Here is a 121,841-nt window from a genome sequence, read left to right on the forward strand (position 1 = left end):
TGTGTGTGGTCTGACTTGGGACTAAAGTTAGTCCCAAGTCAGTACATACACACAGTGTTACTGTGCAGTAAGGTATCTACATGTGCATTACTGTGCAGTAACTAATCAGGCATAAATTTGATATCTGCATGATGCAGGTATCAAATTTACACCCAAATCAGCATAAGTCACCATAGTTACTGCACAATACAGGCATACACATGTAGATGTGTGCCCACACCGTGCAGTAATTTTAGGTTACTGCACAGTAAATGTGCACATGTAGATGTACCCACTGTCAACATCATGCAGGACCTTTGTGGTAGAAGCAGGGTTAGAATCCAGGCCTCCCGGACAGAATTCAACTGCCTTAAACTTCTTTCTGCCATCCTTTGACTTATTCACTCCATACCTTCTGAATTCTTTAACAAATGAAGCAGAAGTCCTACAGACAGCAGCTTTCCATACTGCTGACCCTAACACAGAGGTGACCAAGATATGGCCCATGGGCTGGACCTTGCCTGTGGAGCTGTCTCATCTGGCTTGCTGGATCAGAAATGTGGTGGTAAGAGTGGCAGCTACCACAGCTCTAGGAACTTCAGCAATTAATGCTGCCACTATCAAATTCCAGCCTCACAGACCAGGTGACTCTGCAGCTTGCAGATGAGTTTGATACCAATACCCTGGCTCTTTCCCAGAGCACAAAGAATGAGGTATGAATCACAGGAAAATAAGTGATTATGCAATTAAATACTATCATAAAGTCCATAGACAAGGGCTGCCAATGAAGGCTATCCCATTTTCAATGCCCCCTCGGTTTCCCATCCAATCTCAGGTTTCCCCTTCCCAACCTCAGGCCCCCCCCGCTTCTATAGCTCTTCATCTCAGTATACCCCTACAAGCTCTTCGTAACTTTATAGTCTCCCTCTGAAGTGCTGTTAAATATACCAGATCAAGGCAACTGGAACACACCCCAAACCTATAATAGGGTGGATGGGCTCTCACGTAGCATGACAAGCAAAGACCAAATGATATCTCTGTACCAAGGCCTACAGCCCCTAATTATTAGGGTTGTCTGCATTCACTTCAGGAAAATCCTGCTGGATTATCAAAGTGAATGGCCATGAAGCACTTACATTATGTGAAGAGTAGGATATAATCTTACCAGAAAAGGGAGTTTTGGGGTAAGTGGTAGAAGTTGAAGAGGCTAGAGAGATGAATGGTAAGCTTAGTGTACATTGCAAGGTTCTACTGGCATGGCAAGGTTGGTTAGAAGTATGAAAAGGTCACCCTCCCTAGCCAATGTAGTAATGCCTGCAAAACTACCTATGTGGACCTAACTCTACTGGTGCTGGCAGAGCTGCTGGTGCTTGGGACAGCTGATGCAACTTTGGCAGAAGAAAAACTTCTTTTGGTTGCAGAGCTGCATCTTTGTGACTGTAACTAGGGAAGCAACAATCTTGTATTGCAGATAAGACAAAATATCAAGACATTGACTCCAATTTTCTGGATTCTTGATCTCTCTAAATACATGAATCCTAACACATGTAAAACTTTGTTTGGATTTTGACTATAACCGATGTTTCTTTTGTGAGGTCATGTAAAGTAGGATGTACAGCTGCTGCTTCCTTTGCTGAAGTTAGTTGTAGCATTACATCCTTTTGGAGCACCCCACTTCCAAAGGGTCATAAAGCTGAATTCATGGTGCCTGATGCTGACTGAATTGCCTTCCTATTTTTAAATCTTCTGCTGGCCTGAAGCCCGAGTACTACATTTTTTTTCTTTCTCTTTTACTGACTCAATTACAGTACATGCCTGGCTTGATAATTACAATAATTTGGGCCTATGCCATTGAAATACATGAAGATTAATTTCTAATTATCTGAGCTTGTTGTCCCTTCACTAAAAAACCCAAACTGCTATTGGTTAATGGTGCTGTGTTTTTCTACATCTCTTGGTTTCAGATTTCTGAATGGATCTTCTTGCATTTCACAAACACACCCTTGTTAGGTTATACCATAAAAATAGTTTCTAAGTGAGTGCTTGCTGTTTAAGCTGTCTGTTGCATGACCTTTCCCATGCACTGAAAGGCTCCCCTCAAGGCATTTATATTATAGCCAATCAAGTTACTTAATGAGAAAAATGAGGTAAAGCATCCCCCTCACTATGCCTTCTGGCAAGGTGAAATTGTATAGAAGATTTAACCTTGTTCTATAAATTGCTTGTCAATATCTGTGCTGTTTTAGATTCTCAGTAACAAACGCATGAAGTTCTGTGCAAATGCAATGATTCTTTCTGTATCAACTCACTAGTTTCCTACCCACCAAATACAGGGATTTCAACTGCAGTTTTAAATCCCCTTAGTATTCAGGTGTGTTCTTCATATGCAAGTCAAAAGCTAGTCAGAAACCAGCTAATTTTTCTTTTTCCCCAAATTGTTTCCTTCTCATCCTTTGTAAATGCAAGAGCCTTGAAACAGTCATAAATGGTGTTGATAATTCCTATTGAAAACCCATAATAATTTCCCCCTCCAAGCCAGTAATTTTCAAACACGGAGAAACTGTATACACCAAAAGTACTTGGGGGAGATGAAAAAAACTTGTTTAGTAAGTAGAAAGAAGACTTTATACATGTAAAATCATGATCAATAGTGAACATTCAGGAAAGAAGAGTGGTAAAGAGAAAAATTAATGTTCATCTGCATTGTACAGTTAACTGTATGTGATTAAAATTCAAGCAAAATAGTGGCTAGCAATGAAGTACATGCCTGGCTTGATAATTACAATACAATAGCTTGGGTGTATGCTATTGGAATACATGAAGATTAATTTTTAGTATTCTGAACTTTTTGTCCTTTCACCAAAATACCCAAACTGCTATCTGCTAACAGCATTGTGTCAACAGCAACCACTTTGTATCAATAACGGGTCTGTAAGGATGTTGATTTCTAAAAATAGATTCCTGGATGCCTGGCATTGGCAGGATGAATTTAGGTGTAAGTTATTTATAGCTGAAATTATCCTTTCCAGCAAACTAACATGTAGAACCTTGAGTTATATGGGAAGGAGAGTATTTTATTTATTTATTTATTTATTTTATTTATTAGATTTATATGAAGGATTCTAATGCCTACTTTCACAACACAGTATGCCAAAGCTCCTGATCTTAAACAAAAAGTAAATGGTTGTAAATTTTGTGTCACACGATAAATGTGAAACTTATCTGTATAATAACACAAGAAGTACCATACTGGGTCAGACCAATGACCAATCTAGCCCAGTATCCTATCTTGGACAGTGGCAGGAGTGCATGCCTGATAATGGCATGATTTTGAGGGGCTTGTCTGCTTGGAAGTTGTGAAGCAGTATGTCTGTTGTTGGACTGAGCAGGAGCAGTATGTTATGCCTACCCTGCATTTTCCATGATAACTTTCTACAAAATGCAAAACGAACTCAAGCTGGCCCTATTGCCTTTTAAACCCTAATCAGTGACATTAAGCCAATATTTTTACAGGGAGAGAAATGTGGGAGCCCCGTCATATCTCCTTGGTATGGATGAGTGATAACTTGGGGGGAATTATTTCCCTCTAGTTTTCAAGAGGGTAAAGGGCTATAAAAACAGAACTCCAGGCCCTCCATTATACTAGCCAAGAAACTCCTTACTGAAGTTAGGTAGGCACAGGTAGGGAGAGGGGTAAGTTACCAGGACTTCTGTATAGCATAGCAATTGACCTCCTTTCCCGCTCCTATGCTACTAGAGCTGTTGTGAGGGTCTGGGAAGTAAGACTCTGCTGCATCTGTCATGCATTCCAACCAGTAATGCAATAGCTGTGTTGGATATGGCAATAGTGGGAGCATCTTGGGGCTCCCAGCAATTGAGGTAAATGGCAGCAGGGGTGGACCAGGGGCATGCACTGGTGCAGTTGTACCTCCCTTTGATTCCTGCTTCACTCAAAGTTTAAAAACAACTGACTGGTAATGGCAACAGCATTTATAGTCAGGCAGTGCTGCGGGAGTCAATTGACTATACAGCTCATTAAAATCTACCTGATTCCTTCTAAGCTCTTCAGTCTACAGGTGTTAGTGACCCTTTTTCCCTTTAATGGTCTGATGTTCCACTAATCTGGCTAGCCTTTCTTTTGCAATTCGGCTATCTGTTAGCTGCTCCTGGTTATGTGATTCCTATTCCACAGCCTCGCAGACCTGTTTTTATCTCACTCCAACTCAGTTGTATTTGTTTTTGCACCAACCTTAAACTGTATAATATAGCTCTGGGCCCCTAGCATAGTAGTGACGCTTCTAGTTTTCTTTTTATCTGGAGAAAAATGTGTTATTTTTTATGTGATGATACACCTCACCATGTGCACCCCCTGTCTTTCAAAATCCTAAAAATCACCCCTGAGTGTTAGGCAGTTTGATCCTAGCCTCAGTGACAATTAATATTCTTAATAATTGAACTTTTAAGGCCAGGCTGGCTGTGTAAGGCAGGTTGATCTCTTTCAAGATACTTTTTCTGTGCATCTCTCAGATTATCAGCTGTTTAGATCCCCCTACTGCTTTCTCTACTGCTGCAGCAGTAATGACCACCTACTTCTAACTTGCAATTAGTTTATAGCTCTTTGCATTTGCAAGACTGTATTTGGAAGGAAAGAGAGACATTATTTCTTATTAATGTATAAACCACCTGCAGTGCAGCATATTTTAATGAGCCCTCTAGCTCATCAGTGTCTTCAGCGTGGAGGACCTCACAAGGGTGAGAAGTCCTTGTTGACCCTTGTAAATGATGGATTTCTGTGCTTTGACACTCTACTTGTGTTGGCTACAAATGTCCAACTCGGGATCCCTAAAGTTCTGGTTTATTAGGCGGATTGAAACACTGTAATGAGTTAAATCATAAACCTTGGGGCTGCTCCTTCCACACGCACACACACATGCACAGTAGCAAGCTACAAGAGTCAGGTATACCTATCCCACAGGCACTGGAGTCTGTTGTTGAGGCTTCTTTCAGCATGGTGGTATCTTCCAGAAGGGGGCTGCCGGCTGGTCCTTCTGGCTGGACAGGTCTGGTTGAGTTGGAGATGAAAAGGGCGCCACTGAGGGTCACTTTTCACTGCTTTTTTATCTGTCCTTAGCAGACTTTGGTGACTCCCCAGTTTTCAGGTTTGCCCAATCCAGGGGTCGTTGACCCTCGTGGGACTTCCCCCCCCTCAGTGGCTACTGGATGGCATCTGTCAGCCCCAGGGGTTGTCCGCATGTACATGCAGGTTTGGGAGTCCATTGATGAATTTTGAATAGGGCTCTGGGAGCAGTCGATTTGGAGATATTCAGCCCAAAAGTTGGTCCCCGGCGTTGATTAACTCAGGCCAGGGCCTTTAGCCCTTGATCAGTGAAGTTTAGAGATTTCCTGGTTGTTACATTGTCTTCTATTGAGTTCTTCTGTTGGTTGATCTGCAGTTTCCTAGGTGTTAATTGCTGCCTGCTACCGTGTTACACATTCAATCACTGATTCACTTGCTCTTTCAGGGGCCAGCCTGATGCAGGGAAGGGCAGTTTGATTCCTGCCCTAGTTAACATTGTTACAATGTATAATTTATTTATGAAACTAAACATATTTAGTTGAAAGGTGAGGAGTATAAAATATAAGCTACAAATGCCATGCCACACAAATAGATAAAAATACCAAAATACAAGGGGAGATACAAAATGCGCACACACAAATTTCAAAACACAATTCCTTATCTTAAAGTGAAAGAAAGAGGAAGGAAGAAAAGGTAGAAGAGAAAAAACATATCCAAGGAGGGGAGAGCAACTGCAAGCAAGAGGAAAAGGGGCTTTCTGCTACACTTGGACATTCTAAAATTGTGGCTTGAGTTGGCTCATTTTTGTTCTGCCAAGGTGCAAATATTGCTTACCCTGGACTTATCTCCCTTTTGTCCCCAATTAAAGGCAAACTAAATGATTTCTAGGACCCCTTCTAAATCGGTTTTCTTTCTTAACTGCTATGATTCCTGTATACAAAGCCCCTCCTCTTTGGTAGCATCAGTTTCTCTCTCTAATATTGGATTTTATAATGTCTGCACATTTACTCTTGCTTATATTTTTAACTATACCAATACTGGAGTTTTTTGGAGCCAACAGTATTTTAAGCACGTTTATTGCATGTTGCAGTTGAAGATAAACTGGAGAAGATTGTTTTTGTTTTAGTTTGCAAAGGTCCCATTAAATTTTGAATAAACTACACCAGTGAGTGGTTCCCAATCTGTTGTACGCATAGCATCAGTAGTATGCAGACAACCTGTTAGTGGTATGTGTTAACAGATTTATTATAATTACTTTATATGACAAAAATTTGCTGGTGGTACTTTTAAATTGGTGGTGTGCAATTGGGAAACACTGAGCTACACTATAGAGTGAGGCCAGCCTAAAAAAGGGCACTATGATCTGTTTTTGACATAAAAGCATGTAAAAAAACCTTTCGAGTTAAAGCAGTGGCCAGAGTGAATAGTCTTGTCATGGTGGTGCCAGTGAAAAAATTAACCTTATTTCCAGTGATTTCTTTTCCAAATCAAGGCTTGCAATAATAACAAAACCTAAACCGTTTACCAACAAACTGAGTATTTCATACCTTTCAGTGTTTCATCTGATAGAGATAAATTCTCTGAAAGCTGAGATACAACAGGTAGAGTTGCTTTCATATCATTACAGATGAGTTGAAGAGCAATTGAATTCACTTACCTATTTTTAGGTAGTGATCAAATAGGAATTCCTACAGAAAAGTTAAGCAGATAGTACAGATATGTTTAGGAGTGATCTCAAAATGGTCCTGGGTCAGAATCACAAGAGCAAACATCCCTGAACTTTGGAAGAAAGAGTTTGGATCAAAAGTGCTATCTATCTCTCTGAAGCAGTATCCTTGTTGAGTGAAAGCCCTTTTGACATTTGCAAGGTGACAATTGCGAGTGTTCTCCTTGGTGCAAATGTAGTGGTATCAGAGGGCTTGGCCGTATATTATAGCTTTCTTGGTGTGTTTAGGGTGATTGCTGATTCTGTGTAGATATGTATGTTGGTCCATGGATTTCTTGTACATGGTGGTTTATATTTCTGGATATTGATTGTAGTGTCTAAAAAGGAAATGCTGGTGCTGGAGTATTCAAGTGAGTCTGATGGAGAGGTGGTGATTATTGAAATTGTGATGGAAATTAATCAAACATGCAGGTTATCAGTCCAAATGAGTGTCACAGTACACATCCATCTTGTTGTTCTCATATGATGTGAATAGAAATTAACCTTTTATTAATGGGCAACTTGGCCCCTTGGCAAAATACACTATAATAACAATCAATCCTTATACAGTAAACTCTCTGGTAAACGGCACCTTACAAGCCGGCATGCTCTGTTAACCGGCAGGCCGGCTTGTAAGGAAAAGTGAAACCGGAAGTGCCCACCGTGGTACTTCCTGTTTCTCTGAGCCCCCAGGGGCATAACAGGCTGTGCAGGGCCTCTCTGTCCCGTGGGGCCCACAGGAGGGGTGGAGGGACTCCCCAGACGCGGCTGGAGAGGCGGCAGCCTGGGCCACTCAATTAACCAGCATATTTTGTTATCCGGCATCCCCCATTCCTGGGGGATGCTGGATAACAGAGCTTTTACTGTATAATGAAATGAGTATAATACATGCATCCTGATCCCAGATTTGATCAGATGTGCCTTTTAAGACACACCCCCTGTGTGTTCTCATATCTTCAGTGGTGTTCTTCAGGCCCAAACCCATCTCTACTATAAAATCATGGAATCATAGAAAGAAGGACTGGAAGGGACCTATAAGATCATCAAGTCCGGTCTCCTGCCATGGGCAGGAGGTAATTGAGCTCAAATGAGTTCAACGAGGTATTTGTCCAAACTCGTCTTAAAGACTGCCAGAGATGGTGACTGCATCACCTCTGCTGGAAGTGTGTTCCAGATTTTAGTTACCTGTACAGAAAAGAAGTTTTTTCCTTATGTCCAGCCAAAACTTCCTCGATTAGCTTGTGTCCATTGGTTTGCTTCTTCCTGGGGGGACAGGACTTTTCTGAAAAGTTGTTCACCTAGGTTCTGGTGTTCTCCCTTGACATATTTGTAGGCGGCTATCAAGTGGCCTCTCAGCCTTCTTTTGCTCAGGCTGAACAGTCCCAGATTCTGAAGTCTCTCCTCATGGCCCTTGATCATTCAGGTGGCCCTTTTCTGCACCCTTTTGAGCTTGTTCACATACTTCTTAAAGTGTGGTACCCAGAACTGGATGCAGTACTCCAGCTGTGACCTCACCAATGCCTAATAGAGGGGGAAGAACACCTCTCTGGACCTGTCGGAGATGCATCTGCTGTTGCACACCAGACTTCTATTTGCTCTGTGGGTGGCTTCATCACCCTGGTGGCTCATATTCATCTTCTGCTTGATTGTCACCCCTAGGTCTCTTTTGGATACAGTGCCAGCCAGTGGAACACCACCCATTGTAGATATGGTGAGGGTTCTTCCTACCCAGATGAAGGACCTGGCATTTGTCCCTGTTGAACCTCATCTGGCTTTGTTCAGCCCATAGGACCAGCCTGTCAAGGTCTTCCTTAATCCTTGACCTGTTCTCTGATGTGCCCACTTGTTCCCACTGTTTAATATCATCTGCAAACTTAATTGTTGCACTTTTCACTCCCTTATCTGGGTCATTAATAAAGATATTAAAGAGCACAGGCCCAAGCACTGATCCCTGGGGTACACCATTGGAGATAACCTTCCAGGATGAGGCCACCCCATCAATTAAGACTCATTGGGATTGGCTGCTGAGCCAGTTCCCAACCCACCTTTCTGTAGCCTGGTCTAGGCCAGTACTCCCCAACTTAACTGAGAGGATTTCATGGGAAACTGTATCAAAGGCCTTGCTGAAATCTAGGTAGATGATGTCCACCTCCTGGCTCATGTTCAGGTGGTTAGTTACCTGGTCATAAAAGGACACCAGGTTTGTTAGGCATGACCTCCCTTCTATAAAGCCATGCTGGTTGCTTCTCAGTAACCCACCAGATGCGAGATTGTGGGTGATGTCCTCCTTGACAATTTTTTCAAAGATCTTCCCCAGGAGATCTATCTATTTAGCTACTGGTTGGCCACTGAGAACAGACTAAGATGTTTTAAGGGGCCAGTTTCTTGGTCCAAGGTACCTCAGCTTTTCCAGTTTCACGCAAGTCTTGCCTGCTCTTAGCAGGGGTGATCTTGCCAGCTAGAACAATCAGACCCTTATCCAGTTATGTGCTCAGAAATTATAGATCCACCCCATAACTTTTAGAGAAGAGGCCCTCCTATGTGGTCCAATGCTCTGATAATACTCTAACCAATCAACCCTCGAATATTATCAATCTCTCCATGCATGTACTTACCAAAACTGAAAAATTTATCCTCTCTAAAGGCCATCATTTGGACTAAAAACCTTAATTTCTGTCCAGAAAAATACCCTAATAATGTGGAGAACTAGAAGAAGGGGGAGGGGAATATGAGGGCGGGGGAAGCTGTGGACCACCAAACCATGTGGCACCCACAAGGACAGCCCAGCCTGAAGAAAGAGAGCATTGGGAACCTGAAAGCCATGGGGAGGCCAGCACTATGGCACAGGTAAGAAACAATAGGCCCCTTGGGACTCGGAGCGGGGGGGCAGCAAAGGCACCAGTCGCAGGGCTCAAGTGCCTATATACTAATGCTAGGAGCATGGGAAACAAGCAGGATGAACTAGCGCTCCTGCTTGCACTAAACACCTATGACTTAGTGGGGCTAACGGAAACCTGGTGGGATTCATCCCACAACTGGGCAGTACATATTGAGGGCTATAGATTGTACAGAAAGGACAGGTTGGGAAGAAAGGGGGAGGGGTTGCACTTTATGTCAGTGAGCAATATACATCAACCCTCATCAAGACGGAATCCAAGGATGAGGAAGTAGAAGGATTGTGGGTTAGGCTACATGGGGGGCAAGAAGAAAGGGATTTGGTGGTAGGGGTCTGCTACAGACCCCCACATCAAGGGGAAGAAAGAGATTTGGGGCTCCTGAGGCAACTCTCGGAGACCATAAAAGCTAAAGAGGCAGTAGTCATGGGGGACCTAAACTACCCGGACATCTGCTGGGAGTCACAGACAGCAAAGTCCCACTGCTCACGAAGGTTTCTAACCTGTGTACAGGACCTCCACCTGACACAGGAGGTACACGGTCCCACTAGGGGGAATGCCATACTGGATCTGGTATTGGCAATGGGGGATGACATGGTAGGGGACCTACAGATTGGTAGCCATCTGGGGGACAGTGATCACCTAATAATAGAATTCACCATAAGACGTCAAGTGGGTAAGGTAACTAGTAGGGTGAAAGTGCTAGACTTTAGGAAAACTGATCTCAATGAACTCAGGTGATTAGTTAAGGACGCACTGCAGAGTAGGAGTTTTGAAGGGATGGGAGCCCAAGAAGGGTGGGTGTGCCTTAAGGAAACAATCCTTCGGGCACAAAGCAAGACGATCCCCAAGCGAGGCAAAAGAGGGAAAGGGGCCAGGAGGCTTCCCTGGCTGACCACAGAAATCCAGGGCAGCCTAAGGGCCAAAAGGGGAGCACATAAAAAGTGGAAACAGGGAGAGATCACCAAAGACGAATATACCTCCTCTGCTCGTGCTTGTAGGGAGGCAGTTAGACGGGCCAAAGCTACCATGGAGCTGAGGATGGCAACCCAAGTAAAAGACAACAAGAAATTGTTTTTTAGATATGTAGGGAGTAAAAGGAAGACCCAGGGAGGAATAGGACCCCTGCTAAATGGGCAGAAACAATTGGTGACGGACAGGGGGGACAAGGCATGACCATGAGCCTGCAGTGATGAACATGAGCCTGCAAAAATGAACATAAGCCTGCAATGCGATGCGGCGGCTAGTAAAGCGACCAAAACGCTGGCTTGCATCCATAGATGCTTCTCAAGCAAATCCCGGGACGTCATTCTCCCCCTGTACTCGGCCTTAGTGAGGCTGCAGCTGGAGTACTGTGTCCAGTTTTGGGCTCCACAGTTCAAAAAGGATGTGGAGAAGCTTGAGAGAGTCCAGAGAAGAGCCATGCGCATGATCAGAGGTCAGGGAAGCAGACCCTACGATGACAGGCTGAGAGCCCTGGGGCTCTTTAGCCTGGAAAAGCGCAGGCTCAGGGGTGATCTGATGGCCACCTACAAGTTTATCAGGGGTGACCACCAGTATCTGGGGGAAGGTTTGTTCACCAGAGCGCCCCAAGGGATGACGAGGTCGAATGGTCACAAACTACTTCAAGATCGTTTCAGGCTGGACATAAGGAAGAATTTCTTTACTGTCCAAGCCCCCAAGGTCTGGAACACCCTGCCACCGGAGGTGGTTCAAGCACCTTCATTGAACACCTTCAAGATGAAACTGGACGCTTATCTTGCTGGGATCCTATGACCCCAGCTGACGTCCTGCCCTTTGGGCAGGTGGCTGGACTCGATGATCTTCCGAGGTCCCTTCCAGCCCTAATGTCTATGAAATCTATGAAAATCCTCAATGAGTTCCTTGCCTCAGTGTTCCTAAGTGAGGGACACAACAAGTATCTCACTGGGGTTGTAGAGAGGCAGCCAGACTTCCAGGAGTAGACCCTGAGATGGTGCAGAGTCACTTGGAAGAACTGGATGCCTTTAAGTTGGCAGGCCCGGATGAGCTCCATCCGAGGGTGCTGAAGGCACTGGCCGACGTCTTTGCACAGCCACTGGCGGGAATATTGAACGCTCGTGGCGCACGGGCCAAGTCCTGGAGGACTGGAAAAGGGCCAACGTGGTCCCCATTTTCAAAAAGGGGAGGAAGGAGGACCCGGGCAACTATAGGCCAGTCAGTCTCACCTCCATCCTTGGTAAAGTCTTTGAAAAAATTATCAAGGCTCACATTTGTGAGAGCCCAGCAGGACAAATTATGCTGAGGGGAAACCAGCACGGGTTCGTGGCAGGCAGATCGTGCCTGACCAATCTAGTCTCTTTTTACGACCAGGTTACGAAACGCCTGGACACAGGAGGAGGGGTGGATGTCGTATACTTGGACTTCAGGAAGGCCTTCAATACGGTATCCCACCCCATACTGGTGAACAAGTTAAGAGACTGTGACTTGGATGACTACACAGTCCAGTGGGTGGCGAATTGGCTGGAGGGTCGCACCCAGAGAGTCGTGGTAGATGGGTCGGTTTCGACCTGGAAGGGTGTGGGCAGTGGGGTCCCGCAGGGCTCGGTCCTTGGACCGATACTCTTCAATGTCTTCATCAGTGACTTGGACGAGGGAGTGAAATGTACTCTGTCCAAGTTTGCAGATGACACAAAGCTATGGGGAGATGTGGACACGCTGGAGGGCAGGGAACAGCTGCAGGCAGACCTGGACAGGTTGGACAAGTGGGCAGAAAACAACAGAATGCAATTCAGCAGGGAGAAATGCAAAGTGCTGCACCTAGGGAGGAAAAATGTCCAGCACACCTACAGCCTAGGAAATGACCTGCTGGGTAGCACAGAGGTGGAAAGGGATCTTGGAGTCCTAGTGGACTCCAAGATGAACATGAGTCGGCAGTGTGACGAAGCCATCAAAAAAGCCAATGGCACTTTATCATGCATCAGCAGATGCATGACGAATAGGTCCAAGGAGGTGATCCTTCCCCTCTATCGGGCGCTGGTCAGAGCGCAGTTGGAGTATTGCGTGCAATTCTGGGCACCGCACTTCAAGAGGGATGCGGATAACCTGGAGAGGGTCCAGAGAAGGGCCACTCGTACGGTTAAGGGCCTGCAGACCAAGCCCTACGAGGAGAGACTAGAGAAACTGGACCTTTTCAGCCTCCGCAAGAGAAGGTTGAGAGGCGACCTTGTGGCTGCCTATAAGTTCATCACGGGGGCACAGAAGGGTATTGGTGAGTATTTATTCACCAAGGCACCCCCGGGGGTTACAAGAAACAGTGGCCACAAGCTAGCAGAGAGCAGATTTAGATTGGACATTAGGAAGAACTTCTTCACAGTTCGAGTGGCCAAGGTCTGGAACGGGCTCCCAAGGGAGGTGGTGCTCTCCCCTACCCTGGGGGTCTTCAAGAGGAGGTTAGACGAGTATCTAGCTGGGGTCATCTAGACCCAGCACTCTTTCCTGCTTATGTAGGGGGTCGGACTCGATGATCTACTGAGGTCCCTTCCGACCCTAACATCTATGAATCTATGAATTTTTCCAATGCCTCCCTCTCAAGGAATATTTCCACAAACAAAATGAATCCACATCCAACAACACTTCATCTTATGACAACATCGATGAAAAGATAAAACCCACAAAAAATCAGATTGGACACCTCACAGTGGATGAAATTCAAACCTCAATCATATTGACTGCTTCAGAGAAAGAATAAACAATGAAATAATCAGCAACAAACACAACCATAATAACTTCTCCCTCTCAGAGAAAAGGGCCATAGAATTGCTAAGATCCAACCTCCAAATAGTAGTAAAACCAGCAGATAAAGGAGGAGCTATAGTTATCCTTAACCATGAAGACTAGGTAAAAAAAAAAAAAAAAAGCCAACAGACAACTCTTGACACAACCTACTATGAAAAACTAGAGGAAGATCCAACTCCCTTTTTAATCTTAAAACTCAACACCATGATCAGATAATTTTCATATGAACTACAAGAAAAACTGCAGAACTTGACCCTTCCCACCAATGTTCCCTCTAAGGAGTAGTGGTCCGTGAGCGCGCTGCTTTGGTTCTGCCTCCCCCTTTTGGTGCGGTGCGCCGGTTAAGTGTCACAAAGTAAGTGTCCAGGTGGGAGTAGGCAGGGGTCATGCAGGGCAGGCAGCGGCTCCTCCCCGAAGCAAGGCAGGGTCGGGGGCTGGGGTTGGAGTTGGAGGCTGGCACGGGCTCTGCTGGCTCCGGGGAACTGCTCCACAGGCTCTGCCGGCTCCGGGGAACCGCTCCGCTCCCTTGCATTGCTTTGGGGAGCAAGGAGGCACGTGACATCAGAGCTGGGGAGTGGAGCAGTTCCCCAGAGCCAGCAGAGCCCATGCCAGCCCCAGCCCCACCTTGCCTCACTTTGGGGAGGAGCCGCTGCCTGCCCCGCAGGCTCTGCTGGCTCTGGGGAACTGCTCCGCTCCCTAGCCCTGATGCCATGTGCCTCCTCCCTCCTCGTTCCCCGAGGTGATGCGGGGAGCCCACGGAGCAGTTCCCTGGAGCCAGCCCCAGCCTCGGGGAGGAGCTGCTGCCTGCCCTGCATGAGAAGTGAGGAGCTTACCTTCAGTAAGTTTCCCATGCTGGCCCTGGTGCCTCTGCCGCACTCTGTGCCCAGCTTCTCTCCGGGCAGGTGCACAGCCTTAAACAGTTTGTGCATGGCAAGATTTTTATTTGTGTGCAGCCGCGCACACATGCAGCTTAGAGAAAACACTGCTCCCCACTACCCAACCCAGGGACTTCTTACATGCTTTCTAAAATCCACAAACAAGGGAACCCAGGCAGGCCTATAATATCCAACCATGGAACCCTAACTGAGAAAATATCAGGTTTAATTGAATCCATCCTAAAACTTTTTGTCACCCAAACAGCGAGTTTTGTCCAAGATGCAACAAACTTTCTATGAAAACTTAAAAACAGAGACCACCCTTCCCAGCAATACTCTCCTAGACACCCTGGATGTTACCAGCTTATGTACCATCACCCCACACCAGTTTGACATCCAGGCTTGCCTTGCGTATCTACAAGAGCACGATTACAACTCTGAGTACACCCCTAAAGATATTACTGAATTTATACTCTTCATCCTTGCACACAACAACTTCACTTTCAATAACCAACACTTCTTGCAGAGCATGGGCACAGCTATGGGCACCAAAATGGCCCAACAATATGCCAAACTTTTTATGGGTGACCTGGAAGAATTCCTCAAGAACTGCATCATCAAACCCACACTATAATTAAGATATATAGATTACATCTTCATCAGTTGGACTGAAAACCTGCAATGTTTGATTGATTTGGTGCGTGATCAGTTAGAAAAGTTAGACATTTATAAGTCAGCAGAACTGGATGAACTTCATCTGAGAGTGCTGAAGAAGCTGGCCAAAGTCATCATGGGACCTCTGGCGAAACTCTTCCAAAACTCATGGCACTCAGGAGAGGTCCCTTAAGGCTGGAAGAGGGCCAATATTGTGCCCATCTTCAAGAAGAGGAGGAGAGAGGACCTGGGCAACTATAGGCTAATTAGCCTAACTTCTATCCTATGGAAAATCCTGGAAAAATTAATCAAGGAGTCTGTGCGATAAGCTTGCAGGAAATAGGATTCTGAATGACAGCCAGTATAGCTTTGTTGCAGGCAGGTCTTGTCCTACCAATCTCCTCTCCTTCTGTGACCAGGTAACTTGCCACCTGGATAAGGGAGAGGAGGTCAACGTTGTATACCTAGACGTCCAAAAAGCCTTTGATCTGGTATCCCATGATGTTCTCACAGGAGTATTGGAGGATTGTTGGCTTAACTGCTTGACAGTTAGGTGGGTAGGAGCTGGCTGTGGGGTAGGATCTAGCGTTCTCATGAACAGATCTGTGTCATCCTGGCAAGAAGTAGCCAGTGGTGTCCGTCAGGAGTCCATGCTTGGTCCAGTGCTTTTCAACATTTTTATCAATGATTTGGATGTGCAAGTGAAGAGCTCACTGGCCAAGTTCACAGACAACACCAAGCTATGGGGGAGCGTGATCACTCTTGGAAAATAGGCTGCAGATACAGGCAGACCTAGACAGGCTGGGAGGATTGGAACCAGATGAAGTTTAATATTGTGACATGTAAAGTGCTCCATCTGGGGATGAACAACCCTCAACATACTTACAGGCTTGGTGGCACCAAACTGACTAGCACCACTACTGAAAGGGACCTAGGGGTAATAATAGACCATAGTATGAACATTAGCTGCCAGTGTGGTGCTGTAGCCAGCAGGGCAAACAATACTCTGGCATGCATCAACTGATGCATCTTGAGCAAAACCAAGGAAGTGATTCTTCCACTTTACTTGGCATTGGTGAGACTGCAGCTGGAGCACTGCATCCAGTTCTGTGTGCCACACTTCAACAAGGACATGGGAAAGCTTAAGAAACTCCAGAGAAGAGCCACCGTATGATCAAAGTCTTGCAAGGCAAGCCATATGAGGAAAGGCTGAGGGACTTGGGCCTCTTCAGCCTAAAAAGGAGAAGGCTGAGGGGGGACTTGGTAGTAGCTTACTGCTATATCAGGGGAATACATCAAGGGCTCGGCAAACAACTGTTCACCAGGGCACCCTTGGGGAAAACCAGGATTAATGGCCACAAACTCCTGGAAGACTGTTTCAGGCTTAACACTAGGAAAAAACTTCTTTATAGTCAGGGTGTCCAGACTGTGGAATAAGCTCCCTTCAGAAGTGATGCAATCACCTACCCTGGAAATCTTCAAGTGGAGACTGGACGGTCACAATGCTGGGGTCACCTGACCCCAGTTGCCATCCTGCCTGGTGCAGGGCGGCTGCACCTGATGATCTTGTGAGGTCCCTTCCAGTTCCTTGCAATCTATGAATCTATAAATCTATTTCCATTACAAATTCAATAATCATCACCCCTCCATCAATATTCAGAATGGTAAAATACAAACCAACATATACAAGAAAGTCATGGACTAATGTACATCTCTGCACAGAACCAGCAATCACCCTAAATACACCAAAAAAGCCGTAATATACAGCCAAGCCTTCCAATACCACTGAATTTGCACTGGGAACACCCCCGATCATCACTTTGGAAATCTCAAAAGGGCTTTCACTCAACCAGAGAGAGAGATTGCACTTTTGAAAGTGCCACTCAGATACCAGGTGAAGATTTGTTGCAGCACAAAAAAAAAATCCCCACAAATTGCACACTGTTAGTTATGACATACTATCCTTACCTGGAACCTATAAATCCTCAGTTGCCACCCATACTAGAAGACAACCCAATTCTTAAAGAGATCTTTCCAGAACCACTCATCCTAGCCTTTAAACAGGCACTGAACCTCACCAACCTCATCACCAGAAGCAAACTTGCTATGGCACAAAGCGCACTGAATGGGTGCTAATATATCTCATCCAGTGCATTGAATGGCCAGTGGAAACTATGTAGGAGAAACAATACAACAATACCAGAATGAATGCATGTCGAAAATCTTCAAAGACAAAAACAGCCAATTACCTGTAGCTGTACACTTCTCACAAGACAACCACTTTCTCTCCAATCTTTCAATTCTAATCCTTGAAGGGAATTTACAAAACACCTTCTGTAAACAAGCCACAAACCTACTTCATAAATCTACTGGATACAAAAAAATCATCGACTAAATATAGGCAGACAAGGTTCCTTGGGTGAATCTGATATCTTTTATTAGACCAATTAGGTGGTCTAATAAAAGATATCAAATTCACCCAAGGAACCTTGTCTGCCTATGTCCTTAGACCAACACGGCTACAACCTACACCCCTGTATCGTCTAAATATAGGCATTGGATTTATGGCACATTATAGCCTACTTGCCATCTGATAACCCCAAGTAACCTCTCTACATTTTACCAGCTACACTGTCACCATGTCAACATTCCTTCCTTTTCCCCCCACTACCTACCTGTCTCCTAGCTATTGTCTTCCACCCCTCTGACCTTCACTACTATGCATTTGCATTTTCACAGACCTGCATTTTGCATATTGGCTTCTGTTCCACTCAGTAGAGGACACACACACTAGCAGACTCTCCCTGTGCCTGAAGAAGGGTGTTTATGCCCAAAAGATTGCAAAGAACAATTTTTCCAAATATCATGGTTGGTCTAATAAAAGATCACATTTACCCAAAGAATCTCATTTGAAAATACACTAATACACTGACAATAAGCAAGCTGTAAATAATAACAAAAAGATTTATTATGAAAACAAGAGCAATCATGAGAAATTGGTAACCATAGGTTGAGAGACAGATTTAAGAATAAAAAACCAAAAGAAAATATCAGAACAATGATTTCCTTATCCCTGCATCTTAGCACTAAGCTCTAAGAAGGCTGCTTCCACTTTCCAAGGTATCACATTTACTCAAAGAACCTTGTCTGCCTATGTCCTTAGCCAGGGGTGGGCAATTATTTTGGGCGGAGGGCCACTTACTGAGTTTTGGCAAGTTATCGAGGGCCGCTTGATAGGCAGCCAGAGACAGATAAATATTAGTTTTCTAAATTTTTTTAGGGGCCCCACGGGCTGGATAGAATGGCCTGGTGGGCCACATCCAGCCCCCGGGCCACATTTTGCCCACCCCTGCCTTAGACCAACATGGCTACAACTAACACCCCCATCCCCTGAAACTGGGGAAGTTCCTACTATTTTGTATGTAAATCACTACTTCTCTTTGATAGCCAGTTCTCTGAATGTCCATTCATAGCATCTGATGAATTGAGCAGTGGCTGTTTTGAAAGCCTATGCACCACTGATTCAATTACTTTAGAAGGTGCATCTCTACCTTACTTTTTGCCTGACTGCAGACTAACACAGTTAACTACCTTGCTCTGTACAAATGTTATATAAAGCAATCTCTACCTGATGGAAAAGTAGTCTGAGCACCATACTCAGTAGTTCCCAAGTACTGATTTCAGGTTTGAAGCGGATTCGCTCCCTCTGGATCATCACACTAGTAGTTATGCAAACTTTCTGCCTCCCATTGTGAAATTGGGATAAATAATTATACAACTCTCATGCATGTTGTGAGCACTAATTTGTATTACTTTTTTTAAAAAAAATTTTAAGTGCATTATTGAACTTGCTAGAAACCCTTAGTTTTCCCCATCAAAAATTCTAGAAAGCAAATAATTCTGTTTCATCAAACTCATTGTGGCGGACTTACTGGAACAGCCCAGCACACTGGGCTTGGACAATCCTCATCATGATTGGTGGAGCCCATGCACCAATCAAGGGAAAGGCAGGGAGGGGCTCACCCTGCCCCTGCCCAGGCAGTGGGGGAAAAAAGCCCCGGGCCTGGTTCGAGACCCTGCTCTGCCAGGTAAGACAGAAACCTGGGAGTGGAGCCTCTGAGGTGAATAAAAGGAGCTGCATGTTCTGCACGAGTCAGACGTACCAAGGGACAAAATGGGGTGGAGCTGGGAAGAGCTGACGAGTGGGGTGGTTGCTGTTGCCCCTGAAGAGGTCCAGAAGACTGCCCACAGCGGTAGGGGAGTAAGGTTGGCTCCAGCTCCAGTACACAGTGCACAGAGTGGTGCACAGGGATTCGGTGCAGGCAGCGCTGCATGGAGCCAGACCCTGGGAGCAAGGGGCCCGGGTCTGTAACCCGTGGTGTGGTGCAAGCACCACTGCCCAGAGCTGAATCCTGGGAGCTGTGGAAGGCAGCAAGGGTTTGTAACCCCTGGCAAGCGGCCAGCAGGCCTACGCGAAGCGGCTAGTATTCACTTCGGATTTGGATTTGGCCAGTTCAGGAGACAGTGATTTGATTTGTTGATTTGAATCACTGTCCTGAATCAATTCAGCCGAATCTGATTTGGAGATTCAGTTTCTGCCGAATCTCCGAATCGGCCAGGCCCATCCCTCACCCACTCTCCCAGCCTGGCAATGGCTGCCCTGCCTGCCCCAGGTCCTGGCACTTGGGTGGTGGGGGGGGAAGCCCCGACTCAGCAGGTGCTGCTTGATGGGGGGTGATCCCCGCTGCCCCCCACTGCCCCATGCTGCGTGGGGGCTCTGCATGAGCTCCCCAACACCTGCCCCGCTGTCCCAGGCAGGAGGCAGGGGCTGGCGGGGATCCCCCCCCATAGATTCATAGATGTTAGGGTCAGAAGGGACCTCAATAGATCATCGAGTCCGACCTCCTGCATAGGCAGGAAAGAGTGCTGGGTTTAGATGACCCCAGCTAGATGCCTATCTAACTTCCTCTTGAAGACCCCCAGGGTAGGGGAGAGCACCACCTCCCTTGGGAGCCCGTTCCAGACTTTGGCCACTCGAACTGTGAAGAAGTTCTTCCTAATGTCCAGTCTAAATCTGCTCTCTGCTAGCTTGTGGCCATTATTTCTTGTAACCCCCAGGGGTGCCTCGGTGAGTAAAGCCTCACCAATTCCCTTCTGTGCCGCCATGATGAATTTATAGGCAGCCACAAGGTCGCCTCTCAACCTTCTCTTGCGGAGGCTGAAGAGGTCCAGGTGCCCTAGTCTCTCCTCATAGGGCTTGGCCTGCAAGCCCTTAACCATACGAGTGGCCCTTCTCTGGACCCTCTCCAGGTTATCCACATCCCTCTTGAAGTGTGGTGCTCAGAATTGCACTCAGTATTCCAACTGCAGTCTGACCAGCGCCCGATAGAGGGGAAGTATTACCTCCTTGGTTCTGTTCATCATGTATCAGTTGATGCACGATAAAGTGCCATTAGCTTTTCTGATGACTTTGTCACACTGATGACTCATGTTCATCTTGGAGTCCACTAGGACTCCAAGATCCCTTTCTGCTTCTGTGCCTCCAAGCAGGTCATTTCCTAGGCAGTAGGGGTGCTGGACATTTTTCCTCCCTAGGTGCAGCACTTTGCATTTCTCCTTGTTGAATTGCATTCTGTTGTTTTCCGCCCATTTGTCCAACCTGTCCAGGTCTGCTTGTAGTTGTTCCCTGCCCTCTGGTGTGTCCACTTCTCCGCACAGTTTTGTGTCATCCTCAAACTTGGACAGAGTACACTTCACTTCCTCGGCCAAGTCGCTGATGAAGACATTGAAGAGTATCGGTCCAAGGACCGAGCCCTGCGGGACCCCACTGCCCACACCCTTCCAGGTCAATACCGACCCATCCACTATGACTCTCTGGGTACAACCCTCTAGCCAATTCGCCACCCACTGGACTGTGTAGTCATCCAAGTCACAGCCTCTTAACTTGTTCGCCAGTATGGTGTGGGATACCGTATTGAAGGCCTTCCTGAAGTCTAAGTAAACGACGTCAACCCCTACTCCTGCGTCCAGGTGTTTTGTAACCTGGTCATAAAAAGAGACTAGATTAGTCAGGCATGATCTGCCTGCTACGAACCCGTGCTGGTTTCCCCTCAGCATAATTTTTCCTGCTGGGCTCTTGCAAATGTGAGCCTTGATAATTTTTTCAAAGACTTTGCCTAGGATGGAGGTGAGACTGACCGGCGTATAGTTGCCTGGGTCCTCCTTCCTCTACTTCTTGAAAATGGGGACCACATTGGCCCTTTTCCAGTCCTCCGGGACCTCGCCCGTGCACCACGAGTGTTCAAATATTCCCGCCAGTGGCTGTGCAATGATGTCAGCCAGTGCCTTCAGTACCCTTGGATGGAGCTCATCTGGGCCTGCCGACTTAAACGCACCCAGTTCCTCCAAGTACCTCTGCACCATCTCAGGGTCTACGTTTAGTAGTCTGGCACCCTGGTGCTGCCTCTCTACAATCCCAGTGAGAGACTTGTCCTGCCCCTTGCTTAGGAACGCTGAGGCAAAGAACTCATTGAGGAGTTCAGCCTTGCCCCCCTGTCTGTCACCAATTGCTTCTGCCCATTTAGTAGAGGTCCTATTCCACCCTGGGCCTTCCTTTTACTCCCTATATATCTAAAAAACAATTTTTTGTTATCCTTAACTTGGGATGCCATCCTCAGCTCCATGGTAGCTTTGGCCTGTCTAACTGCCTCCCTACAAGCGCGAGCAGAGAAGGTATACTCCTCTTTAGTAATCTCTCCCTGTTTCCACTTTTTATACGCCCCCCCCTTTAGCCTGTAGACTGCTCTGGATTTCTCTGGTCAGCCAAGGAAGCCTCTTGGCCCCTTTCCCCCTTTTTCCCCTCATCAGGATCGTCTCCCTCTGTGCCCGAAGGATCATTTCCTTAAGGCACAGCCACCCTTTCTGGGCTCCCAACTCTTTAAGACTCTTACTCTGCAGTGCGTCCTTGACTAAACACCTGAGTTCACTGAAATCAGCTTTCCTAAAGTCTAGCACTTTCACCCTACTAGTTACCTTACCCACTCAACGTCTTATGGTGAATTCTATTATTTGGTGATCACTGTCCCCCAGGTGACCACCGATCTGTAGGTCTCCTACCATGTCATCCCCCATTGCCAATACCAGGTCCAGTAAGGCATTCCCCCTAGTGGGACCATGTACCTCCTGCGTCAGATGGAGGTCCTGTACACAGGATAGGAACCTGCGTGAATGGTGGGACTTTGCTGTCTGCGTCTCCCAGCAGATGTCTGGGTAGTTTACGTCCCCCATGACTATCGCCTCCCTAGTTTTTATGGTCTCTGAGAGCTGCCTCAGGAGCCCCAAATCTAGTTCTTCCCCTTGGTGTGGGGGTCTGTAGCAGACCCCTACCACCAAATCCCTTTCTCCTTGACCTCCATGTAACCTAATCCACAATCCTTCTACTTTCTCCTCCTCCGATTCCACTTTGATAAGGGTCGATGTATATCGCTCATTGACATAAAGCGCCACCCCTCCCCCTCTCTTCCCCACTCTATCCTTTCTGTACAGCTTATAACCCTCAATGTGTACCGCCCAGCCGTGGGAAGAATCCCACCAGGTTTCTGTTAGCCCTACTAAGTCATAGGTGTTTTCTGCAAGCAGGAGTGCTAGTTCATCCTGCTTGCTCCCCATGCTCCTAGCATTAGTGTATAGGCACTTGAGCCCTGTGACTGGCGCCTTTGTTGCCCCCCGGCTCTGATGCCCAAAGGGCCCCTTATTGCTTATGCCCTTATCCCCTTATGGCCATAGACAGCCAGTCCCCTTATTGCTTATCTTATTGCATGGTCCCGTTCCCCAGCCTCCCCTCCCCCATCCCCTACTTGCCAGCTCCGAGTCCGGCTGCAGCTCCTTGCTGTAGCCATTGGGGACTGCCCAAATCATCAAAGTTCTCCAAATCCTTTCTAAAGATTCAGAGAACTTTGAATCGATTCAGACCTCTTAATTGGTCGCCTGATTTGATTTGGATTTGGAGGTTTGGCCACCGAATCGGGCCGAATCTCCTCTGAATTGAATCGTCACCCGAAGCTTCACACAGCCCTGGTGGCTAGGGCCTTGGTGCACAGGGATGGTGCATGGCAGAACCTGGGCCCTGGGACCTAATAGCAGCAGCTTGAGTCTCTAGCCCCTGGCACGGGGCCAGGGTGTGGGACCAATCTTGCTGCAGGAAGGGTGCCAGAGTGAACCAAGCCCTGGCATTGCATGAGGCGGTCTGGGCTTCCAACCCCGGTGAAAGGGCAGTAGCTTCCAGGAGCACTTGATTGCTTGGGGCCACTAGCAGAGGCAGGTGGCTGAGATGGAGCCGAGAGGCTTGGCAGCAAAGAGCAGTTTGGGTGGAAGAGCTCTGATTCCCTATTATGGTCGTGGAGTCGTGAGTTATCAGGCAAGGGTTTCCCACAGGAGAGGAGACCCCTTGGAATGTGGGGTGGGAAACTGGGAAAAGGTCCTGGCCACACCCCAGAGGGCGGGGGATATTGGGAGCCAGCCCTTTCCCCCTTTTTTGGGAGCTGGTCCCCAGGTTCTTTTCCCCTAGAGGAGATTCTAGTAATCACAGTGATACTGATACTGTGAAGGAGGGTATGCGCCTTATGTTTTGTATCTGGTGCCTCATATTTTGTTATTAATAACCATTTGTTGTTTATTTGTTATATGTGGATGTGTATATGTATGCATCTTGTTGAACACCTCCCCCACCCCCCCAGCTGTTGACACCTCCCACCGATTGCCAGTATTTATCTGGGTGTGCCTAAGTGTGTTTGCTGATTACCTGAACTCACATGTATTTTCCTGTTCCAGATTTCTTATTTACCTGTGTGGGCTCAAGGTGCTTCAGAGCAATCCCCCAGAAGTCAATTATAGATGCATAGCAATTTATATACATCTAAATAGTGTTGAACACACACACACACACACACACACACACACACACACACACACACACACACACACACACACACACACACAACGGGCCATGTGCATGTATGTATGTATATATAGAGAGGGGCTTTTTTACCCATGCTGATTGGGGGGGAGGAGGGGCTTTATCTTTTATTTGAGTAAATATGGCATTGCCCATAGACAGCCAATGAGCCACGACTGTGGTGTAGCCATGAAAAAGGCAAAATGTGATCCACAAATATGTTTAGTGAAGCACTTCCAGCATGTTCCCATGCAAGGTCTTATTAACCCTCCTTTGGAGCACTATGTACAATTCTGGCCACCTATGTCTAAAAACGATAACCAAGGAAGTGACAAGTGTATCAAACTTTGGCTCATTTAGCCTGGCCAAATGAAGGAGTATTATGATTACCTGCCTGACGTATTTATAGAGAGCAAACATCAGAGAGAAAGGAGCTAGATTAAGTTACAGGACAACACTGGCAAAAAAGAAAGAAAGAAAGAAAGAAAGAATTTCACGAATTTGCGTGTCGAAAGAAAGAAAGAAAGAAATGGGTATCAACTGGCCAGGAGTAGATTTTTGCTGGAAATTAAATAAATCTTCTAACTATTGGAGGAGTGCAGTTTTTTTAGGAACAGCCTTTTAGTAGGAGTAAAAGGGATAAAAAAAAAAAATCCTAAATGGTATATGGATATGATGTAAAGGATGTGGCTGCCTGAGAGAACAGGCTGGATTCACAGACTCAAGAGGTTGTCCCTTTAAATCCTATGCCGTCCTTGGAAAACTGCTTCCTGCTGCTCAGTAATACAGCTGCAGATTAATCAGGGCAGTCCCTCCTTTCTTGTTAAGCATTCAAAGCATGCTTAAAGGAAGGTTATTTAACCCCCATACCTCCAAACAAAATAGAAGGAATAATATGTGCAGATTAATTAAACTTTTGAAGGAAATATCACAAAGATTAAGCTAAAATAAATAAAGGGAGTTAGAGAATGAAATTCTATTCAATAAGGGTAGATCTCCCTGCATAGGATAAGGGAAGATAACCGAGCTGCCAGATCAGCTTTATGTTTGGCCAAAGCAAACAATTGATTTAATCAAATAGCACAGAAAAACAAGCCAGCACTGTAATGCCAAATATTTAGTCACTTGACACTAATATCTGACTGGAGTGCAAATGCTACCCAGGCCATATTTCAAGGTTGAAGCCATCTTTAGGAGATGACAGGCTATGGCATTTAATGTATATAGTAAGTGTTCCCCAGTTGTTGACTGCATTGGTAGTCCCTTATGCTTCTCAGCATTTAATTCAGCAGTTGTATTCTGGATTCAGTCATTGGAGGCAGTCATTATATTCTTATAGTTGGTGGGATATGTGTGTATACATGTCTGACAGCATATTTGACATTCAGTGCAGAAAAAGACTCTGGCTCTCCAGCATGCTTTTTCTAAAAGTGTTTTTCAAATAACTATCAGTAGGTAAACGGTGAATGTTATTATATTTGGAACTTCTGCCTCCTAAGTCTGAATAAGTCTCAGGGACTATGGTGATGAGTACAGAAGGTCCCAGTCCTCCAGCATCTCAGTGTGCTTTCCTCCCAGCCCTCTGTCACAGGTCCAGGGTGATAGTGTGTATCACTTGGACTGGACTTGACTGCTGCAGCCAAGAAGGGAACCCCTTTACAATTCCCTCATTGTGCTACAGCCTGAGAGGGCTGCCCCGTGCATCTGTTGCTGTCATCTGTTGTGAGGCAGATTGGGGAGCCTGAGATGTGTGCACAGGGACGCCTTGGCTGCGCAGTGGGTCAGCATTTGAATGTCTGTTCAGGAGTCTCCAGGTACATTTTTCTACCAGGAGAGAAATCTCCCACATCATTTGAACATGTGTACACAGATTTTATAAAGATTGGTTCAAATTAAAGCTAAAAATCTAAGATTGCATATGCACGCACATGCGCATGGTTAGAAAAATGTCCCCTCCTATGGCCTTTTCATTTTACATTGCTCTTCTGTCAATGGCTGCTGTTTTCACTTACTTTAGGTAAGGACTTCTGCTAGAAGATGAGCAATGGGAGACAGTTGTTCTCATTTCTTTGCTCCTACATAATCTGCAAGTCAATTAATCTCTTGGCTTGGAATTACTGCTTCCTGCTCAACAGCAGTTCTTGTGGCAGAACAAAGCCCATCAACATTGCTCTTTCAAAGAAGTCCTATCTCTTTTTCTGGTGGATGGATGATAAATACCATGCTGGGTGTTGAGGTAATCTATGCAAACTGGGGAGACTATTAGGAATCTCATAATCAGGAGTGACTGATGTGTGGACACAGGTATGGGCCACTGCAGACATCTCTCCTTTGCCCAGTATGGCAGGACCTTACTATCAGTGAAATCAGTCTACAGAGCATGAGTGAAGAGGGAAGTGGTTTAAAATTTTTTCCCTGGGGTAGAACATGTTGCTTTTGTAGTAAGCCCTTAGTACCTAGCAAAATTCTCAGTGTTATTTCCAAATTTCATGCTGAGCATCATGTTGCTAGAAGCCATGAGGCCAGATAATGGGTAATTGTTGGTTTTGTCCCATGTTAAATATTAAGTAAGCTTCTTTTTGCCATATGTAGGAAGATTGTAGAACACAAAGTTGGGCACATTTTTGTCACCCGCTTGACTCCTTGTATGTGAATGTGCATGTCTAATGGAGACCTAATCTATAGTAACCTTTCTTACTTAGGCTAGTTTAAGTGTTGCTGTAACCATCCTAATGGTTTAAGAGGCGTTAAGTGAGATTCTGGACTACCGATGGGATTCCAGCCTAATGTTAAAGGATTGACATGACTCCCCATTCAATGAATGACACAGGCTTTGTTTAGCGCAAGTATTCACAGTTTAATGAGCCTAAAGCAAAACAAAGTCCAGTATTTAGCTGTACAGTGATAACGTCTCACCAATACAGATGGTGTGTTTATTGGCAGCTTCCCCAGGTGTGGATTGTCTCACCTAGAAGAAAGCTGGGCGTTCTTGGTTCTTGTCAGAAGGATCTTTCATTCTTGAAGTCCATGCCCTGTTAGCTGTTTTGTTCCTTTTTTATACCCTTTAGCTTAGCATCTTCAAAGCATTCTCAAAGTAGTTGTGTAAATCAAGAGTCCCAAGCAGTAATTGACAGGAAAATCCTGTTAATCAAACTGCTTATTATTGGTTATCAGAAAGTCCCAATTTGAATTAATTGCCTTCTTCAGCGACAAGAGGTTATCCATTTCTACAAAGTTTGGAACACATCAAGAAACTGATTAACAACTCAAAAACCTTGCCTTTTTCCTAGGAGTTGTCCTTGGAAGATTCAGGGAACCACTAAGGCAAAACAAGAGTAAATCATGAGGAAACATCTATCACATATGAAGAATGACTCTTCTTGCAAATAAACATGAGTTAATTGCAAAAGAAATATTTAGCATACTAATTAATCAAGCATGGGCAACTGGTGCCTCCTGAGTTGGGGGGACTTGCCCCCCCAGTGGCCAGTCAGTAATGGGGGGAGGGGGGCCCCTTTGGCCCATTGTGCTGAGGGCAGGAGGCCGCTGGCACTTCTGGGTTGGTGCAATCAGTTGTGGGGAACACCCCCTCCCCCCCATTTGGCATGATTATCCATGGGGGGACAGCGGGGTTCACTTCTCCTGGTGCCCCCACTCCCTGGCTGGTGTGCTCAGGGGGGGCATCAGCACTCTCCCCTGCCCCCCTCGCCCATCGCCTAAGCAGGGAACACTGACTGTCAGGCGATGCACCAGCGATTTCAGAGGGTGTATGTGCAGCCCTGTGCACCACCTACACATCACCACTGTAATCAAGGATAGACTTTTTACACAGCTATAGACTAGACAACTAGGAGCCTGCTTAAAATCATCATGAATATATTAAGATAAATTGGAAATAATACCTTATTGTTTCTAAGGTGGCCTAGCCATAATTTGACATCCTCTTGCACTATGCAATTGTCACCAGTATTTTGTATTTTAACTTTTGTGAGTAAGGCCAGTTTAGCTTGAGTTTCACAGCCATTAAAGGAGAGATGCTTACAAGGCACAAATGATAGTTAGATGTCTAGACTCTTGATTTTCAAGAGGGGTTAAATGCTTAACCGCTGTTTGTACCTCTGAAAGTCTCCCCTTTTCTCTGTGTAGCTCTTTCTTTGCCTCATTCCCTGATGTAAACCTGAGTTTTTGGCACGATTATCACTTTAAACCTCCTCATCAGCATCTTTGTGGTGAAGCCAGTGAGTCTGATTGAGGACTGAACAGTATTCTCATCAGAGCCTATCTAGACTGTTTGTAAATTGAGTGAAGGGTTTCTTGTTGGAAAAATGCCAGGCAGCTCTTTCCCAACATGGTTGAGCTACCAACTTTGTACTTTCTTGAGTTCCTGCCAGAATTAGAGACTAAGTAGGGACTAAATGCATCTCTGAAGAAAGTGGGGGAAATTTCCAGTGAGTTTGCATGCCTCTAATCCCCATAGAAAAAGATGGGCCTAGGAGTCAAACCATTACCAGAAGAGTCTGTCTCTAAGCCACTATGTGTTGCAATGGTTATCCGTGTGTGTTTTTGACTTTTTGTAGTAGCAGCTTTTATACAGCACTTTATATGTAGGTGGAAATCAGAAAAGGGGACACTTCTTTCAAAGTAGAGGGGAGTTTAAATTATTCTGATGGAGTAAACTGATTTCCCTTCAAGTTCTATATTGAACAGCTTTGACTGTTATTTTACTTTTTCTATATCAAAGCAGATTTTATAAAAAGCAAAGCTTAGGATCATTCATCCTCTTATGCTGTTATAAGAATGTTTACACTATCCAAAAAGATGACAAAGTGCCTTGAGCAACACATTTGGAATGTCTAGACTCTAAAATTTTATCTCTGAATCCTACTGCAGATGCTTAGTTCTAGACCTGCTGAACCATGGGCAGATTCAGGATTTGTAAAAAGAGGTGCAGGAGCAGCAACTGGTGCTGTAAGGTGGCTATACCCCTATATTACCAGGACAGGCAGACCACACAGCAGGAACAGCAAGCAACCAGGGACTTGTAAGTCCCCAATTCAGGTAAGAATCCCTCCCCCCCAGCTCTCAGCAGCCCTTCCTCTCCCCTTTTGTAGTCAGTGGTATCTCCCCTCTCCTTTGTGCCTCCCCTGCCACTATTCCCACTGTCTCTATACCCTGGGTGGTAGGATGAGCTGCTATTGACTCACTCCACTTGTGCTGTGCAGGGAACCAGGCTCAGCTGAGGACAGTAGCAAAGGTCAGGTTCCCCCTCCTTGTGTCTGCTCCTGGGCTGTCAGAGAATGACTGCGGAGATCAGGTGGGGAGGAGGAACCTGCCTGCTGTTGCTATTCCAGGTACAACCCTGCTCCCCGCACAGCCCAGCTGGAGCAGGGCAGCCAGAGGATGAGGACAGGGGCAGTTGTCTGTGGCGGAAGGGGCAATTAGAAGGGTAGGGGATGTGCCACTGAAAATGTAGGGCAGGGTTTCTTACCTGATTTGGGAACCTGGCTGCTGCTCCTGCAGCATGGTTTGAAAGGGGGTTGTGACCATGCCTCATCGCACCCTAAACAGGCAAAGATTTCTTGGTAGAAAAGATCTGTGATGTAGACCTGAACTAAACCGCTATAAACCTGGTCAAGCTGGCTGGTGTCACTGGATAGCACAAAGCTACTGGAGCATACCTGCAAATGAAGTGCTGCTTTACAAGGCCTTGCCATACCAGGCATTAAAAATGAAGGCCTTGTCAGCTTCCCACAGGCCCTACAGAGCAGAAGAAAGTAGGAGCTGGAAGCTACCTCACAAGGTCATCTAGTCCAGCCCTTTGCTCAAGGCAGGATCATTCCTGACTAAACCATTCCAGCCAAGTGTTTGTCTAAGCTACTCTGGAAAGCTGCCAGGGATGGAGATCCTTTGGGGGGGGGCTGTTCCAGTGCTTAGCCCCTCCCACAGTCAGAAAGTTCCTCCTAATCTCCAACCTCCACTTCCCCTGCTGCAGCTTGAAGCTGTTGCTCTTAGCCCTGTCTCCTACAGCCGGAGAGGAAAGCCCATGTCCACTCTCTCTGTAACTACCCTTCAGCTACTTGAGGCCTGCTCTCCAATCCCTGTTGTCAGATGCTATTTTCCATAGCCGTAGCCCGGGAGGGGACAGGAGCCCTTTCCTGCCGCACGGAAGGGCTGGACTAACAGCCTGGAGCTGGCTTCCAGCCCTGCTTCTAGGACCGGGCTTTCATCTACTTTCCCTCTGCGTGAAAAGGGGCTCGGGGGCGAAGCGCTGGGCGGGGGGGTTCCCTGGTCCCGGCTTGGATGGGGGCGGGGGGCCCGGAGGCAGCGCCCCCACCGATTTCGGGAGACCTTGGTTTTCCTGGTGGCTCCGCCCTGCCCTCGGTTCCGTGCTTGCTGCAGCAGCCGGGGTTTCTCGGGCTGCTGCTTGGCGGGAGGGAGGCCGGCGCCTGCCTGTGCGCGGGGAGCCCCGCGCCCTTTCCAGCGAGACCGGGGCGGTGCAGCGCCCACGGGCAGGACGCGGCTGCCGCAGGCGTCTCCCTCGGAGGCAGGGGCCGTGCGCGCGCCCCGGGGGGGTGGGGGTGGCGGGGAGCCCGTGTGTGTCCCCTGGTGCAGAGGCTCCGTCCCCTCAGCCGCCCCGCGGGGAGGCGCTCGACAGCGGGCCCCGCCCGTCTCCGACCCCCTGGGTGCTGCCCGGGCCGGCTGGACGTGGTGGACGTGCGGAGATGCGGAGCCGGGGATGCCGGGCCCCGCCCCGGGCGGCTCTGCAGCGACCAATGGGCGCGCGGGGGGGGGGCGGCGCTGCTCTGTCACTGCAGCGCGGGTGAGAAAAGCGCCGCGTCTCGGCGCCGCGCGTGTCCGCCTCTCCCGCCCGCCCGCCCGCCGCCAGCATGATCGCGGCCCAGCTCCTGGCCTACTACTTCACCGAGCTCAAGGATGACCAGGTCAAGAAGGTGAGGCCTGGCCCGGCCGCATCCCTCCCTCGGATCTGGGGCTCCTGCCCTTGACCTTGTCTCCGGCCCGCCCCGCGCGGATGCCGCGGCACTGCAGTGTCCTTGAGCGCGGGGCGCGGGTGTCTGCGGGGCGGGAGAGAGCGGCGGGCATCGTTGCGCCGACCCCGAGCAGGTGCGGGGCCGCCCGCGCCCTCCCGGGAGGATGCGGCCAGGCCGCGGGCTCCTGGGACCGCCGGGCCTGGCGCCGCCCTGACGGGAACCAGCTTCTGCCCGCAGTTGCGGCCTCGGGCCTGCCCCAGCCTGGCGCCGCTCGCGGTTTTAATATCAAAGGAAAATAGGGACAAATGTTGCCGTCGCGGCAGGCGGCTGAGCCGCAGCCCTGGGCGCTGCAGCGATGTCTTCTGCCTCCTCCCCGCGGAGCCCGTCTGGCAGGAAGTCATTTCCACCTCCCCCCTCGCTGCTTCCTTCCTCGCCCTTGGCCAACGCGGAGGATACGCGGGTAGTAGCTTCCCTTGCAGCAGAGGAAGCCGCTTTATCAGCGCTTCCCCAGACACGGGTGCCAGGAGCATTCAACATAAGCTCTTGCTTGCAAGCAGCCATTGGTTTTGTGGAGCGGCAGCCTGCACATTAATGTGGTCCTCATTTTGGCCTAGTGCATTGAGAGGCAGCCACTGGGAGTCGGGTTAAAAAGCAAGAGATTTTTTTTAATACGTGTTGTTGGAAAGTGGTCATGGGCCAGTTACTGTCCAACTGTTATTACTTAGTAGTAGCACCATAAAAAGTGACTGGGGTTTAATCTAATCAGAAGCAAGGTGATGCTTTTACAGTCCGAGTGGGTGCGTTTACACGTGCGGGAATGCTCCTTTTCTAATGTGCATTAATTTACGACCTCCAATGTGAGGTCCTAAATTAATGCACTTTAAGCTGCTCTGACGTGCAGTAACATGTTTGCATAGTTTTTAGTGACAATGTGCAGTAGACTGTTTTACTGCATGTTAGCGTAATGTCACAGTTTTTTATGTGATGCTTTAATATACAGTATTATGCATTAAAGCAGGGGCAGGCAATTATTTCAGGCAGAGGGCCGCTTACCCAGTTTTGGCAAGCTGTTGAGGGCTGAATGGGTAGCCTCGCCCCTTGACAGGTGCCCCACCCCCTGGTTACCATGTTGGGACCAATGTCCCAGGGCCAGCACTGGTGGGACCCACAGCAGGGCACAGGCTGGCAGGGGTCTGTGGAGCTGGGCTGGGCTGCACCAGCAGGGAGAGCGGGGAGCTGGCCTGGCTCCATAGAGCTCCTGCCAGTCTGCTCTAGGCCCTGCTGGCCCTGGGACACCTGTGTGGGTCCTGTGCTCCTGCTCACTCCCAGTGCCCCCTATCCCCATGGTACAGGTAGGGGGCAGTGCACAGCCCCGACCTCCTGCTCACCAGCAGGGAAGGAGCTGGTGCGGAGTGTGGGGAAAGGTGGCCCCTTGCCTGCCCCTTGCCTGGTGCTCCCTGCTGCAGCTGCTCGCAGCCCGTGCAGAGCTGTCCTGAGTGGACAAAGGCAGCCCCACATGGGCTGCAAGTGGCTGCAGCACGGGGCGCTAGGCAGGGGACGGGCACAGGGCTGCTTTTCCCGTGCTCAGCACCAGCGTGTAACTCAGCCCCACTGCCAGCCTGGGCCCCACGCCAGCTCTAGGCTCACCTGTCGGGGATGTGCCATGGCGGCAGCAGCTGCGGCCCCCCCCTGCCGCCCGCTTGCTGCGCCGAGCAGTGTTTGCTCCTGCTGCCCACCTGGAGCTTGTGCAGCACCCTGTGTTGCAGCTGCTTGCAGCCCGCACAGGGCTGCCTGTGCCTGCTCAGGACAGCGCCGTGTGGGCTGCGAGTGGCTGCAGCAGGGAGTGCCAGTCACGGGGCAGGTGAGGGGCTGCTTCCCCCCCCCCCCCACCCGCATGCACTGCACCAACTGCTTCCCTGGTGCCACCCCCTGGCCTTATCTGAGGTTCTGGCGTGGTGGTCCCCGGCCTCTCTGGCTGGGGCTTCCAGCTGGGGGGGCGGGGCTGGGGGGGCCCTGCTGTTGCCAGAGCCCTCTGGATTTCCCCTGGGTCCTGTTGCCCTTGGTTTCTGTCATTTTTGATGGGTACCAAGGACAGATCAATATTCATTTTCTAAAAATTTTTAGGGGCCCTGTGGGCCAAACAGAATGGCCTCATAGGCCAGATCCAGCCCACTGGCCATATTTTGCCCACCCCTGCATTAAATTCTACTATGCATTAAAGCGCACATGTAGACATCTCCACTGTGCCCTACATTATTTGGGAGGAGTGGTATAAAAAGGAAAACTGCAAGAGTTTATTTGAATACTTAGTAATGACTTTGGCAGGCAAACTAGGAAAATACTTGCCTCTCTTTCTGAAGTAGTTTAGTGACCTTTCATCGATAGATGTCATAAAATGGAAGATTCATCAGCCCTTTCTGTACCATTTTCTTTTTTATGTGGATTAGATAGAGGACAAGAATATTGTTAAATCATGTAGGATTTTTGTAAAACTGACTAAAGTCCTCTTCTCTTAATGTTTTAAATGGGTATTTCACTAATTTCCTTGTCTAGACACTGTGAGAGTACCACACCTTTGTAAGCAGATTGATGTTAACCTTCAACATGGATGAACTGCCCTTGCATAATTTACCAGGCTGCATCATGTTGGTGCAAGTCCTGTTTTCCTGGGATAGCACAGTGACACTGGGAATGTAATCCTGTGCATCTGCATCAGTGCAAAGCAACACCAAACCAGCCCTCACCCTTTCATCATCTGACTGAAAACCAGTTTAGACAGAATCTTAGCCTGTGCCTTATTTGAGTTGCTTCCTCTGAGTTTAGTCTTTGTTTTTTCCTCCTGTTTCTAGAACTTTTTTTAAAGAGACATACCACTACCACAGAAACAGCCTTGTTAGGAGAGAGGTAGTTAGCTAGGCTGGTCTGAAGTTAGGCAGGAAGCAGGGCAGGGTGACACCATACGGACTAACTGGTTCAGAGAGGAATGAGGTTTTATCCGCTACTTTGTCAGTGTTATGAGCAGACTTGCAAGAGCAGAAGTATTAAATAGAAAGGAAGAGAGTCATTTTAATAGGAAAGATATGGAGAAGATGGCACTGCTAGAGAGATGAAGGTCAGAACGGATAAACAACACAGTTAACTTCTTGACAAACATTAAGGTTATAAAAACTGGCCCACGTAATGAGATAAGAATCAAGAATAATTCTGCCGAGACCATATTTAACACAATCCAGTCTGTGAATGATTTTTTGTTTCAGTTTTGTGTTCAAGTTGTTTTTTTAAAATTTTACTGTTTAAGTATGATTTTGAGGTCAGCGATGAAATGTCCAGGGAGGTTAAAAGTGCTCTGCTACAGGGTTTCACATCTTTCTGGAACTTATGTCAGATCAGTGTTCCTTTGTTTTTACATGCAGTGATCACCCCATCTTTCCAATGTAGATAGCAGAGGGATACCATAATCAGGTGAACCTTGGATGTTATAATCCATGTTATTTGGTTCAGTGTTGATGCAGTCTGTTCGATGAGGGGCACGGCTGACATCAGGTCCATTGCAAGGTCTGGTGCTTTTGTGAAATTAGGAGTTAAGTAATCTGTTGCTGGACAAATGCTGTTTGAGGCTCGGGGGCTACCTGTAAGCCAGGACAAGCTTGCCCCTAATGACTACTTTGAGATGGTCATTATTTTCCGAGGTGGGGGGTGGAGGTCATTTTAATGTTGTGTCCTAGGCGTTCAAGCTGGGAACTATAGTGACAACAAGGATTCTGTTGCCCTTGTCATAGGGTTGGTATTGTACCAGGTCAAAGTAGGGCCCAAGTCTGGCCCTCTTGATTTGAGTGGGTATAATTCTGGGATTACATTTTAAGTGTAGAAATCTCTGCTCCCAATCCTTAAGGGTGTGGATCCTGGTCAGTAGGATCAGAGCATATATGGTTGTAACACAGCTTGGCTGTAGATGATGGGTCCAGTGGTGTTCTTAGGATGAAAGATGGTGGTATGGAGGTAACTGTACCAATTGGTTGATTTCTGATACAGTGTGGTGCTGATATGACCATTGCAAAGATTCACCATGGTGTTGAAGAAATGAGTATGTTGGAAGGAGTATTCAAGAAATCAGTGGATGGAAGTTTGTAGAGTCCTGGTACAATTTCTCTAGGAGATGTCACCAGTGTACATGAAGTATTCTAGGCAGATGAGAAGACAGCCATGGAGAAAGCAGACTCCAAGGTGTCATAAATATACTGGCATGGTGGGGGATCCTACGTGTGTGCCCATACAGTGCTGTTTGTGTATAGGTATAGGGAGCCTTCAAATCTAAAATAGTTGTGTGTGAGCACAAGTTGGAGAGTGCAGTGGAAACAGAAAGTGTCATCATCTTTGGGGAATCATGTTTTCTAGGTCTTGTAATCCATTTTCGTGGGGGATGTTGGTACATATAAATTTGACACCCATGGCAGCTAATATGGTGTTTGCTGATAGCTTGTCAATAGAGCCTAGATTTTTTTGGCTATCTCTGGTGTCACCCTTTGACAACTACTTGTTGTAGTTAATTTTTTACTCCCCAAGGATGAAGGGGAGGACAAAAGGACAAAAATCTCTACTTCACTCCCCCAGTCAGGCTGATCAATTTCATAGAAAAGTCAGGGTTGGAAGGAACTTCAGGAGGTCATTTAGTCCAGCCCCTGCTCAAAGCAGGATCATCCCCAGCTAGATCATTCCATCTAGGGCTTTGTCAAGCCGGGTGTTAAAAACCTCCAAGGATGGAGATTCCATCACCTCTCTAGGTAACCTGTTCCAGTGCTTCATCACCCTCCTAGTGAGAGTTTTTCCTAATATCCAACCTAAACTGCCCTTGGTGCAACTTGTTAGCATTGCTCCTTGTTCTGTTGTCTGTCACCACTGAGAACAGTCTAGTCTAGCTTAACCCTCTTTGGAACCACCCTTCAGGTAATTAAGGGCTGCTATCAAATCCCCCCTCAGTCTTCTGCAGACTAAATAAGCCCAGTTCTCTCTGCCTCCCCTCAGAAGCCATGTGCCCCAGCCCCCTAACCATTTTTGTTGCCCTCCGCTGGACTCTCCAGCTAGTCCATGTCCTTTCTGTGGTGGGGGGCTGAAAACTGGACACAGTACTCCAGACGTTCTGAAGAGGGGAATAATCACTCGATCTGCTGGCAACACCCCTACTAATGCAGCCCAGTATGCTGTTACCCTTCTTGGCAACAAGGGCACACTGTTGGCTTATATTCAGTTTATTGTCCACTGGTCCTTTTCTGCAGAGCTGTTGCTTAGCCAGTCAGTCCCACACCTGTAGGGACGCATGGGATTTTTCTGTCAAGTGCAGGACTTTTTACTAGCCTTTGTTGAACCTCATGACGTTTCTTTTGGTCCAATCCTCCAATTTGTCTAGGTCAGTCTGAATCCTAGTCCTACCCTCCAGCATATCTACTCCCCCCAGCTTGGTGTCATCCGCAAACTTGCTGAGGGTGTACTTCAGAACTGGCCCTAGGACTGACCCTTGGGGCACTCCACTTGATACCAGCTGCCAACTAGACATGGAACCATTGATCACTACCCATTGAGCCCAACGATCCAGCCAGCTTTCTATCCACTATACAGTCCATTTATCCAACCCATACTTCTGTAACTTACTTGCAAGAATGCTGTGAGAGACCATATTAAAAGACTTGCTAAAGTCACAGTATATCATTTCCCCACATCCACAGAGCTAGTCATCTCATAGAATGCCATCACATTGCCCCTGCTGAATCCATACTGACTGTTCGTGATCAGTTTTTTTTCGTCTCCAAATGTTTAGGAATGGATTCCTTGAGGACCTGCTCCGTGATTTTTCCAAGGACTCTGCCCCTCTTCCCATCACCATAAGTTTTCAGTGATAATGCCCAGCAACTCTGCAATTGCATCAGCCAACTCCCTCAGCATCTTTGGATACATTCAGTCTGGCTGCACAGACTTATACACACTCAGCTTTTCTAAGTAGTCCCTAACCTGTTCTTTCACCCCTTAGGACTGCTTACCTTTTCCCCTAAACTGTGCTGCCAGGTGCAGTAGTCTGGGAGCTGGCCTTGTCTGTGAAGACAGGTAAAGAAAGGGTGGGGGGGGGGAAGGCATTGAGCACTTAAGCCTTTTTTGCATCCTCTGTCACTAGGTTGCCTCCTCCATTCAGTAAGGGACCCACACTTTTCCCTGACCTTCCTCTTGTTGCTGACATACTTGTAGAAACCCTTCTTGCTACCCTTCACATCCCTTGCTGGCTGCAACTCCAATTGCTCTTTGGCCCCTCATTTCAGCCTGGCATGCCCAGGCAATATGCTTATACTCCTCCCTAGACATCTGTCCAAGTTTCCAGTTGTAAGCTTCCTTTTTGTGTTTAAGCTCACTGAAGAGTTGTCTGCTAAGCCAAACTGGGTGCCTGGCGTATTTTCTATTCTTCCTGAACATCATGATGGCTTGTTCCTGCACCTTCAGTAAGGTTTCTTGCGCTGCTTGACTGCAAATCCTCTCCTTACCTGCCTTGTCACTTTGTATCCCCACCATCATCCATGCAAGCTCATGCCCTGATTTCAAGGCACTCTGCAGTGGTTTGATATTTAGTTTGAAAGCTAGGAATGAAGGTGCTGGGTCACAGTGGTAATGCCACCTTGGGTCATGAAAGGAAACAGAAGTGTTAGGAAAGAGACAAGGTGATTTAGAACCATAATTTAGATATAGGGCAATTGGAGTCCCAGGTTTCCTTGTATCTCGGTTACTAGAAATCTTCCTTTATCTACAGCCAGTCTCATTAGTGACTTAATTGTGGGGAACTGTTTCTTGATAGTGTGTCAGATTCTTCAGTGTCAATAGTGTTAACCTGTATAACAGCGCTTTGTGTAGTACATTCTAGTGTGGCTAGGTAATGCATTAAAGCTTCACGGTTCCGAAACCCTTGGAATATCTAGCTCTAGCAAGGCAAGAATACTTCTTTGAACTCATCTTGAAGTGAGTTAACAAAATTGCTCCATAAATTTGTTTTTCTTTTGTTAAAAAAAAAAAAAAAAAAGACACCTTGAAAAAGCCATTAATTTTGGTCAGTGCATTGCATGGAAAAAAGTTGAAGGCAAAAGCTGGTGTTGAAGAATGAATATGCCATGTGTGTTTTCTAGGCATAGGTAGTACATCAAGGATTGATAAAATTTGTGGGTCTGTAATATTAAAAGGGCTATTTTACACAGTTTTACATATCAGTATGATCCCATGCCAACCCAGTATGTTAAAAAGAAAACCACCACTATAGTAGTATTGGTATACAAAACTTGTTCCATGTGGGATTAATGATAAAATAAATGTTAAAAAACATTTTCATTATAGTTGGGATTGGTAAACCTTCTGCATGCATTATTTAGAGTCTCAAAACTTGAGAGTTCTGTTAATTTTCCTTTTTTCGAACATAGGGCTACAATTCTGTAAAAACTTCCTTGGAATTCTCTTTACTGTCCTAGAGACCAGACTTTGTCCTTTCAAGGATGGAATACCTTTGGTTTCCTTTAGGTTAACTGCGATGTTAATATCAAGCCATATAGGGTTTCTAAGCTTTTTGCCAATTTCCCTGTTAAAGAGTATATAACAGAGTACCTTCAGGAATGGCTGCAGCACTCTCTAGGAGCTGTACTATGTGTGTTCTCTTACTTGGGTTTTTCCAATCTTGCCTAACTTCCTTACCTGTGATACCTTGATCTTAGAATTAATATATTTAGGAGGCTGCCTTTAGAGAACTAGAGTTCAGCTTTCCATGCCTTGCCCTGCTCTGCTCATTAGGCAGCCGGTCATCCCATCCTCACACCTTAACTTGAGCATTGATTGTTCTTGCTCTTTGGCTCCGTTTGCCTTCCAGGACACCTATCCCTCTAGATTCTTACTCTCACCTGTCTCAGTTTTTGGGGCACCTACTCCTTTAGGTGCTTTTTGGTGGCGGGGGGTACTAGTCCCTATCTTAATAGCCTGAGTTACAGTCCAGGCTGCATATCCCAAGTTCTAAGCTCATGGCTCAAGATGCTGATATGCATCTCTGGCATTGGCCCCTCTGTGTGGATGGGAGACCCAGCATACCTTACTGTGCTGGACCCTTGGAACACAGCCCCCAAACTGTGGGGTACTACCCTGGTTGGTACCTTTTGTAATATCACCTTACTTCAGGAATCCCTTTGTGATTTCTGCCCCCCCCCCCAAAACCCCATGATACAACCTAAGCCCCCAAATAACAACAGAAACAAAACACATAACTTATCTCCCTGTATACTCCTCCTGCAAAGCTTTTTCTTTTGTGAGGATATGGGCCACTATAAGCTGCCATTATGTGGCTCTTGACTCCACCCACTTCCAGTCACCTGACCAGACCTCCTGGGAAGATGAGGCCCAAGTGCTGCCAATTATCCAAATTAGTAACAGGCCTCTCCTTTATTAGTTGCTTGGAATCCTGTAGCTCATTTTTCTGCAAGCTGTGTTCTTAGCCTGCCTGTAATACTGTCCTTTTTTTCTCCTTCCGATAGTAGGAGTAGAGGCTCTCCGATATAGAGGACCTATAGATTTTTACTCATGTTGGCCACCTGACAAAGTCAAAATGAATAAATGATTAATGAAATTTAGAAATAAACTTTGAAAAGCATTTGGATATAGCAATAACATTGTAGAATTAGCTAGCTGAAATACTTGCTGTGGAGGAGCAATTTAAATGTTAAGAATGAAGGATGTAATGTTAAAGAGAAGGTGAGTTTCACATTGCCTAAACTATTTTTATTAACATGTCTTTGACTTCTGATGAGTACTTTTTACACTTAAAAGAGCATGCCCTGAAATGATCGTTACAATAGAAGAGTCTTTACACAAGCTAATGACTTTTCTGTAAAGAATGTGTAACAAAAATATGTTCTAATGATTTTCTGAAATCATTATTAGAATGCTTTGTCTATGGGTTTACATGAAAGACTACCATTGATGTTTGTATGAGCTGAATGTGCATATTGCTCAGAAAGTCTTTACATCAGCATGCAACCAAATCCATAAATAATGCAGCTATGGAACTGAAGAAACCTGTTATCAGGTACAGAAAGTATTAGCATTTACATGTATTTTTCAATAAAAATCACTTTGGTTATTACACCCTAGATCAAAGACAAATGGAAGTTATTAACTGATTCCATCTGGATTTAAAAGTATATTGTCTCGTGTAGGGCTTCTGTATGTACAATATCAGGAATGATGCTGTTGGCTCAGAAATGGCAAATGTAGTGAAAGGGAGAAATTCTGCTCTTTTCACTTACTCTGTCACATTCACTCGCATCTTAAATGGATTGTGCCAAACCTTTGGAGGACCATCTTCAGGCAGTGAGAGTTCTTCAGTCAGCTCCTACATCTTCAGATGGTTTTTCCTGCTTGAAATTGGGATAAGCTCAACTATAGCAAGCAATGACTCAGCTTTTATATGCTGTTTGACTGCAAAAATAAGTATAATTAGGGCAAAATCCCTGTTTCATGTACTGTGTGGAACTTAATAGCATGAAAAGATTCCATGCCTAGAAAGAGATGGGGGTGTAGGTTGTAGCTGTGTTGGTCTGAAGACATAGGCAGACAAGGCTCTTTGGGTGAATCTGATATCTTTTATTAGACCAACTTAAATAGTTGGAAAAAAATTTCTTAGCAAGCTTTTGGGTTTAATAACCCTTCATTGTCAGGCTGAGGAAGCCTCTGAAGTTGGTGTGTGGTCTTCCTGGATGGAATGAATAGTAAAGAAGCCAGAGGCTGGGCTGGTATGCATGCAGGACAGGCAGTCAGTGAATATGTAAATTGAGGAGTCAGTGGGTAAGAGACAGGATTGGAGGGGGAGAGAGTGGGGGATGAATGTAGCAGTTAAATAGTGGAGAGTTACCTGGGGAGTCAGATGTCAGGCAGGTTATAGTGTGTCATAAATCCAATGTCTATATTTAGTCCATGCTTTTTTGTATCCAGGAGGTTGATGAAGTGAAGTTTATAGGTTTGTCTATGAAAAGTGTTTTGTAACATTCCCCCCCCCCCCCCCCCCAAGTGCTCAATTTACATTTTCACTGATGGCTTGCCTTGCATGTATACCAGCCCAGCCTCTGGCTTTTTTACTATCCATTCCATCCAGGAAGAGCACACACCAACTGCAGAGGCTTCCTCAGCCTGAGGAAGGGTTTTTAAATCCAAAAACTTGCTAAGAATTTTTTTTCCAATTATTTAAGTTGGTCTTTTAAAAGATACCAGATTCATCCATATAACCTTGTCTGCCTAGAAAGAGATCATACCACTTCAGCTGGTTTTCCAGCTGTATGCTTGGAGACTGACTTTCTAGTGCTTCTTCAAAACTCTTCCCCTAAAACCTGTTCTCTCTCCAAGTTCAGTACATGTTTCTACATTTCCTTAGTAAAGGCTAACTAGTGACCCTTGGTTGTAAAGATGTAGTACATTCATAGCTTTTTAAACCTTCTGTCCAGGAACTGGCCTTTTCTGCTATTTATGGCCATTTTGAAAACATTTTCCTAAGAATCTTTTAGTCTGTTTGAGGGTTGTCTTGCATAAGAAAAAGGAGGATACATGTCTGATTTTTCTTGCAGTTCTTAATTGGCATTTCTTAAAGGAAACAAATTCAAGAATGAAGTATTCTCCTCCTCCCTCTCCTGCCTCACGGTTATACTTGGCAGAATGACTAGCCATTTTCCTTCTACAGAGAAGAGCTGTCTATGTTAGAAACAGAAATCTACCAGAGTGACTTGTTTCAAGTTGAGGGTTATTTCCATAGATCTCAGTGACGAAGATTTCCTTTATGTGATTTTCCATGTATTCAAACCCCTCCCCCATCCTAATTTAACTACAGTAAATGTTGACATTAGTTTTCCAGGAGAGAGAAATACCCCCTCTTCCTGGGTGTGCCCTGTTTGTCTCTGGAGCATGTTACTTTATATCTGATTCTGAGAGCTCAGACTTGTCTGATCTTGATTTGCTTGGTTCATAACACCCTTGCTGCATCAAAATAGTACTGACAAGACAGTTTTTTTTATCATTCAAAATACACTCTTGTAAGGGGGAGGCAGAAGGTGGACTTTGTAGAGAGTTTATTTTAATTGTATGACAAGATATGAGAAAGTTCAACCAGTCACATGATTAAATTAGCCTGGATATTATGGGCAATCAAGTCTATGAATGGCAGTGAAGTTTGAGGACTGTGCAACCTTAATACGTTGCAGGATTGTTGGTTGTAGTCATGTTGGTCTAAGGACATAGGCAGGCAAGCTTCTTTGGGTAGTTGTAATATCTTTTATTAGACCAAATAAATAGTTGGAAAAAGTTGTTTGCAAGCTTTTGGGCACAAACGCACTTCCTCAGGCACTGGGAGGTTCTTCTGCTGTTCTGAGGAAGCTGGGGTGAAGAGATGTCTGTGAAGATGCAAATGAGTGGAATGATTTTTTGTATCCAATAGATTTATGAAGTCCATAGGCTCATCTACAAAAGGTGTTTTGTAAGTTCCCTTCATAAATCTACTGGATACAAAAAATCATGGGCTGAATATAGACATTGGATTTGACACATTACAACCTGCATGACATCTAACACACCGGGTAACCTGCCTTTTAGCTGATGGCCTGCATTCCTTAACACTTTTCCCTCCCCTTCTCTCACTCCTCTCCTATCTTTACCCTTTGTCTTCCAAACTTCCGCTCATTTGCATCTTCACAGACCTCTCTTTACCCCAGCTTCTTTTCTACCTTGGAGACTTCAGAACATCAGCAGAGCCTCTTAGTGCCTGAGGAAAGGTGTTTGTGCCCAAAAGCTTGCAAATAACTTTTTCCAACTATTTATTTGGTCTAATAAAAAATATTACAACTACCCAAAGAACCTTGCCTGCCCTGATGTGTTGTCTTTTCTTTTCTTTGAAAGGAAATAATCAAAAGCTTGTTACACTGTGGCCCAACAGTCCTGGAGACTGAAAAATCATGTTTATTTTGATGAAACTGCTGCATAAATAGCAGAAGTGCAAGCTTTCCTACTGGCCTGTTTCTGTTGTGGAGAGAGAGACAGCCTCTAGGGCTGGGAAGATAGTTCAGTTTTCAGGACCATTCAGTGCTTGACCTCTTTACTGGAATTGCATCCCACAGGGACACTGGGTTTGGCAGTTATTGTGATGTAGCTTTTTTTCCATTAAGAACAGAACTGCGCATCAACCCATCCCAATCATAAGAGTATAACAATGTGCAGTTACTGCTGATCTGACCTGAATTAAATCCAGTGATCTGAAGATGAAATGGACTCAGTTCAAAAGGTGTTTTAACTATCACCCTAGATAAATTAATGTAATCTACCCTTTGTGGGATCAGTATATGGTTCTGTTTCTCATAATTGCACTATCTAATATTTTTTCCCAAATTTATCATTGGTAGTTTTAAAATTTTCTTCTGCTAGGATTTGCATTAAATGCTTTACAGCATACACAAAGCAATACAGTAAATGGGTGCAACCTAGTGTTGAGGCAGAGGGATTAAAACAGTCTGACAACTTCAGGTTGTGGGATACAAGATCTGACGAGCTAAATATGATTAGACTTGGTCAATGTATGAATGGGAAACCTCCAATAAAAAGATTCTGTAGGAATTGTTGTTTCTGCAGAACCAATAGTTTTACCCTTAGAACAACTGGCACATAAGTAAATGCCTGATCATTGTGAGACAGTGTCCTGATTTTCAGATGTGCCACCTTTTGTCAAGATCTAAAATTGAGAATTTTACTGTGTAACAAATACTTCTGTAAGAGTAATTGCATCAGTGGTGGTTTCCTAGGCAAATTCTGTTTTGGGAACTAATTTCTAATTAGTGGCTAAATTTCCTTTAAGCTTCAGTTAGAGATACCATTCTTCCTCACTTCCTGTCTTTAAACTGCTGTTTAGTGATAGTGCATGGACATACAAGTACGTACATAATAAGACATGGTTTGCTATTGTTTCATTGATAGCCAAAACAATGTTATTGATTTATTGAAGTCTGAGTATTACCTAATCAGATACAGACTGAAAGGAGGAGGTGTTGGCAAAGGAACCTCCTAGTATTTGAAAGGCATTGGCTCACTGAGATTAGGGCACTTGGGAGGGATATTAATGTCTGGATCCATCTGTAGTAAGCTCTACTCAAGTCCTGAAAGCAAAAGAATCCATGTGAAAAGCCTGTGGCTTCAGGCGTGGGATTTTTCAGGTCAGAATTTACAATACAAGTTAGATGTTGAAGCAACACAGGAATTGATTAGAATTTGTGGTAAAAAGGCAGTGGGTTGAAGGAACCTTGAAGTTTGAATGATACCCATGAAGTATCACCACTGCTCTTATGCAGGGCCATCCCTAGTGGAGGGCGAATCAGGGCAACCACCTTGGGCCCTGTGCTTTGGGGGCCCTGTGGACAGTGCTGTACAGGCCCTGCTGCAGCTGCCACATGCCACGCTCACTGAGCGCTTCTGGCTCCGCCTGCTTGGGGCCCAGCATAGACTCTTACGCACCTTGAAGATACCTTGTGTGACAGAGGAGTTCTGGGACTCAGTGGGAAGTTGGTTTGAACTCTCTCTAACAATAAAATTCCCTCTTTCTAGCTAGGTATAGCATCTGATGAAGTAGGTTAGTGCCTATGAAAGCTAATGCCTCTCTGAACCAATTAGTCTGCCTTCTACCTGATGTCAGACTAACATGGCCAACTACCTCTCTCTTTCTAGCTAGGCAGGGCTGTAGAGGGGAACCACATCCTTTAAAATGGTGACATCCTACATCAGTGGTCTCCAACCTTTTAAAGTAGGAGACCACCTTTGGCATGCAAAAGCAACCCAAGATTCACCATGCGCTGCTGCCACACCCCTCTCCCCCTGCCCAGCAGGTAAGTCTGTAGGGAGGGAAGGAGGTAAGTCCCACCCTTACTTTCCCTGGCAGGTAAGTCCCACCCAGCCGGAGCCCTACTCAACTTAATCCTGCTCCTGCCTCTGCGGCACTGTCCCTCACTGCAGGGGCCTTGATTTAGCTTCTGTCCCTTCTCTCCCCCAAGGACTGACCTGCTGGGCTGGGGTGTGTGCGTGCATGCATGCGGGCACTTAGCCCCCCACCCCAGCCTCGGATCAACTCCACGAGGCTCCAGTATCTTCCACAAGAGGCTCCAAGATCTACCGGTGGATTGAGATCCACTGGTTGGTGACCACTGTCCTATATAGATAAAAGCTGCTTATGGCCCTTGTCTGGGTTCTGCCTATTCTGGACCTTGGGCTGCAGTAGTTTTGGAAGGGAACAGGGATAAAGAGATGTCTTTTCAGTGGCTTAGCATTTTGGAATAATGGAATAAGTTCTGGAGACCTGGACAAGGAGTATAGGGTAGATGAAGCAGCCCAAGCTGTATTATAAATCAGTTTAGCCTTTGAATCTACAGTTTGTTGTATTGGCTCTATATATACAGTATGGTTTCTAAAATCTGGGATCCGTAGTGATGAGAAATGGAAATGGGTCTGTTATGTTGAAACACTGCATTTCCTAGTGCCCCCTATTGTGCCCTGTTTCTGTCAAAGCAATCACTGCACTAAATGCTATTGTTTGCTAATATTTTATTGAGAGAATAGGGCTGTGCGAAATGGCTGTGTTTCATTTTGGTTTTGCAGGGACAGTGATTCATTTCAGTGTTTTGGATCACTGTCCCGTTTCGATTTGGCCAAACCTGTTTCGGAGTTTCAACACTGTTTTGGTGTTTTGGCCATAGGCTATAATGTGGAATCACTTAAATGCCTATAACTTTGTCATTTCTTGCCTGATTCAGATGGAAATTGCGGGGATGGTAGCCCATTGTGAGAGCATGAAGTGTCCCAGGTTTCAAGGAGATAGGTGTAGGGGTTTTTGTGAAACTTCACCTCAAACTGTTCAAAGCAAAACTAGTATCACTTGCTGGCAGTGGCAGCATGCTGTCATCCTGCATGCAGATCCAGGGGCTCGCACCCCCAGGAAGAGCTGGGGGAAATGATCAGAGGAAAGACTGGGGAGCTTGGGGAATCGAACTGGGAACTGGGGGAATGAATATTCAGGAACCTACAGGCTGGGGCCAGCAGCAGCACTGCAGTCTTTCTGGTGCTTGGCGCGGGATGTGCCAAGCGGCTGCTGCTGGCCTCAGCTTGCAGCGACAGCCTGCTGAAACCCCGCGTGCAGTTCCAGGGGATTGTGCCCCCTGGGAAGAGCTGGTGGAAATGATCAGAGAGCTGGGGAATCGAACTGGGAACTGGGGAATTGAACTGGGAGCTGGATGTCACTATCAGAGCAGTCCTCCCCCCCCCATCTCCTCCCTCTTTTTAGTTTTTGTTTTCCTGCAAACCTGGCTCCAAACCTCTGAAATTCTCCAAAACATTTTGGAAATGTTTTGGAGCCTTCTGATTAATTTCAGAGCTGGTTTGGAGCCTTCTGTTTTGATTTGAACTTGGTGTTTTGGGCGCCGAAATGTCCTGAATTACCTCTGAAATGAAATGGCTGCCAAAATTTCGCATAGCCCTGGAGAATGGCAAGGTCTTTGTTTCTCTGCTAATTAGTATCAGATAAACTATTCCATGGTTATTTTGTTTGTTTACTTGTTTAGCTTGATAAATTATTTAATTTGCTGAATTGCCAAAAAAAATCTTTAAGGGCTTTATTTCATGCCCTCAACCAGCTACTTTTGGGAAAAATAGAGAAAATAAATAGTATCATATACTTGGATCAATACATTATTGAGCTGGGACAGTTTTATCCAATTTTAAAACTGAGAAGCAATGCAGGACTAGATGGGCCTTAAATTCTAATTTAGTATCTCAGTTGCTGTTGGCTTCTCTCCCCTCCCTTGAGGTAAAAGGAAGGGAAGCTGACTGAATGAGCAATGCTATCAGCACCAATCACCATTATATGACTCTCCAGTTTGACTCTATGTTGGTGTATGTGCAATTAGACTATTGGCAAAGTCTAGTTAAGGAAACACTGGCCAAGTACAGATGTTCAGAAAAGCCTGAGGTGGAAATGCTCTAAGTATAGCAGTTTACTCAAAGTGCTCTAGATTAGGTCAGGACTGATCAGAACACACACACTGTTTGGTGGTGGGGCTTGGAGCCTGCCTGTAGTGGATAAGGCCAGCAGGCTGGGAGCATTCCTACTCGCCTCCTAGGAGGCTGCGGAAGAATGCCGAGCCCCACCTGAGCAGCTGGCCACCCCTGGTTGGCCAGCAGGCCCCTCCCCCCAGCCCTGCCCCCCACCCTGCCCTATGGCTACTGTCAGTGCCAGCAGCTGGGGGGTGAGGTTGGTGGGGAAAGGAGCCCCTCTGCCTTAGAAGACTGTTTTCCATCCCACTTCCCACAGTTCCTGGCCTGGAGAAAAGCAGCACAGTCCTGAGCTGCAAATGGAGGAACGAAGCCTCTGTGCTGCATGGACCCGGCCCAATCGCCACCAAGACGCGAGCTCTCAAGCTTTTCGGAGGGGGATCCGCGTGGCAGAGAAGCTCCATTTTGCTGCCCCTGCCACAGTTCCTGGCATGGCAAAATCTGGCACAACCTTAAGCTGCAGCCCCTGGCTGCAACAGAGGAAGTAGAGGCTCTCTGTTGTGTGGATCCTTGCCACAGCTTGTGGGCAAGGGTCTTGGTGGGGGCCTGTCTGGGTCCACATGGCAAAGGGTCTCCTCTCCACTTCCCCCTCAGTGCCACAGTTTCTGGTGTGGTGAAAAGTGGCATGACCCCAAGCTGCTGCATGGACCTGGCCCAGCCCCCACCAAGACCTCTGCTCACAAGCTGGGTTGGAGGGATCCGTGTGGCAGAGAGCTCTATTCCCTCACCCCCTGCCTGGCTGTGCAGGGAGGAATCGGAGCCTTTATTGTCTCCTCTCTGTGACAGCTTGGGTCAGGGCTGGGCAGGTGAGCACTGGCTGAGGCTAGCAAGCTGCACAGTGATGGGCCGCTGGGATCTTGGCAGAATGCAACCTATCTTGACTCAGGATCAGATGTTGTACAGGCATTTGATAAAGCACTCTAACCTAAAGTGCTTTAGTCTGATACCACATCCATTCAGGGTTAATTTAGAGTGGGATCCACTATTTTTAAAGTACTCTGTGTGCTGTGAATGTCTGTTTGGTTACAGCTTTAGAGCACTTTCTGTGTGCTTAATGTGTGATAAGTGTAACTTCTGTACAGGCTCAGTGTGGTTCGGCATTTGCACAAATGGATGGAAAATTCTTATTTAAATTTTATTTTTTTTCTCTTCCCCAGATTGATAAATATCTTTATGCTATGCGGCTCTCTGATGAAACCCTGCTGGATATTATGGCTCGCTTCAGGAGAGAGATGAAAAACGGTCTTTCTAGAGACTTCAATCCAACAGCTACAATAAAAATGCTTCCTACATTTGTAAGATCGATTCCTGATGGCTCAGGTAAGGAATGGTATATTTTAGATGTATTTATATAATGTACTGCATAAAAAAGCTTCTTAAAACACCATCAAAACCAAACACAACATTTTACTTTTTGTACACAAATAACACGTCATTTATCTACTGAAATGCATTCTAATGAATAGCAATCTAGGGCGGTCCCTTTCCAGATTGCCTCCTTAGGCCTGGCATAGAGTATTTTTACTTTTCCGTGAGATGCTTAAGAATTGTAATTTGGTATGGAAACTTTGTTAGATTTATAAGACATCAGGCCTGCAACCAGGACACAGACAGTCACAAAGCCAGGTCAGGGAGCTGGCAAAGCATTGTGGAGCAGAGGGGTCAACAGGCCGGAGCCAGGAACAAGGATGAAGCTAGGAATTCAGGTATCAGGATGTAGGGAACAGGAACAACAAGCAGGACCCAATGCACTAGGACCAGAGTCAGGATTTTACCAGTACCAGAGTGTGGCAGAGCACCTTTGGGGTTCTCGCCATGTGGCAGGGGCTGCAGTAGGCTGGGGCAGAGCCCAGCAAGGGAGGCAGCCAAGTGAAGCCCCCCAGATCTCATTCTAAGGGGGGAAGTGTGTGGTGGAGCACCTTTGGGGGTGCTCGCCACTTGAGGGCTCTCATAGGCTCTGAGGAGAGCTTGCTTTGGAGGAGTAGCAGGGGAAACCTTCCCCAGGTACCATTTTAAGGGGGAAGGTGTGTGGCAGGATACTGTTGGTGCCTGCCACTTTAAGACCTGAGCCAAGCAGCCAGCAGGTGCTTGATTTCGGCAGCCATTTTAGATCCCTGGCTGCTTGTATAAACAGATCAGTTCCCTGCTGGCAGGGAGGTAGCAACATTGCCTGGCTGCTGGCGTCATCCTGGAGGTAAGGGAGGAGCTGTAGGGGATGGATAGGAGGCTCCTGGTTATGGGCATGACCTAAAACTGCACTGTGCCGGGAGTGGGTGGCCTGGTGGGGCTCTCAATGGTGTGGGAGCCCCCAGGAAATGCCAAGCCAGTGATCACCCTGGTGAAAGGCAGGTAGGGGCACCATAACCCTAACTGTCACCTTCGGGTGGGTCTGGTAACATCGGAGGTAGTGGGGGCCAGGTACGGCTATAGGCACCTGTGCCCTGTGGGGTGCAAGACCCCAAGAAGGGAGAGTGGGGGCCAGGCATGGCTGCGGCCACCTGAGCCTTGTGGGGTGCAAGACCCTGAGGAAAGGTAGTTGGGGCCAGGCATGGCTATGGCCACCTGAGCCCACCGGGGAGGGAAGCCCCATGGCTCCAAGTGAGGGGGTTGTGTGGAGCCCCAAGTGAGGGGGCGATGTGGAGCCCCGAGTGAAAGGGAGTAGGCCAAGGTATGTTTCCAGATGCTTGAGGCTGTAATTTGGGCCAGAGGCCGAGTAAAGGGGGCTCAGCCCGAGACAGAGGGACGAGTCCTGACCACAGTAAGTCCTCCATTGCTGGGAGGCTGTGTGTGGGTCAAAAGCAAGATCCATAGTGAGCACAATGACATGCTCCTCCAGGGGTGGAGTGAGAGTCCCCGTGAGACCCTGGGACACCGGTCGTGGTGGTGAGTTACTTCAGCTCCCACAACCAGGCAGGTAACCCCTCCTAGGGGTCAGAAGGCGGACCCAAAGGAGTGACGGGGCTAGTGGCAGAGGCCTGAGGTAGAATACCCTCGACTGGTCAATGTTGGGGCCAGGACCAGAACGGTCAAAAGGGCCGGGGGCCCACCGCGAGGGATGCCCAGAGCTGAGGGCCTGGGGTTCTGACTGGCCTTGGAGGTGAGGCCAGGGCCTGTGTGGCCAAAGGCCCTGGGGGGACCACGCCCGAGAGGGGAAATAGTTTCAGGGAGCTAGGCAGCCCAAATGAAGGTGGGGTACGCCGCCAGAATGGAGGGATCTTAGAGGGGTCCAAACTGGAGGATTCTGGGGCCCAGTGTAGGGCTGGTGAGATTAACAGCTAGATGCCATCTGTGAGGCATGGGCTGTGGTGTAGGGAAGGTACGGAGCCGCAGATGGTGCCCCCTGACATCAGGGCATGAATGGGCAGCCTCCCGCCTTAATTAACATCTTAACTAATTAAGAACAAGGCATGGCCGGAGAGTCCAGTGGGTGGCGTGCCCAAAGGCAAGTGAGGAACCTAGCACTGTGGCTAAGTGGGGAGCCCCACTTTGCCACACTAAGATCAAAGCCGGGTATTCATCTGGTTGCCGTGGTGTCAAGTAAAATGTAAAGATAAGGTCCTGGTCAGGGCAGCAGTAATCAAGGCCAGGAGAAACCAAGATATCAGTATCTAATAGTACTGTTGGTGGGACAGACTTTATAGGAAGTGGGAAGGTTTTACAGCAGGAATGGGCAATTATTTTGGGTGGCGGGCTGCTTAATGAGGTTTGGTGAGCTGTGGAGAGCCCCATGGGTAGCCCTGCCCTTTGACAGGTGCCCCACCCCCTGGCTGCCACTTTGGGACCAGAAGTCCTACCCCCTAACCCCTAACCTTTGGCATCAGACGTCCCTTCCCTTGCCCCCTAGAAATACTCCTTTTGGGAGGGGGGGTTGCCATCTTAGAAACCAGAAAAAAACCCAAATCATACACTAAAAGTCAAACACCTAGTACAACATACTTTAATTTTATTACAAAAAATATTTTTGTCATGACTTGTTTGTGTACTGTATATAGAGGTGATTTACATAATAAGTAAAAAATAAATTCTTAGTATATTGTGTGGGGGGATGTGTGTTTATGATGGGGTGTGGGGGTGTTTATTGTGGGGTGTTTGTGTTTATATGTATGGTGGAGTGTGGGAGGGTGTTTACAGTGGGGTGTGTATGGTGGAATGTGTATAGTGTGGGTTGGTGTGCATTGTAGGATGTGTATGTGTGTATAGTGGGGGGGTGTGGGAGGGTGTGTGTGTAGGGGGGAGCTTGTGAGGGGGTATTGTGTGTAGGGGCATATGATATGTTGGGGGGTTGTGTGGCATAAGTGGGGTGTGGGTGTATGGCTCTGGAACACACTGTCCTCTCCTGCAGTCAGCGCAGGCAACACTGGGTGGGTGGGGTGTATATCTGTGTGTGTGTGTATTTTGGGGTGTAGGGACCCCCCACACTGCCCCCCATAGTGCAGCAGCAGGCAGGGGCTCTGGTGCCTGGCTCTAGCCAGTGCTGCATGTTGCTGCATGGAGCTCAGCCCCCAATGAGGCAGTTTGTTTCCCTGGGTCTCCCTGCACTCGCAGGGCACAGGAGGGAAGCTCCCCCTTTCCTTACCTGCTGCCTGGAGGGAGCCCAGGAAGCAACAGCCTCATTCATGCTAGTGGGTCAGTCCTTCTGCCCACAAAGGTGGGAGTGAGGCATAATAAGATACTTTGGGGGCAGGTGTAGGTGCCTTGCTCCCACCCTCACGGGTGGAAGGTGTAGGCGAGGCACAATTCGTTGGGGGATTCTGCGGGCCGGATGAAAGTGCCTGGTGGGTCAGATGTGGCCCATGGGCCGTATTTTGCCCATCCCTCTTTTACAGCCAATTCCATCAGGAGCTTGCAGCTCCTATTGGTTCACTCAGATCACCTGGTCTTCCATTGGGAACCTCATGGAAGGGCTTAGGCTAAGTTGGGCCTAGTGTTTGGCACGGTGTCTGATGTTACAGACTAGGCTTCTACCTATGGGCAACGAAGCTCCTGGTTTGGATCCCTAGGGTCTTGACGTAAGGCGTGTGTCAGAAAATTACAATGGTGTTTAGGGTAATACACCTATACAAGTTGGATACAGTTGAATTTGTGTGTGATCTACAATACTTTAAAATATGTTATCAGTGGTTTTTCCTAGCTAGAGAGCATGTTGATACTTGAGGACATTTTGCATCACTGAATTCATTACATGTCATAGTTTTGAATATCAGTATTTAACTTACACAAGTTAATAATTATGCTGCATGTATGTAGCAGATGAAATTTGTTTGCAGCATAGTCATACCATTATGTTTGAGCCCCAGTTTAGTTAAGACCAAATAGTTATTCAACTAAGAAATACTAGTCTTTATGGTGATTGGAGGTCTTGCAGTTTTATTTTGCTGTTGCTTAAAACTGCCCAGTTTTATTATTTTTGTCTTGTCTGCTGAATTGTAATTATCTGCCATGCAGAAGGTTAGCAGAAATCATTATAGAGTTGCCTTAGTCAATGTATATGCATAGGTGCAGCAATAGCAGATCATAGTGAAGTGATCATGCACAGATGCCTTGGGGTTAGGTATTGCCATGGAAAGGTGCTTGGTCCAGGGGTACTGGGTCTATGTTTCTTGAACTGAGTTGTCCTGCTTACTTCTAGTAAAATCTACCATATTTACTTGAATAAAAGGCAAGGTTTTTCCCCCCAGTCAACATGGGGTGGGGGTAGAATCCCCTCATCTTACATTTGCATACAAGGAAACCTCATTAAATACATTCTCTTATCATTAAACTGCTGCCAAAAGCAGCATGTGCTTAGTAATGGAAACCAACTATGAAGCTGATTAAATGCAGCCATCACTGAGCAGGACTATAAAACACATGGACCAAATATACTGATAGGAACCTACCATAAGGTTAGTGTAGCCTGTCTGAACAAGATACATGGTAGTGCTCAGTCCCCCTCAGTGCTGACTCTTTCAAGTCATGGGGAACCACCACACTGAATACATTTCAACTTCCTCTTCACTTCCACAGCAGAGCTGTACCTTTCTTTCCCATTTCCAGTGGGTACCTATATACGAGCATGGAGCCTGCTCCAACGTGGTTGGAGCTGCTCTAATTAAAGTGCCCTTTCTGCCCTCCTTGGAGCACATGTATAGACACCCAGTGAGTCCTGTTTTTTAGCCAGCCTTAGATGTCTAACAAATATTACTAAATGGGACCCCAAACAGCTTGACAAGAATCCCTCTGTCACCTACTCTCTCAGCTTGTGGCATATGATTAGTGCAGCCCTGCATCTATGAGATGATGCTGGACCAGGTTGCCGTGTATCTCATATACATGTAAATTTTGGAGGATCCCAGGACTTTTGACTAGAACACGCAGTTCCAGTCATGAGTAGGGGCTAATTAGCACATGATTCCTTTGTGGAGAGCTGTCTGGAGTACACAGACAAACTACTGAACAGTGCTGAGCTAGGGTCACCATGGCTTGAAACACTGTTGTCTCTACTGGACCCAGCCTAATGAACTGTGTGGTAAATTACGAGCTATTTGGCTTTAGATTGATGTCATGCATAGTTTCTACACATGTAGAACTCAAATACCTGGACTTTATACAGATAGGGTAAATTTAACTTTATTTGCCTGTGTTGGGCTGTACTTTGTTCTAAGGAAGCAATTGATGATATGGCCATGATTGGCTTCCTGTCCTCTTCTCCTCCCCTCTTGTGTAGGAATTATGTTCCATGAACTTCATGCTTTCCTGTGTCTTTATTTCCTTGAACCAAATATAAATCTATCCCCAGTGCAGGCAGTCAGTTTGGCACTCCCAGAAAAAAACATGGAGCACTTACATGTATGCACCACCTGCTCTAAATTAAACAAAATAACCTTCTCACATTTAAGTACGAAGCCATGAGACCTTTAGACACAATATTGTGTAGATGGCAATATCTCCTCCAAGGCTGCCTAGGCCTGGAATAGATGACAGAGATTGTGTGCTTGAAGTCAAAGATGAAGAATAAGTGCACCAAGCCAATGCTGTTGGCATCTCATTTTTGTAAGGAGAACTCCATGCACAATGAAAACAATAACCTGGGGATAATAAAACCCTGTTCTTACATTAAGCCAGAACAGAAGGTCAGAATCTATCTTGTCCATGAAGACCACGTGTAAATCAAGACGATCATAAAAAAGTTACAGAACCTATAGAAAAGTAAGCACTGATTATTATTTATGGAGGGCCTTTAAATTCTCAGTTCTGTTTTCAGTTCTGGTTCTCATTTCAGTCTGTGGTAAGTCATTTTTTTACTTCAACGGTGCAGAGATGGAGTGGGGTTAGTATGTGTTTTTCCTGTACAAAGAGAAGGATGTCTGTCATCTTTGCCCCTTACTACTTGTAGTTTATCGCTCATGTTCAGATGAATGGTTAAACTGCATGTACAGTGTTAGAGTAGTGTGGGTTTCTAATACCTGATACTACAGATAACTATTCTAAACAATATTTATATAAAAGGCATATTCTGACCCAAGATCTGAAAAGAAACTTTACCACTAGTACCCAGAATCTAAGTGTATATCCACACAACACAGTCATTCAACTGTATTATGACATTTGGATGTAAATTAACTATCATGGTGTTCCCAGCCCAGAGCACCTTTTTAGATGTCATGGGGCTGTGCACTCACCTAACTACTGGTCAATTCCATCCAGCTGGTTCATCATACAGGCTGGGCCTGTGACATCCAGGTGGTGCATTGCACAGGTACAGTCATAGAAGACTCTCCTGCTTAATAATTAAAAGGAAACAAACACAAAGCACTATACAAAGTCATAGTAGGACTGTTTTTTCAGGGAACCCTGTTGGGCTATGGTCTCAGTCAGCTTCTCAGCCAAGTCTATACTGATAGTACCAAAGTGCTCCCTTCCTCAAAGAGCAAGCCAACAGGTAATAATTTCCCAAACAGTTCCTGCCTTGACTTTGATAAACTGGAAAAATGGTCTGCAATCAGTCAGGGCAAGTGCCAAGTCCTGCACTTGGGAGGGAATAATTGCACGCACAAAGACAGGCTGGGAAATGATTGGCTAGGCTGTAGTGCTGCAGAGGACCTGGGGATTACAGTGGACCATAAACTGGATGCAAGTCAACAGTGCTCGTGTTGCAAAAATGTCAACAGCATGTTGGGTTGTATTAACAGGGAGCTTTTCCTGAAGATCAAGCGAAGTAATTTCTTTTGCTCTGTTCAGGCCTCACTTGGAGTTCTGTGTCCAGTTTTGGACCTCACACTTCAAGAAAGATGGGGACAAATTGGGAAGAGTCCAGTTGAGAGTAACAAAAATTAGAGGCCTGGGAAGCATGATTTATGAGGAAAGGGTGAAAGAACTAGAACTATCTAGTCTGGAGAACAGAAAATTTAAGGGGGAATTTGATAAGTATACCCGAAGGGTGATCTTAAAGAAAATGGAGATGGGCTTTTTTCTGTGGTTGTAGGGAGCAGGACCAGAAGCAATACTACAGCAGAGGACATTTAGGTTGGAAAATATGAATTCTTTGACTATATGAGTGTAGTTAAGTATTAGAAATAGGTTACCCAGAGAAGCTGTGGAATCTCCATCCCTGGAAATTATCAAGTGTAGGTTAGGTAGACACTTGGCTGGAATGGTTTAGTCAGGGATGATCTTGCTTTGAGCAGGGGGCTGGGCTAGATGAGCTTGTGAGGTCCCTTACAGCCCTGCTTTCCTATGATCTGCATGCCTTAAGCTGCAGATTTTTTTGTGATGTATTTTTCTGTATTTCCCAGCAGGAGGAACATGGTAAATTAATGAGTCATGTGCCTTGTCCCTTTTGTTTTTAATGACAGGATGCTGTATTATGACTTAGTCCTGGCTCTTCTGTATAGAATTATTTGACACACGTGAACAAAATAGCTGTTTAATCATAACTGTCCAGTATTTTTACCAAAATCTGAAAATATACCTATTTGAATGCTGTAAGAGACTTGGCAGAAATTGAAATTGAAAATAAGAAAGTACAAAGCCGTTAATGGATTTCTAAACCCAAAATACAGAGAGATTAAAAGACACGAATTTAAGATCAGAATCGAGTCTGGTAAGAACAGCCTTTGTTTTGTAACAACTGTGAAAATAATTAGTGATGGTTTCAGTGTGCAAATTAGTTACAAGTCTCAGACGTTTCAGGAAAAGTGAAAGCTTCACCTTTGTAGAGAAATATTGTTTAGCCAGTAATCTGTGTGCCTATACTGCTTGAACAATGAACCTTTGAATAAAATTTTTCAGAGACTAGAGATGCATTTTCTTTTTTGTTCGTTTTGAGCTTGTTAATTTGAGAAAATAATGATTTTGGCTATCACAACTGGAACATCTCAAGCTAATGTGGGATACTTTTCAAAATGAACTTTCTAAATTAACTGCTAGTATGCTTAATTCCATCTTTGTGTTAAACATGCTTAAATTAAATAGTGTTGCCTTGTTTAACTCTTAATTTATTCTATATTTGAAATATTAATTTATTCACTGACAACTTTAATTTAGTTTAGTTTTTTTTAATTACCAAAAAGCTTTTATTTCTCTTTCAATTGGAAGGAAACATAAGTATGTTAGAAATCAAATACGTTAATTTTGTTAACATACGGTCAAGATTACATTTCTTGAGTGTGATGTTTGAACAATATTCTAGGGTGCATTTAGGCTTGAAAAAGGACCATCTGTTCTAGTGTTTATTTTCATTATTTATTAGGAGGTAATGGCTTACATTAGACACTTATATTCTATTATGACATGGCTTAGTCAGGTATTTAATTTAATGAGGTGTTTGTGATGAGCATTTTTTCCCCGTCTGTGATAATGATGAAAGGTAGTGGATAGCTGTTTGCTATATGAAACATAATAAAAAGAAAACAACCCTGTATGCTGAATTTGATGCTGTTTGGATTTTAAATTACATTCATGTTCTCAGATGTGGTCCCACATAGGCCTTTGGCCTCTCTTAGGCCCTGGCCCCACCTCGGGCCAGTCGAACTCCAGGCTCTCCTAGCTCTGGCAGTTTCTGCTATGGTCTGTTTCAACTTTTTGGCCCCCCTGGGCCCTGACCCTGCACAGACCAGTCGAGACTCTGAGGGTCAGTCCTCTGGCTGGGAGTCCTCTCTCACCTATGAGGCCACCCTCTCAGGCCCCCTCTATAGATCTCTCCCTCTCTAGGCTCACCTGGAGACTCCTGTAAGTCCTACAAACAGCCCCTCTCTGGGGTTCACCTGGCCTCTAAGTAGGCCCCTGTATTCTTAGCCTCTCTCTGGGCTCCTTCAGCCTCCTAGTAGGCCCCCAGAGACTCTGCCAGGGCCAGCCCATAATTTTTTGGGGCCCCCCCGACACAAAGAAGGCAGTGGCGAGGGGGGGAGTGATGGTGAGCAGCTAAAGAAACTGGCAGCAGCAGTGTCGGTGGGGTGTGAGGGTGGTGAGCAGCCAGACGTGAAGCCAGTGGTGGCGGGGGGGAGCGGCTGGATGCAGGGGGCCCCCTGTAACCGCAGGCTTTGCAGGATAGGACGGGCTAGCCCTGCACTCAGCCACTCTCTCAGGACTCCCCTGGCTGCTCAAAGGGCCCAGACTCACAGTCCTCTTCTTAGGGCTCCGGGCCCCACACTGGATCACAAGAAACCTCCTCCATCCCTTTAGTTCCTACCCAAACCTGCAGACTGCTCCAGATGTGCTCCCTGCTGATGTCTTGAAGCTGCCGCCCTCCTGCTAAGGCAGTACTCTCTCAACAGGGCCCAGACCTTACTGCCTGGCTCCTCTTAGGGCTGGGGCTTATACTTGCTCTAAGCCCTGCCCTCTTCCAGAGTTCGATGACTCCCTCCTGGGTCAGGCTTAGCCTCACCTGCTGGCTTCCTGGGTCAGCTGACTCCCAATCAGCCCTGGCCCGCACCTGCTTCACACACTGCTTGACCTCTTAAAAGTGGCAGGCACGCCCAAGTGCCCTGTCACACTGAGCACAGCTCCAGCCCAGCCCCCCATAGCACTTTTGGGAGCTGCATGCTGCTGCTGCTGCAGGGCCAGGCTGGGACTATGCTCAGTGCCCCAGGCTGCATGGAGCCTGCTGGCATGGTAAGGGGGAAGGGAAATCAGTAGGTGGAGGAGCAGAGGCTGGGGGGGGACAGATGTGTGGGTTGAAGGATGGGGGGCCAGGCAGCAGCTGTGGCCCTGATCCTGGGTAGGGGCTGGAGCCTGAGATAAAGCTGCTGTCTGCCACCCCCCCTTCCCCCCCCCCCCCACACACACACACTGCCCTTGTATTCAATTCTAAGATGAGAAGCTTCCCCCTCAGGTTAAATGGAGGAAAAAAACATTGTCTTGCAGTTGAGTAAATACGGTAAATTGTTGCAATTTGTTTCTTACATATGGTGAATTGCTAGCTACAGGGTGTTGCAACATGGGAGAGTTCTGCTTGGCGATAGAAATCACAAATTGGACCAGAACTTCCACCTGTACAGTTGCTGTTATAGTATCATAGATAGTTAGGGTTGGAAGGGACCTCAGGTGGCCATCTAGTCCAACTCCCTGCTCAGAGCAGGACCATCCCTAATTAGATCATTCTAGTCAGGGCTTTGTCAAGCTGGGCCTTAAAAGCCTCATAGGATAGAGGTTCCACCAGCTCTCTAGGTAACCTGTTTCAGTGCTTCACCACCCTCTCCAGGAGAGTTTTTCCTAATATCCAGCCTAAATCTCCCTTGCTGCAACATGAGACCATTGCTCCTTGTTCTGTCATCTGCCACCACTGAGAACAGTCTAGCTCCATTCATGCGTCTTTGGAACCCCCCTTCAGGTAGTTAAAGGCTGCAACCATTAAATCCCCCCTCAGTCTTCTCTTCTCTAGACTAAAGAAGCCCGGTTCCCACAGCCTCTCTTTGTAAAGTCATATGCCCCAGCACCCAAGCCACTTTCGTTGCCCTTTGCTGGACTTTCCAATTTGTCCACATCCTTTCTATAATGTGGGGCCCAAAACTTGTTGGTCTGTTGTGAGAGGATTCAGTCACTGGGTCTCAGGTGCTTCCTAGCTAACTGCATCTAGGTCTAGTTTCCCAGCTTTCTGACCTATTTCTAGCTCTAAGGCCTAAGGGAACACTCCTAGGCACATATCTTTCACCTGATGTCCTTGGTTGTGGAATGCTTCTCTCCAGCCATTCTTGACCCTAGAACCTGTGCCTGAGATTTGAAAAGGAAGGTGAAATAAATACAGAGGTGTTTTTTAAATTGAATTGTATGGGATATAGCAGTTATGAGTGTGTAAGTGGTAGACTTGGGTCTGTGACTAGTTGCCAGGAATGGTATGGTATGTGACAAGGGATTTTGTCTGTTACTCCTGCTAGCCCTACTGAAGTTGATGACAATTTCTGTTGACTTCAGCAGGGCCAGGACTTTACCCAATGTACTAGATATTTCAGAAGATATGAATTTAGTGAAAAACTAGACCCAGGAAGAAGGCCAGAAAGTGCAGTGTTGTTTTAATTCTCAGTTTGAGCTGCCCAACAGCCTTCTAGAGTCCAGTGGCTATACTATGTTTGCCCACGTGTGCATATGCACATGCACACAGGCATGCATGTAAAGAAGCTTTAGTATTTAACTTTGTACTGCTATTCAGGCCTCTAATCCCTCAGGATAAAGATCATATAAATTTGTTTCCCTAATTATTCTCTCAAACCATTAATGATTGTTTTCTTTGCTTTTTCCACTCTGATAAGACAGTGCAAATATCATCACGTGGATCAGTCGATGATATTTACTCAGCAGAAAGACAAGCAGTGAAAGTGTGGCTTTTCAGTTATATGCCAATCTCTATAGCATTACTGAATTGTATCTTTAAGGCTTTTCAAGCTGCTGTAGATGTAGAAGTAGGTGGACAAATTAACTTGCTTAATTGTTTTGAAACCTGACTTCGTTTCCCATTCTAGGAGGGCATAATTTTAAATGGTACATTTCTGTCAGATTTCAGAAGGAAATCACAAATTTTGGGCTCTAATGTTATAGGAGACAGTAATAGATTTGTAAAGACAATTTTAGCATACTTTTATTCCATTTCTCTTGCGTCTATTATATCATTTCAGTGAAATTAAGCTCCCAGGAATTAAATTCTTAGTTGTCAGTTAAGTGTTCCCATGTAGATCAGAGCGATTCAAGACTAAATGGTGCTCAGATCCACCTACCTGAGGTGTTCCCCACAAAATGCTTTAGGTTACTATGAGAAGGCTTTTTCTTTGTCTCTGCCTTTCCCACAAAGTCTTCTTGATCTTTTAGATCCCATGACCTTATGTTACACAAACTTGGAATTTTTACAACTTTCTTATTAAGGCTTGTGACCAAAGTCAGGGCCTGGACAAGTAACACACTTATGCTAGTATAATGTATACCAGTTTTGTATCTTGATGTGAATTATACCTGAGTTCAGAGCAGACAGACATGTAGCTATCTACTCTGTTATATTGGACTAACCCCACACCTGATTTTTTTTTCCCAGGGTAATTCTTCACCAGGTTCAGTTAAGTTACCCCAGTATAAAGCAGTATGCCCTATGTTTGCTTTTTTAATGTTGGTGTAAAGGCTGATTCTGTTGGTGTAAACATGTGTCTGAACCCTAAATCATAGGATCTGGATCCTAATTGGTGACTGGTAATACTGTGCTCTTTTTCTAAATAAGTTGCATTATACTTTACATCCCTGGTCAGTGTTTCATTAATTTTATGTTAAGGAATAGGCAGTTAGCACAACATGTTATAAATAGGCATACAGTAGATAGACTTTAGTTGCTATAAGAAAAAAAGTTTTTCTTTCTATATTTATTTATACATTACTTTTAACAAAGATTGAATTTGAGTCGCTTGATAATTTTGATTATTTTGTATCTTGCCTTCCAAACAGAGAAAGGAGATTTCATTGCATTGGATCTTGGTGGATCTTATTTTCGAATTCTGCGGGTGAAGGTCTCTCATGAAAAAAAGCAGACGGTACAAATGGAAACTGAAATTTATAACACACCAGAAGATATCATGCATGGCACTGGAACAAGGGTAGGTTTCTTTAGTTAAGGACACTTGCCTAATATTAGGTCACTGACATTACAGTTCTGACAAAGTGTGGAAAGAAAAAATTGGTAACATTTTAATAATCAGGCCTACTTTGTGTAGCAGGTTGGATATAATTCTTTTTGTTATTAAAGTTAAATAAGCTGTTTTAGTAACTGTCATGGTAAACACACGCAGCAAACTTTAGGGTAGGTCAGCAGAAGCTTGGTTTATTAGAGAATGCATTCTGGACAGACTCATACACAATTGGAGAATTGTGAAGAGGTCTGACCTCGTACAACAGGTGAGGCGAGTTCATATAGAAAATATGACATCATAAGCATAGCAACGACATATACTAATCAGCATTTGCCTTGACTGTTAGTAATGCGCATGTCTTCAATTTATCTCCGTTAGCAGATTTTAAGGGTCTTCTGACTTGTAACCTCAGGGGTCACTTCCCTTTTTGGGCTGACTCAGCAGGCTGGTTTGTGGTTACTTTTGTGCTAAGTTTTTGTTTTCACTAGACTAGGACAGGATGGTCTCAGTCTGTGTTAGTCTAGCAGTTTTGGGTCATGTCCCTTTGACTTCTCCATAGCCTAAGCTGAATACATGTTTTGCACTTTTACACAGAATGGACATTTAACTCCATTTTTCCCTTCTTCCACATAACTGAACATCTAAGGTAACTAGAACACTTTTTATTGCACAAGTAACTTACTGCTGAGTTAGAATTTGCGTTTATAAGACCAGTTTCCACATGCATCTTAGCTGCTGAAAATCACCTTCTGTGTTTGGGAACAGAGAACAGAAAAACAACAAAATTTGCAAAAGCACAGTTGGCTGCAACATGCAATTGAATAAATGACTGTGCCTAGAAACCAGCAAAAATTGGTGACAGGACCAAGTACCCATCTCTCTCAGAAATGATTCTGGCATGAAACAGCACATAGACTGAAGCATTTGTTTTTAAAAAAAATAGACAAAGGTGGGATGATGGTTTATGATTATACAGATCTCACTTATTGAATAAATGATTCTCAGGACCTGGTATGAGTAATATTTTTAGTTTCCAGTCATGTTGGAATGGCAAAATATACTGGAGTGTTTTTATATCTGACTTCCAATTTTGCTAGGAGGAAACATTTACTTTTCTATACGTAGTTAAGAAATGTCTTATGGAGAACACTTTAATATGTTTATTTAATCTGCCCTGATGTAACACAAATGATGAGATTATTGCTGGGCAAACATAGTTATTGATAGTTATTTAGTTATTGATAGCTATTTTTCTTATTAGAATGAGGAGCCATTGAAAAATGTAAAGATTACCTTTTAGAAAATTCAATGTTCACTTCTAAAAAATTGAAAAATTAATTTCTATCCTTAATTTCTAATTCAGATCCATTGACAGTTGCTACATTATTAAGATACACCATATGTCAAGTGAAAATCATTAATGGCATTGCTTTTATATAACATTACAATGATATTTGAACCTATTAACAACATTTCAAAATTAGGAGTGTATTTGACTACTTTGGCTACATTTAATTGGTAGGGGTTTGTCTGAAGGTGTATATAATCATTTTCATAGATGTTAGGGTCGGAAGGGACCTCAATAGATCATCGAGTCCGACCCCCTGCATAGGCAGGAAAGAGTGCTGGGTCTAGATGACCCCAGCTAGATGCTTATGTAACCTCCTCTTGAAGACCCCCAGGGTAGGGGAGAGCACCACCTCGCTTGGGAGCCCGTTCCAGACCTTGGCCACTCGAACTGTGAAGAAGTTCTTCCTAATGTCCAATCTAAATCTGCTCTCTGCTAGCTTGTGGCCATTATTTCTTGTAACCCCTGGGGGCGCCTTGGTGAATAAATACTCACCAATTCCCTTCTGTGCCCCCGTGATGAACTTACAGGCAGCCACAAGGTCACCTCTCAACCTTCTCTTGCGGAGGCTGAAAAGGTCCAGTTTCTCTAGTCTCTCCTCGTAGGGCTTGGTCTGTAGGCCCTTAACCATACGAGTGGCCCTTCTCTGGACCCTCTCCAGGTTATCCGCATCCTTCTTGAAGTGTGGCGCCCAGAATTGCACGCAGTACTCCAACTGCAGTCTGACCAGCTCCTGATAGAGGGGAAGTATCACCTCCTTGGACCTATTCGTCATGCATCTGCTGATGCACGATAAAGTGCCGTTGGCTTTTTTGATGGCTTCGTCACACTGCCGACTCATGTTCATCTTGGAGTCCACTAGGACTCCAAGATCCCTTTCCACCTCTGTGCCACCCAGCAGGTCATTCCCTAGGCTGTAGGTGTGCTGGACATTTTTCCTCCCTAGGTGCAGCACTTTGCATTTCTCCTTGTTGAACTGCATTCTGTTGTTTTCTGCCCTCTTATCTAACCTGTCCAGGTCTGCTTGCAGCTGTTCCCTGCCCTCCGGCGTGTCCACATCTCCCCATAGCTTTGTGTCATCTGCAAACTTGGACAGAGTACATTTCACTCCCTCATCCAAGTCGCTGATGAAGACATTAAAGAGTATCGGTCCAAGGACCGAGCCCTGCGGGACCCCAGTGCCCACACCCTTCCAGGTCGAAACCGACCTGGAAATTCATAAATTTCATAATAATTTACACTTTAAAACTGGGAATTGTTTTGTATTTTGTTTTTTTGGGTGTGGAGTAGGGTTGTAATCATTGGGAAGTTACCACTGGAAACATGCAATTTGTACTGATTGTGGCAGTACCACATAAATAAGGAGAAATTCTTGCTTTATTTTCCCAAGGCCAGTTGTGGCATCTCTCCCCACTTAAGTTGAGGAAAGATTTTATTTTTTAATTTTTTAATTTTTTTAAGTTTTATTAAAAACTGCACAATCAGGTGCACAATCAGGTGAGTAAAACCAATTTAAATATGAATTTATAAAGTAAATTATAAATAAACGAGATAAAAATCAGAAGCCTTTCTCAACATCAAGAGCCAGCAAACCTTATGCTTTAGACTAGCAGGTACTGTCAAGAGGGCATTAAACTAGGAGCAGAAGTAGGAAGAGTGATCAGAATGTATTCTATAACGACTGAGCAAGCAAGACACTGAGTAGATAATTTCTAATCTCTAAAGATTGGTAAAGAGAGATGCTGTACAAGCTTTCAGACCTAAAACATTCTTTTTTTCAAGTTATTCACTGTTGGTCACTGAAGAGGGGTACTTTATGCCCAAAAGCATGTCCAACATTTTTAACTATACAGTTGGTCCAGTAAAAGATATCGCAAAAACCCTCTTGCCTCGTGTACATTTCCTGAGCTATCACAGCTACACCAATTCTCCAACTCTTCTGTATTATAACTGGGTCAGTTTCCTTAATCATTGTATGATGACTAAAATTTTCCTTGGTGCTAGGTTAACAATGCTTCCACAAGCGCTTTCAAGGATGCATTGTGTATACCAGGGGTGTCCATTTGGCAGCCCACAGATTGCATGTGACCCCTGAGGGGTTAAACTGTGGTCCCTGGGCTCCTGTCCTTTTGCTGCCACTGGAATTTTCTGGCTCCCTCTCCCTCCTCTAACTTCTACTGTCTGCCCCCACTCTAGGGGTGGGTGGGTTGCATTTTTGGTATACCAGTTCCTCCCCAGTCTCCCATTATAGCATATTGGGGGGCATCGGAGGTGCAGTGTGTGTCGGGGGTGGGCCACTGTGGCACAGCATGGGGCATCAGTGTGGTGCTGTGAAGGGGGGCTGCCTACTGAGTAGCTCAGTGGGGGTGCCCACACAGCATAGTGTGCAGCCCACATAGCATGTGGCTGTGGCCCATGGCCCCCAGCCACTTAGAAGTTAGACAGCTGTGGTGGACACCTATCGGCATTCAAGTGGTTAATGATTTGATGCTTCTGACTGATGCCTATGCTAGTGCTAGTAGTAACTTTAAACCTGTGACTCAGTTGTTACAGTTATGGGTCTAGTTGCTCTGTTAATTTTCTGAACAGGATAGGTTACTAATACTCCTTTTGGTGATTTCAAATATTTATACCCTTATCCTTATACTTATTCTGATTTGTGGAGAATTGTGAATTGACTTTAATCTCTCACCAGCAGAATTTTAATCTGATATTTTTCACATCAGTACATTCATATTTCTATCCTCATCCATCTGTCAGGCACCAACATACTTCAACTGTAGTACAACTATCATTGAAATAAAGGCAAAGGTCGTGACTTTAGCTGTGCGATTCATAAAGTTTGTGGAAGATCCTCTAGGTTAGGGGTGTCCAACCTTTTTGAATGTGGGGCTGGATCACAAACTTTTTATCACCCAGTGGGCCAGCGAGCCATATTCAAAGATGTCACAGGAAGTGGTATCATATCAGGAAGTGATGTCACTTGACCTTTGACACCAGTGAAGTTGCAGGGGTTGACATGGTGCTGGTTGACATGGTGCTGCAGGAGCCGCTTGGCTACAACCGGGTTGACCTGGTGCTGGAGAAACCGTGGGGCCAGGCCGGGTTTAACCTGGGGCCCGCCCGGCCTGCTGGTGCCATGCCTGGGTTGACATGGTGCTGCAGGACCCTCCTGGGCAGAACCAGGTCGGCACCAGCCAGGAAAAGCAGCATGCAGCTGAAGCCAGCTTCCCATGTGCTGATAGGGATGGGAGGAGTGGCGTGGCTCCTCACTCTGCTGCCGTCACCATGGGCCAGATAAAATGGCTTGGCGGGTCACATGTTGGACAAGCCTGCTCTAGGTCAAGTGATTTATATTCAAAGAACTCAAGCTAATTTAAGACTGGTTTCTCTAGTGGTCTTTGCACTCCGTGCCTTGTTGAAATGATATTTAAATTTGGGTTTTGCTTTCTGTTGGATACCTTGCTCTTGCACTTACTTTGCTTTAGCTTTCCAAGCCAGTTGGCCTGTAGCAGATTGAAACACCTTGAAATTGTCATTAACTCTTAGACTATATTTTTGCAGTGTTCTGAGCAAATGAATCGGGGTGCTTCTGTGCCTATTTCTGCTCCTCAAGGACTGCACACCAGTTAGTTTCACCCTCAAATACACTGTGTTGTTCTGCATGAGCTACCTCTTGAAGCAGAAATAAACATAAGGAGTAGCTGCATTCATTGGGTGTGTCAGGTGGACTAATTCGTGCTGTCCCTGAGCAGGGCTAATTAGCATGCCTACAGAACCATGAAAAGTAGCTACACTGCTTACTGGTGAGGTGGTAGCTGGCATGGGCCTTGCAGGATGTGTTTGAGGGCCCTTGTGATGTGCCATATGTGAAGCCAAACAAAACTACCACCATAAAGCAAGTACAGAAGGTGGTAGCAAAAATTGTAGCATTTGTTCTGCTGACTAGCAGTCCATTTCTCTTGTGCAGTTCATGGGTATTCGTGGTTTTCCTCCAAACTCAGCCTTTTGGATAAGATCAAGTGTAATTTATCTTGTTCTATATACATTAAAGACATGACTAACTTTGTTATTTCTCTCATAAGACAGTTAATAATTCTCTTGATCTTCTCATCCAGTTGTATATAGAAAAATATTACTTTCTCTTTATGCTATAGCAGTAGAAGACCCCCACCATGTTCTGTGTTGGGTCATTTGTACCCTTCTTGTTGTGGGGGCCGAGTATAGCTGGAATTGGGGCCGCACCGATGGAGTAGAATTAGGCACAAACGCGTACTGGTTGAATTGAAAAGAACTTTACTTACAAACTGGCGTACAGGGACTTGCGTCGATGCACACAGTGTAGGCACGCTCCATTACAAACAAAAGAAAGAAACTGGGTGGCACACCGATGTTTTCCGAGCATGCAGGGTGCGGGGTACGTCGGGACAGTCGGCGACGGGGAGTGGTTGGTGGTTGATCAGGCCTCCAATTTTGCTCCAAGGTACACGAGGAACTCGTTCACAACGTACACGCGGAGTTCTCCGGCTTGGGCGGAAACTACCCAAGCTTTTTATATGGCTGCTGAGCCAATTGCTAGCCGCCGGGTATGAATAATTTACAATAAGCCGATCGGTAGCATTCATCCAAACAGTGCAGCTGCTAGTTTTGGCAGGAGCTGATCACTGCACCAAGGCTTTTCCCGCCGTAGCGAGGCATCCCTTGCACTGAGTACTCGCATTGTGCTAAGAGTTCTGCTGTGTCGAGGCACTTTTAATTACTAAGTACAGACACTTGTGTTTGCAGTTCATATGTATGCTAATCCCAAGTGGCTCATTTAGTGGTCTGAAAGTCATATATAAATACCCTTTTTTCACATGTGTGAATTCTGGGTAATTCATTGGATTGGGTATGGTAGGGGATTGTATTTGAATTAAAATCTAAAAAGCAGGTCCTGTCTTCTATGCCATCATATCTTATTGCCTAAGAGTTTGCAGCATTATACTTAGGAAGAAGAAATTTTTCCTGCAGAATACCTTAATGGACTATTTGCTGGCTGTATAGTATTACCTTAAACTCTGGTGGTGGATACATTTTAGTGGTGTTATAAATATGTTTGCAAAACATTTCAGATGGAAAACACTATAGAAACACATAATATTATTACTGGTACAATAACTTATTTTAGATAACATTTGTCATAATCTGTTGCTTAATTACAAATCTTCTTTCTTATTGGGACAGCTGGGCATGGTATTGCAAAACTGCAGCATGCGTTGTTTCTTCTGCTTTGTCATTTTATGTGAGGGGGTTAATATTCCCTGTTCAAAGGGAATACAAAGTGGAACATTTTCTCTTTGAAACTACCATAGGAATACTTTTGCAGTTTATATCTTATTTTCTATATCGATTTAACATGTTCTGGTGAGCAGCAGTGCTATGTAAACCGATTTGTAGCCTTGTGAAGAATTCCTTCTTTAAGCTTCATATTCTTTGGGGCTTGTTTAGCATTTCTTCTATCATTCTTAATGTTGATTAAAGCTAGGAAAATGCATTGTGACTTGAAGCTGATAAAAATGCTTGGCTGTCATTTGCCCTAAAATGCTAGTTATTTTCCAGACTTTTGGCCAGATGGGTTTGCTGATATGTTTGCAGTTTCCAAAGAGTTAAAATGTAAAACAAAGAAAAGTTTCTGAGATTAATACTAGTAACAAGCTCCTATTCTTATAACCATCTGCAAGTTAGGTCAATTTGAGGTATGTTTGGTTGTTTGTACTAGTAGACTTTTTTTCATCATTTCAGTCCTTGGGGGCCTGGTTAGCTCCTGGGCTTGATTCAGCCCTATGATATGCTTTGTGTGCTAAGGTTTTCCTAGTAGCTTATGTGAAAGATCTTTCTTTCTCTCTCACACACACGCACACACAAATTTACCATGTGTGCAAATTCTGACGTCGGAAAACCAGAAGCTGGTAGCTGCAGGAGCCACAAGAATGGGTGGGTGAAACCAACAAGGGATGGAGGTGGCAACAAGCAAGTTTCTCCTACTGTCCCCTCAGAAATGCTGGCGTAAGTTAAAGCTGCCAGAATCTGCTCTCATTAATGCTACATCTCTCTAGCCCACCTACTTGCTTCACCCCATCGCCTTGCTTTTTCTGGGACAAACCTGAATTTTCATTTATGGTGTTCTGCACCCTGCCGCCATGGTGAGCAGACTCGAATTACTGTCATTTGAGCTGGTAGCCACTGGTGTTACAGCCAGTTTGGTTTTATTTGATATTGCTACTGCAGAAAAAAACACACTTGAACCAATAAAGCTCCTTCATTGTAAGTGGCTGCCTGCTGGAAGTCCCAGCCAGTTGTTTCTGCACATGAAGGGATGGGGGTAGGTCCCCAATTTTTATGTTATACATTCTTGGTTCACTGTTGTCTAAAAAACAATTAAAAGATGGGAGTGTCAGTCAAAGGGCCTGAACTGCAGCCCATTTGGTTCAGCAGGTGACCACAATCTTTATTATGTTTGTATGATCAGCATGTCCTTACGTTTATTTAATCCCTTCTAAAAAATTGATCAGATGCAAAACAGATGATTGACTAGATCCTTAAAATGAAATATAAAACTATGCTGTGTTCCTTGTGAGCTCTGCATAAATGCATAATGGGGTAAGAAGTGGTATTTATGGTCAAGGACACAGAGCAGGGATGTACAGACTAAGTTGAGTTCTAGGACCTTTCACAGTGAAAAAGCCACGATGAACTATGGCAGCGACCTGGTTTGGGGTGACGAGTTGAGCTACTGGATAAGAACCCAACTCAGAGTGAGAGGTGTTGTTTGGCCTTGCTGACTTGTCTTGTGGTGCCTTTGCTCTTCTTTCTGTTGTGCTTGTCACTGTTGTTCCATAGCATGTAAGGAGCTATGGGACTGGAGATGTAATTATTTCACAAAGCTCGTTGCCATGTGCCTGTTTGCAAATGTTCCCATCACAATTTGTCCCTTGGAACATGTACAATACTGTAAGAATCTTTTTTGTTTTTTGTTTTTTTTGGCTTTTTTTGTGCTTTAAAAATAAAAATAGTGAGAAGTTATCCATTATGGGTTTGATCCTGCAAAGTGCTGACCTTTCTGGTCCCAATAAAAGCAAAGCTTTTAAGAATACATGTCATCCTGTTGGCTTTCCTGGGACTGCTAATAGGCTTTAAGTTAAGCATGTGTTGTCTTGCTGGATTGCAGCCGAAGTGCTCAGCTTACTTCATAGGATCAAGTTCTAATTATTAGCTCTTGCGTATTGACATTTGCTTAATATTAACTACATATTAAAATAAATTGATGTTTTTTTCTTAACAAATTACTATTAGATGTATTAAAATATACTGGAGATGGTTTTATAAATCATTTGAATATTGCTGAAAGAACAGGTTTATTTTTTTTTTCATCATGTACGAGGTGAAATGTTTATACATATTGCCTTAACTTTTAAGGTGTTCCAGTAAGTGTAAATGAAACATGGAAAAGGTCTTTTTAGTTTTGAATTGATTATTTGTAATGGTCACGTTCCCCATGTAGTGTGACAGATTGTCTTTTCATAAACTGACTTGTCATTTTTTACTCATTTCCACATAGCTGTTTGATCATGTTGCCGAATGCCTGGGAGACTTCATGGAGAAACAGAAAATCAAGGACAAAAAACTACCAGTTGGTTTTACATTTTCTTTCCCATGTAGACAATCCAAGCTGGATGAGGTAAGAACGTTTCAGAACTTTGTTAGTGTGCAGACGGGCCAGTATGTTATTAAATACAGGTTTTCCTTGATTTATGCTGTACACGTGTTCCTGGAAAATGGCGCATAAGTTGAATTTGCATAAAGGGAATCCACTTTACAATGTAGCAAATAGGGATGCATTCCAAGTGGGTCCTCAACTGTACTGTGACCCCCAGACCTATTTCTACCACTTTTACCAGCCAATTTTGGACTCGCCAACAGTAGACAGTATACACAAGCACAGAGTGGTGGTGAATGTTACCATAGTGGGGATGGCAGCTACAGAAACACGTGTCGCAGACAACAAGTGAGGAGCACAGATCCACACAGGAGACTATTTTGGTGTGTGTCACTCCCACAATGTACTGCATAAAGCAGCTGATTGTGGGCTTCCACCCCACTGATCGCATAAGAGTGAATTTAACTTGCATATAAAAAATATTTGTTGTAAAAAGGGTCATTGCATAAGAATGAATTTGCACAAAAAGAACCCGCATATAGTGAGGGAAACCTGTAGCCCAAATGAACAGTATTCTAGTTGGCTTATCTTTCAGTGTAAGAGTAAAATTTATTGTACTTTACAATGAAAAACTTTGCATTTTCAGATAGTTTTGAAAGAGTTTTAACAAATGAAAACAAATCTTCCAATAGTTTCTTCTAATTTAAAATTAGATCATCATCTTTCTGTGTGGGCCGGGCCCCGATCCCGCTGCCAAGTGCGAGTTGGGAGGGGTGATCCGCGGCCCACCTTTGCGCACGCGGGCTGTGGCCAGCAGCCCGGGCAGATGGGGTCGGAGAAAACCGGTGGTGAGCTAGAATTAGTCACAAACGCGTAGTGGTTGATTGAAAAGATTATTTACTTACACCCAAAGATGGTAGTGGTGTAGGCTGGACAGGTTTCCAGGCGCAGCTCCGCTTAAATCCTCGCTAGAGGACTACGACAAATTCTGTTTCACGGAGTTGTTTAGGCTCCGTGGGTTCGGCAATTCTTTCCCACGGAGTTGTTTAGGCTCCGCGGGTTCGGTTCGGTTCGGTTCGGTTCCCTGGTCCCCCGGAGTTGTTTAGGCTCCGTGGGTTCGAAAATTGGGTTTACAGGAAAGGGATATGTCTTGGATTGCGCTCGGCGACGGGGAGAGGCTAGAGGTGGTTCATTCTTTTGTTTCCCCTCCGGAGTAGTTAAAGCTCCGTGGGTCCGATTGTTAAGCCTCTATTGCCTGCTTAAGAAAAGCGTTGGGTCCGTAAGGATCCACAGCGCTTAGAGATCTTCACACAGCGTGAAGTCTCCTCCTCCTGGTGTTCGTGGAGTCCTCCAACTTGGGTGGAAACCACTCGAGCCTATTGTACGGCTAGCAAGCTAATAGCTAGCCGCCACATGTGCCTACATTTGGAACTGGTCAATAATGTGGCGCGAATCCAAATACAAATGGCGGGAACTCCTTTGCACCGTACATCTCTAAGATGCAAAAGAAATGCACCATGCAAAGAAGCTGTAATTTGGCGGGAAATCCCCCGTTGCACCGGAGTTCTCTCCCGCAGCAGAGAACTCTATCGTGCAAAGAAAGCTACAATTTAGGCGGGAACAATAATTTAGCGGTGCCGAAGCACACACAAACAAAAACCACAACTTTGGGTTGTGACACTTTCTACTTATGCTGAAGTTAGTAGTAATGACAATACAAAGTGTAGAGCTTTTTAGTGCCCTAGACAAGTTATTGTTGCTGAGTTGTCATTTCAGCAGTGCTTGCTCACAGCAAGTACCTTTACTCGTGAGGTGAGGATTGCAGAAATTGACTGCTGTAGGATCTAGTCGTGAGGGCTGTCAAGTGCATATAATAACTTCAGTTAAGACGAGTGGGGGCAGGGTGATTAGCATTACCCATGATCAGGCAGTGAGACTGGACAAAAACCCTTTGAAACAAAAACCAAGCATGGCTGCAAAATGAAACCTTCCTGGTTGGTTTATTGCTCTGGGTGCATTATGATTCTTGTGATTTCCTAAATTGTAGGCTGCCATAGTATTAGTTTCTTTATCATCTTCCTTGTTTTATTTTGCATAGTTAGGATCCCTCAGTGACTTGCTACAGTTTTGCTATAGCAACAGTGTGCCAAATCAATGCTAATGTAGTAAGAAGCAAATGAGAATGCAAATATTGATAAACCTACAGTTTTCTAAACATAACATGAAGTACTAGTTCTCATCAGGGCTGTAAATTGCACTACATACAATACAACTGTAGCATAAATATTGATTTAGAGAAAGATTGCCTGGGATTACTCTTCTGTTAAATTTTATATTCCCAAACCATGCCTAAGCTGAAGCAAAAGTTATCATATTAATAAGGGGGTGTTTATCTTAATTTAAAAAGAGATTGACATTGGTTCAGGAAAGTCTTGTTCAGTTCTGCAGACCTTTACATTTGATCATGATCAAGGATAATGCCAAGGTTATGGACAAAGAAGTAAAATGGAAGATCCAAATCAAGAATGCAGGAGTGCAATAGATTTGTGTTTGTGGATGGTTCTCTTGCCTAAGGGAAGCTACTGTTTGTCTGAGACTATTGCTACAGCATACTGCAATGAAGTCACAATTCAGGTTAGCATACAGACAGGATGGGTCAATTAGATGCCAAAAGACACGTAGAATTTAGTGTTACTAAAATGTTAGTGAGGGATAAAATGACAAAGGATGGCTCATGAGTGATAAAAATCAGAAACCTTATTTAGTCAGTTTCTCATACATTAATACAACTTGTATAAGGCAAAGATTACTCAGTATTATTAGGTTTCTTAACTTTTCCTGGAATAAATGGGCCAGATTCATCCCTGGCTTAACTCTGAAGTCAGTGGAGCTGTAGCAGGTCTAGATTTGACCCAAGGCTTTGAGCTTTGGTTATGCGACTCTCACACGGTATTCAGTCACAAGCAGGATGGTCTCATGGTTAAGAGATTCAGAACTGAGAATGGGAACTCCTGAAATGGGAACTGCTTACCTCTGTCATAGACTTGCTCAGTTTATGCTGCAAAGGCTGTACTGTTCTAGCCTTCCACAATCAAAGAAAACTGTCCCAGCAAAAGGATATCTTTTATTCTACAAAAAGGGGGTGTTAGCTGACACACGTTTGTCTGTCACAGGTAACAGCGTACCAGACTCGCACTTAACTCTGACATACCCATTGTTACCAGATTTTCCCATTACTTTGGGGTGTGCTCATTTATTAGGGATAGTTTCTAGGGTCTTGGTGATTCTGTCAGTGTGCTGCTTGTGTTACTATACGGAGCTGTATCTCTCCCTTCTGCAAGCCCTCACCCCCAATGGAGCTATCTTGCAGGACTCAGTCTCAATGGGGCTGGGTTCCTCCAGTCACCAAATTAGTCATGCACACAAACACACACAAATTAACGTGACACGCCTGACCCGGCCGGGCTGATCAGCATGGACAGGCTGACACCCTCATATGCCAAGAATCAGTTCATAAGAGCAACAATAAAATGCAGTCAGACACAAGCACACAGGTAAACAGAATCCCTCTGAATCTGGCTGGGTGTCCAGCTGACACCCTCATGGGCCAGCATTCAGTTCATAAGGGCACGTCTGAGTCAAACTGGGTCAGTCAGCCTGTACAAGCTGATCCCCTTATGTGTTTCAAACTCAGCACGTCCCAATCTTTGGTCTCTTGATGAGCAGACCCCACACTAATTTTGGGTTTCACAGGGATCTTTAGCTTAGGTAAAAGAAGTGTTGCTGCAGAGCTTGGGAGGAAAGAGAAGCAGAGAAGGAAAAATATACCCAGTTACTACCAGTTTGACTATAAAAGTTATTTATTGCTAAGCATATGAAATATATAATGGTACTAGTAGTAATAGATATGCAAAAGAAAAACAAACACAAACAATGACAATGCTACCCTGGTTTCACTAAGTATTTGGGGAAACTTAGCTCAAGCTTAACTGATACAGTTCAGGTTCAGAAGTTTATGCCTAGAGAGAAAAGAGAGAGAGAGCACTGGGATCTCACCAGTCCAAGGTACTCAGGCTGCAGAGCTGACAGGCACAGTCCGTAGCACAATTCTTGAAGAGAGATGATCTGTTCTTCCAGCGTCCCAAGAACGACAGGGGATGGTATCAGCACAGGAGTTTTCTTCTTCCTTCCCTTCTTCCTTCTTCTTGAAGCGCACACACTTTTACAGATTTTTATACCCTCAGTTCAGCTGTTTCGAAGCATCCTTAATTGTGTAAATCATTGTCTTTTCTATTGACGAGGGGTTATCTGGTTTGGAACATCTCAAGAAACTGATTGATAATCAGGAAACACATAAGATTAGGGAGTAACCAAATACTTGGGAGCCAGCTTGAGATTCCTATGGATGGCAGATAACCACGAGGTATCCCATCGGTATTCTTCAGAAACAATAGATAGCTTGCAGCATCAGGATTTTGGATTTTTACTTGTTATGCACAAGCCTCAGCTTAGCATGACTTTTCCAGATCTTACTATAGTCTTTTAACAGACTTAAAGCAATTATTGGGGTGTTCATAACCTTTTGTGGAGAGGACTCCCACCAGTTGTCTCAGGAAAAGTATGACAACACCTGTGATTAGGGCTCCAACGGGCTGGACATTGTGATGAACCCTTAACCATTGTTCAAATGTTGCCCATACCCCCTCTGACTCGGTCTCTTGCCTCAGCATTCCCTAACCCGGCAACCGAGTTTTAGTCAATCAAGTTTAAAGAGGCCTCCCATAGTGGGACTGGGGAATGTACGGCCCGAGATGCCTATTAAACTTAGAGGTTTGTGTGTGTCTGGGGGGGGGAGAGTCCTTAGTAAATCCAGATTAGAACTGGTCTGATAAATGCTGAGCTGGGTGTGTGTGAACATGGGTTGATTAACATTTGGAGCACAGATTCCCCATCATGCAGTGCTCCCCTGCTTCTCTGGTCCCAGAATTCACTGCTGTCTCTGCTTCAGGCTTTCTGTTCTCCATCTCTCACGTAAATGAATGATCATCTGGTTCCATCTTGGATGCAAATGAGACCTAGGGCAGTTGGTTCACTCTTGTCACCCTTATCTGGAGGGTCTTAGGTGTGTCTCTCACTGCATCTTAATCAGTTTCATTTATGTAGTGGAGGAGAGGGAGGGGGGGGTGAGTCCTTGGGAGTCAGACTGCATCCTGTGCCAGGGTTGCCCAAGAACACACAGCTGAGACGTAACACCATCCTGGCATGAGTTGGAAGTGTAGACCTAGCCTTTGTGACAAGTGGGCAAGCCGCTTATTTTGTGTGTGTGTGTACTCACGCGCATGCTCGTGCATGCCTGCATACATTTGTTTACTCAACTGTGAAGTGGAGATAATATTTACCATGTAAAGATGTTGTCAAGGTTATTCACAGAAGTTTTAAAATGCTTTGAGATCCCTCAGTGTAAGTTTGTAATGAGAGCAGTCTTCAGGGAGTTTCAGGAGTTCAAGCAGCAGCTGGAAACCTGTCAGAAGAAGCAACTACACTATCAAGTTGTATGTTATATTAGTCATCAAATGGGAATCAGGAGCTGGCATATGACTAAAAAGTCCCATGGATAATATCTGGGCTGGAGAAATGTCAGCTGTATATTTAGTACTTCCCTTGGCAAGAAACTGAATAAACTGGGCAGTTAGGGACATAGGGCTAGAGTGGACCTGCTGGATCATTAAGTCCAGTTCTCTCCTATTGCAAGCAATCACATCATATAAGGCACAGATAGAAGTTTGTTTGTTGTGCAGTCAGCCCCTTGAAAGCGCTCTACAGCCATGCCCTTACAGACGTGCGTGGTTGCAGCACGCTTCAAAAGGGCCTGATCCCATGACAGTCTGAGCCTTCATTATGTGAGGGTTCAGATGAAGGCACTCCAAAGCAGAGTGCCTTCATTAATTTGTGTCTCAGCTCAGCCCTGCTCCCAGCGCTATCTTCAGAATGGGGGTGGGGGGAGGGAGGGAGTGGAGAGAGTTGCCTCTGAGGTTTTTTTCAGCCAGCACTGGACGCCCCTCCGAGGTGGCTCCAAGCCACCCACTTCACCCTCCAGTGCTGACTGAAAAAACCCTCCAGACCGAGCTCCTTCTGTTCCCTTCCCCCCACTTCTCCTGTTCTGAAGACTGCCTGGGCTGGGAGAGGGGAGCGGCAGGGCTAGGGGAGAGTGGCTGCAGACTTGGAGCCACTCCCAAATTGTAGCTGAATCCCACAACCCCTGGGACTCGGCACCAAACGTCTGTTGTGCCCAGGGGATCGCTGTAATTCATGGCACTTCCTGCAAAGCACTTAGTTACAGTGGGGAGCTGCACTTCTGTCTGTGCCCATAGTCCCTTTAATAAACAGATGAAGCTCCATGTTAAAAGTAGCTAGGCTTTTTGCTACCACTTTTCCTGTGGAAGACTATCCCAGAACCTCATCTCTCTACTATTTAGAAATCTATTTTCCAGCTTTAATTTATTCATGGCCAGTTAATATCTGTCTGTTTGTGTGCCAGCATGTCCTCTAGCTTCAGTACTACTTTTCTCTCCCATCTGAGCCTTTTGCTTTGTTAAGCTAAACAAGCCAAGCTCTTCTAGTCTCCTCTCATATGACAGAAACTCTATCCCCTTCATCAATCCAACTTGCCCTTCTCTAGGCCTATTCCTGTTTGAATTCATCTTTCTTGAATGCAGGTGACTAGAATGATGCACATTATTTTTTAAACGTCAGTTTATTGGGCTCTCTTACCCTGCCTGGGCTTTAGCCCACTGGGCCCATGGCCCTTGCAGGGCTGCTTCTACCTACAAACTTCCCTGGGTCCCCACCCTGTCTGAATTTCAGCTTACCGGGCTCTTGCCCTACCTGGGCTTCAGCCCATCAAGCTCCTGCAAACTTTCCTAGACCCCTGGCCCTGTCTGTGTGTCAGCCTACCTGGCTCTTGCAGAGGTGTCCCTTGGCTTCAGTCCCTTCAGCTCCAGTACAGAGTACCTTGCTGGCACTCTCCATGGCCGCTGCCTCCTCTTTAAGGCACTCTGAAACTTCATTGTTAAACCAAAGCTTAAACCTAAATCAACCAATCTATCTCAAACCTTAAACCCCACCTTGGAGCTCTACATTACTGCAAAACTCTATACTCAGTCAGCTGGCTTCCTCTCAGCCTTTGAGGTAACTTTCTAGGTCTGCAGCTTTTCCTTTGTCAGCTATGCTGACAGGAGCTCCTCTTTTTTAGGAGTCAGGACCAGACTGGAGTGTCTGGCCTCAGAGCTGGATTTATCTTCCCCTGGGCTCCACCAGCAGATTAACAAGCTCTCTCCCTTCTGCTGCTGCCTATCTAGCAGTGTTACAGTCTTCACCTAACTGCTCCAGACTCTGCCTCTTACCTGTCAAGCAGTTACTGGTAGATTTGTGGCTTCTGTCTTTGTGCCCTTTCAACTTCCTACATTCTGACAAATTACCCAATTCAGCCGCTTCCCAATTGCAGCCATATAATGTTGCTCTCTTACTTTTTAAAATAGCAAGGGGTAGGGCCCCTGTTAAGCACAGCTGTGTCATACTGGTGGTAGTATGATAGTCCTCTTGTTACCAGATTTTAATATTAGACTTTAGGTAGTGGCACTGACTTCGTAAATGCTTGAACAAGAGCAGTTCATTCTCTGAAGAGTGTTTATTGAGCATAACAATTTTCAGCTTCAAGCATATGACAAAGAACAACAGAAAACTTCACCTAAGCTAAGACACAGCCCAGTAAGGCATGGTGACAATACACACAACTTAGTCTAATTTAAAATGCAATATAATAAACCAAAAAGACAACAGAAAGCCTTTGCATGAATCTTTCTTAGTCACAAGGGCAAAGTGTCTCCTTATAGCCAGGGATTCAGAAGGTCCTTTTGGGGAATCTCTGTGGGTCTTGTGCACTGGGGTGGAGATTCCACAGATCTCATCTCTGCCTGGGTTTTTATAGGCAAATCTGCATCTTCTTACCCTTGGGTGCCTTGACCATAGTCACATATAGCACACCCTTCATGTATAGCATGCCTCTCATGCATTCAGTCTCTCACCTCTTACAGGTTCTGCTTTGAAATGTCTATGTAGTCCTCTGCTTTCTTTGGTCACACCAGCCCAAGCAGTCCCCAGCTCCCTTTGCTCTGTCTCCGACATATACGTATACATTGTGCCAGGTCTTTTCCAACATTCTTGTTTGTGCATGCACACCATTCAATCACTGGTTCTGTTGTAAGAATATTTACCTCATGAGAAAAGATTAGGGCAAAGGGTTATAGACTTATTTCTGTAGAGCCATTCATGTATGTGGTTCTGTGTAAGTAGTAAAAATAATTCAAGAAGAAGAGTTTGCATCCTGTGGATATGAATTTGCATTGGCATATACAGAAGTGTGTCCCTCCACCCACAGGTAGACTTGCTCTCAGTTCTAAAAGATCTTGTTATAGATCCTTAGTGATTTCGTGGGCACGAGAAGCTATTTAGGAACTTGTGACAGAGTGTGTGTATATATGTGTATGTATGTGTGCTTTGGAAAGAGTAAAACAGTCTTTAAGCAGAGCAGCCTTGAGAAATCTTTCTCTTGTGTTCGCTGAAATAAAACTGTCCAGTTTTCAAGAGAGGAGAAATTATTCTTTAGAAAGAGTTTGTAAGGTGTGGCAGCCAATTGTTTGAAGAGGAGAACCTTGTATATCTACAGGAGGGTTGTGGTCTGGGGGTGGACACTTTCTTCTTTCCATTATTATTATTTCTTCTTTCCATTTATTATTTATTCACTGAATGCCCCAAAATGAGCTAGGTGCCATCCAGACGCACAAAAACCCCAGGCATAATGTTTACCTTAAGGGAGTTTGTAGCCTAATTAAGTCAATTTACAGATAAACTGCTGAGTGAGGGATGCAATACAAGGGGTTTAAATTTTTTTTATTTGAACTATATTTTGTCCTCATCTGGATAATTTAACATATGTACCTATTTGTATCTATACTTGATTTTTGTTGAACTCTATTTTAAATCTTTTTTTCTTTTTATTCATCTTCAACCATTTCCCTTTTCAGTATTCTAATAATTTTTAACCCACATTTTTTTCTTAGTGACTCTTACACACAGCATTTTAAAAATGATTTTTTTATATAGTCATTTATGATTTATTGGATCTCTTGCATATTTTAATTTCTTAATATCTTTAACCTAATGCTTTTTAAATTCCTTTTAAATCTTCATTATATTTCCAGTATTTCCATTTAACCTTTTGAGTGATTTTTCTCCCCCCCCCCCCCCAAACCTTGCAACTGAGACATGCCCTGCCCATCTCTGCTCTTCCCTGATGAGAGTCAGTACTGGTGATGAATGGTTTGGATGATTCTTGGTATAATTAGCTCAATTACCTTCCCTGACACCAACTCCAGTCCTTCCCACGTGAACCTTTTAAGTTTCTTTATTCAGTCTCACTTGCAATAGAAACGCTTCTGGGAGCTGCTGAGTCCCAGCTCTTGAAAGATTGACACCAAAGGGAAATTGGAATGAAGGAGAAGGAGCCCAGTCATGAAATGGCTCCATATATAAAGTGGGTTGCAAATTTGATATAAAAAATAAATAACGAAAAAGTCTTTGGAAAATCTTGCCCTATTTTTTTTAACCAACTCTAATAAGAAACAAAAAACATTGGTCATCAAAATGGGATGGTGTGGTGAATAAAGATAAAGATTGTCCTAAACAAGGGATTTGAAGTTACATTTGAAGTCTTATTTTTAAGAAAAATTGCATTTTTTTTTTTTGTTTCTGATTTAATAGTGTATTTAATGTTACTCTTCTTTATTAGGGTATTCTGATAACGTGGACAAAACGCTACAAAGCCAGTGGAGTTGAAGGAGCAGATGTTGTAAAGCTACTTAACAAGGCAATCAAGAAACATGGGGTAAAGTTGTTTAGTCTACTGCATGTCTTGCAATTTCTTGTATGACTTTACTAAAAGCCAGGTTGTTCTCCCCATACTGGTCTGCATACAGACATTTGGGGAGGTTAGATCGAGTTAAAAATGGCCACCCAGTCTAAGGTGCAAGTTAGGATGGGGTGGGGTTGGGCAGATAAGAAGGAGGCAAGCAGGCTCTGGGATGGGAATGGGGATCTGTGGGTAAATAGGGAGACAGGCAGGATCTGTGCAGGAATTGGGGAGGGCAAGTACAGTCTACAGTGGGGATCGGGGGTAGGTTGGGCCTGCAGAAGGGATCTGGGCAATTGGGAGACAAACAGGATTTGCAGGGTGGGGGGAGAGGGAGAAATCCTAGGAGCAAGAGGGATCTGCAGCGGGTTGTTGTTTTCTTGGGAGGAGTTGTGAACTCACTTCTTTGAAAAGAACAACTAATTTGTCCAGAGTATGGAAGTATATGGCATACAAAAATTCTTATAGTGTAAGGTACTCTCCAAACGGAATATAGATACTTGCCTCTAGAATGTGCATGTGGTATGTAATAGGAAAACAAGTTTATCGCTGTTGTGTGAAAGTTTGATTTGTCATGACACTCTTATCGTGACATCAGTTGTACATGAATAAAATTAAATTACTGTCTTGGAATATTTAGCTAATAACATTGCTCCAGATTTCTACTCTTAGTAAATGTGCTATCAGCATGGTAGTCCTTTAATGATGTTACCTGTAAGTTCTGTCTCCGAGAAACAATTTACACACGTGAATAATACAGTCTTGTGAGTCTGCTAGTCTTGTGAAGTTCAGTCTAGTTTGAAAATGGAACTCTCTTTTGAAACGGAACAATTTTTGTTCTGTTCTAGCAGTAGTGAAGTTTTTAGTAGCTTGATTTTGTCTTCATCAAGATACCCTACTGCAGTCAAGTACTTTTATTACATTTCTGAGAAGATAAAATAACACATCAAATAATCTGCCTTATGAAAGTTTATGGATGTATGTATTTGATAAAATCTTAAATGTCATTGTTTAAAATAAATCCTTGATGTGTCTCTATGTTTTCAGTTAATATTGCAAGAAAGTTGTACATCTGTAGAATACTTGGAGACTCATTTATGTCCCTTATTCCCCCGCAAAAAACAAAACAACTTTATCAAATTGTGTAGAGCAGAAGTGATCGCAATCAGGAAGCTGGGATTTTTTTCTGGCATTTTGTTATGTTATATTACCCAACGGCAGGATCTTTGCTCTTTAAGAATTATTCTACAAGTTGCTTGTCATTTTATCCACAGCATTAACCTGCTTCCTAAACTCTCACAATCATCTCCAGTTCATTACAAACACAAGATTGTAATGTCAAGTAGAGAACAGGCAGGAAGACTAGACAGGATTTTAAGTACAAAGTCCCTTAAGCAATTTGTGTACTTGCAGTAGTAGAGAGAAATGCTTAGTGTAAGCAGTTATTGCTAAGTACAGATTGTATTTTCAAGGTGTTGTGTGGTAGTGACATCTTACATTGATATTGATATTAATATTTTAATGAGGGTATGCGATACAAATAAAGTTGTGTTTCCTTCTTCAGGACTATGATGCAGACATCATGGCTGTTGTAAATGATACAGTAGGGACAATGATGACCTGTGGGTTTGATGATCAGCGTTGTGAAGTAGGCTTGATTATAGGTAACACTTATTTATTTACTACAGTGTATGCATAGCATTTTGCTCTGGTTGGCTTGTTTTGTTAATGTCTATTATGCCTGTTCCTAAAGGTACTGGCACCAATGCTTGCTACATGGAAGAAATGAGACACATTGATTTGGTGGAAGGTGATGAGGGGAGAATGTGCATCAACACCGAGTGGGGAGCCTTTGGAGATGATGGGTCACTAGAAGATATCCGAACTGAGTTTGATAGGGAGATTGACCGTGGTTCTCTTAATCCTGGAAAACAACTGTGAGTGAGACTTGAATTTGCTTTTCTACTGACACAAACTGATTTAGAGTAAATTATAAACATTCAGTAAAGAGATCACAATTGGGCAGCATAATGTGGTTAAATTGGAGGCTGGACAGATATTTGGCTGGGGTGATATGATCCCAGCACCCATGCCTGCCTGGGACGGGATCAGACCTGATGATCTGCTTAGGTCCCTTCTAACCCTAAGTACTATGATAAGTCTCTCATATCTACTTGGAACTATTCCACTTTATTGTATGTTCAGCGAGGCTGTTGGCAGGTGAAACTTTGCAAAATGGGCAAAATGGTTTGGGGAAGGAAAGAAAGCATCCCGAACGTTCAGCCACTGTTCAAGTGAACCCGTTCAGAACACTTTATTCTAAACTCTGCCTCTTGCACTTGCTGCTCTCACCCTTCCATGCTTTTAGTAAACTCATGTCTTGCACTTTCTCAGCCCACCCACTTTTTTCACCTTCTTCTCTCACAATACTTTCAGTGGGCCCTTACCGCCTTTCTTCCTTTGATACTTCAGAAAGTTCAAATTGCCACCTCATTCCTTAACGTGTTTAGGATTAGTCTGTAGGGCAGAACTCGGTTATTCTTTCTGCTGGGCCTTGGCCATCGGTCATTTTAAATATCTTGCACTATGAGGCCTCAGTAAAATCAATGCGCTTTGCTTTTTCATCCCAGACAGTTCCCCTCCTCCAATGTACCCAGTTCATCCCTTCATTCCAAATAGCTGTTTGGTTTCTTTTAAAACTCCTACATTTTCAACAGGCTCTAGTAATTCCATCTTCCCAACAAGCTATAGTAATTTAGTAAGCCTGAGGCTGCTGAAAGAAAATGAGTCAGGTTGAATTGCTACTGGGTAATGAATCAAATCCTTATGCAGGTGCTCCAGTGGGTAGAGGTGTAGGAGCAAGTTGTGCTCCCAGGCTAGAATTCTATTTGTGCACTATATGTGATAGGGAGGAGGAAACGCACTGCACTGTCCACTAAGGGGTATCAAACTTATGGTCTGTGGAGTGCATCTGGCCTGTGGAGCCATATGATCCAGCCCAGGGGCTGCTGGATCACTCCATACATTGGCCCTAGCTTTATATGTTGTGGGTTGTGACTAGACCTGACACTGTATGCTCTGCATGCATCACAGGGGGGCAGTCTGGGGTACGCGCTGCATACAGTGCTCTGCTGGACTGGCCCTGCATGCTAGCTCCAGGTCCAGTCTGGATTGAGTCATACTGGAACCAGCATGAAGGGCTGGTCTGGTGGGGTGCCATATGCAGCATATGCCCCATGCCATCCCCCATTGGCGATGCGTAGGGGATGCATGCGTGTGCACATGCACCCCCTGAGAGTGATGGTGCACCCCATATGATCACCACTTGTCTCCTTTCCTCCTCTCCCCAACCCCCCATTGCTGATATTGCCAGCGGTGTCTGTGGGTGGTTGGCAACCACTGCTGGCTGCCTGCCGCCCCTGGCCGGCACTCGCCACTCTCCCCCTGCTGCTGACAGCACCGGCAGCGTTTGTGGGAGCTCCCTGCTTGCTGCTGCTGTGCTGCTCCTGCCAGCGCCACCGTGCCCCTCCCAGCTGGCAGGGGCATGTGTCATTCATGCAAGCCTCCTTTGCTGTGTGCAGTGCACACAACCAGTCCACCCCCATGTACTGCGTGTACTGGCCCCAGGGCTTGTTGTGCATATAACGTGTGGGGCCAGTACAGGCTGAGAAATGTATAAGGAGCATGGGCTGGATGTAGCACTGCATGTGGCACAGGTTGTCTAGGGTGTGGGCTGCATGCAGTACCCCAGACCTGACCTTCTGTGCTACCTGGAGTGCTGGGTCCAGCTTGTGTGCTATGGGCAGCGCACACCCCATGCTGCCCTCGTGTGCCTCATGCACAATGAACCCTAGGACTGGCATGTGCACATGGGACATGGGGCTGGACTGCTGCACTGCTGTGTCCAGAAAAGTTATAAGCAGAAGTAGCTCTTTTCTCCCTATACTGTAGCTTGGGAACCCCATGACTTAAGGTCATACTTTTGCCCCATCCATTGCAGAAAGATTTCTTGGGCTCTCAATACTGATCATATTTGGTCCAGGTAGAATCGCAATTATGTTGTCTGGGATTTCTTTCAACCCGAACGAGTGCTTGTACCCATTCAGGCACTCTTGATATTAGGGCTTTGGAGTGGGTTGCAGATTACTCAGCTCAAACAGTCTTTGAAAGCTCAGCACAGTCTTTATTTCCTGGTCACATCTGCCTCACAGGAAACAGCACAAGCATAAGTCAGTAATAAAAGAACAAATATAAATATAGTCCACAAGGGGGGTTAACTTGCAGCTTGGGACCTTTTCTCAGACCTTAAGAGGGTGACTTCAGCTTTGTGCTGCTCCCTCAGCACTGTAGTCTTTCCTGTCTCTCTCTGGTACGAGTTCCCTGGTTCGCTATGGCCTTTTCTCAGACCCCAAGACTACCCTGGCTTGGTTCTGCCACCATTAGCCTGGTACCTTTTTGGTTTTTCTCTGTCTTTGCCTTTTAGTGCCTTTCCCTGGGAATCTTTTAACTTCCTTTGGGCCAGCCAATTATTTGCATTAGCTGGCCCAGTCTTCCAGGCAGTCCTGCAATTAGTTTTCACCATCCACAGCAGGGCTGTAGCCCCTGCAAGCCTGCAGACTGCTTCAGCCCAATGTGTGCAGCTTGCTACAGGCTCAGTATGGTTACAGTAACAAATCCAGCCTGATCCTTCATGAGTTTTTACTACTAGAATAAAATATCAATTTCCTTTACTAACATGTTGGGTAGAGCAGTCTTGTAGGCTGATACCCAGTCAGATTTGGTTAATAGATAAAAATGGGGTAGTTGTTTTTTTTTTTCCTGACTTGATTCAAATACTCTTCCTGGCTCATTTCTGTAATAGCTGAAATAGTTCATTTTATAGTATTCCCACAGTGCAGTATTGGTGTATAAGAGATTTTACATTTTTGCTCCAAAATTAATAAGAATTCATAATATGGAGAATGAAATTGTATAGTGCTTGGTGCTTTGTTTAGGTTGGGGGGTTGGAAAAACATTAGTCACATCACCATGCTCTTATAAGGGTTAACGCATTACTGAAATGTATGGTCAAGGAAAACTTGACTCTTTGCTTGAAGATCATGGTAGCAGTTCAATGAATTCTGTCTCCTCATTTTGTTTAAGGTTAATGAGGTAGTAGATAACCAGTATATGAACTGGAACTATAAAACCCAGAATGATTGTACTTCCCTTCAGAATCATCCTCAATAGCCATTGAAGGAGAGGGTAACTCTCTAAGGATCTGGAAATGCAGGATTTGGTCTGAATTATGAGGATCATTGGTATTGATATTGGCATTACTTTGTCAGTTTCAGTCCAGTGTAATTTACTGTTTTCTGCCTAGTAAAATTTGTTTTTTCTCCTGTAATGTGAAGCCCCTATTTAAATCGTATTAGTTTGTAATCTTAATTATCCTGCTGTAAGGGTTAGTGTTTCATGTTTGCTTCCAATTCTTCCTGTCATCAGTATCTGTGGGGGCTATTATATATATTTTTTTTCTGTTTCTTGTCAGTTCTAGCTCAGCTTTATTTCCTGTATTTAGTGTCCAGGTGTAGCCACCCCTGCCTGTTCTGAATCGTGATCCTGTGTGACTGTTTTGCGAGTTGGAGCACTGAAATTCTTCAATTTTCCTCAGATGAAGGATATATTTGGGTGTTTTATTTGGCAACTGCTCATTGTGATGCTTATATATATTTGCCTTATGCAGTGTGCACACATTGGGTCATAAACACAACTACATACCAAAGTTAACAGGTGTCAGATGCTCAGAATGAGGGAGTACGCTCAGGGGACTTCTGACAAGCTTTTGAAAAGTTGCACTGGGCTATATCTGTTTTATAGAGAGCATTAGACAGGCAAATGCCAAATCATACTGTTTGGATCATAATCAGTGTCTTGTACTAGTGAAGTATATTCAAGGTCATCTTCACTTTTAAGACTAAGAATGGGATGTTGAGTGTGTATGTAATAGGATATTTGATTACCCTTCTTGCTTGGCCACTGGTGGTAGTTTAACATCTATGAAAAAAAAATTGGCATTTGAAAAGGGAAGAAAGCTTTATATGAGCCTTGTCTCTGTCTTTGGTCTTTTGGAAGCAATGTGTTGCACAGCAGGCAAGTGGATAAAGACATGAAATTGAAATATGTATGTAAGAAATGCTTGAATTTCCTTTCTGAATATTTGCTACTTATGTTCTTTATGGTATTTCAAAACGTACTACTTCATATTTAGTAACGCATCATATATTTGGTACATGTATTTACTGAATGGGCTGGACCTTCAGTCAGGCTTTAGACCCAGCTTCCTGCAAACATACACAACTGCAGAACATGTCATTAATCAATGAAGATCAAGCAGACACAAACTAGGTATTGTATACAAGTCAGTGGTGTCAAATATATGGCCTGAAGGCTGGACCCAGCCCAGAGTTTCTTTATCTGGCCTACCTGTGTGGCCAGGGGAGTTGGCTGCCACAGTTGCCTTGGGCCCCAGTGAACATGGCAGTTGGTGGCAAGAGGATGAATGAGGGCTGACACAGCTCTAGTTAACTTCTGGCTGTTTCACTAGTTGCCACTGCCTTGACCCTACCTCTCCGGCTGTCGGCCCTTGCTGCATGGTTGTGCAGGAGCTAGAGCTGGAGCTGTTGCCTCAGTTCCAGCTCCAGTTCTGGCATGGGACATAAAGCATCAGCAGCTATATGGGGCATGTGGTGGGAGCTGGAGCCTCCACAGTGTGCTCTTGGTTGGATCAGAGCTGCCGCTGTGTGCTCCCAGTCCAGATTTGGAGCTGCCACTGCCATGACAGCTTCCTCATGCCCTAGTTTGGGCTGGACCCGATGATCTTCCAAGTCCCTTCCGGCCTTACAGTTTATGAGTCTATGAAAGTCTGGATCCAGCCTTCAAGGAGCCCTGCAATCCAGATCTGCCCTGGGGCACAGGGTGAGTCTTACACCCCTGATCTAAATTTTATATGGTTTCTAGGTCTGTATGAAGCTTCAGTCTCTGATTCAATTTGGTCCAATTTGGCAGCCAAATCTGAATCGAATCAGGAGACCCTTCAATCTCTTTGAATCAAATTGGAACCCTCTGAATTGATTTAGAGAGGTTTGACGATTTGGCCATAGAAAACATATAAAGCTGTATCTACATACCTTGAGGTACCAGGTGCGGCTTGTGAATGCTGAGATGGTGGGGCAGAGGGAGCATCCCATGTGGGAGGGGGGGAGTGCTCCCGTGTGCTTGGTGGCAGACCCGGAAGTGGACCATAAGTACTTCCAGTCCACTTCCGGGTCTGCTGCTGAGCATGTGGGGGATCCCCCTTTCCCCTTGGCTCAGCGACTGGTGCCTCCTGGGCCTGGGGGGGCACCTGGGGTCCCCTTGCAGCCAATTGCTGAGCCAAAGGGACATGAGAAGATCCACCACTGAGCGCGTGGGGGACCTTTCCGCACTCCCATGGGACACTCTGTCTGCCCCACCATCTCAGCATTCACGAGCCGTGCCTGGTACCTCGAGGTACGTAGAAAAAAATATAAAGCTGTGTCTCTGGCCGAATTGCTGATTCTCCAGATTAGAATCGAATTGGGACAGTGATCCGAATCACCAAATCGAATCACTGTCCCCGAATCGGGCCGAATCTGAATCTTAATCAAGTGTTGCCTGCTTTGCACACCCCTTATGATTTCACTGATAATTACTTCCATATGCAATTTTTTTTGCCTATGGAACAATTTATTTGTATTATGAGGGCATTTTCAACTTGGAATTCTTCACCTTTTTCACACTCATTAACTGATACTGCCAGACTTGTAGCAAATAGCAGATTCTGGCTCTGCCTCTTAGTGCCATAACATCAGAGGCAACATATGTATGGACTTTATCATTTGAATCTTCAAGGTGATTGTGAAAACATTTAACTTTTGTAATCTTGTTGTTGTTACAGATTTGAGAAGATGGTGAGTGGAATGTACATGGGTGAATTGGTCAGGCTCATCCTTGTCAAGATGGCCAAAGAAGGACTGCTTTTTGAAGGGAGAATCACTCCAGAGCTTTTAACCAAAGGAAAATTTGAAACAAAGCATGTTTCTGCCATAGAAAAGTGAGCAATTCCACATTTTTTAGCAAGCTTTCAGGCGCACTCGCCCTTCATCATGCATAGGGAGTCTCTGCTGGTCTGAGAGAAGCTAACAGTGTGCAGGGATGCCAGTGAAAATGTAAATGGATAGAGATAAACAAGACAAAGGGAAGAGCAGAGAAGGGGAGGGGGGACCAACACTGCTACAGCCAAAAACCCAGCAACATTTTTTGACAGCTTTTCAAGATTTGTGACCTTTCAAGAAGTTCTTTTATTAACTTCTTAATCAGTGCCCCTTTCTTGAATGGCAAAGCCTAGGGAAGTGCGAGTGCTCCATGGTAGCTGCTGCATGAACAAGGGGTGTCCATCTTGCTGTGTGAATAAAGCAGTGTCCTGTATTGGCAGGCTGTTATGGACACAACCCTTCTATTCCCAGCCTGTGGACAATGCTTGTATTCTTTATAAAGAGTTCAGGGTCACAGCTTCCAAATGTGTAAGGTAGAGCTTGCACACTTAACTTCAAATGAACCTAAAATTGAAAAAAAGAAAAGGAAAAAAGTAAAAATATGCCTAGGGGCCTTAAAGTGGTAGAAAGATAATTATGTTTATTCCCCCTTTACGGTTTCTTTACGCTGTCAGAATGGTGTCAAAGGAGGCTTTGAGTAAACGAGAATCAGGGCTCTAATCTGTTTCACAAGGTACACTGGGTGTTCCAGTTTATAAGGTATGTGGTCAAATCAAAATACGTCCACTAATCCTAGAGTAACGAGAGACTTGAGTAACTTGCAACAACAGCTATTGTATAGTGTTCTTTAGGTTTAGGGTTTTCCCCCAACCTGTGTTTCAGGGTGACTGGATTTGCTGTTGTTGCTTCTCATTTGCATTGGGATAGGCTGTTTTGACAACATTTCTGGCAGTTTTGCTGCCTGTGACTATTTTTTCCCTTCAGGACTGAGAGGTCATTATTAGAAACACTGCTCTGCTGATGCAATTTGCCATTCTTAAAATCTTATCTGTGTATGTTAGGAATGATAAGGATGAGCCATGCCTTTGCATAACTGTGAATATTTTGGACTGCTGTCCAGTCACAGCAGGTTATTAGTACTTCTGTTGAAATCTCTTTCTGCCATCTAGAACACTGCAGCTACTCTGTACCCCGACATAGCTTTTACATAGCAGAAATATAGGCAGATATTGCAGAAGGTCTGGCTTAGTGCATCTTAGTAAATTCTTGATTGGCTGGCATCTTTCCATGAAGTGCCATGAGTATTTACTGAGCTCTGTTTTGTTATTTTGCCAAAACAAAAGACATGAAAAAAGTATATGACACATTTCACCTAGTAAACAATGATTGATGTTACACATTGACTTATGAAATATGAGGTAGTGTTCGTTACAGTGTCAACACACTTTCAGGCATCTCTTTTTTTGTGTCCATTACTGAATATGTCTTACTGTGATGCATTTGAGTAATGTTGACTTCTCCAAATTTAGAAAAAACAATTTGCACGCTTCTAATGTGGCATGCACAATCAATTATAGATGCAGTATTGAGAGTACATCAGTACCTTCCACAGTGCCTCATACCATAAATGCAATATGTGGCTCACATTCCTGAAGCAATGACACAGTAAAAGTGAAAATCTATCCATCTCAGTTGCATGCATTTACACAGCAAAATGGTGAGTGCTGATTTTAATTCCTAATCTAAGGGCAAAATAAACTGTCATCAGATCACCTAAAGGTACATTCCCTATTTCTAGGGGCTGTATCTGTCAAATACCAGTTTTCTGCTACATACAAATGAAATGGGAATCATTGAGAAGAAAAATTTAAAACTTGGTTTAAAATGGCAAAATCGTGTGTGTGTGTGTGTGTGTGTGTGTGTGTATGCACAATTTGGGCATGTCTGTATCTGTTCTACTATAGTCTTGTGTCTTCAGACCACTGCCATCAAGCATACTTTGCCTGCCTAATCTGTGTTACACATTGTACCTGGAAGTGAGACTGTTAAACTGACTTTGGATCTCTCCCCATTTCTGTCCTTGAGCATGCTGGAGACCATAAACTTTTTAGAGTGGTAGCAGTCCCCCTCCATCCCCACCCCAGCAGATTTCCAGGTTTGGCATGTCCTGAACAGGAGCAGATGGGTGGGGCCTTGGCAGCACTCTTGAGCACTATGGAAGCAGTATACACGTACCGCCATGTCTTAGCTTGAAACTGGCTTAACAGAATGCACACAGGCTTTAGCAGAATTTTACTTTTAGTCTGAGAAGTAATATAGGAAATTTCAGCTCAAAAGACTTTCCAAAGTTATAACAGTCTAAAAAAGGCCCTTTAGAATGAAAATGCTTTTTTGCTATTGCTATTGACTCTGGTTTTTATTAAGCATGTGAGCATGGGATTACTAATATGCTTAAGTACCTGTTTGAATAGGGCTTCCTACATTCACACAGACTCACAGAATTTTCGGGCTGGAATGGAACTCGTGATATCATCAAGTCCAGCCTCCCTGCTCTGGGCAAGCAGATTGCTGGAGTCAAATAAACAAACAGCAAGGTGTGCGTCCCGTCTCTTTTTGAAGATCTCCAAGGTAGATGCCTACATCATCCCTGCTGGAAATTTATTCCGGAGTCTGGTCTCACAAACCGTGAAGAAGTTTTTCCTTATATCCAGTTTGAAACTTTCTTCTAGGAGTTTGACTGTTGCTCCTGGTTTTGCCCTGGGGCTCTTTGGTGAATTGTTGTTTGCCTAAGCCCTGATAATTTATAATGTAAAGAATCAACAAGGTGAAAAGGAATTTTAGTTTTTCCAGGCCTGTGCATGGTTGAGCACCTTAGTTGTTCTCTGGGTATTTAATGAAAGGAGCCTTTGTGGCATTGCTAGAATCAATCTTCCTTCGCTTTGTTGTTGGCAAATGCCTGTCTTCTGCACTTTGCACTCTGCAGTTCTGGCTTTATGATGTCATTTATCATCCTTCTCTTGACATTTGCTTGCTGTACTGTTGGGTGACACTCGGCAATAGCAATATGGGTATGCAATTTCAGTGTGCCTTGCACTTTCATTTCTTTTAATAAGGGAAACTCACTGGAGAGTAAACTTGTTCATAACATCTGGCACGAACGAAATTTTGCTTCCTTTTGGAGATGCGTCTTCCTAATACAGATATGTTTCCACGTAAATAGTGTATTTCATACCATAGGCAACATGTCGGGGGGGGCATAGGAGGGGCATGTACGTCTTCCAGTTTTCTGTGCTGACAGCAGGGCATGGGTCACAGGGCTGCAGCCTGGCCGGACGCAGGGCGTGGCAGCAGTATGAAATCTGTGCCAGCAGTGGGATGTGGGGCTATAGCTTAGCTGGACCGAACTGTCTGGAGCTGCACCCTCCCCATGTCAGGACTTATGCATAGCCTGTCTCTCGTACCCAGTGGAAAACTAGTTCTGAGGGATTCAGCAGCTATTACCTTCATTAATTATGTATTTGGGGTTGTGCTGACAGACTAGTTGAAGTTTTGTTGTACCAGTGATAGAAGCTATTTCATAGACTGTACATTTTGACTGGGTTTTATTGAAATACCATTCATTTTCAGCAAACTTTAACTGACTTGTTTTGTATCTTATTATTCAGTCCCATTTAACAGAGAGATTTCAGTCTTCTGATATTGCCTTCAAGTGGCATAAGGCCTGTCTCAGACCCTCGGAAGGTTGTCAAATGGCAATATGCCTGCTGTCAGCTAATGTTACTGTAATTTTATCTTTTCATACTAAAGCTTGCACTTTTAAAATATATCTATTTTGTAGAAGCAAAGAAGGTTTGAATAAAGCCAAAGAAATTTTGACACGCCTTGGTGTAGAGCCATCCCATGAAGATTGCATTGCTGTCCATCATGTTTGTACAATCGTTTCATTTCGTTCTGCAAATCTGGTTGCTTGTACCTTGGGTGCAATTCTGAATCAACTACGTGACAATAAAGGAGTACCCAGGCTGCGTACCACAGTGGGGGTAGATGGTTCCCTTTACAAGATGCATCCACAGTAAGTCCTGCTGTTCCTATAATTAATACTTGGCACCTGTTAGGACTCATCTTTTGCAAAGGTCAGACATGAAATATCAAGCCATCATTTTAAGAGGTGGTCTCAAGTTGAGTTACGTAAACAGAAGGGGTGTGTGTGTGTGTGCGTGTGTGTGTAAAAATTGAGCTGATCAAACAGCTTTAATAGAGAAGAGAAAAATATATTGCCTTTAACTGTTGAAATAGGCAGGGACTTTAGGAGAAAAGCAAAGGAAATTAGGCATTCAAGTCTCATTGAAGTTAATTGGGATTTGGACATCTAAGTTCCTTAAGCATTTCTGATAGTTTCAGAGGACAAGTTACTTGAACAAAAGCAATTAATATTCCAGGACTATAATTTTGTACCTGTGGGCTACACTCTGAGAAGATCTATTTGTTGTTTTTTTTTTTTCTGTTTAAACTGAATTAAAAAAAAATCTTTGATTACCTTATTCCTTTAGTTTTCTTGCTTAGACCTGGAACTTAGAAGTAACAATTTACTGTCTTCATTCTCTTGTTCTTTTTTAAAAGCAGCTGGAAGTACCTGTAGTTATAGCTCTTTATTTGGAGAAGTTAACAACTTCAGATAGTGCATAGTAGAGAGAAACACAGATTAAAACTGGGTATTTAGAGCTATTTAGGAAAGGATATTTTCCATAGAAATTAAACAAAGTAAAGAAACAGGAATATTTAGCTTGCTCGCTGTTTTATGGAAAATTGTTGGTGTTTTATTGAAAAAATGATTTTTTCTTAGTTGAACAACTGAAAATGCAGTACATTTTAGAAGAAATTAAAATCGTCCAGGACAAGTGTGTCTTGGAAAAAGACTGTTATCTTGACAAGTTCTTTTAGATATAAACTGTCCAGCATGGATCTATGGCTTACTTATTTTGGCTTTTTTAATTTATAAATTTAGGAAAAAAAAAAGACTGTTGAAGTATACTGTGAAACCAGGTAGGAGGACCCTTTAGTCGCAGGGGAGGTGCCAATACTGGCTTTCAAAGAAGCAGTTATTCAGATAGGCCTTGCTGTGCCATATTAGGCACGTGATATTCTGAATGTCTGGGTGTGATTGTCTTAGGTTTTTATTTAAATTCTTCAGTCTGTCTCTGGGATGAAAGGCTTCAAGTTGGCAATTAGTGGAACACCAAACTGCTTTAGCTTGTGTGATACAAAAAAGGCAAAGCCCAAGAAGGTTTGGAAGTGGTATATATTAGGTTGGGACACCTGCAAGGAAAAGTCATTTGTACTGCAGAAAGCAGGGACTGACTTTCCTTACTTTGAAACTTGCACTTTTAACCTCCAACACTTTTTGTGGCTGGTGATGACTAGGGTAGATTTTTTGAAGTGATCTGTTTTAAAAGAGAGGTTACTGTTTTTATGATCTCTTCTTCATAGATATGCCCGACGCTTGCACAAAACAACAAGGCGCTTAGTTCCTGACTCTGATGTGCGATTCCTCCTGTCTGAGAGTGGCAGTGGAAAGGGTGCTGCAATGGTCACAGCAGTGGCTTACAGGTTGGCTGAGCAGCACAGGCTGATAGCTGAAACTCTGGCTGAATTCAAGCTTACTCACGAACAGCTATTGCAGGTTAAGAAGAGGATGCGAATGGAAATGGAAGCTGGAATGAAGAAGAAAACTCACGATAGTGCAAAAGTGAAAATGCTGCCCACATTTGTCCGCAGCACACCAGATGGAACAGGTAGCTTTTATTATAGTTGAAGGAAGAAAAGCATATTAAATACACAGCAAGCTGCCCTCTGGACAGGTGGAACATGGGTGAGGCAGGGAAACCAAAAATATAAACCAGGAGATGAATTGCTAGTTTGTATATTTGAGGATTAAACACCATTAATGGATTAGTGTCCACAATAAACATAATTCTCCAAAAAAAAAAAAAAAAAAGCCTGTCAAAAGAAGAAAATTCTGAGTTAAGGCTCTGATGCAACATACATGTGTTTCCATTAGCGTGGCAGTTGTGAATCTATTCATATGTGTAAAGATAGCTCTTTGATTATGCTTTTCATATTTGCAGGCACTTTTTCCTTCATATAGGGTCTGATTCAACCTTATAAAGTTAGAGTTTTTTCCATCATCTTCAGTGAGCTTTGGATGCAAGTCCCATAGCAACTGATTCCCTTTTCCTGTCTGCTACACATCAGTTGATAACTACCTCAGAAGATGCCACATGTCTTCTGTCATTTGTAAGCAGCAAAGAAAGACATTGCAGCCTCCTTTTTCTTTCTAAGCATCCATTATTCATGGATTGTTAGGGTCTGGAAGGGACCTCGCAGATCATCGGGTCCAGCCCCCCAGCTCTAGGCAGGAAGATAACTGGGGTCAAGTGGCCCCAGCAAGGTGACTGTCCAGTCTCCTTTTGAAAACCACCAGGGTAGGTGACTGCACCACCTCTTGAGGGAGTTTATTCCACAGTGTGGACACCCTAACTGTGAAGGAGTTTTTTCCTGGTATTAAGCCTGAAGCGGCCTTCCAGGAGTTTGTATCCATTGGTTCTGGTCTTCCCCAGGGGTGACCTAGTTCACCAAGCTCCTCATGCACTCCCCTGATATAAGGATAAGCCACTATCAAGTCCCCTCTCAACCTTCTCTTCTTTAGGCTACAGGCCCAGGTCCCTCAGCCTTTCCTCATATGGCTTGCCTTGCAAGTCCCTGATCATACAGGTGGCTCTTTTCTGGACCCTCTCAAGTTTTTCCACATCCTTATCTAATTCAGTGGGTTTTAGGTGACCTCCTGCTGCAGTTGCAGAAGCAGGAATGCTAGCACCATCTGCTGGTGTACTGGAGAATTACTCACTTTCTTAGAGACTATAGTTCAGTATGGTACATGCAGTGCAAAGACTATCGGGTCTCCTCCTTTCTGAAGGAGCAACTGCACGTGAATGTATTTTTTTCTGCTCTTTTCAGTAAGCAGATAGAAGCCTTGGAGTAAACATGAGAAACCCTTAAATCTTTCAGATCCCTGTGAGAGACCTTTCTACATGCTTTAACTTGCTGCGAAAATGAAAAAATGGATATCTTGGTTCGTACATTTTTATGTTTCTAAGTTTCTATTAATACACTGTTACAGAGAATGGAGACTTCCTGGCTCTTGATCTTGGAGGAACAAACTTTAGAGTTTTGCTTGTGAAGATACGTAGTGGTAAAAGGAGAACAGTTGAAATGCACAATAAAATATATGCCATCCCTGTAGAAGTCATGCTGGGTACTGGTGAAGAGGTGAGCACTTATATATATTGTTTTCATTATTATTGATTTCTGAAGAAATGCATAATATGTTCGATAAACATGACAACTTATATATATGTTTCTCTCTTAGCTGTTTGATCACATAGTTGCCTGCATCTCGGACTTCCTGGATTACATGGGAATAAAAGGTGCACGCCTTCCCCTTGGATTTACATTTTCCTTCCCTTGCAAACAGACAAGTTTAGATGCTGTAAGTTGTGTAATATCTTGCATCTTCTAAATCTGTTTTTGTACTTTTGTGCCTGATTCTTCACCTTCATTTGGGCTTTGCAGCAGTTACTGACATGAGCAGTTGGATTAAAGATTGCAGAAGGACAGTTTGTGCAAGTAGGACTGAGCCTGAGGCAAAGGTTCAAGAATTAAGTTCCCTAAATGTAGTATTGACTACTAGTAGACTGATGTTTCTCAGATCAGTAACATTTTCTGCCACTTTTGTTTAGAATTTTATGTCTAATACATGTTGTTACATTCTTTGTAGCATCATTCCTTCCCCATAATGCAGTTTGTATTGACTAAGATCATAGCATTTTCAAAAAAATAGTTCCTTAATTAGATGTCAATTAGGTGTTTTTACATTTAAAAACAAAGGGCATTTTACACGTGCTCTGGGAGGTGTGGGGGCTGCTTTAATTAGCGAGCCATGATAATTAAAAATACCCAAGCGTCACATGCATCAGCATTGCCACGCTGAAAAATGGCGGTGGGGTGCTTTGAACTAAAGTTCATCGAACAAGCTTTAGTTCAAAGTGCCCTGTTGGGCAAAGTTCTGGGATGCAGATGCATATGATGCTAGAGTCTGCTGGAGCACAATAAGTTCTGTGCTCCAGCAGACTCGGTTAATCAAGTCTGCTCTGAGCTGCTGGATTTCCAGAGTGGTGAAGCAGGCTACCTGCATGTGATTAGGAGCTCAAAGCTGTAACATGGTGATCTCAACCACCATTTCTGGGCAGAGGCTGAACCACAAATCATATCAGGGAATAGACACCATGACACTTAAACATGACTGGGATGTGGTATACAATGTCCCGTAAAAGACTGTGGTATACTTCTGTGCTAACATGTATCCTCTTTGAATACTGGAGTTCTTTCTTATGTTTATTGTTTCATATCTGGTGTTCACAGCAGTATAGTCAAATAACTGGGTTCTAATCCATAAATATACATGCATGGAAACAGCACAGACAGCTCTATATAAGGTAGCATTACAGCCCTTGGCATTTTGTTTAATAAAACATTGTAATCAATTCACTCTTTTGTGGCATAGGACTTGTGGAGTGGATATAAACAGGTGCATGATAACTCTGTTACCATTTGCCAAATTCCTAGAGGTTCCCTTTTAGTGAACATGATGCTTTTGCTTTTCCCCCCTTTATTAGGCATCTAGTGTCTTTGATTTTTAGTGTTACTTAAAATGAAATGTTTATGCTTTTGTCCTGTAAGTTTAAGTGAAGGTTTCAACATATACTGACATGTATGTGCTTGACCATACGCTATTTTTCAAAACCATCTTTAAAAGACTCTTGGTTTAGTGGAAGGTATGCTTGGAAATTTAATGATGAAGGTTTTCTTTTTTCTTTTTTAAGGGTATCCTCCTCAACTGGACCAAGGGTTTTAAAGCTACAGACTGTGAAGGAGAAGATGTTGTATATTTGCTCAGGGAAGGAATTAAACGGAGAGAGGTGATTTCCCCCCCCCCCCCAATATTTATTTGGATATATCTGTTGACTTGGTTTTGTATTATGGAATTTGTAGGCCTATAGTGTTCTGTCAGTAGTGAGCTTGGCTGCATCTCCTTTACCTAAAGAACCTTGTCTGCTGTGCTTCCTTGGCATTTTCCATTGCACAAATGGTACACATTTTACAAGAGGGCCAGTAATTATGCAAAAGAGGGAGACCAGTCAAAAGAAGCCACTTCCTTCTCTATGTTTAGCTGCTTTATTGAATGGGACATCTGAAGTCATATTGACTGAGTGATTGAAACATGCTCAGTACAGATGGAATCTTCAGATAGTTTATCAGTCAAGCTCTTAAAAGGTATCTTCTGGGCATGTGCAAACTGTCATTTTTCAGAGACTGGGTCAAATTTAGGTGAATTTGCTTCAGGATGAAAATTTTTATCGTCAGTTTCCCTTGCTGCATTTCAGGTCTGTTCCCAAGCATGGAGGCACTAGTGCTTCTCAACTGAATGATGGAATTATTTTATTGTGGGTCAAACACTATGTGTTCCTCTAATCATAGTCTGAGAAATGGCTGAATTTTATTACCCTAAACTTCGGCAAAGTTTGTTTTTTGTATTTAAGGAGCTAAAATCATCTTCTAATGGACAGTGTTGGGTAACCCAAGTACAGATATCGCTACCTTAGCTGCTTATGGTGTGTGTATTCCCTCTGCCTTTGCAATTCCCTCTGAGTGATTCCGTCTATCTTTGTAAGAAACTGGTACTTAAAATGTACCCTACCTTAAATCAGTAATATAGTTGTATTAATTGTCTAATTTTATGGTATGCTAGTAAGTTGACCTACCCACCTGAAGGTTATTTTTTTTAACTTAATATTTAAGTTCAAGTAATTGTCTAAACCATTGGTGTTCAACCTTTCTGCCTGGCAGGCTGGATCCAGCTGGTGTTGGTACTTGGGTGGACATGGTAGGCACCATCTGACTGGTCAGAGGGGGGCAGGGAGCAGGCCAACCCCAATGTAGTTCCTCAGAGGAAAGGAGCTTGACCTGGCCCTGTGGAGAGGGAAGGTGGCATGGCCAGGCCTCAGCTCAGCCCTGTGGAGAGGGAGGAGGGTATGGCCAGGCCACAGTCCCAAGAGGGCCCCACATGGGGGAAGGGAGTGGGGCCCAGCCCTTATCCAAACATGTGGGGTGGGGTGGGGAGAGCATGCTTGGCTTGGCCCTGCAGGTGAAGGGAGCATAGCTTGGCTCCAGCCAGCTGCACAGGGATTGGGGTTTGGGGATTTGGCAGGGAGGAGGGGGGGCCATATGAATGGCTACCACTCTCCCCTACCAAATACCCTGACCTGTGGGGAGCCCAATGGGCCAGATGTGATGGCTCCACAGGCCAAATTTGGCCCACAGGCTGGAGGTTGAGTGCCTCTGGTCTAAACTGTTTATGTGTATTTAAACTCAGTACATTTTAGACAGGTGGCTAATTCTTTTCAGCCTTGTAATCATTGGCATGATATATTGCAAACAAAGCAATATTTATTTTGAAGAATTATTGTTTTTTCTTTAAAGGAATTTGACTTGGATGTTGTTGCAGTGGTCAATGATACAGTTGGCACTATGATGACTTGTGCGTATGAAGATCCAAACTGTGAGATTGGACTTATTGTGGGTATGTATTGGAGTTGTTTTACATTTTGATTTCAGATATGCACCACCTTATAAACAAATGCATATAATGTTGAGTTGATGCAGTTAGGATGTGTAATTTGATGAATTTCATCTAATTTAATATAGTTAACAAACCTTGCTCAGTTTTGTTGAGTTATGTCAAGTCTGGCTAATTTTGTGTGATAAATAGGAATAATAATTTCTTGTGAGAAGTGTCAATTGATTCAGTCAACAACTCTAAAAGTTAGATTTGGATATGTGTTATTAATGGGAAAACATGCTCCCCCCCCCTTTACTGTTTTTCCAATTTCATTTTAATGCAGAAAGCAGAGGTGAAATAGTGCTAGATGAATAGATAGCCCCCCCCTTGGACAGTTCTTATAAGTTAAGAATTAAAATCTGTAAATGTTTTTTTTTTTCTTAGCTTATTCATTAATATGATTTTAGTTCTCAGTTTAATATTAAAAACCTGAGAAATCTAAACAAGTCCAAGCTATATTAGCTCAAAAATTATTCTTTTTCTCAGAATGAATGAAACTGGGTACACACAAAATTATCAGCTCTTTACTGTGTAGCTTATTTAATAACATGTATCCCTGATACACTACTGGGATGGCCTACCACTTAGTTGGCTTATGTGGTCTGCCCAGAATAAACTTGTTAAACAAAGTATACCAGTTCCTAGGAGGTACATATTATGCAGCTTCAGTAAATAAAGTTCAGTGCGCTGTGCCTCTCATGCAAGCAGTACAACAGCTGAAATAGTTCCACAGGAGATGCTAGCAGTGTCGGTAGGAATAGGAAATGCTACCTTAGGGTTGTAAATGGAGGTATGCGAAGTCCAAAAGCACTTTATTTGCATCTGCACCTTGGATATATAGAAGGCCAGATGTCAAAAAGATCTTCCCAGGCAGAGAGGGAAATGGCAGTTGCAATCCTACACAGAATTTTGTTTTAAATTGCAAAACTGAATCTCATTATAATGAAAATTTATGTTAAAATTCCAGATGTTTTACACTCAGAATTTGGCAAAAAAATAAAAAATTAGTTTGGGTTCCACAGTTTGAGTGCAAAGTTGTATCTAAGCTCCAAACCATGATCTAGGTTGGGGTTGGAGGACAAGATTGCCAGGAGAAAGGGTAGCATGTCCTTGGAGTGTTAAAAGTCTATGTCGTATCTCAGGACTTCTACATTCTATGGTCTGCTGCAGAGGTGTCAATGACTTGGCCCATGGAGCTGTTTCACCCAGCCCATGGAACTCCTAGGGGGCCGTGGTGAGCGGGAACAGCACATAATTCAGGGTTGTGGTGAGTGGGAACACTTGCTGCTGAATTCTTAAGTATGAAGCCCTAGTGGAGATGCACGGCAGCAGGGTGGGAACAAGCAACAGCTGCAGGAACTCCTGTGATCCACCACTGTTAACTTCATTGCTGCTGCTGGGTCCATATCCAGCCTATGATGAGCCCTGCGGTCTGGATCTGGGCATGGGGGGCTGGTCCAGTTTGATACCTTCTTGTCTACTCCGTTGAGCCCTACAGAAGTTCCAGCAGATGAGATTAAATGGATGCCCACTATCCATTAACAGTAGGAAACTATCCAGTTGTGCTATTAAATCTGTTTCCGTTGCTTGTCCTGCCCTGAGTTTAGATTGTACTAGATCTAAAATACTATCTTCAGATAGATACAGACTTACAGTTGGCTTCTACATAGCTTCTATGGCAGCTTCCTCAGGAATGCAGGCTGTGATTATTGGCTGGTAGGGGACTAGAATTGCTATGCAAGGGTTTGGGCAAACTGTTAACATAATGTGATTTACTGGTTCCATCTGTGTTCTGTATTCATACACCCCCATTAGTCCCATTAGCCCCTTAGAATGGTTTTTCAGTCCAAGTCATTTTGTACTTCTGTAGTTTTATTTTAAACATTTTAAAGTATGAAAAATGGCCAAGTATCTGATTTCATTGGTGTAAATCCTTGCATATGGCTTGTGTGCTGAACCTTCTTTCTTACTGTAGTGGAACTTCCTTGTTCTCAGGTCATTAATGTACAAATGTAGTAGTTCTCTGAAAACACTGTGGCCTGTTTCTACTGCTCAGAAAAGAGGCAGTCCCTAGTATGTGCTCTACCATGCCTCCTTTTGGCATTATCCTCTGCAGTTCCTTCAGGCACAGCATGGGGAGCATCCCCCCTCCTTGCTTTACTAGCAAGAGTAGAAAATAGCTCCACCTTTTTACAAATGTTGAAAAGATATTGTTACGTTATGAAATGAGTTCATTTCATATTAAATGCAGGTAGAAAGCTCTAAAACTTGTTGTCTGGTATTTTAAAAACAATTTATTCATTTCAGGAACTGGCAGCAATGCATGTTACATGGAGGAAATGAGGAATATAGAGATGGTGGAAGGAGATCAAGGAAGAATGTGTGTGAACATGGAATGGGGTGCGTTTGGAGACAATGGATGCCTGGATGACATCAGGACAATTTATGACAAAGCTGTTGATGATTATTCATTAAATGCTGGAAAACAAAGGTATTTTCTATTGAATTGTAGCAGGAAATATGCACAGGTTTATGGGATATTGCTGGGCTAAGAATAAATGATTTTGTCCAAGTTGCTCTTTTGAGGCAATGTAATTAAACTTTTCTTTATTAAGAGGAGGATGAATTAAAAGGGCCTTAGGGCATGTCTTCTGCACCACAGTGTATGTGTGCCCCAACCCACATGAGCTCTTAGCGAGCCCTGTCTATCTGTTCACATAGGCATGCTTTTAAACCTAGGACCATTGGCAAAACCACTCCAGGATCCTTCTCTCAGGCACTTGCTCTCAAGCGTGCTGGACAATGAGGTCTTGGGACTGGGTACAGAGAGGTGGCCTGGAATGCTTCACAGATTAATTTCTGGTTTTGGAGTATGCCTGTGGGAGTATGAAGGTGGCTGGGGCATGTGCATCAGTGGACCAACCAGTTCATATCTCCAATACAGTGTAGTCATGCCTTCACTCTCCTATTGGACAGTCCATGTTTGTGTTTCCCATGTGGGTGACCTTTTCCTTCCATCCCTGCGTAAAGTGGTTGTGACCTTTCTCTCTAGTGTGATCTCTGCTTTGGTCATCCATATCTTTGTCACCTTCAGGCTGTTGTATTGCAGTGCACTTTGCTTGGGAGTGGCTGCCTTTTAAAGACCACCTGAAAGTTTAATCTGGTGCAAAATGCAGCTCCCAACTTTGGCAATGAGGTTAAAAGCATAGAACATATGCTCAGAACTCTGCACTGGCCCCTTACTTGCTACCAGTTCAAATATATCAAGGTTTTAGTGAGAACTTTTGGAGCCCTGCTAAGGTGCCTTTAATTAGTTGGGATTTATTTTTGTTCTGGGCAATTTGCTAGATGTTATGCTTTCAAAATTGTGTATAGAAACACAGATTCCATGACGATGAGTGTAATAAACAGGTTTGTATAACATAAATAGACAATGTATAAAGATGTTTGGAGTGTGAGACATCAGAGGGACTACTTGAAAACTTCTAAAATGTGAGGGCACAGCTTGGAGCCCCTCCCATATGAAGAAACTTTGCTATGATGGTAGAATAAACTGCCATCATGAGTAATGGAAATTGCAACCAGAAGTATATTATATAAAGAGGAGATATGCCCTCTTCCTGAAGTGCCTTTATAGGGTACAAAAATGCTACCTACAGTTCACAGACTTAAATGGATTCCATGGCCAGCTTCCAATGTGAAAAGTTACTTTGTACTCAGATTGTATTGGGGGCAGCAGAACCTCAATTTAGTGTATTTTTTTTTTTTAATCACTAATGATAGTGCATCACAAAATGTACTTTTTAATTAGTTAAAACATGCTAGTTTTAATTATTTCGGATAGTATAAGAGTAAATATGCATTTAGAAATGTGCATCGTCTCCAAATCGAGTGGCTCATGAGTTTAAAAAAAAAAAAAAAAAAAAGATGCTGCAAATAAAGAGGTATGTGGGTGAACCTCTGTTTTTAAGAAGTCTTAGTTATGAGACCTAAACTTGACATTTTTTCTTTTATAATATTGATGAGAAGGTGAGAATCAACTGCTAGTTTTTGTGCACCAAATACAGGTTTGCAGAAGAATAAAGTGTGAGTGAACAAAATTCAAAGACATTGATAATTGCCTGGTAGCTGAAATGGTTGAAAGAGATCACATTAATAGCTCGGTAATAGTAAAGAGAATTATCAGGAATTGTAATACTCAACTCGGGGTGCCAAATTGACAGCCAGTTTGAGGAGCTGGATAAGGAGAGGTTGGGAAACACAAACTTCAGTAATATCACTACTGCACTGTTTGTACACACATAACATCCTTGCATTTCGGTAGCTCAGATTGAATTGCACACAATTAAGCGAGGATATTCATAGATGCTAGGGTCGGAAGGGACCTCTAGATCATCAAGTCCGACCCCCTGCGTAGGCAGGAAAGAGTGCTGGGTCTAGATGACCCCAGCTAGATGCTTATCTAACCTCCTCTAGAAGACCCCCAGGGTAGGGGAGAGCACCACCTCCCTTGGGAGCCCATTCCAGACCTTGGCCACTCTAACTGTGAAGAAGTTCTTTCTAATGTCTAGTCTAAATCTGCTCTCTGCTAGCTTGTGGCCATTGTTTCTTGTAACCCCCGGGGGCGCCTTGGTGAATAAATACTCACCAATTCCCTTCTGTGCCCCCGTGATGAACTTATAGGCAGCCACAGGGTCACCTCTCAACCTTCTTTTGCGGAGGCTGAAGAGGTCCAGGTGCCCCAGTCTCTCCTCATAGGGCTTGGCCTGCAAGCCCTTAACCATATGAGTGGCACTTCTCTGGACCCTCTCCAGGTTATCCACATCCCTCTTGAAGTGCGGCGCCCAAAACTGCACGCAGTATTCCAACTGCGATCTGACCAGCGCCCGATAGAGGGGAAGTATCACCTCCTTGGATCTGTTCGTCATGCATCTGCTGATGCATGATAAAGTGCCATTAGCTTTTCTGATGGCTTCGTCACGCTGCCAACTCATGTTCATCTTGGAGTCCACTAGGACTCCAAGATCCCTTTCCGCTTCCGTTCCACCCAGCAGGTCATTCCCTAGGCAGTAGGTATGCTGGACATTTTTCCTCCCTAGGTGCAGCACTTTGCATTTCTCCTTGTTGAACTGCATTCTGTTGTTTTCCGCCCATATGTCCAACCTGTCCAGGTGTGCTTGTAGTTGTTGTTCCCTGCCCTCCGGTGTGTCCACTTCTCCCCAAAGTTTTGTGTCATTCGCAAACTTGGACAGAGTACACTTCGCTTCCTCGTCCAAGTCACTGATGAAGACATAGAAGAGTATCGGTCCAAGGACCAAGCCCTGCGGGACCCCGCTGCCCACACCCTTCCAGGTCGATACTGACCCATCCACTACAACTCTCTGGGTGCGACCCTCCAGCCAATTCGCCACCCACCGGACTGTGTAGTCATCCAAGTCACAGCCTCTTAACTTGTTCACCAGTATGGGGTGGGATACCGTATTGAAGGCCTTCCTGAAGTTTAGGTGTTTTGTAACCTGGTCATAAAAAGAGACTAGATTAGTCAGGCATGATCTACCTGCTATGAACCCGTGCTGGCTTCCCCTCAGCATAATTTTTCCTGCTGGGCTCTCGCAAATGTGAGCCTTGATAATTTTTTCGAAGACTTTGTCTAGGATGGAGGTGCGACTGACTGGCCTATAGTTGCCTGGGTCCTCCTTCCTCCGCTTCTTGAAAATGGGGACCACATTGGCCCTTTTCCAGTCCTCCGGGACCTGGCCCGTGCACCACGAGTGTTCAAATATTCCCGCCAGTGGCTGTGTAGAAGCCCAAAGTTGGAAGGGTTCTCAAGTGTCATCTAATGTAGCCTATATTATCACAGACAGATGTCAGTCCAGCCTTTTCTTGAAAATATCCAGCAAAGGAGATTCCGTGACTTCCCTGAGCAGCTTGTTCCGTTATTCTACTGAGATTTCATTTAGATCTGTTTTGCTGCAGCTTAAACCCATTTTTTGTGTTCTACAATCATTCTCCTTTATGGAAGCCTTTCAAATATTTGAAAACTGCTATTATGGTCCCCCTTAATTGCCTTTTTGCCAAATGAAACAACTAGTTTTTTCAACCTTTCTCTGTGTGGCTGCATTCCAAATCCTTTATCACCTTTGTTGCTCACCTCTGGATCCTCTCCAGTTTCTCCACATCCTTCTTTAATTGTGGAGCCCATGACTGCACACAGTACACTGGCTGTGGCTTAACCAGGATTGAGTAATGGTACCATCTTCTGTGTCTTATATACTATGCTCCTGGTAAAGCAACCTGAAATCAGATTTACTTTTTGGGTAGTTGCATCAACTTGTTGACTTTTGTGTGTGCCTGAGAACTGCCAAAACTCAGATCTTTTATTGTCTAGCATCTCCCTTTCCCATTCAGGATAATGACGTAATGTCGTGCGGGGAGGGAGGTGAGCCCAGGGTCCCAAATTAGTAGGGGAACTGGAATTGTGCCCACAACCCTGTAGAGTCTGTGCTCTAGCAGGAGAAGCAGCCCCGCAGCATTGCTTTTGTAGTAGCCTCCAAGTGCATAGACACGATGCTACTTCTGTAGTAGCAACAGCTAGAGCAGGCAGACCATGCAGCAGCAGGGGACGGTTTTGGAGTTACTAGCATAGGTAAGACTCTTGTTCCTCTTATCTCCCACTCCTCTGGAATCCCTGTCCCTTCCAGCTCTCAGTGACCCTTTCCCGCAGGGTGCAAACCTTGCTTGGTATGTCTCTGATTCAGTATTTGTGCATTTGGCTTTTCTTTAGATGTAGCACCTTTGTTGGATTTCATTTTGTTTTCTACTGACCAGTTCTTTTACCTCCTGAAGATCCTTTTGAATTATAATTCTATCCTCCCAAGAGTTTGAAGACTTGATCCAGATGTTCTCTGTTCCTGCATCCAAAGTGTTAATAAAATTGTTAGGCAACATTAGACCCAGAACAGACCCCTTTGGAAACGACCTTGAAACTTGCAGTTCTGATGCTGATCCATTTATAGTTGTTACTCCCTGCTTGTGGTTATTTAGCCAATTATGTATCTACCTAACAATAGATGCAGTTTATTTATAAGAAAGCCAGGAGGGACTGTATCAAAAGCCTTACTAAAGTCCAAGTATATTATGTCCTCCATCCACCAAATCTGTTATCTTATCAAAGTAGGAAATCAAATTGCTTTGTCATGATTTGGTTCTTAAAAATCATGTAGTAATCACCCCTTTCCTTCTCCAGATCGTGTTTACAAATTGACTTTTTACATTTGCTCCAGTAACTTCTCAGGTATTGAAATCAGACTGACCAGTCTACAATTCCCTGTGCCTGCCCTTTCTCCCTTTTTCAAGATGAGCACTGTTAGCCTGTCCCCAGTCTACAGGGACCTTGCGTATCATTCATTCATCATTTTGTAAATGTTATTGCCACTGACTCCAAGATTTCTTCAGCTGGCTCTTTCAGCAGCACGAGCTGAATTTCACCAGACCCTGCCCTAGCTGCATGTATGCCCAATTTAAGAGGATCCGTTGATACCAAAAGCGTCACAGATTTGGCTTTTCCTTTTCAAGGTCTGTCAGAGTTGTTCATTACAAACAATATTAGTAGAGGATATGGGTAGAGGATATGGGTAAAATGGAACAGATTGTGGCCTCCTTAGTCTTCACTTAGAGACATGCCCATGAGAAACTTCAGGTCCTAGCATACAGTGTTGGGCTCAGGATGGATTTTTTTTATGCATTTAGTCTGTTTGTATTTCCTTCACAGCTGGACACATGCAAACGATTGAGTACAACCAAGGCGTTGAAATCAGCTGTTCAGTGATGCATTATAACAGCGTGAGCCTGTTTCCTAACTAGTTCACTCCAAAAACCCACTGAGTAATGGCCGAGAGTTGTCCAGATGCCTGTAAACATAGCTTTTACTATTGCTCGTGCACTTTTCAGGGAGTTATACAATACTTTGTTTCTTGTGTACATCTTTGGAAACAGAGCTTCACTGGCTGATGCTGCATGGTGTCCATATAACTTGCCAGTATTTAAGACAACTCTATTTAATGTTCTAAAACTCCAATTTAAACTTCTGAAAGAGTTAGCAAGCTCAGTTCTACAGAAGCAAGTTTTTCCATGATTTGCATAAATTCCAAAGGCCTGACCTAGAGAGGCTTAGAGAATATAGTCCTTCTGTATCACAGTGCAGCTCTTCTTTCCAGAGACCTTCAGTTACTCTGGACAGCAACTATCCATGGATGGATACATAGTATGGTGAAGGAGGAATAGATACTTGTAGATCAATATTCATATTACAAAGTACATCAGACTTGATAGGTGACTATTAAATATTCTGGTGATTTTTCTTTTTCTTTTAATGCTTAGCTCAAGAAGGGGACTTAGAATAAACATAATAGCATGGGTCTGATAAACTAGGTTCCGTGTGTGTGGTGTATATGTATATAAAATTACCCATCCTTCTGAATTGTAACATTCTCTCTAATTCCAGGTATGAGAAAATGATTAGTGGAATGTACCTTGGAGAGATTGTTCGCAATATTTTGATTGATTTCACTAAAAGGGGATTCTTGTTTAGAGGTCAAATTTCAGAGACACTGAAGACCAGAAGTATCTTTGAAACCAAGTTCCTTTCACAGATTGAGAGGTAAGAGTGATAAAGGATATAGCCTTGCTTTAGTTGAAATAGTCCATGTCTCATTAATAGTGATGGTGTCGGGGAAGAAACATTTTAAAACCATGGTCAGCAGTGGCTTTTTTTTTTTCATGGTGGGCCAGCATGACCTTGGGTCCAAAGAGGGTTGGTACTAGCATCTGCCTGCTGCCACTTTTCCCTACTGCCTGGTTGCCTTATGATGTGGGTGAAGCCTCTAGCACCATGGGCTAGATTCAGTGGCTTCATGGGCTGTCGGTTGTTGATCCGTTTTAGAACACTGTTTCTTATCCTGTTTGCTTCTCATTGGACAGTGTCTATATTGTGATTGTTGCATAAAGAATTATGAATATTGGCAACTTTTGTTTTTTCTAGAATTAAACTTCAGTGTATCATACCATTTGTGCCTTATTTGCATACATCTGAGCAAATGTTCAGCAGTTATTTCTTACTGAATTACATGTTAATTTGTAAGCTGTAAAGCATCACTCCTTCAAGTGTTTATGTATCTGCTTAAACTTAAGCAAGCCAGTATACTCCTTGAATTCCGTGGCGCATAACCTATGAGTAAAGTTAGATATATGTGATTGTTTGCAGGATTGGGGCTTAACTGACAAGCTCTAAGGTTTTTCTTTTTATTAGACGTGCACCAATATATCAGTCTGATATCAGATTGGTACTGATATAAAGAAAACTGTCTGTATTGGATATTGGCCTGATGGGGCCGGTAATTTGGCCGATAAAGGCTTGTGCTGTGCACAGCTGCAGCGCAGCACTCAGGCAGCTGCTAAGTCTGGTGTGGTGGAGAGTTGCCTCCAGCTGCTAAGTCTGGTGAGGGGAGAGGGAAGGGGTATGGGGGAGACAGATCAGTGCCCCCCATAGTGAGGGAGGGGGCAGGGGCAGGTGATGCCTAGGTGGGGTAGGGTCAAAGCCATGGCTCGTGGTGGGGGGAGGTGGCTCCCACTGCTGCTTGACCCTAAGAGGGCACGGGGGGCATGTGTTCCTCGGTTCTGCTTGGGGCAGGGTAGGCTTCAGACAGGGCTGTGCAGGGCTCTCCTTGGCAGGGGCTGAGTTTGGACCGCCCCCGCCCCCCCCCCGGTGACAGATCCGGAAGTATGGGAAGTGGACTGATCAGCCATAGGAGGACCCCAGGTGCCCCCCCTAGACCCCGGAGGCACCAGTTGCCGAGCTGGGGGGCAGGAGATCTCTCGCATGCTTCGCGGAGGACCCGGAAGTGGACCAGAAGTATTTCTGGTTCACTTCTGGGTCTGCTGCCAAACATGCGGGAGAACCCCCTTGCGCTCCTGTGGGATGTTCTATCCACCCCACCATCTCAGCGTTCACAAGCCTGGTAGTGGAACTCTCCAAGAAGCTGGTGGAATTAAACCACCAAGATCTCTTGGTGGTTTAATTCCACCAGTTTCTTGGAGAGTTCGTGGAGCAGTTGGTGCTTTATGGAAAAACACTGAAATTTTATAACATTTTTATGAAAAACTAGTTTCTTGGGAAAACCTTTTAATAGCAAATTATAAGGAAAGAGAACTGAAAAAAATTCAGATTGTTGAATTTACAGCCAGCGTAAGCTTCTGCAGTATTGTTTTAGCATGTGTTGATTATTTCATTGCTCATTCTATCTCTGAAGCAGTCAATATAGGGGTCAAGTTTCTTCCCCACCCCACCTAGTTGACTCACATCTGTAGTCTCCCATTGCATCTGATCCTCACTGCCTTGCATTTGCATTTTTACAGAACTGAATTTTGCGTATTGGCTTCTGGTCCATCTAGGACAGTGGTCACTAACCAGTGGATCTTGATCCACCGATAGATCTCGGAGTCTCTTGGAGTTGATTCGAGGGTGGGGGGCTGAGTGCACGTGTGCGTGCATGTGTGTGCCCCAGCCCGGCAGGTCAGTCCTTGGGGGAGGGAAGGGGCAGGGGCTAGATTGAGGCCTCCATGGTGAGACAGTGCCGCAGAGGCAGGAGCAGGGGTAAATTGAGTCAGGTCCCAGCCAGGTGGGACTTACCTGCTGGGGAGGCACACCCCCAAATAATTTTTTCTCCCTGTGCCTTGATCTGCCCCCCCTTTCCCCCTCTTTCCCACAGACTTACCTGCTGGGCTGGGGGGATCTAGGAGAACACAAACACCAGCAGATTCTCCCTATGCCTGAAAAAGGGTGTTTGTGCCCAAAAGATTGTAATGAACAATTTTTTCAACTATTTAATTGGTCTAATAAAAGATATCACATTTACCCAAAGAACCTTGTCTGCTGTGTTTGACATTTTTCCTGTAGTTAGTCATACTAGACTGCAGCAAGAAATGAGCTCACAAGTGGGAGTCACACACCTGAATGCTCACTTGTTTATCTCATTGAACACTTGCAAGAACACTGTGGTTGTGAGACTGATAAATACCATTCTGAAAACTACAAATTAATATAAAAAATACAATGTTCTTTAAAGTCTTTTTCAGGGATCTGGTCAAAAACCTTGTTCTTCTTCCTTTGCAGTGACAGGTTAGCTTTGCTTCAGGTACGAGCAATCCTTCAGCAGCTTGGCCTGAACAGTACCTGTGATGACAGTATAATTGTAAAGACAGTGTGTGGGGCAGTATCACGAAGAGCAGCTCAGTTGTGTGGAGCAGGAATGGCTGCTGTTGTAGATAAAATAAGGGAGAACAGAGGATTAGAACATCTGGAAATAACTGTCGGTGTAGATGGGACTCTGTATAAACTACATCCGCAGTAAGTATTTGGTTTTTTCCATAATTGTTTGCATTAAGCTGTATGTTGCTGTAGGTTTGGTTTTCTCTGAAGCATCAGATACCAGTCTCTTTCAGTTAATTGCAAGTGGAAACCACTCGAAAAACAAAGACACAAGGAAAATTGAGAAAATGTAATAGGAACAATGAAGTACAAATAGCTAGCAGCAGTATTGCAAACCAAAGCAATGTTTGTCTGAGAACAGACGTATAAGAGGGAAATGAGGCCATAACTTGGGCACCAAAGTAACACTTTCCTGGCTCCTGAAAGGAAATGACAGAACTTTGCATCCAAGTTTTGATAATGTTTCTTTGGAGGAAGTTTGCGTGTAAGAGTGAGCAGGAATGTAACTTAAGGGGAGGCAACCAGGATGCCACTCCCTAGCACTGACCCTGGGAGTGGGGTGGGGGTGGGGTAGGGAGAGGTGGAAACATAGCAGCTGCCATACTGCTGGTCTGGCTGCCACTACTGCCTCATATGCTGCCGCAGATTGCTGAACTATTCGCTGTTGCTATTAATTCAATGTTGTATTGCATAATGTCTAAATTCTGCTCCGGGCCTGGAGCCCTGTTGTGCATGTTTTCTGTACACACATGTTATGAAAAGAAAGTCCTTGCTGGAGTCTTTAAGTAGTTATTTGATACTGGAGACATGCTGGGTGCCTGAAAGATTACAAGCATGGGTCCTGTGTAGGACACAGGCTGAAAACAGAGCCCTGTAAATCTACTCTGTGTATTAGGAAAAGCATTTGGAGATGATGGAGGTGATGGATTGAGAAGCTTAGTGTAGAATAAGTCACTTCAGATTTCTAGAAGCTGAATTGTGTTAGAAAATGTTGTGAGTTTTGAGAGGCTGTTAGTGACCAGAAAGTTCAGTATATTTAGACTGTCTAAAACAGACATAACAGTAAAAGCCAGTGCATTCCCAACCCATTGTTGTACACATGCTTAAGTTGGACAATAAGTAAGTTAGGCTCTAGAACTGGACTGTTTTTAGTCTCCTAGAATCCCCTTCCCATAATCCTGTTCTGTCATCAAAGAGAAGAGCAGCAGGGGCAGGAGCAAGCAGCCCAGGTAGCAAAGACGACTCTTCAGCAGTTGCAGGGATCAAGGAAGCTGTGCCATAGGCCTCCCAGAGTCTTTGAGAAGAAGAATCAGGCACCCTCAGGGCTCAATCTTGTGTTAGTGGCAGTAGGAAGGAAAGAAAGAACAAGAACCAATGTCCTCCCTCTACCTCAGAAGTAGCAGGTTGCAGCAGCTATCCTCCTTTTCTGCCCCTAAAGGGAGGAGCAGATGGGAAGCCAAGGGGGTGGGAGCAAGTTAGTTACCACTTTGGCTGCTTTGCTTGTAATGAGTATCACCGTTACTACATCTGCAAACCACCTGCATCCCCCAGCATCATTCTTTGTCTCTATGTGGGTTTAGCCAGTGTTCTGAATCTTGTTGGCCCCAAATAGCGCTCAGGGCAGAGTCCTGTACAGATGCTGGGCCTACAGATGGTGCTGGGTTACGCTTACAGCCCCATTTCTTTCCTTCGCAGCTTTTCAAAGGTAATGCACCAAACAGTAAAGGATCTGGCTCCAAAGTGCGATGTGACGTTCCTGCTTTCGGAAGACGGCAGTGGGAAAGGGGCAGCTCTCATTACTGCTGTGGGATGCCGACTTCGTGATGCTGAACAAAACTAAGCTCCACAACACTGGTCCCAATTCTGCCTTCTGAGCACTTTCTTATAAAGCAGTGACTCTGTAGTCTGAACTGGTTAAAGAAAAAAAACAACCCCTCCCCCCCCCCACCAGATTCTACTGCTTTATTGAAAAATACAAGTAAATGACATGCATAGGATACAAAATAGTGTGTGTGCTGGTGATAATATCTCTCATCCCTGGCCTCCCAATCTGCATGTTTCTTTTTCATCTTGTTGGCAAATTCCCCCATCTATAGGTCACTAAAAATTGGTTTATAATTTATGCAGCTGTCAAAAATTATTGTTTAAAATTACAGCCAAATGGTATACATTGAGAGCTGCTGTTACTCCATATGAAATGTATTCTCTTAGAGCAGATACCACCTCCATGTTAAATGCGTGCAAATGTGCTGAACATGAAACCAAGGTGTTTATGCTTATAGAAGTGGAAGTAACAATTCCCGCCTGCATTTCTGCCACCTGTTGTTCCATTTTAAATGACCATGGAAATCTTACAGTGTATCAGCACTGTGTGTTCACGTAACTCTATAGTAGGACTGACTTATTTGCCTCCTTGATTTGTTTGTCAGGTAAAAGTAAACAGCTTTGTCCCACAAATCTGGTCTCACTGGTATTTCCCATTGCTTCTGTGAATAGTGTTGTGTTACCAAGTATAAAATATGTTTTTGTTTTAAATAAGAAAATTTTTACAAATAAAACCAAGTGATTGATTGGGGTAATCCAAATCTCTGGATGTGGGAAATCTGTAGATTTGTGGTCCTTATTCAGACTTTGTTGTATTCTTCAGTCCGGTGTTTCTTATAAAAATACTTTCTATTCTCTCTTGTTAATACAGCTGGTTTGTTGTTCCTGCTAGTTTGTTGAATTGGCAGCTGAACAGGCTGAACCAAATATCCATCAAAAGTGTAAACTTCTGTTTCTCACTTTACAGTAATTAGCTTTAAAAAGTTTGCCTAATTAAATGCAATTAAAGAGCTACTCAGAACGTGAATACTCAGCAGATGATCCTAGGAAGATACCAGGGCGTGGCTTTTGTTTTGTCTTTGAGGACCCATGTGCGTAAACCAAACAAACTAAAAACCAAAAGCTGACCCAGCTATTCCAAGGACTTAAGGAACACCACCAATTTTGTGTGATTGTGGTCCTCTTCTGTGTCAAATTGATTATTCCATCATTATAATTGCATAGCAGGTATATTATTTAAACTGAGAAGCAGTTAAAACAGTCTGTGTGTAATAACTTTTGCAAGCCCCCCATTTTTTGATTTGCAGAAATTAAGAGAACCGTCTGTTTTTAATTCTTCATTTTCTAGTAAAAATGGGGGTCTCTGTTTGCTCTGTCCTTTCTTTTTCTTGCAGGAAACAGATTTGCAGGTTTCTTCTCCTCCATCTCCACCTTGCCCCCAAGATTTGGATTGCCCTAGCTGTTGATAACATTTTAGTATGCATTATGGTGCACTGTGATTGAATGTTGTAAGGTAACATGTGAGTTACAAACAGTAATTGCAGCTTTAAGTGTGTGTCTACCTGAAAATTGCATGCCTATCTGGTTTTGCAAAGGTAGGAAGTCTTTTTAATTTGCACACTAGTAGCAAAGATACTAGTGGTATTTGTGAAAATATTAAACCTTTTTTGATGTGTGTTAATTGGTGTCTAGTGATTCTTTCTGGAGGAGGTTCTGTTGGATGGTGGCTCAGCACTTTGGAAAACTCTGCTGTTTTGTTTAAGCTAACGCCTTATCTCAATGGTATCAGTTTGTGTTTTTTCCCAGGCTTATAATGCTTTACTCAGAAGGAGTCTGCCAGCGTGACAAAGGCTTGGCCTACTGTACCAAAGCAAACCTGGGTGGATGGATGTACACTTGGTCAGACATGCAGCCATGGTATGATAGTTGCATCAGCAAATCTGTGTATGCACCTACTGAACCTGCAGCTTCCTTGTCTGGCATACTAGCTGGCATTTGCACGTCTACCTATGTGGGGTAATTACACATCCCTCCACTGGCATGCATATGTGATGCCTTCATGTGCATGTTGAATGCCCTTTTTCATGCACTAATGTGCTCTTGCAGGTCTACCATTTGTGTCACTGATTGAAACTGATTTATAATCTCTGCATAATTTTTTAGCCTGCCAAAGCTCAGATGAACATCTTAGACCTCAAATGGTGGCCAAAATAAAGTGAAAAGTTTTCTGTTCTGAGCAGAGGTTTTTTTTTTTTTGGGGGGGTGGGCATTGATTTTGTTGGGACTTTGGGTGTAAGTTACATTTTCTGTCATTTCAGTTTCACAGATCTTATTTTCCACAGAAGCAGTATATTATGTTAGAGATGGCTGGAGGGAGAACATTTGAATCTGGATTTTGAGCACTTCAAAATCTGGGGTTGTTTTAGCCCAAAACTATAGTTCTGCTTGATACAGAGAGAATTATAGGATAGCAAAATAAAATCAGGATTAAAATTTAGGTTGGTAAACCCTTATGTTTGCGGGGTGCTCCTGTATATATGGCTTTAGGTTGGATCCGTCTTTTATAACTTATACTAAATATGGAGAAACAGTAAATACAGAGATGACTTTGTGTCTTTAACAGTGAGAGTTTCTATTATGGATGATAGTTGATATATGAGATTTCAAAAAGAACTGGATTTTTTTAACAGAGGTTTAGCTGTATTAGGATTTTTCTCTCTAAACTGCTTTGTTAAAGGTGAAGTACAAAGTTTGAATGTATCTGGAGAAATGTTTTAAATTTTGTGTTGAACCATCAGTAATTGAGATGTCATGGAGGACATTATTTTAAAGCTTAATGGCTTGCTGAATAAAATTCCAACCCTGTTAATTTTTAAGATGTTTAAAATTTTTAATAATGATAATATAAACATTATATTTTCTGGGGAAAATGTTGTTTATATATTCATGCCATGCTGGCACCTGCTTATGCTGCTCCAGTTGAGGATCCTTGAGTATTTTTCTTACAAGGGTCTCGACAGCATATTAATGAGTTTCAAAATGGGCAATTTTTGTTTTTTCTAAGTTAGCAGAAGCTGAAAATAAAGCTCTTCCTAATTTCTGAAAGTATTTTGTGTTCTTTGTTTCTTTATTTTGCTGGGTTGATGAAATTCTGCAGACATTTTTCCCTTAATGAGCGCAAGAGATGCATTAAAGCATTGGTGTTTAGAATGAAGATGGCTTTTAATGGGATGTACATTTGACTGCAATTTAGTATTTAATAATTTGTAGATTAGAACGTTATTAATTCATCACGGACTACAATCTTCCTGTTACTTTGTTAATTATGGTAAAGTATTACTGTATCTGATAAGACATGTGAATGGTTTCCTTTTTCAACTACTACATCAGTTAAATGGTATATCTCCCCAGAAGCCAATTTAAGAGTCTTTTGTAAACTTTAGCCCTGACTTAAAACTGAAGAAATCATTCAGTGATATTTGGATCTGAACCGGGAACAGGCTAACAAAAAATACCAGTGATCTGATCCAGCAAAAGGTGCCTATGAGTATCAAGGCCATATCAGTTATGGGAGGCTGATGATGCCAAAAAAGGCTATCCCATCCCATTCTTACTGATCCCCGGAAGACCAATTGACTTTCTATCCCACCCAATAAAGAGACTGTTCAAGTTCCTTACAGTAATATAGTGAAGTTGGTTAGTGAGAAGAGAACTCAAGTTAGCCACATAGAGCGCATCCAGACAATCATCCACGTGCAGTTTGTGGTGTTGTAGACCTGTCTGCAGTGCTGCAAACTACACACACCGGACACGCAGGCATTTACCATATTGCCCACCAATGGATTTTGTCCAGCCTGTGGCAGGTCCCTCAGTCCTGCCCAGCCCAGGCACAGGGCATCGTGGGCCATGGTATGTGTGACTGGTCTTGCCATTCCCAGGTGTCCAGTGGGTTTGGGGCAGTCTGATGGTAGAACCCACTTCCTGGCAGCCCCTGCAGTGGTGGCTCCTTCCAGCTGCCACCATGCCAGCCCCAGCCCTGCTGCCCAGGCACCCTGACTTGTCTGCCCTGCACCCATTACTGGGGAGGGACCTACATGGGCAGAGCATGTGGCTAGGCAGATAGGTTGGGGCCATGAGCGGGTGGGGAGCAGCATCCAGGAGCGGTATGGATGGGTGGGGCTAGGAACATAAAGCAGAGAAGTCCAGGGCTGGAGCCTGAGGCAGAGCCATGATCCTCTGCCCTCATGTCCCTGCAACAGGCACTGGTTCCATGGGCAGGGGCATGTGGGAAGCAGATTGAAGCTCTGCCCCAAGCCCTGTACTGTCACTGACTTGGATCTCCGTCCAGGAACTGTGCAGACAGGGCATGCAGCCAGATGGACAGGATGGGGTTGCATGTAGGCAAAGAGCTGCATCTGGGAGTGGGATGTGTGGGTGGGGCCAGGATCATACGCCAGAATCTTAAGATGGTGACAGCATAGTGCCGGGGCCCAGGGCACAGGTGTGATCTGCTTCCTACACTCCTCTGCCTGCAGAACCAGTGCACATCGCAGTGATATGCAGGCAGTAGATGGTGGCTCTGCCCCAGACCCTGGCCCTACACTGTCACCTCCCCGTGATCCTGGTTCTGCTGCCTGCGACCCTAGCCCGGCCACCTGGCCCAGTGTAGAACAGATCCACTTACAGGGAGTTTTGGTGAGCTGTTGAGAATGGCGGGGTGCTGACTTAGCATGGTGGGAAGTGGGGTGAGTACTCCACATCTGGAGCACTGTGTCCAGTTTAGGGCTTCTCCCTATAGAAAGGATATGGACAAGTTGGAAAGAGTCTACTGGAGAGCAATGAAAATGTTTCGGGGGCTGGGACACATGACTTATGACAAGAGGCTGAGGGAACTGGGCTTATTTAGTCTGAAGAAGAGAGGACTGAAGGCAGGGTTTGATAGCAGCCTTTAACTATCTGAAGGCTGGTTCCAAGGAGGTTGGAGCTAGACTGTTTTCAATGGTGACAGATGACAGAACAGGGAACAATGGTCTTAAAGTTGCAGCAAGGGAGGCTCAAGCTGGCTGTTAGGAAAAACTTTCTCACTAGGAGGGTGGCGAAGCATTGAAACAGGTTACCTAGAGAGGTGGTGGACTCTCCATCCTTAGAGGCTGGGATGATTTAGCTGGGGATGGTCCTGCTTTGAGCAGGAGGTTGGACTAGATGACCTGATGTTCCTCCCAACACTAAATTTCTATGATTCTGTGGTGTGGGCATGGTGCTGACCTGGCCTGTGACAGCTCACCAAATCTCCCTAAGTTGCCCTCCAGCCCAAATAATTGCCTATCCATGATCTAGGGAAACCCATAGTAATGTGCAATGGAGCCTTGAGATTGCTAGTAGTAGCATTTTGACAAATGCCTATGGCAGAACGTGTCTCCTAAATTGCTTCTAATTCAGTGGTCCCTGATTGATTGGTTGATCAGGGAACCTCTGTTGGTTGATCCTGGGCTGGGGCTGGGTGCGCATGCGTTCCCTGCCCCATGCCGCCCCCACCCCCCCCCCCTCCAAGCCCAGCAGGTCAGTCTGTGGGGGAGGGAAGGGACGGGGGCTAGATCAAGGCACCTGTGGTGAAGGACAGACTGAGTGTGAGACACAGGAGCAGGGGAAGGTGAGTGGGGCCCCAGCCCAGCCAGGTGGTGGGAGGATTGTAGCCTGGGGGGCTCATCCAAGGTGGGGGGCGCTCTTGCCTCTGGGTGCACCCCAGCGAAGGCTGTGGTGGCACATGCCCCTCCATCTCTGCAGGGTGGAGGCAGTGCAGGTGCCTGCATCAGCAGTGAGGGAGTGAGTGGGGTTGGAGCAGGTGCAGGCCCTGCAGAGCTGGGGCAGGGTGTGGGACACACCCTACATGTGGAGCAGAGTGGGCTGGGGCTGTGCTGGGCTCTTCTTGGTGTGGGTATTGGGTTGTGCTGTGCTTGGGCTGGGTGGTGGCACTGGAAGCAGGGCTATGGGGTGGGGAGGGTTCAGCCACCCAAAAATTTGCATGGCCCCCTAAACCACCCTTCCAGTGCCCCTTGCCACCATGGGATGATGGGCTGGGAGGCTGTGCTGTGCTCTTACCAATGGTGTGGGGGTTGGGCTATGTTGTGCTTAGGGCGGGCAGCAGCAGCACCGGGAGATGGGCTACCCTGTCCCCCAGGCCCCTTCCCCCTCCCTCTGCCCCTACCTGCTGGGGGATGCACCCCCAAGTAATTTTTTCTCCCTCCACTTTGATCTGCCCCCACCTTCCCTCCGCACAAACTTATCTGCTGGGCAGGGGTGGGGGGGTGGGGCGTTCGGTAGATCTTGGGTTGCTTTTAAATTCCAAAAGTGATCTGCTTGAAAAGGTTGGAGACTGTTCTAATTCATGTATCAGAAAGCATCATGATGGCTGCCTTTAAACCCTAGTTCAGTTTCTCTCACAACTTTTCCCTTTAGTTTTTTATCTCTTGTTCTTTATTTAGAAACATTCTAATAGGGAATTTATTTCTTGAATTCTCATTCTAGAATAATGGTAAGTTCTTTCCCAGCTGTCTCCCAAAGTGAGCTTGTAGTATCTAGATCAGCGATTCTCAGATGAGGTGCCAGGAGATTCTTTTAAAGGTGGCGCAGGTTTCTGCACAATATTGGCACTGTGAGGTGTGCAGACACCTACACATGATTCAGAAGGTTAATTTAGAGATTTCAAATAGCGCTCCATTGCACAAAAACATTCTGACCCTATTCTCAGTTCTTTGCAACAGAAAAATTGCTCTATTCTTTTTCTGTAGTCAAAAAATGAGTGAAAGCTAAGAGCTGGCATTTTCTGAGGCGTGCATTGAGTCTAAAAAGGTTGAGAACCACTGATCAAGATTAAAATTCTGAAAATTACTATACTGTTTTAAAACTGTTCTTTACTGCATCCTGTGCTACAGTTTTCTGAGAGCTAGTGCCACAGTTAATAGAATTGCCTTTCACATGTGAACAAGACATTGTCTCTGGAGAATCAAGCTGTCCAAGCATGGGATCATCAGCTGACTAGCATCAGAACATGGAAATGCTTTTAGGAACATTTTGAAATCATTATCACTGTGAAAGTTATGGAAAGAAGACACATGGTCCTAACCTTTGATCTGTTTGTTAGGTAGGTGCAACCGCATGGACCTAATTGAGTCCCACAGTCTATAACTTAAGCTACAGTCTAAGTCCAATTTTCTTCAGTGTGGTAGGCAGCGTTCCCTCTAAGCTGTGCAGCGTGCATGGCCACACAGGCACGCCTGGCAGTGTGGCATGAGCGCACCTGTGTGGCCGTACACGCCACACAGCATGGAGGGAATGCTGGTGGTAAGAGCACAGGATTATTAAGCAGACATTGAAGTTGTACTATCCATTCCCAGAATTGTGGTCATATTCCTGAACAGTCTTTCAGTTCTATCTACAAACATGATTTCATTGCTCTTTATTTACCATGGGCTTTGGACTACATTGTCTAGCACTTCATTTTCTTTCTGAAGAACAAAGATTTTGAGTGCAAGTTAGTCTTATTACCTACATGAAACATGGACAAAGAAGATTTCATTGATTTAAAAAAAAAAATCATAGTAGCTAGGGTCGGGAGGGACATAAACAGATCATCAAGTCAGACCCCCTGCCTTGGGCAGGAATGGGTGCTGGGGTCATATGACCCCAGTCAGGTGTCTATCCAGCCTCCTCTTAAAGACCCCCAAGGTAGGAGTGAGCACCACTTCCCTTGGAAGCTGGTTTCAGGTCCTAGCTGCCCTAACTGTAAAGGTATGCCTCCTGATGTCTAGCCTGAACCTGCTCTCTATCAACTTATGGCCATTATTCCTAGTTACCCCATGTGGTGCCCGGGGAAATAGGGCATCTCCTATTCCCTGCTGATTTCCCCCTGGTGAATTTATAGACGGCCACCAGATCCCCCTCCAGCCTTCTTTTGTAGAGGCTGAATAGGTTCAAGCCCTCTAATCTCTCCTTACATGGCCTGCCTTGCTGCCCCCTGACCATGCAAGTGGCCCTCCTCTGGACCCTGTCAATGCTAGCCACATCTCTCTTGAAGTGCGGCGCCCAAAACTGAACGCAGTACTGCAACCGTGGCCTGAACAATGCCGCATAGAGGGGGAGGATTACCTCCCTGGACCTGCTTGTGATGCATCTGTGGATGCATGACAAGGTGTGGTTAGCTTTACTGATGGCTTCCTCGCATTGGCAGTTCATGTTCAACCTGAGGTCATCAATGACTCCAAGATCCCTTTCTGCCTCTGTGCGGACGAGAAGGGAGTTCCCCAGCCTATAGGTATGCTGCTGGTTCCTTCTTCCTAGATACAGTACCCTGCACTTGTCCGCGTTGAATTCCTTCCTATTCTTATCTGCCCATCTCTCAATCAAATAAATGTACTTTTTCTCTTTCTTATGCTTTATTTTAAGACGTTAACATACATTTACAAAGATTCATTGCACAGTATATACACGAATAAAAATACATTATTGTGCACTTGTTTTTTGTGTGTGTAAGTAAACCTAGATAATATATACGTGTGTTACAATTATTCTCAAACTAATCTTTCAATCATTTGTTCAAATGGCAACTTCACTTGGATATTTTGCCAATTAATTAAAAGTGATCAAACAACTGCAAATCTGAACAGTATTCCAGACTGACTTTTATAAATATGCCATGAAACTACAGTTTAAAAGCATTTTGTGATAAAATAAGTACAGCAGTGAAGTTTTCCTATTTCAGTAGCCTACTTTTTGTGGGTATGGTTTTCTTAGCTTTCCACCTTACAGGTAGTCCTCAAACTTACGACACAATTGGTTCCTGAAAACTGTCTTGAGTTGTAACGTTGTAACTCAGAATTGGTTTTCCCATAGGAAATAATGTTATAAACGGAGCACTGGTTCCTGAACCAAAGTCCGATACCCTATTTTCACCAAAAATAACCCAGAATTTTGTACTCGGTCAATTATAGATGAGTAATGTAGCTATGTTAATGTATTTATATTGTAAATAGCAAACATATTGATTTGGAAGGACTTCTTTGAGGTGACATTGCTGGACTTTTTGAAGGGTTCTTGGCTGGAGTCTTCTCAGGAGTCTTGGCTGCAGGTTTTCCTGGATTCTTGTTAAGTTATCTCAATTTATAATTAATACTTGGGGTCCGCTTGCACAATCTGATTTGTATGTGTAGCCCCCTGATCTGTGTGAAGAGAGTTGACCTCTGTATAGAAGTGAGGGTCTAGCCCAGGGGTGGGCAATTATTTTGGCTGGAGGGCTGATAAATGAGTTTTGGTGAGCTGTTGAGGCCACCAGGGTAGCCCCACCCCATGACAGGTGCCCCACCGCCTGGTTACCATCTTGAGACTGGAAGTCCCACCCCTAATCTTTGACCTTTGCCACCAGAACTCCCTCCCGTTGCCCCCAGTACTTCTTTTGGGAGTGGGGGAGGGTTGCCGTCTTAGAACTGGAAAAAAAAAAATCTACTATAACACAATTTAATTTTACTTCAAAAATAATTTTGTCCTGATTTACATGTGTTAGAAATGATTGCATAATAGCTCAAAAAATAAGTCTTACTCTTGTATATTGGGTGGGGTGTGTGGGAGGTTGGGTGGCCATGGGTTTTATTAGGGGTTTAGAGGTAGGTGTGTGTGTGGGTGTGGAGTTTGTGGAGGGGTGTGGCTGTGTGTGTGAGGGAGAGTGTGAGTAGGGGTATGTGGGAAGGGTGGAATTGTGGGTGGCTGATTGTGGAGCCCCTGGTGGGATTGAGACCCTTTTATGTGTTGGCTTCTTTGTGTAGTAAAGTTTTTTGAACATATAAAGG

The 121,841-nt window shown here is 44.5% G+C and overlaps 1 protein-coding gene and 1 long non-coding RNA gene across 4 annotated transcripts; one reads left to right on the forward strand and one right to left on the reverse strand.

Moving 5' to 3' along the window:
- Nucleotides 1-26,746: 26,746 nt before the first annotated feature.
- LOC132251174 (uncharacterized) lies at nucleotides 26,747-30,753 on the reverse strand. The gene is made up of 2 exons (XR_009463049.1): nucleotides 29,403-30,753; nucleotides 26,747-27,233 (listed from the first exon to the last, which is right to left on the reverse strand). It is a non-coding gene; the product is annotated as an uncharacterized LOC132251174 (long non-coding RNA).
- On the forward strand, nucleotides 30,744-113,683 carry HK1 (hexokinase 1). 3 transcript variants are annotated; one of them, XM_006273476.4, is made up of 18 exons: nucleotides 30,744-30,864; nucleotides 48,189-48,351; nucleotides 60,931-61,079; nucleotides 70,058-70,177; nucleotides 80,004-80,099; nucleotides 81,688-81,787; nucleotides 81,877-82,060; nucleotides 88,081-88,236; nucleotides 92,016-92,249; nucleotides 93,665-93,969; nucleotides 95,355-95,503; nucleotides 95,604-95,723; nucleotides 97,117-97,212; nucleotides 98,774-98,873; nucleotides 101,220-101,403; nucleotides 107,416-107,571; nucleotides 110,083-110,316; nucleotides 111,874-113,683. In XM_006273476.4, the coding sequence occupies exons 1-18, from the start codon at nucleotides 30,802-30,804 to the stop codon at nucleotides 112,016-112,018; spliced, it is 2,754 nt and encodes a 917-aa protein (XP_006273538.1). In that variant the 5' UTR covers nucleotides 30,744-30,801; the 3' UTR covers nucleotides 112,019-113,683. The 3 variants fall into 3 exon arrangements, with proteins under 3 accessions (XP_006273538.1, XP_019339923.1, XP_059585873.1); XM_059729890.1 differs by lacking the exon at nucleotides 30,744-30,864 and adding an exon at nucleotides 39,421-39,660; XM_019484378.2 differs by lacking the exon at nucleotides 88,081-88,236.
- The last annotated feature ends 8,158 nt before the right edge of the window (nucleotides 113,684-121,841 follow it).

The sequence above is a fragment of the Alligator mississippiensis genome, chromosome 6 (assembly GCF_030867095.1).
Source record: "Alligator mississippiensis isolate rAllMis1 chromosome 6, rAllMis1, whole genome shotgun sequence".
Classification (NCBI taxonomy): domain Eukaryota; kingdom Metazoa; phylum Chordata; order Crocodylia; family Alligatoridae; genus Alligator; species Alligator mississippiensis.

Bases quoted from the DNA above. Each gene is read 5' to 3' on its own strand.
- HK1 (XM_006273476.4), top strand. From the start codon at position 30,802: ATGATCGCGGCCCAGCTCCTGGCCTACTACTTCACCGAGCTCAAGGAT. The intron at 61,080-70,057 runs GTAGGTTTCTTT...ATTTCCACATAG, and splicing joins TGCATGGCACTGGAACAAGG to CTGTTTGATCATGTTGCCGA. The intron at 92,250-93,664 runs GTAAGTCCTGCT...TCTTCTTCATAG, and splicing joins CTTTACAAGATGCATCCACA to ATATGCCCGACGCTTGCACA.